At 39.0% G+C, this 144,179-nt stretch overlaps 36 non-coding genes across 36 annotated transcripts; all 36 read right to left on the minus strand.

Annotated features, from left to right (window-relative positions):
* Window positions 1-12,440: 12,440 nt before the first annotated feature.
* Window positions 12,441-12,522, minus strand: TRNAS-GCU (transfer RNA serine (anticodon GCU)). The gene has a single exon. It is a non-coding gene; the product is annotated as a tRNA-Ser (tRNA).
* A 941-nt stretch (window positions 12,523-13,463) lies between these two features.
* On the minus strand, window positions 13,464-13,545 carry TRNAS-ACU (transfer RNA serine (anticodon ACU)). The gene has a single exon. It is a non-coding gene; the product is annotated as a tRNA-Ser (tRNA).
* A 434-nt stretch (window positions 13,546-13,979) lies between these two features.
* On the minus strand, window positions 13,980-14,061 carry TRNAS-GCU (transfer RNA serine (anticodon GCU)). The gene has a single exon. It is a non-coding gene; the product is annotated as a tRNA-Ser (tRNA).
* A 3,098-nt stretch (window positions 14,062-17,159) lies between these two features.
* TRNAS-ACU (transfer RNA serine (anticodon ACU)) lies at window positions 17,160-17,241 on the minus strand. The gene has a single exon. It is a non-coding gene; the product is annotated as a tRNA-Ser (tRNA).
* Window positions 17,242-17,675: 434 nt separating this feature from the next.
* TRNAS-GCU (transfer RNA serine (anticodon GCU)) lies at window positions 17,676-17,757 on the minus strand. Its single transcript has one exon. It is a non-coding gene; the product is annotated as a tRNA-Ser (tRNA).
* A 949-nt stretch (window positions 17,758-18,706) lies between these two features.
* Window positions 18,707-18,788, minus strand: TRNAS-ACU (transfer RNA serine (anticodon ACU)). The gene has a single exon. It is a non-coding gene; the product is annotated as a tRNA-Ser (tRNA).
* Window positions 18,789-19,831: 1,043 nt separating this feature from the next.
* Window positions 19,832-19,913, minus strand: TRNAS-GCU (transfer RNA serine (anticodon GCU)). Its single transcript has one exon. It is a non-coding gene; the product is annotated as a tRNA-Ser (tRNA).
* A 939-nt stretch (window positions 19,914-20,852) lies between these two features.
* TRNAS-GCU (transfer RNA serine (anticodon GCU)) lies at window positions 20,853-20,934 on the minus strand. Its single transcript has one exon. It is a non-coding gene; the product is annotated as a tRNA-Ser (tRNA).
* A 433-nt stretch (window positions 20,935-21,367) lies between these two features.
* Window positions 21,368-21,449, minus strand: TRNAR-UCU (transfer RNA arginine (anticodon UCU)). The gene has a single exon. It is a non-coding gene; the product is annotated as a tRNA-Arg (tRNA).
* A 6,953-nt stretch (window positions 21,450-28,402) lies between these two features.
* TRNAS-GCU (transfer RNA serine (anticodon GCU)) lies at window positions 28,403-28,484 on the minus strand. Its single transcript has one exon. It is a non-coding gene; the product is annotated as a tRNA-Ser (tRNA).
* A 5,843-nt stretch (window positions 28,485-34,327) lies between these two features.
* Window positions 34,328-34,409, minus strand: TRNAS-GCU (transfer RNA serine (anticodon GCU)). Its single transcript has one exon. It is a non-coding gene; the product is annotated as a tRNA-Ser (tRNA).
* A 2,065-nt stretch (window positions 34,410-36,474) lies between these two features.
* On the minus strand, window positions 36,475-36,556 carry TRNAN-GUU (transfer RNA asparagine (anticodon GUU)). The gene has a single exon. It is a non-coding gene; the product is annotated as a tRNA-Asn (tRNA).
* A 1,044-nt stretch (window positions 36,557-37,600) lies between these two features.
* On the minus strand, window positions 37,601-37,682 carry TRNAS-GCU (transfer RNA serine (anticodon GCU)). Its single transcript has one exon. It is a non-coding gene; the product is annotated as a tRNA-Ser (tRNA).
* Window positions 37,683-39,234: 1,552 nt separating this feature from the next.
* TRNAS-GCU (transfer RNA serine (anticodon GCU)) lies at window positions 39,235-39,316 on the minus strand. Its single transcript has one exon. It is a non-coding gene; the product is annotated as a tRNA-Ser (tRNA).
* Window positions 39,317-40,257: 941 nt separating this feature from the next.
* On the minus strand, window positions 40,258-40,339 carry TRNAC-GCA (transfer RNA cysteine (anticodon GCA)). Its single transcript has one exon. It is a non-coding gene; the product is annotated as a tRNA-Cys (tRNA).
* Window positions 40,340-41,379: 1,040 nt separating this feature from the next.
* On the minus strand, window positions 41,380-41,461 carry TRNAS-GCU (transfer RNA serine (anticodon GCU)). Its single transcript has one exon. It is a non-coding gene; the product is annotated as a tRNA-Ser (tRNA).
* A 941-nt stretch (window positions 41,462-42,402) lies between these two features.
* TRNAS-ACU (transfer RNA serine (anticodon ACU)) lies at window positions 42,403-42,484 on the minus strand. The gene has a single exon. It is a non-coding gene; the product is annotated as a tRNA-Ser (tRNA).
* A 433-nt stretch (window positions 42,485-42,917) lies between these two features.
* On the minus strand, window positions 42,918-42,999 carry TRNAS-GCU (transfer RNA serine (anticodon GCU)). The gene has a single exon. It is a non-coding gene; the product is annotated as a tRNA-Ser (tRNA).
* Window positions 43,000-47,751: 4,752 nt separating this feature from the next.
* Window positions 47,752-47,833, minus strand: TRNAS-ACU (transfer RNA serine (anticodon ACU)). Its single transcript has one exon. It is a non-coding gene; the product is annotated as a tRNA-Ser (tRNA).
* Window positions 47,834-48,876: 1,043 nt separating this feature from the next.
* Window positions 48,877-48,958, minus strand: TRNAC-GCA (transfer RNA cysteine (anticodon GCA)). The gene has a single exon. It is a non-coding gene; the product is annotated as a tRNA-Cys (tRNA).
* A 2,063-nt stretch (window positions 48,959-51,021) lies between these two features.
* TRNAS-ACU (transfer RNA serine (anticodon ACU)) lies at window positions 51,022-51,103 on the minus strand. The gene has a single exon. It is a non-coding gene; the product is annotated as a tRNA-Ser (tRNA).
* A 939-nt stretch (window positions 51,104-52,042) lies between these two features.
* TRNAS-GCU (transfer RNA serine (anticodon GCU)) lies at window positions 52,043-52,124 on the minus strand. The gene has a single exon. It is a non-coding gene; the product is annotated as a tRNA-Ser (tRNA).
* Window positions 52,125-56,848: 4,724 nt separating this feature from the next.
* Window positions 56,849-56,930, minus strand: TRNAS-ACU (transfer RNA serine (anticodon ACU)). The gene has a single exon. It is a non-coding gene; the product is annotated as a tRNA-Ser (tRNA).
* Window positions 56,931-57,973: 1,043 nt separating this feature from the next.
* TRNAC-GCA (transfer RNA cysteine (anticodon GCA)) lies at window positions 57,974-58,055 on the minus strand. The gene has a single exon. It is a non-coding gene; the product is annotated as a tRNA-Cys (tRNA).
* A 1,043-nt stretch (window positions 58,056-59,098) lies between these two features.
* On the minus strand, window positions 59,099-59,180 carry TRNAS-GCU (transfer RNA serine (anticodon GCU)). Its single transcript has one exon. It is a non-coding gene; the product is annotated as a tRNA-Ser (tRNA).
* A 1,968-nt stretch (window positions 59,181-61,148) lies between these two features.
* TRNAS-ACU (transfer RNA serine (anticodon ACU)) lies at window positions 61,149-61,230 on the minus strand. The gene has a single exon. It is a non-coding gene; the product is annotated as a tRNA-Ser (tRNA).
* A 1,043-nt stretch (window positions 61,231-62,273) lies between these two features.
* On the minus strand, window positions 62,274-62,355 carry TRNAC-GCA (transfer RNA cysteine (anticodon GCA)). Its single transcript has one exon. It is a non-coding gene; the product is annotated as a tRNA-Cys (tRNA).
* Window positions 62,356-63,398: 1,043 nt separating this feature from the next.
* Window positions 63,399-63,480, minus strand: TRNAS-GCU (transfer RNA serine (anticodon GCU)). The gene has a single exon. It is a non-coding gene; the product is annotated as a tRNA-Ser (tRNA).
* Window positions 63,481-67,592: 4,112 nt separating this feature from the next.
* On the minus strand, window positions 67,593-67,674 carry TRNAS-ACU (transfer RNA serine (anticodon ACU)). The gene has a single exon. It is a non-coding gene; the product is annotated as a tRNA-Ser (tRNA).
* A 1,045-nt stretch (window positions 67,675-68,719) lies between these two features.
* TRNAS-GCU (transfer RNA serine (anticodon GCU)) lies at window positions 68,720-68,801 on the minus strand. The gene has a single exon. It is a non-coding gene; the product is annotated as a tRNA-Ser (tRNA).
* Window positions 68,802-70,247: 1,446 nt separating this feature from the next.
* On the minus strand, window positions 70,248-70,329 carry TRNAC-GCA (transfer RNA cysteine (anticodon GCA)). Its single transcript has one exon. It is a non-coding gene; the product is annotated as a tRNA-Cys (tRNA).
* A 1,043-nt stretch (window positions 70,330-71,372) lies between these two features.
* Window positions 71,373-71,454, minus strand: TRNAS-GCU (transfer RNA serine (anticodon GCU)). The gene has a single exon. It is a non-coding gene; the product is annotated as a tRNA-Ser (tRNA).
* A 1,446-nt stretch (window positions 71,455-72,900) lies between these two features.
* TRNAS-GCU (transfer RNA serine (anticodon GCU)) lies at window positions 72,901-72,982 on the minus strand. The gene has a single exon. It is a non-coding gene; the product is annotated as a tRNA-Ser (tRNA).
* A 5,629-nt stretch (window positions 72,983-78,611) lies between these two features.
* TRNAS-GCU (transfer RNA serine (anticodon GCU)) lies at window positions 78,612-78,693 on the minus strand. The gene has a single exon. It is a non-coding gene; the product is annotated as a tRNA-Ser (tRNA).
* A 13,077-nt stretch (window positions 78,694-91,770) lies between these two features.
* Window positions 91,771-91,852, minus strand: TRNAS-GCU (transfer RNA serine (anticodon GCU)). Its single transcript has one exon. It is a non-coding gene; the product is annotated as a tRNA-Ser (tRNA).
* A 2,580-nt stretch (window positions 91,853-94,432) lies between these two features.
* TRNAN-GUU (transfer RNA asparagine (anticodon GUU)) lies at window positions 94,433-94,514 on the minus strand. Its single transcript has one exon. It is a non-coding gene; the product is annotated as a tRNA-Asn (tRNA).
* Between the last annotated feature and the right edge of the window lie 49,665 nt (window positions 94,515-144,179).

Below are 144,179 nucleotides of genomic sequence, written 5' to 3' on the forward strand. Positions count from 1 at the left end.
AGCTTCACTTAGGAAGCATTTTTTGCAAAAATTCCATTTCCAAGCAAACAATTCCAAACCGACGAGGATGGTATTTGAACCCATGCATGCAGAGCACAATGGATTGTGCTCTGCATGCATGGGTTCAAATCCCATCCTCGTCGGTTTGGAATTGTTTGCTTGGAAATGGAATTTTAGCAAATAATGCTTCATAAGTGAAGTGAAGTGAAGTGAAGTCCATCGCCTTAACCACTCGGCCACCTCGTCTTTCAGGCACAAATAAAGAAGGGTTTTCTGAAACCTCTTGTCATACTTTAAATCAATTCTTTACACATTGTTGGTTGTGTTCTCAGCAATATCACAGGCTTGTTAGCAAGTCCACTTTCAAGTGAGCCTTTGCTTAAAGAACATTTATTTTACTTTAAACGTAACCTATATTTGTGAACTACTACACCATCATGTTGATCCATCACAAATGACAAAAAAATCATAACATACACATCTGGCTAATGACATGACTTTTACTATAACAGTAATGGTAGATTTTCACTAAAAGTGTGCTATGTATGTCTTTAATGAAAAGCATTGTTCATTGAAGTAGATTTCTTAATTGAACTAGTTTATTTTTGACAATGGATTGAGCTCTGCAAGCATGGGTTCAAATCCCATCCTCGTCGGTTTGGAATTGCTTGCTTGGATATGGAATTTTTGCAAATAATGCTTCATAAATGAAGTGAAGTGAAGTCCATCGCCTTAACCACTCGGCCACGTCATCTTTCTGGCACAAATAATGAAGGGTTTTCTGACACCACTTGTCATATTTTAAATCAATTCTTTATACATTGTTGGTTGTGTTCTCAGCAATATCACAGGCTTGTTAGCAAGTCCACTTTCAAGTGAGCCTTTGCTTAAAGAACATTTATTTTACTTTAAATGTAACCTATATTTGTAAACTACTTCACCATCATGTTGATCCATCACAAATGACAAAAAATCATAACATACACATCTTGCCAATGACATGACTTCTACTATAAGAGTAACGGTAGATTTTCACTAAATGTGTGCTATGTATGTCTTTAATGAAAAGCATTGTTCATTGAAGTAGATTTCTTAATTGAACTAGTTTATTTTTGACATTTGAGTGTCAGCTTCACTTATGAAGCATTATTTGCAAATATTCAATTTCCAAGCAAACAATTCCAAACCGATGAGGATGTGATTTGAACCCATGCGTGCAGAGCACAATGGAATGTGCTCTGCACGCATGGGTTCAAATCCCATCCTCGTTGGTTTGGAATTGTTTGCTTGGATATGGAATTTTTGCAAATAATGCTTCATAAGTGAAGTGAAGTGAAATCCATCGCCTTAACCACTCGGCCACCTCGTCTTTCTGGCACAAGTAGAGAAGGGTTTTCTGACACCACTTGTCATATTTTAAATCAATTCTTTATACATTGTTGGTTTTGTTCTCAGCAATATCACAGGCTTGTTAGCAAGTCCACATTCAAGTGAGCCTTTGCTTAAAGAACATTTATTTTACTTTAAACGTAACCTATATTTGTGAACTATTACACCATCATGTTGATCCATCACAAACGACAAAAAATCATAACATACACATCTGGCCAATGACATGACTTCTACTGTAACAGTAATGTTAGATTTTCACTAAATGTGTTCTATGTATGTCTTTAATGAAAAGTATTGTTCATTGAAGTAGATTTCTAAATTGAACTAGTTTATTTTTGACATTTGAGTGTCAGCTTCACTTATGAGGCATTATTTGCAAAAATTCCTTTTCCAAGCAAACAATTCCGCACCGACAATTGAACCCATTTGTGCAGAGCACAATGGATTAGCTGTCCATCGCCTTAACCACTTGGTCACCTCGTCTTTCTGGCACAAGTGAAGAAGGGTTTTCTGACACCACTTGTCATATTTTAAATCAATTCTTTATACATTGTTGGTTGTGTTCTCAGCAATATCACAGGCTTGTTAGCAAGTCTACTTTCAAGTGAGCCTTTGCTTAAAGAACATTTATTTTACTTTAAACGTAACCTATATTTGTGAGCTACTACATAATCATGTTGATCCATCACAAACGACAAATAATAATAACATACCAATCTGGCCAATGACATGACATCTGCTATAACAGTAATGATAGATTTTCACTAAATGTGTGCTATGTATGTCTTGAATGAAAAGTATTGTTCATTGAAGTATATTTCTTAATTGAACTAGTTTATTTTTGACATTTGAGTGTCAGCTTCACTTATGAAGCATTTTTTGCAAAAATTCCATTTCCAAGCAAACAATTCCAAACCGACGAGGATGGTATTTGAACCCATGCATGCAGAGCACAATGGATTGTGCTCTGCATGCATCAGTTCAAATCCCATCCTCGTCGGTTTGGAATTGTTTGCTTGGAAATGGAATTTTAGCAAATAATGCTTCATAAGTGAAGTGAAGTGAAGTCCATCGCCTTAACCACTCGGCCACCTCGTCTTTCTTGCACAAATAAAGAAGGGTTTTCTAACACCTCTTGTCATACTTTAAATCAATTCTTTACACATTGTTGGATGTGTTCTCAGCAATATCACAGGCTTGTTAGCAAGTCCACTTTCAAGTGAGCCTATGCTTAAAGAACATTTATTTTACTTTAAATGTAACCTAAATTTGTAAACTACTTCACCATCATGTTGATCCATCACAAATGACAAAAAATCATAACATACACATCTGGTCAATGACATGACTTCTACTATAAGAGTAATGGTAGATTTTCACGAAATGTGTGCTATGTATGTCTTTAATGAAAAGCATTGTTCATTGAAGTAGATTTCTTAATTGAACTAGTTTATTTTTGACATTTGAGTGTCAGCTTCACTTATGAAGGATTATTTGAAAAAATTGCATTTCCAAGCAAACAATTCCAAGCCGACGAGGATGGGATTTGAACCCATGCATGCAGAGCACAATCGATTGTGCTCTGCACGCATGGGTTCAAATCCCATCCTCGTCGGTTTGGAATTGTTTGCTTGGATATGGAATTTTTGCAAATAATGCTTCATAAGTGAAGAGAAGTGAAGTGAAATCCATCGCCTTAACCATTCGGACACCTCGTCTTTCTGGCACAAATAAAGAAGGGTTTTCTGACACCTCTTGTCATACTTTAAATCAATTCTTTACACATTGTTGGTTGTGTTCTCAGCAATATCACAGGCTTGTTAGCAAGTCCACTTTCAAGTGAGCCTTTGCTTAAAGAACATTTATTTTACTTTAAATGTAACCTATATTTGTGAACTACTACACCATCATGTTGATCCATCACAAATGACAAAAAAATCATAACATACACATCAGGCTAATGACATGACTTTTACTATAACAGTAATGGTAGATTTTCACTAAAAGTGTGCTATGTATGTCTTTAATGAAAAGCATTGTTCATTGAAGTAGATTTCTTAATTGAACTAGTTTATTTTTGACAATGGATTGAGCTCTGCAAGCATGGGTTCAAATCCCATCCTCGTCGGTTTGGAATTGCTTGCTTGGATATGGAATTTTTGCAAATAATGCTTCATAAATGAAGTGAAGTGAAGTCCATCGCCTTAACCACTCGGCCACGTCATTTTTCTGGCACAAATAATGAAGGGTTTTCTGACACCACTTGTCATATTTTAAATCAATTCTTTATACATTGTTGGTTGTGTTCTCAGCAATATCACAGGCTTGTTAGCAAGTCCACTTTCAAGTGAGCCTTTGCTTAAAGAACATTTATTTTACTTTAAACGTAATCTATATTTGTAAACTACTTCACCATCATGTTGATCCATCACAAATGACAAAAAATCATAACATACACACCAGGCCAATGACATGACTTCTACTATAAGAGTAATAGTAGATTTTCACTAAATGTGTGCTATGTATGTCTTGAATGAAAAGTATTGTTCATTGAAGTATATTTCTTAATTGAACTAGTTTATTTTTGACATTTGAGTGTCAGCTTCACTTAAGAAGTATTATTTGCAAAAATTCCATTTCCAAGCAAACAATTCCAAACCGATGAGGAAGGGATTTGAAACCATGCAAAGCACAATGGATTAGCAGTCCATCGCCTTAACCACTTGGTCACCTCGTCTTTCTGGCACAAGAGAAGAAGGGTTTTCTGACACCACTTGTCATATTTTAAATCAATTCTTTATACATTGTTGGTTGTGTTCTCAGCAATATCACAGGCTTGTTAGCAAGTCTACTTTCAAGTGAGCCTTTGCTTAAAGAACATTTATTTTACTTTAAATGTAACCTATATTTGTGAGCTACTACACCATCATGTTGATCCATCACAAACGACAAATAATAATAACATACCAATCTGGCCAATGACATGACATCTGCTATAACAGTAATGATAGATTTTCACTAAATGTGTGCTATGTATGTCTTGAATGAAAAGTATAGTTCATTGAAGTATATTTCTTATTTGAACTAGTTTATTTTTGACATTTGAGTGTCAGCTTCACTTAGGAAGCATTTTTTGCAAAAATTCCATTTCCAAGCAAACAATTCCAAACCGACGAGGATGGTATTTGAACCCATGCATGCAGAGCACAATGGATTGTGCTCTGCATGCATGGGTTCAAATCCCATCCTCGTCGGTTTGGAATTGTTTGCTTGGAAATGGAATTTTAGCAAATAATGCTTCATAAGTGAAGTGAAGTCCATTCCATCGCCTTAACCACTCGGCCACGTCATCTTTCTGGCACAAATAATGAAGGGTTTTCTGACACCACTTGTCATATTTTAAATCAATTCTTTATACATTGTTGGTTGTGTTCTCAGCAATATCACAGGCTTGTTAGCAAGTCCACTTTCAAGTGAGCCTTTGCTTAAAGAACATTTATTTTACTTTAAATGTAACCTATATTTGTAAACTACTTCACCATCATGTTGATCCATCACAAATGACAAAAAATCATAACATACACATCTTGCCAATGACATGACTTCTACTATAAGAGTAACGGTAGATTTTCACTAAATGTGTGCTATGTATGTCTTTAATGAAAAGCATTGTTCATTGAAGTAGATTTCTTAATTGAACTAGTTTATTTTTGACATTTGAGTGTCAGCTTCACTTATGAAGCATTATTTGCAAATATTCAATTTCCAAGCAAACAATTCCAAACCGATGAGGATGTGATTTGAACCCATGCGTGCAGAGCACAATGGAATGTGCTCTGCACGCATGGGTTCAAATCCCATCCTCGTTGGTTTGGAATTGTTTGCTTGGATATGGAATTTTTGCAAATAATGCTTCATAAGTGAAGTGAAGTGAAATCCATCGCCTTAACCACTCGGCCACCTCGTCTTTCTGGCACAAGTAGAGAAGGGTTTTCTGACACCACTTGTCATATTTTAAATCAATTCTTTATACATTGTTGGTTTTGTTCTCAGCAATATCACAGGCTTGTTAGCAAGTCCACATTCAAGTGAGCCTTTGCTTAAAGAACATTTATTTTACTTTAAACGTAACCTATATTTGTGAACTATTACACCATCATGTTGATCCATCACAAACGACAAAAAATCATAACATACACATCTGGCCAATGACATGACTTCTACTGTAACAGTAATGTTAGATTTTCACTAAATGTGTTCTATGTATGTCTTTAATGAAAAGTATTGTTCATTGAAGTAGATTTCTAAATTGAACTAGTTTATTTTTGACATTTGAGTGTCAGCTTCACTTATGAGGCATTATTTGCAAAAATTCCTTTTCCAAGCAAACAATTCCGCACCGACAATTGAACCCATTTGTGCAGAGCACAATGGATTAGCTGTCCATCGCCTTAACCACTCGGCCACCTCGTCTTTCTGGCACAAGTAGAGAAGGGTTTTCTGACACCACTTGTCAAATTTTAAATCAATTCTTTATACATTGTTGGTTGTGTTCTCAGCAATATCACAGGCTTGTTAGCAAGTCCACTTTCAAGTGAGCCTTTGCTTAAAGAACATTTATTTTTCTTTAAACGTAACCTATATTTGTGAACTACTACATCATCATGTTTAGCCATCACAAACGACAAAAAATCATAACATACACATCTGGCCAATGACATGACTTCTACTATAACAGTAATGTTAGATTTTCACTAAATGTGTTCTATGTATGTCTTTAATGAAAAGCATTGTTCATTGAAGTAGATTTCTCAATTGAACGAGTTTATTTTTGACATTTGAGTGTCAGCTTCACTTATGTAGCATTATTTGCAAAAATTCCATTTCCAAGCAAACAATTCCAAACCGACGAGGATGGGATTTGAAACCATGCAGAGCACAATGGATTAGCAGTCCATCGCCTTAACCACTTGGTCACCTCGTCTTTCTGGCACAAGTGAAGAAGGGTTTTCTGACACCACTTGTCATATTTTAAATCAATTCTTTATACATTGTTGGTTGTGTTCTCAGCAATATCACAGGCTTGTTAGCAAGTCTACTTTCAAGTGAGCCTTTGCTTAAAGAACATTTATTTTACTTTAAACGTAACCTATATTTGTGAGCTACTACATAATCATGTTGATCCATCACAAACGACAAATAATAATAACATACCAATCTGGCCAATGACATGACATCTGCTATAACAGTAATGATAGATTTTCCCTAAATGTGTGCTATGTATGTCTTGAATGAAAAGTATTGTTCATTGAAGTATATTTCTTAATTGAACTAGTTTATTTTTGACATTTGAGTGTCAGCTTCACTTATGAAGCATTTTTTGCAAAAATTCCATTTCCAAGCAAACAATTCCAAACCGACGAGGATGGTATTTTAACCCATGCATGCAGAGCACAATGGATTGTGCTCTGCATGCATCAGTTCAAATCCCATCCTCGTCGGTTTGGAATTGTTTGCTTGGAAATGGAATTTTAGCAAATAATGCTTCATAAGTGAAGTGAAGTGAAGTCCATCGCCTTAACCACTCGGCCACCTCGTCTTTCTTGCACAAATAAAGAAGGGTTTTCTAACACCTCTTGTCATACTTTAAATCAATTCTTTACACATTGTTGGATGTGTTCTCAGCAATATCACAGGCTTGTTAGCAAGTCCACTTTCAAGTGAGCCTATGATTAAAGAACATTTATTTTACTTTAAATGTAACCTAAATTTGTAAACTACTTCACCATCATGTTGATCCATCACAAATGACAAAAAATCATAACATACACATCTGGTCAATGACATGACTTCTACTATAAGAGTAATGGTAGATTTTCACGAAATGTGTGCTATGTATGTCTTTAATGAAAAGCATTGTTCATTGAAGTAGATTTCTTAATTGAACTAGTTTATTTTTGACATTTGAGTGTCAGCTTCACTTATGAAGGATTATTTGAAAAAATTGCATTTCCAAGCAAACAATTCCAAGCCGACGAGGATGGGATTTGAACCCATGCATGCAGAGCACAATCGATTGTGCTCTGCACGCATGGGTTCAAATCCCATCCTCGTCGGTTTGGAATTGTTTGCTTGGATATGGAATTTTTGCAAATAATGCTTCATAAGTGAAGAGAAGTGAAGTGAAATCCATTGCCTTAACCATTCGGACACCTCGTCTTTCTGGCACAAATATAGAAGGGTTTTCTGACACCTCTTGTCATACTTTAAATCAATTCTTTACACATTGTTGGTTGTGTTCTCAGCAATATCACAGGCTTGTTAGCAAGTCCACTTTCAAGTGAGCCTTTGCTTAAAGAACATTTATTTTACTTTAAATGTAACCTATATTTGTGAACTACTACACCATCATGTTGATCCATCACAAATGACAAAAAAATCATAACATACACATCTGGCTAATGACATGACTTTTACTATAACAGTAATGGTAGATTTTCACTAAAAGTGTGCTATGTATGTCTTTAATGAAAAGCATTGTTCATTGAAGTAGATTTCTTAATTGAACTAGTTTATTTTTGACAATGGATTGAGCTCTGCAAGCATGGGTTCAAATCCCATCCTCGTCGGTTTGGAATTGCTTGCTTGGATATGGAATTTTTGCAAATAATGCTTCATAAATGAAGTGAAGTGAAGTCCATCGCATTAACCACTTGGCCACATCATCTTTCTGGCACAAATAAAGAAGGGTTTTCTGACACCACTTGTCATATTTTAAATCAATTCTTTATACATTGTTGGTTGTGTTCTCAGCAATATCACAGGCTTGTTAGCAAGTCCAGTTTCAAGTGAGCCTTTGCTTAAAGAAAATTTATTTTACTTTAAATGTAACCTATATTTGTAAACTACTTCACCATCATGTTGATCCATCACAAATGAAAAAAAATCATAACATACACATCTGGCCAATGACATGACTTCTACTATAAGAGTAATGGTAGATTTTCACTAAATGTGTGCTATGTATGTCTTTAATGAAAAGCATTGTTCATTGAAGTAGATTTCTTAATTGAACTAGTTTATTTTTGACATTTGAGTGTCAGCTTCACTTATGAAGCATTATGTGCAAATATTCAATTTCCAAGCAAACAATTCCAAACCAACGAGGATGTGATTTCAACCCATGCGTGCAGAGCACAATGGATTGTGCTCTGCACGCATGGATTCAAATCCCATCCTCGTTGGATTGGAATTGTTTGCTTGGATATGGAATTTTTGCAAATAATGCTTCATAAGTGAAGTGAAGTGAAATCCATCGCCTTAACCACTCGGCCACCTCGTCTATCTGGCACAATCAAGGAAGGGTTTTCTGACACCACTTGTCATATTTTAAATCAATTCTTATTACATTGTTGGTTGTGTTCTCATCAATATCACAGGCTTGTTAGCAAGTCCATTTTCAAGTGAGCCTTTGCTTAAAGAACATTTATTTTACTTTAAATGTTTCCTATATTTGTGAACTACTACACCATCATGTTGATCCATCACAAATGACAAAAAATAATAACATACACATCTGGCCAATGACATGACTTCTACTATAACAGTAAGAGTAGATTTTCACTAAATGTGTGCTATGAATGTCTTTAATGAAAAGCTTTGTTCATTGAAGTAGATTTCTTAATTGAACTAGTTTATTTTTGACATTTGAGTCTCAGCTTCACTTATGAAGCATTATTTGCAAAAATTCAATTTCCAAGCAAACAATTCCAAGCCAACGAGAATGGGATTTGAACCCATGCGTGCAGAGCATAATACATTAGCAGTCCATCGCCTTAACCACTTGGCCACCTCGTCTTTTTGGCACAAGTAGAGAAGGGTTTTCTGACACCACTTGTCATATTTTAAATCAATTCTTTATACATTGTTGGTTCTGTTCTCAGCAATATCACAGGCTTGTTAGCAAGTCCACTTTCAAGTGAGCCTTTGCTTAAAGAACATTTATTTTACTTTAAACGTAACCTATATTTGTGAACTACTACACCATCATGTTGATCCATCACAAACGACAAAAAATCATAACATACACATCTGGCCAATGACATGACTTCTACTGTAACAGTAATGTTAGATTTTCACTAAATGTGTTCTATGTATGTCTTTAATGAAATTTTCATTGAAGTAGATTTCTTAATTGAACTAGTTTATTTTTGACATTTGAGTGTCAGCTTCACTTAAGAGGCATTATTTGCAAAAATTCCTTTTCCAAGCAAACAATTCCGCACCGACAATTGAACCCATTTGTGCAGAGCACAATGGATTAGCTGTCCATCGCCTTAACCACTCGGCAACCTCGTCTTTCTGGCACAAGTAGAGAAGGGTTTTCTGACACCACTTGTCATATTTTAAATCAATTCTTTATACATTGTTGGTTGTGTTCTCAGCAATATCACAGGCTTGTTAGCAAGTCCACTTTCAAGTGAGCCTTTGCTTAAAGAACATTTATTTTTCTTTAAACATAACCTATATTTGTGAACTACTACACCATCATGTTTAGCCATCACAAACGACAAAAAATCATAACATACACATCTGGCCAATGACATGACTTCTACTATAACAGTAATGTTAGATTTTCACTAAATGTGTTCTATGTATGTCTTTAATGAAAAGCATTGTTCATTGAAGTAGATTTCTCAATTGAACGAGTTTATTTTTGACATTTGAGTGTCAGCTTCACTTATGTAGCATTATTTGCAAAAATTCCATTTCCAAGCAAACAATTCTAAACCGACGAGGATGGGATTTGAAACCATCCAAAGCACAATGGATTAGCAGTCCATCGCCTTAACCACTTGGTCACTTCGTCTTTCTGGCACAAGTGAAGAATGGTTTTCTGACTACACTTGTCATATTTTAAATCAATTCTTTATACATTGTTGTTTGTGTTCTCAGCAATATCACAGGCTTGTTAGCAAGTCTACTTTCAAGTGAGCCTTTGCTTAAAGAACATTTATTTTACTTTAAACGTAACCTATATTTGTGAGCTACTACACCATCATGTTGATCCATCACAAACGACAAATAATAATAACATACCAATCTGGCCAATGACATGACATCTGCTATAACAGTAATGATAGATTTTCACTAAATGTGTGCTATGTATGTCTTGAATGAAAAGTATTGTTTATTGAAGTATATTTCTTATTTGAACTAGTTTATTTTTGACATTTGAGTGTCAGCTTCACTTATGAAGGATTATTTGAAAAAATTGCATTTCCAAGCAAACAATTCCAAACCGACGAGGATGGGATTTGAACCCATGCGTGCAGAGCACAATCGATTGTGCTCTGCATGCATGGGTTCAAATCCCATCCTCGTCGGTTTGGAATTGTTTGCTTGGATATGGAATTTTTGCAAATAATGCTTCATAAGTGAAGAGAAGTGAAGAGAAATCCATCGCCTTAACCATTCGGACACCTCGTCTTTCTGGCACAAATAAAGAAGGGTTTTCTGACACCACTTGTCTTGTTTTAAATCAATTCTTTATACATTGTTGGTTGTGTTCTCAGCCATATCACAGGCTTGTTAGCAAGTCTACTTTCAAGTGAGCCTTTGCTTAAAGAACATTTATTTTACTTTAAACGTAACCTATATTTGTGAGCTACTACACCATCATGTTGATCCATCACAAACGACAAATAATAATAACATACCAATCTGGCCAATGACATGTCGTCTACTATAACAGTAATGGTAGATTTTCACTAAATGTGTGCTATGTATGTCTTTAATGAAAAGTATTGTTCATTGAAGTAGATTTCTTAATTGAACTAGTTTATTTTTGACATTTGAGTGTCAGCTTCACTTATGTAGCATTATTTGCAAAAATTCCATTTCCAAGCAAACAATTCTAAACCGACGAGGATGGGATTTGAAACCATGCAAAGCACAATGGATTAGCAGTCCATCGCCTTAACCACTCGGCCACCTCGTCTTTCTGGCACAAATAAAGAAGGGTTTTCTAACACCTCTTGTCATACTTTAAATCAATTCTTTATACATTGTTGGTTGTGTTCTCATCAATATCACAGGCTTGTTAGCAAGTCCACTTTCAAGTGAGCCTTTGCTTAAAGAACATTTATTTTACTTTAAATGTTACCTATATTTGTGAACTACTACACCATCATGTTGATCCATCACAAATGACAAAAAATCATAACATACACATCTGGCCAATGACATGACTTCTACTATAACAGTACTAGTAGATTTTCACTAAATGTGTGCTTTGAATGTCTTTAACGAAAAGCATTGTTCATTGAAGTAGATTTCTTAATTGAACTAGTTTATTTTTCACATTTGAGTGTCAGCTTCACATATGAAGCATTATTTGCAAAAATTCCATTTCCAAGCAAACAATTCCAAACCGACGAGGATGGGATATGAACCCATGCGTGCAGAGCACAATGGATTGTGCTCAGCATGCATGGGTTCAAATCCCATCCTCGTCGGTTTGGAATTGTTTGCTTAAAAATGGAATTTTTGCAAATAATGCTTCATAAATGAAGTGAAGTGAAGTCCATCGCCTTAACCACTCGGCCACCTCATCTTTCTGGCACAAATAAAGAAGGGTTTTCTGACACCACTTGTCATATTTTAAATCAATTCTTTATACACTGTTGGTTGTGTTCTCAGCAATATCACAGGCTTGTTAGCAAGTCCACTTTCAAGTGAGCCTTTGCTTAAAGAACATTTATTTTACTTTAAACGTTACCTATATTTGTGAGCTACTACACCATCATGTTGATCCTTCACAAACGACAAATATTCATAACATACAAATCTGGCCAATGACATGACGTCTACTATAACAGTAATGGTAGATTTTCACTAAATGTGTGCTATGTATGTGTTTAATGAAAAGCATTGTTCATTGAAGTAGATTTCTTAATTGAACAAGTTTATTTTTGACATTTGAGTGTCAGCTTCACTTATGAAGCATTATTTGCAAAAATTTAATTTCCAAGCAAACATTTCCAAACCGACGAGGATGGGATTTGAACTCATGCGTGCAGAGCACAATGGATTAGCAGTCCATCACCTTAACCACTCGGCCACCTCGTCTTTTTTGCACAAATCAAGAAGGGTTTTCTGACACCTCTTGTCATACTTTAAATCAATTCTTTACACATTGTTGGTTGTGTTCTCAGCAATATCACAGGCTTGTTAGCAAGTCCACTTTCAAGTGAGCCTTTGCTTAAAGAACATTTATTTTGCTTTAAACGTAACCTATATTTGTGAACTACTACACCATCATGTTGATCCATCACAAATGACAAAAAAATCATAACATACACATCTGGCCAATGACATGACTTATACTATAACAGTAATGGTAGATTTTCACTAAAAGTGGGCTATGTATGTCTTTAATGAAAAGCATTGTTCATTGAAGTAGATTTCTTAATTGAACTAGTTTATTTTTGACAATGGATTGTGCTCTGCATGCATGGGTTCAAATCTCATCCTCATCGGTTTGGAATTGCTTGCTTGGATATGGAATTTTTGCAAATAATGCTTCATAAGTGAAGTGAATTGAAGTCCATCGCCTTAACCTCTCGGCCACCTCATCTTTCTGGCACAAATAAAGAAGGGTTTTCTGACACCATTTGTCATATTTTAAATCAATTCTTTATACATTGTTGGTTGTGTTCTCAGCAATATCACAGGCTTGTTAGCAAGTCCACTTTCAAGTGAGCCTTTGCTTAAAGAACATTTATTTTACTTTAAACGTAACCTATATTTGTGAACTACTACACCATCATGTTGATCCATCACAAACGACAAAAAATCATAACATACACATCTAGCCAATGTCATGACTTCTACTATAACAGTAATGGTAGATTTTCACTAAATGTGTTCTATGTATGTCTTTAATGAAAAGCATTGTTCATTGAAGTAGATTTTTTAATTGAATTAGTTTATTTTTGACATTTGAGTGTCAGCTTCACTTATGAAGCATTATTTGCAAAAATTCCATTTCCAAGCAAACAATTCCAAACCAACAAGGTTGGGATTTGAACCCATGCATGCAGAGCACAATGGATTAGTAGTCCATCGCCTTAACCACTCGGCCACCTCATCTTTCTGACACAAATAAAGAAGGGTTTTCTGACACCACTTGTCATATTTTAAATCAATTCTTTATACATTGTTGGTTGTGTTCTCATAAATATCACAGGCTTGTTAGCAAGTTCACTTTCAAGTGAGCCTTTGCTTAAAGAACATTTATTTTACTTTAAACGTAACCTATATTTGTGAACTACTACACCATCATGTTTGATCCATCACAAATGACAAAAAATCATAATATACACATCTGGCCAATGACATGACTTCTACTATAACAGTAATGGTAGATTTTCACTAAATGTGTGCTATGTATGTGTTTAATGAAAAGCATTGTTCATTGAAGTAGATTTCTTAATTGAACGAGTTTATTTTTGACATTTGAGTGTCAACTTCACTTATGTAGAATTATTTGCAAAAATTCCATTTTCAAGCAAACAATTCCAAACCGACGAGGATGGGATTTGAACCCATGCGTGCAGAGCACAATGGATTAGCAGTCCACCGCCTTATCCACTCGGCCACCTCGTCTTTCTGGCACAAGTAGAGAAGGGTTTTCTGACACCACTTGTCATATTTTAAATCAAATCTTTATACATTGTTGGTTGTGTTCTCAGCAATATCACTGGCTTGTTAGCAAGTCCACTTTCAAGTGAGCCTTTGCTTAAAGAACATTTATTTTACTTAAAATGTAACCTATATTTGTAAACTACTTCACCATCATGTTGATCCATCACAAATGATAAAAAATCAAAACATACACATCTGGCCAATGACATTACTTCTACTATAAGAGTAATGGTAGATTTTCACTAAATGTGTGCTATGTATGTCTTTAATGAAAAGCATTGTTCATTGAAGTAGATTTCTTAATTGAACTAGTTTATTTTTGACATTTGAGTGTCAGCTTCACTTATGAAGCATTATTTGCAAAAATTCCATTTCCAAGCAAACAAATCCAAACCGATGAAGATGGGATTTGAACACAAGTGTGCAAAGCACAATGGATTAACAGTCCATCGCCTTAACCACTCGGCCACCTCGTCTTTCTGGCACAAATAATGAAGGGTTTTCTGACACCACTTGTCATATTTTAAATCAATTATTTATACATTGTTGGTTCTGTTCTCAGCAATATCACAGGCTTGTTAGCAAGTCCACTTTCAAGTGAGCCTTTGCTTAAAGAACATTTATTTTACTTTAAACGTAACCTATATTTGTGAACTACTACACCATCATGTTTAGCCATCACAAACGACAAAAAATCATAACATACACATCTGGCCAATGACATGACTTCTACTATAACAGTAATGTTAGATTTTCACTAAATGTGTTCTATGTATGTCTTTAATGAAAAGCATTGTTCATTGAAGTAGATTTCTCAATTGAACGAGTTTATTTTTGACATTTGAGTGTCAGCTTCACTTATGTAGCATTATTTGCAAAAATTCCATTTCCAAGCAAACAATTCTAAACCGACGAGGATGGGATTTGAAACCATCCAAAGCACAATGGATTAGCAGTCCATCGCCTTAACCACTTGGTCACTTCGTCTTTCTGGCACAAGTGAAGAATGGTTTTCTGACTACACTTGTCATATTTTAAATCAATTCTTTATACATTGTTGTTTGTGTTCTCAGCAATATCACAGGCTTGTTAGCAAGTCTACTTTCAAGTGAGCCTTTGCTTAAAGAACATTTATTTTACTTTAAACGTAACCTATATTTGTGAGCTACTACACCATCATGTTGATCCATCACAAACGACAAATAATAATAACATACCAATCTGGCCAATGACATGACATCTGCTATAACAGTAATGATAGATTTTCACTAAATGTGTGCTATGTATGTCTTGAATGAAAAGTATTGTTTATTGAAGTATATTTCTTATTTGAACTAGTTTATTTTTGACATTTGAGTGTCAGCTTCACTTATGAAGGATTATTTGAAAAAATTGCATTTCCAAGCAAACAATTCCAAACCGACGAGGATGGGATTTGAACCCATGCGTGCAGAGCACAATCGATTGTGCTCTGCATGCATGGGTTCAAATCCCATCCTCGTCGGTTTGGAATTGTTTGCTTGGATATGGAATTTTTGCAAATAATGCTTCATAAGTGAAGAGAAGTGAAGAGAAATCCATCGCCTTAACCATTCGGACACCTCGTCTTTCTGGCACAAATAAAGAAGGGTTTTCTGACACCACTTGTCTTGTTTTAAATCAATTCTTTATACATTGTTGGTTGTGTTCTCAGCCATATCACAGGCTTGTTAGCAAGTCTACTTTCAAGTGAGCCTTTGCTTAAAGAACATTTATTTTACTTTAAACGTAACCTATATTTGTGAGCTACTACACCATCATGTTGATCCATCACAAACGACAAATAATAATAACATACCAATCTGGCCAATGACATGTCGTCTACTATAACAGTAATGGTAGATTTTCACTAAATGTGTGCTATGTATGTCTTTAATGAAAAGTATTGTTCATTGAAGTAGATTTCTTAATTGAACTAGTTTATTTTTGACATTTGAGTGTCAGCTTCACTTATGTAGCATTATTTGCAAAAATTCCATTTCCAAGCAAACAATTCTAAACCGACGAGGATGGGATTTGAAACCATGCAAAGCACAATGGATTAGCAGTCCATCGCCTTAACCACTCGGCCACCTCGTCTTTTTTGCACAAATCAAGAAGGGTTTTCTGACACCTCTTGTCATACTTTAAATCAATTCTTTACACATTGTTGGTTGTGTTCTCAGCAATATCACAGGCTTGTTAGCAAGTCCACTTTCAAGTGAGCCTTTGCTTAAAGAACATTTATTTTGCTTTAAACGTAACCTATATTTGTGAACTACTACACCATCATGTTGATCCATCACAAATGACAAAAAAATCATAACATACACATCTGGCCAATGACATGACTTATACTATAACAGTAATGGTAGATTTTCACTAAAAGTGGGCTATGTATGTCTTTAATGAAAAGCATTGTTCATTGAAGTAGATTTCTTAATTGAACTAGTTTATTTTTGACAATGGATTGTGCTCTGCATGCATGGGTTCAAATCTCATCCTCATCGGTTTGGAATTGCTTGCTTGGATATGGAATTTTTGCAAATAATGCTTCATAAGTGAAGTGAATTGAAGTCCATCGCCTTAACCTCTCGGCCACCTCATCTTTCTGGCACAAATAAAGAAGGGTTTTCTGACACCATTTGTCATATTTTAAATCAATTCTTTATACATTGTTGGTTGTGTTCTCAGCAATATCACAGGCTTGTTAGCAAGTCCACTTTCAAGTGAGCCTTTGCTTAAAGAACATTTATTTTACTTTAAACGTAACCTATATTTGTGAACTACTACACCATCATGTTGATCCATCACAAACGACAAAAAATCATAACATACACATCTAGCCAATGTCATGACTTCTACTATAACAGTAATGGTAGATTTTCACTAAATGTGTTCTATGTATGTCTTTAATGAAAAGCATTGTTCATTGAAGTAGATTTTTTAATTGAATTAGTTTATTTTTGACATTTGAGTGTCAGCTTCACTTATGAAGCATTATTTACAAAAATTCCATTTCCAAGCAAACAAATCCAAACCAACAAGGTTGGGATTTGAACCCATGCATGCAGAGCACAATGGATTAGTAGTCCATCGCCTTAACCACTCGGCCACCTCATCTTTCTGACACAAATAAAGAAGGGTTTTCTGACACCACTTGTCATATTTTAAATCAATTCTTTATACATTGTTGGTTGTGTTCTCATAAATATCACAGGCTTGTTAGCAAGTTCACTTTCAAGTGAGCCTTTGCTTAAAGAACATTTATTTTACTTTAAATGTAACCTATATTTGTGAACTACTACACCATCATGTTTGATCCATCACAAATGACAAAAAATCATAATATACACATCTGGCCAATGACATGACTTCTACTATAACAGTAATGGTAGATTTTCACTAAATGTGTGCTATGTATGTGTTTAATGAAAAGCATTGTTCATTGAAGTAGATTTCTTAATTGAACGAGTTTATTTTTGACATTTGAGTGTCAACTTCACTTATGTAGAATTATTTGCAAAAATTCCATTTTCAAGCAAACAATTCCAAACCAACGAGGATGGGATTTGAACCCATGCGTGCAGAGCACAATGGATTAGCAGTCCACCGCCTTATCCACTCGGCCACCTCGTCTTTCTGGCACAAGTAGAGAAGGGTTTTCTGACACCACTTGTCATATTTTAAATCAAATCTTTATACATTGTTGGTTGTGTTCTCAGCAATATCACTGGCTTGTTAGCAAGTCCACTTTCAAGTGAGCCTTTGCTTAAAGAACATTTATTTTACTTAAAATGTAACCTATATTTGTAAACTACTTCACCATCATGTTGATCCATCACAAATGATAAAAAATCAAAACATACACATCTGGCCAATGACATTACTTCTACTATAAGAGTAATGGTAGATTTTCACTAAATGTGTGCTATGTATGTCTTTAATGAAAAGCATTGTTCATTGAAGTAGATTTCTTAATTGAACTAGTTTATTTTTGACATTTGAGTGTCAGCTTCACTTATGAAGCATTATTTGCAAAAATTCCATTTCCAAGCAAACAAATCCAAACCGATGAAGATGGGATTTGAACACAAGTGTGCAAAGCACAATGGATTAACAGTCCATCGCCTTAACCACTCGGCCACCTCGTCTTTCTGGCACAAATAATGAAGGGTTTTCTGACACCACTTGTCATATTTTAAATCAATTATTTATACATTGTTGGTTCTGTTCTCAGCAATATCACAGGCTTGTTAGCAAGTCCACTTTCAAGTGAGCCTTTGCTTAAAGAACATTTATTTTACTTTAAACGTAACCTATATTTGTGAACTACTACACCATCATGTTGATCCATCACAAATGACAAAAAATCATAACATACACATCTGGCCAATGACATGACTTCTACTATAACAGTAATGTTAGATTTTCACTAAATGTGTTCTATGTATGTCTTTAATGAAAAGCATTGTTCATTGAAGTAGATTTCTTAATTGAACTAGTTTATTTTTGACATTTGAGTGTCAGCTTCACTTATGAAGCATTATTTGCAAAAGATAAATTTCCAAGCAATCAAATTCAAAGTCGACGAGGATGGGATTTGAACCCATGTGTGCAGAGCACAATGGATTAGTAGTCCATCGCCTTAACCACTTGGCCACCTCATCTTTCTGGCACAAGTAGAGAAGGGTTTTCTGACACCACTTGTCATATTTTAAATCAATTCTTTATACATTGTTGGTTGTGTTCTCAGCAATATCACAGGCATGTTAGCAAGTCCAGTTTCAAGTGAGCCTTTGCATAAAGAACATTTATATTACTTTAAACGTAACCTATATTTGTGAACTACTACACCATCATGTAGATCCATCACAAATGACAAAAAATCATAACATACACATCTGGCCAATGACATGACTTCTACTATAACAGTAATGTTAGATTTTCACTAAATGTGTTCTATGTATGTCTTTAATGAAAAGCATTGTTCATTGAAGTAGATTTCTTAATTGAACTAGTTTATTTTTAACATTTGAGTGTCAGCTTCACATATGAAGCATTATTTGCAAAAATTCCATTTCCAAGCAAACAATTCCAAACCAACGAGGATGGGATATGAACCCATGCGTGCAGAGCACAATGGATTGTGCTCAACATGCATGGGTTCAAATCCCATCCTCGTCGGTTTGGAATTGTTTGCTTAGAAATTGAATTTTTGCAAATAATTCTTCATAAGTGAAGTGAAGTCCATCGCCTTAACCACTCGGCCACCTCATCTTTCTGTCATAAATAAAGAAGGGTTTTCTGACACCACTTGTCATATTTTAAATTAAATCTTTATACATTGTTGGTTGTGTTCTCAGCAATATCACAGGCTTGTTAGCAAGTCCAGTTTCAAGTGAGCCTTTGCTTAAAGAACATTTATTTTACTTTAAATGTAGCCTATTTTTGTAAACTACTTCACCATCATGTTGATCCATCACAAATGACAAAAAATCATAACATACCAATATGGCCAATGACATGACGTCTACTATAACAGTAATGGTAGATTTTCACTAAATGTGTGCTATGTATGTCTTTAATGAAATGCATTGTTCATTGAAGAAGATTTCTTAATTGAATTAGTTTATTTTTGACATTTGAGTGTCAGCTTCACTTATGAAGCATTATTTGCAAAAATTTAATTTCCAAGCAAACAATTCCAAACCGACGAGGATGGGATTTGAACCCATGCGTGCAGAGCACAATAGATTAGCAGTCCATCACCTTAACCACTCGGCCACCTCGTCTTTTTTGCACAAATCTAGAAGGGTTTTCTGACACCTCTTGTCATACTTTAAATCAATTCTTTACACATTGTTGGTTGTGTTCTCAGCAATATCACAGGCTTGTTAGCAAGTCCACTTTCAAGTGAGCCTTTGCTTAAAGAACATTTATTTTGCTTTAAACGTAACCTATATTTGTGAACTACTACACCATCATGTTGATCCATCACAAATGACAAAAAAATCATAACATACACATCTGGCCAATGACATGACTTCTACTATAACAGTAATGGTAGATTTTCACTAAAAGTGGGCTATGTATGTCTTTAATGAAAAGCATTGTTCATTGAAGTAGATTTCTTAATTGAACTAGTTTATTTTTGACAATGGATTGTGCACTGCATGCATGGGTTCAAATCCCATCCTCATCGGTTTGGAATTGCTTGCTTGGATATGGAATTTTTGCAAATAATGCTTCATAAGTGAAGTGAATTGAAGTCCATCGCCTTAACTATTCGGCCACCTCATCTTTCTGGCACAAATAAAGAAGGGTTTTCTGACACCACTTGTCATATTTTAAATCAATTCTTTATACATTGTTGGTTGTGTTCTCTGCAATATCAAAGGCTTGTTAGCAAGTCCACTTTCAAGTGAGCCTTTGCTTAAAGAACATTTATTTTACTTTAAACGTAACCTATATTTGTGAACTACTACACTATCATGTTGATCCATCACAAATGACAAAAAATCATAACATACACATCTAGCCAATGACATGACTTCTACTATAACAGTAATGGTAGATTTTCACTAAATGTGTGCTATGTATGTCTTTAATGAAAAGCATTGTTCATTGAAGTAGATTTCTTAATGGAATTAGTTTATTTTTGACATTTCAGTGTCACTTCACTTATGAAGCATTATTTGTAAAATCCCATTTCCAAGCATACAATTCCAAACCGACAAGGATGGAAATTGAACCCATGCGTGCAGAGCACAATGGATTAGCAGTCCATCGCCTTAACCACTCGGCCACCTCGTCTTTCTAGCACAAATAAAGAACGGTTTTCTGACACCATTTGTCATATTTTAAATCAATTCTTTATACATTGTTGGTTGTGTTCTCAGCAATATCACAGGCTTGTTAGCAAGTCCACTTTCAAGTGAACCTTTGCTTAAAGAACATTTATTTTACTTTAAATGTAACCTATATTTGTGAACTACTACACCATCATGTAGATCCATCACAAATGACAAAAAATCATAACATACACATCTGGCCAATGACATGACTTCTACTATAACAGTAATGGTAGATTTTCACTAAATGTGTTCTATATATGTCTTTAATGAAAAGCATTGTTCATTGAAGTAGATTTCTTAATTGAATTAGTTTATTTTTGACATTTGAGTGTCAGCTTCACTTATGAAGCATTATTTGCAAAAATTCCATTTCTAAGCAAACAATTCCAAACCAACGAGGATGGGATTTGAACCCATGCACGCAGAGCACAATGGATTAGAAGTCCATCACCTTAACCACTCGGCCACCTCTTCTTTCTGACACAAATAAAATATGAGATATGGTAAGAACTTACCCTTGTTATCTCTATTTCTACGAAGTCCATAGGATTCCACAGGATACCTTGGGGTATAGGTGTGACGTCAGTCGCAGGGCACCAAAGAGTTAAGCTTTCAGCCTCCCAGGATGCACTAGGTCCCCCTCCTATACCCCGCCCCCGGGCCAAGGCACCTCAGTTAGTTACCAAGCCATAGGCCGGAGGAGGAGAAGGAAGAGAGAGAACAAAGATCTGGACACATACAAGAATCACATTCTCACCAGAGGGAGACGGAAAACCGGTGACCAGAGCAAAGCCCATCTGCAGCACAGGTGCGACAGGGCGGGAGTCCTGTGGAACCCTATGGACTTCATAGAAATAGAGATAACAAGGGTAAGTTCTTACCATATCTCATATTTTCTACTTCAGGGTCCATAGGGTATCCACAGGATACCTTGGGGATGTCCCAAAGCAGTATCCTTTAAGGGTGGGGACGCTCCTGTGCAGAAAGGAGAATCCGCTGCCCGAAGGAAGCATCCTGAGAGGCGAAGGTGTCAAACCTGTAATACCTCACGAAGGTATGGACAGAAGACCACGTAGCAGCCTTGCAGATCTGAACTGCCGAGGCACCACATCGAGCTGCCCACGAAGGACCCACAGACCTAGTGGAATGAGCCTTCAGAGATGGAGGGACCGGTAGGCCTTCATGAAGATAAGCTTCAGAAATAGCCATACGGATCCAGGCTGCCAAAGTTTGCTTTGAAGCAGGCCAACCCTTTTTACGGAAGCCATAGAGGACAAACAAAGCGTCCGACTTCCTAAACGAAGAAGTGTGGTCAACATAAGTCCTTAAGGCCCGCACAACATCCAAAGAGGCCTCACCCACGGAAAGACCCGGTGAGTTAAAGGCCGGAACAACTATTTCCTCGTTAACATGAAACTGGGAAACAACTTTGGGAAGAAACTCGGGCCGAGTGCGGAGCACTGCCCTGTTCCCATAAAAAACCAAGAAAGGGGGTCTACAAGAAAGAGCCCCTAACTCAGAAACACGTCTGGCCGAAGCAATGGCCAGAAGGAAAACAGTCTTAGCTGTTAGCCATTTAAGATCCACTGAGCCCAGTGGTTCAAACGGCAGTCCTTGGAGAGCCCTCAGGACCACAGCCAAATCCCAAGGTGCCACAGGTGGAACAAAGGGCGGCTGAATGCGGAGAACACCCTGCATAAAGGTGCGCACATCCGGGATTGTAGCAATCCTACGGTGAAACCAGACAGATAGGGCCGAAACCTGTACCTTCAAAGAAGCAAGGCGAAGCCCATGATCTAGTCCCGCTTGCAGGAAGGCGAGAATCCGAGACAGACGAAACTCCCGCGGTGCATAACCTCTCGGTCGACTCCACTGGAAGAACGTATGCCACACGCGATGGTTTATCCTCGCGGAAGACGGTTTCCGAGCTCGTAACATGGTACGCACCACAGAGCTGGAAAACCCCCGGGACCTCAGCATGGCCGTCTCAACAGCCACGCCGTCAAAGACAGCCGAGTCAGGTCCGGGTGAAGGCAAGGACCCTGAGACAGAAGGTCCGGTCGTAGCGGCAACCGCAGAGGACTGTCCACGGACAGACCCTGAAGGTCTGAGAACCAGTGCCGTCTGGGCCACGCGGGAGCTATCATCAGGAGCGTCCCTCCTTCCTGTTTGAATTTCCGGATTACCCGTGGAAGAAGGGAGACCGGAGGGAACAGGTATGCGAACCGGAACGTCCACCGGACGGACAGAGCATCCACCAGAGACGCCCCTTCGTCTCTTGTGCGAGACCCGTACACCGGCAACTTGTTGTTGTGCCGGGACGCCATGAGGTCGATTTCTGGAAGACCCCACCTGTCCACCAGTAGTTGAAAAACGTCCGGGTGCAGGGACCATTCCCTCGGATGAACGTCCTGGCGACTTAGAAAGTCCGCCTCCCAATTTAGCACTCCCGGGATGAAGACCGCTGATATGGCCGGAAGATTGCGCTCCGCCCAAACCAGGATCCGAGAGACCTCTACGAGAGCCACCCGACTGCGAGTTCCTCCTTGCCTGTTTATGTAGGCCACGGTGGTAGCGTTGTCCGACTGGACCTGCACCGGGCGACCCTGGAGAAACCGCTGTGCCTGCTGGAGAGCATTGAAGACCGCACGGAGTTCCAAGATATTTATTGGAAGCTCCGCTTCTGTCGGCGTCCACCTGCCCTGGAACAAGTGTGGACCTGAAACTGCTCCCCAGCCCCGAAGACTGGCGTCCGTTGTCAACAGGACCCAATTTGGAACCCAGAACGGACGTCCCTTGTTGAGGTGGGTCGTCTGTAACCACCACGCAAGGGACAGGCGAACCTCCTGGGTGAGCACAATCATCTGGGACTTCAGAGACTGAGTCAGCCCATTCCACTTGGACAGGATCAGGTGCTGCAGAGGTCTGGAGTGAAACTGGGCGTATTCCACCATGTCGAACACCGACACCATGGAGCCCAGTAACCTCATCGCCGAGTGTAAGGACACCCGGCGGCTGTGCAGGCAACTGCGCACCCTTGACTGTAAAGCAGAGATTTTGTCCTCCATCACGAAGATCCTTTGCTGTCCCGAGTCCAATAAGGCTCCAAGATGCAGAATCCTCCGAGACGGGATTAGAGTGGACTTCTGCCAGTTGATTAGCCAGCCGTGCCGTTGCAGCAGTGCAATGGTCAGGTCCAAGTGTCATAACAGGAGCTCTGGAGATCCTGCCACCAATAACAGGTCATCCAAATACGGCAACATGCGGACTCCCTGCAGCCGCAGAGAAGCCGCCATGACCGCCATCACCTTGGTGAAAACACGTGGTGCTGTTGCCAGGCCAAAAGGTAACGCCCGAAACTGGAAGTGGTCGCTGCGGATTGCAAACCTGAGGAACTGTTGATGGCGCAAAAGAATAGGGACATGCAGGTAAGCGTCCTGTATGTCCAATGACACCAAGTAGTCCCCAGGTTCCAGCGCCAGAATGATGGACCGTAGGGTCTCCATCCGAAACTTCGGGACCCGCAAAGACTTGTTGAGTGCTTTGAGGTTGAGAATCGGACGATATGACCCATTGGGTTTCTGTACCAAAAATAGATTTGAATAGAAACCCTGGCCCCTCTGGGAGAATGGAACAGCCACTATAACTCCAGCCTGGAGCATAGTGTGCAATACCTTCCGCAGCTCCGTAGCCTTGTTCCGGTCTGATGGGAGACCCGTGGTGAAGAAGCGAGCCGGGGGTCTGTGCCGGAAGGAGAGGGCGTATCCGTGGGAAACCACCTCCAGAACCCAAGTGTCTGTCGTAGTGGTCGACCAACACTGGGTGAACTGTAGCAGGCGGCCTCCCACCCTGGGATCCCCCAAAGGGAGGCCCGGACCGTCAGGCCGCAGGCTTGTCATCTGGCTTGGGGGCCGGACGTCTGGTACTCCATGCCTGCTTCCGGGGCTTGACCGATTTCTTAGGGCCAGCCTGTCGAGGAAACGACTGTGGTTTGGGCCTGCCCTGGGCCCTAGATGACCGAAAGGACGATTTTCCCGAACCAGAAGGAGCAGCGGCCGACGGGAGACAAGCAGATTTGGCTGCCGCCAGCGTGGCCACAATCTTATCCAGATCCGGACCGAAGAGAACTTCTCCAGTAAACGGCAACGCTTCCAGACCTTTCTTGGAATCTGCGTCCGCCTTCCAGGATCACAGCCACAAGGTGCGACGAGCAGCCACCGCTGCTGAAGAAATTCTAGACACCAGAGTACTAATGTCTAGAGCCGCCTCGTTGATGTAGGTGGCCGAATCACGGAGATTGCCAATCAACTCCGCCTGTTCGGCCGGACAGTCGGATTCAAAAGAAGCCTCTAATGAATCCGCCCAGCGCTCCATCGCTCTGGCAACCCAGCAAATGGCCATAGCCGGCCGTGCTGCCCCCCCTGCAAGGGAATAAGCGGACTTAAGGCAGATTTCTACCTTGCGGTCCGTAGCATCCTTAAGGGAGGACATGGATGGCATCGGCAATGTGGCACTACGGACAAGACGGGTCACGTGAGAATCCACCTGTGGAGGGGATTCCCACTTAGCAAAATAATTATCCGCGAACGGATAAGCCACCACCAGGCGTCTCTGCGGCTGGTATCTTTTGCCAGGTTGTTTCCACGCCTCCTCTAAATGGTCCACCAACTGACCCGAAAGAGGAAAGACTGTGGCATCGCCCTTCACATCTTTGAAAAAGGCATACTTAGATTTAGCCGCTGGGGGAACTTCGTCCTCAATCACCAAGGCTGTGTGGACCGCCCGAATAAGTCCAGGAATATATACTTTGGACTTAGCATCAGCGTCCTTAGTATGGAGAGGTTCCTGATCGTAAGGATCCAGAATCTCTCCATCATCAGACGTCCCTTCGTCATCCTCATAAGGAGCGGACAGAGACGCCACCGGCCTTTTATGAGGCCGCATCACAGACTCCCCTTGCAACACATCCGACAAGTGCTGTACAGAACTCGTCAGGGAGTTAACCCACGCTGGCTCCTGAGAACCCGGGAGCGGGGAAATAGGGAGACTGTGGGGTACCACCAATTGTCGTGGGAACCCCTGCATGGGTGACGACACCACAGACTGCTGGGACAAACCCATCGGAGTAAACGCGGGCTGCGGAGCTAACTGGCCCACTAAAGCTGTTAACGCCTGAGCGAAACAAGCCCAGGGCGGCTCCTGTACCGGTGCTGTAACCGTAATAGGCCGCGCCATGGACAAACACTGCCGGCAAAGGCCCTCCGCGCTACCCTCCCCCTCCGCTAACAGTACTTTGCACGTGGTACACTGTAGCCGGAGGGGAAAATCACTTTCAGACATGATGGCACCACGTATGTGACCTCTCTCACCAATTAAGTATTAAATAGGCGAGAGACCACCCTGCAGCACCGCACCGCAAGGGCTTTAGCAGAAGAACAGGGACAGTAATAAAGCTGACAGTTTAGAGAAGAAAAGTTACAGGCAGCGCTAGCACAGTCACATACAATGCAGAGAAATAACAATTCCTGCACTAACAGCGCTGATTACACAACTACACAGACACTGGGCCTGGTAGGACACAGCGCTGCATACAGACCTGAGCCACAGCGGAGGAGAGGTATGCGGGGGGACCCAGACCACGATGCTTCCGTCCAGCGCTTCCAGCAGCGTTCACCATGCGTTCTGGAGAAGATGGCCGCCGAGGAGCAGAGAGGAGGCTGGCCTGGGGGAGGAGCGCTGCCACAGGACCAGTCGGCAGCATGCAGAGAGGGCTGTGTGCAGCGGGGGAGGCGCCGGCTGTGAGACAGGGAAGACGCGCTCCCCTGGCATGCATTTAACCCCTGGGACGCTGCAGCGCTACCGCTCTGCTGCGGTCCGCTGTCCCAGGGGGTAGAGGAAGCGCAGGTTGGTCGCTTGGCTCCACGCTGCAGCCAGTCCCCAGGGAGCCCCCTGCCTGGGGACTTAGGACCATGTGATCAGCGGGGACCCACCGCGGGACCCCGCTGCTTACCTCTGTCCCCCTTGAATCCGGCCATGGTCCGGAGCATCTGGGGTCACCGCTAGCTGTGACCCCAGACGCCCACCAGCATCCACGGATCAGTACCGGCGTTCTGGTACCGGCGGGGTGTAGGGAAGACAGCATGGACGTCAGGACTGACAGTCCATGCTGTTCATCCAGATGTGCAGCCACAGCTGCATGAAGAAAAAGCTTCAGGGGCTCTTCTAGCCCCCACTCCAACAGGTGCACCCGACTCCGGTGCCTTGGCCCGGGGGCGGGGTATAGGAGGGGGACCTAGTGCATCCTGGGAGGCTGAAAGCTTAACTCTTTGGTGCCCTGCGACTGACGTCACACCTATACCCCAAGGTATCCTGTGGATACCCTATGGACCCTGAAGTAGAAAGAAGGGTTTTCTGACACCACTTGTCATATTTTAAATCAATTCTTTATACATTGTTGGTTGTGTTCCCATAAATATCACAGGCTTGTTAGCAAGTCCACTTTCAAGTGAGCCTTTGCTTAAAGAACATTTATTTTACTTTAAACGTAACCTTTATTTGTGAACTACTACACCATCATGTTGATCCATCACAAACGACAAAACATCATAACATTCACATCTGGCCAATAACATGACTTCTACTATAACAGTAATGGTAGATTTTTACTAAATGTGTGCTATGTATGACTTTAATGAAAAGCATTGTTCATTGAAGTAGATTTCTTAATTGAACTAGTTTATTTTTGACAGTTGAGTGTCAGCTTCACTTATGAAGCATTATTTGCAAAAATTCAATTTCCAAGCAAACAATTCCAAACCGACGACGATGGGATTTGAACCAATGCGTGCAGCGCACAATGCATTGTGCTCTGCATGCATGGGTTCAAATCCCATCCTCGTCGGATTGGAATTGCTTGCTTGGATATGGAATTTTTGCAAATAATGCTTCATAAGTGAAGTGAAGTCCATCGCCTTAACCACTCGGCCACGTCGTCTTTCTGGCACAAATAAAGAAGGGATTTCTGACACCACTTGTCATATTTTAAATCAATTCTTTATACATTGTTGGTTGTGTTCTCAGCAATATCACAGGCTTGTTAGCAAGTCCACTTTCAAGTGAGCCTTTGCTTAAAGAACAATTATTTTACTTTAAACGTAACCTATACTTGTGAGCTACTACACCATCATGTTGATCCATCACAAACGACAAATAATAATAACATACCAATATGGCCAATGACATGACGTCTACTATAACAGTAATGGTAGATTTTCACTAAATGTGTGCTATGTATGTCTTTAATGAAAAGCATTGTTCATTGAAGTAGATTTCTTAATTGAATTAGTTTATTTTTGACATTTGAGTGTCAGCTTCACTTATGAAGCATTATTTGCAAAAATGTAATTTCCAAGCAAACAATTTCAAACCGACGAGGATGGGATTTGAACCCATGAGTGCAGAGCACAATGGATTAGCAGTCCATCGCCTTAACCACTCGGCCACCTCATCTTTTTTGCACAAATCAAGAAGGGTTTTCTGACACCTCTTGTCATACTTTAAATCAATTCTTTACACATTGTTGGTTGTGTTCTCAGCAATATCACAGGCTTGTTAGCAAGTCCACTTTCAAGTGAGCCTTTGCTTAAAGAACATTTATTTCGCTTTAAACGTAACCTATATTTGTGAACTACTACACCATCATGTTGATCCATCACAAATGACAAAAAAATCATAACATACACATCTGGCCAATGACATGACTTCTATTATAACAGTAATGGTAGATTTTCACTAAAAGTGGGCTATGTATGTCTTTAATGAAAAGCATTGTTCATTGAAGTAGATTTCTTAATTGAACTAGTTTATTTTTGACAATGGATTGTGCTCTGCATGCATGGGTTCAAATCTCATCCTCATCGGTTTGGAATTGCTTGCTTGGATATGGAATTTTTGCAAATAATGCTTCATAAGTGAAGTGAATTGAAGTCCATCACCTTAACCACTCGCCCACCTCATCTTTCTTGCACAAATAAAGAAGGGTTTTCTGACACCACTTGTCATATTTTAAATCAATTATTTATACATTGTTGGTTGTGTCCTCAGCAATATCACTGGCTTGTTAGCAAGTCCACTTTCAAGTGAGCCTTTGCTTAAAGAACATTTATTTTACTTAAAATGTAACCTATATTTGTAAACTACTTCACCATCATGTTGATCCATCACAAATGATAAAAAATCATAACATACACATCTGGCCAATGACATTACTTCTACTATAAGAGTAATGGTAGATTTTCACTAAAAGTGGGCTATGTATGTCTTTAATGAAAAGCATTGTTTATTGAAGTAGATTTCTTAATTGAACTAGTTTATTTTTGACAATGGATTGTGCACTGCATGCATGGGTTCAAATCCCATCCTCATCGGTTTGGAATTGCTTGCTTGGATATGGAATTTTTGCAAATAATGCTTCATAAGTGAAGTGAATTGAAGTCCATCGCCTTAACCATTCGGCCACCTCATCTTTCTGGCACAAATAAAGAAGGGTTTTCTGACACCACTTGTCATATTTTAAATCAATTCTTTATACATTGTTGGTTGTGTTCTCTGCAATATCAAAGGCTTGTTAGCAAGTCCACTTTCAAGTGAGCCTTTGCTTAAAGAACATTTATTTTACTTTAAACGTAACCTTTATTTGTGAACTACTACACCATCATGTTGATCCATCACAAACGACAAAACATCATAACATGCACATCTGGCCAATGACATGACTTCTACTATAACAGTAATGGTAGATTTTTACTAAATGTGTGCTATATATGACTTTAAAGAAAAGCATTGTTCATTGAAGTAGATTTCTTAATTGAACTAGTTTATTTTTGACATTTGAGTGTCAGCTTCACTTATGAAGCATTATTTGCAAAAATTCCTTTTCCAAGCAAGCAATTCCAAACCGATGAAGATGGGATTCGAACCCAAGCGTGCAAAGCACAATGGATTAGCAGTCCATCGCCTTAACCACTCGGCCACCTCGTCTTTCTAGCACAAATAAAGAACGGTTTTCTGACACCATTTGTCATATTTTAAATCAATTCTTTATACATTGTTGGTTGTGTTCTCAGCAATATCACAGGCTTGTTAGCAAGTCCACTTTCAAGTGAACCTTTGCTTAAAGAACATTTATTTTACTTTAAACGTAACCTATATTTGTGAACTACTACACCATCATGTAGATCCATCACAAATGACAAAAAATCATAACATACACATCTGGCCAATGACATGACTTCTACTATAACAGTAATGTTAGATTTTCACTAAATGTGTTCTATGTATGTCTTTAATGAAAAGCATTGTTCATTGAAGTAGATTTCTTAATTGAACTAGTTTATTTTTGACATTTGAGTGTCAGCTTCACATATGAAGCATTATTTGAAAAAATTCCATGTCCAAGCAAACAATTCCAAACCAACGAGGATGGGATATGAACCCATGCGTGCAGAGCACAATGGATTGTGCTCAGCATGCATGGGTTCAAATCCCATCCTCGTCGGTTTGGAATTGTTTGCTTAGAAATGGAATTTTTGCAAATAATGCTTCATAAGTGAAGTGAAGTCCATCGCCTTAACCACTTGGCCACCTCATCTTTCTGGCACAAATAAAGAAGGGTTTTCTGACACCTCTTGTCATACTTTAAATCAATTCTTTACACATTGTTGGTTGTGTTCTCAGCAATATCACAGGCTTGTTAGCAAGTCCACTTTCAAGTGAGCCTTTGCTTAAAGAACATTTATTTCGCTTTAAACGTAACCTATATTTGTGAACTACTACACCATCATGTTGATCCATCACAAATGACAAAAAAATCATAACATACACATCTGGCCAATGACATGACTTCTACTATAACATTAATGGTAGATTTTCACTAAAAGTGGGCTATGTATGTCTTTAATGAAAAGCATTGTTCATTGAAGTAGATTTCTTAATTGAACTAGTTTATTTTTGACAATGGATTGTGCTCTGCATGCATGGGTTCAAATCTCATCCTCATCGGTTTGGAATTGCTTGCTTGGACATGGAATTTTTGCAAATAATGCTTCATAAGTGAAATGAATTGAAGTCCATCGCCTTAACCACTCGCCCACCTCATCTTTCTGGCACAAATAAAGAAGGGTTTTCTGACACCACTTGTCATATTTTAAATCAATTCTTTATACATTGTTGGTTGTGTTCTCAGCAATATCACAGGATTGTTAGCAAGTCCACTTTCAAGTGAGCCTTTGCTTAAAGAACATTTATTTTACTTAAAATGTAACCTATATTTGTAAACTACTTCACCATCATGTTGATCCATCACAAATGATAAAAAATCATAACATACACATCTGGCCAATGACATTACTTCTACTATAAGAGTAATGGTAGATTTTCACTAAATGTGTGCTATGTATGTCTTTAATGAAAAGCATTGTTCATTGAAGTAGATTTCTTAATTGAACTAGTTTATTTTTGACATTTGAGTGTCAGCTTCACTTATGAAGCATTATTTGCAAAAATTCCATTTCCAAGCAAACAAATCCAAACCGATGAAGATGGGATTTGAACACAAGTGTGCAAAGCACAATATGGATTTGCAGTCGATCGCCTTAACCACTCGGCCACCTCGTCTTTCTAGCACAAATAAAGAACGGTTTTCTGACACCATTTGTCATATTTTAAATCAATTCTTTATACATTGTTGGTTGTGTTCTCAGCAATATCACAGGCTTGTTAGCAAGTCCACTTTCAAGTGAACCTTTGCTTAAAGAACATTTATTTTACTTTAAACGTAACCTATATTTGTGAACTACTACACCATCATGTAGATCCATCACAAATGACAAAAAATCATAACATACACATCTGGCCAATGACATGACTTCTACTATAACAGTAATGTTAGATTTTCACTAAATGTGTTCTATGTATGTCTTTAATGAAAAGCATTGTTCATTGAAGTAGATTTCTTAATTGAACTAGTTTATTTTTGACATTTGAGTGTCAGCTTCACATATGAAGCATTATTTGAAAAAATTCCATGTCCAAGCAAACAATTCCAAACCAACGAGGATGGGATATGAACCCATGCGTGCAGAGCACAATGGATTGTGCTCAGCATGCATGGGTTCAAATCCCATCCTCGTCGGTTTGGAATTGTTTGCTTAGAAATTGAATTTTTGCAAATAATGCTTCATAAGTGAAGTGAAGTCCATCGCCTTAACCACTCGGCCACCTCATCTTTCTGGCACAAATAAAGAAGGGTTTTCTGACACCTCTTGTCATACTTTAAATCAATTCTTTACACATTGTTGGTTGTGTTCTCAGCAATATCACAGGCTTGTTAGCAAGTCCACTTTCAAGTGAGCCTTTGCTTAAAGAACATTTATTTCGCTTTAAACGTAACCTATATTTGTGAACTACTACACCATCATGTTGATCCATCACAAATGACAAAAAAATCATAACATACACATCTGGCCAATGACATGACTTCTACTATAACATTAATGGTAGATTTTCACTAAAAGTGGGCTATGTATGTCTTTAATGAAAAGCATTGTTCATTGAAGTAGATTTCTTAATTGAACTAGTTTATTTTTGACAATGGATTGTGCTCTGCATGCATGGGTTCAAATCTCATCCTCATCGGTTTGGAATTGCTTGCTTGGACATGGAATTTTTGCAAATAATGCTTCATAAGTGAAGTGAATTGAAGTCCATCGCCTTAACCACTCGCCCACCTCATCTTTCTGGCACAAATAAAGAAGGGTTTTCTGACACCACTTGTCATATTTTAAATCAATTCTTTATACATTGTTGGTTGTGTTCTCAGCAATATCACAGGATTGTTAGCAAGTCCACTTTCAAGTGAGCCTTTGCTTAAAGAACATTTATTTTACTTAAAATGTAACCTATATTTGTAAACTACTTCACCATCATGTTGATCCATCACAAATGATAAAAAATCATAACATACACATCTGGCCAATGACATTACTTCTACTATAAGAGTAATGGTAGATTTTCACTAAATGTGTGCTATGTATGTCTTTAATGAAAAGCATTGTTCATTGAAGTAGATTTCTTAATTGAACTAGTTTATTTTTGACATTTGAGTGTCAGCTTCACTTATGAAGCATTATTTGCAAAAATTCCATTTCCAAGCAAACAAATCCAAACCGATGAAGATGGGATTTGAACACAAGTGTGCAAAGCACAATATGGATTTGCAGTCGATCGCCTTAACCACTCGGCCACCTCGTCTTTCTAGCACAAATAAAGAACGGTTTTCTGACACCATTTGTCATATTTTAAATCAATTCTTTATACATTGTTGGTTGTGTTCTCAGCAATATCACAGGCTTGTTAGCAAGTCCACTTTCAAGTGAACCTTTGCTTAAAGAACATTTATTTTACTTTAAACGTAACCTATATTTGTGAACTACTACACCATCATGTAGATCCATCACAAATGACAAAAAATCATAACATACACATCTGGCCAATGACATGACTTCTACTATAACAGTAATGTTAGATTTTCACTAAATGTGTTCTATGTATGTCTTTAATGAAAAGCATTGTTCATTGAAGTAGATTTCTTAATTGAACTAGTTTATTTTTCACATTTGAGTGTCAGCTTCACATATGAAGCATTATTTGCAAAAATTCCATTTCCAAGCAAACAATTCCAAACCAACGAGTATGGGATATGAACCCATGCGTGCAGAGCACAATGGATTGTGCTCAGCATGCATGGGTTCAAATCCCATCCTCGTCGGTTTGGAATTGTTTGCTTAGAAATGGAATTTTTGCAAATAATACTTCATAAGTGAAGTGAAGTCCATCGCCTTAACCACTCGGCCACCTCATCTTTCTGGCACAAATAAAGAAGGGTTTTCTGACACCACTTGTCATATTTTAAATTAAATCTTTATACATTGTTGGTTGTGTTCTCAGCAATATCACAGGCTTGTTAGCAAGTCCAGTTTCAAGTGAGCCTTTGCTTAAAGAACATTTATTTTACTTTAAATGTAGCCTATTTTTGTAAACTACTTCACCATCATGTTAATCCGTCACAAATGACAAAAAATCATAACATACCAATATGGCCAATGACATGACGTCTACTATAACAGTAATGGTAGATTTTCACTAAATGTGTGCTATGTATGTCTTTAATGAAATGCATTGTTCATTGAAGAAGATTTCTTAATTGAATTAGTTTATTTTTGACATTTGAGTGTCAGCTTCACTTATGAAGCATTATTTGCAAAAATTTAATTTCCAAGCAAACAATTCCAAACCGACGAGGATGGGATTTGAACCCATGCGTGCAGAGCACAATAGATTAGCAGTCCATCACCTTAACCACTCGGCCACCTCGTCTTTTTTGCACAAATCTAGAAGGGTTTTTTGACACCTCTTGTCATACTTTAAATCAATTCTTTACACATTGTTGGTTGTGTTCTCAACAATATCACAGGCTTGTTAGCAAGTCCACTTTCAAGTGAGCCTTTGCTTAAAGAACATTTATTTTGCTTTAAACGTAACCTATATTTGTGAACTACTACACCATCATGTTGATATATCACAAATGACAAAAAAATCATAACATACACATCTGGCCAATGACATGACTTCTACTATAACAGTAATGGTAGATTTTCACTAAAAGTGGGCTATGTATGTCTTTAATGAAAAGCATTGTTCATTGAAGTAGATTTCTTAATTGAACTAGTTTATTTTTGACAATGGATTGTGCACTGCATGCATGGGTTCAAATCCCATCCTCATCGGTTTGGAATTGCTTGCTTGGATATGGAATTTTTGCAAATAATGCTTCATAAGTGAAGTGAATTGAAGTCCATCGCCTTAACCATTCGGCCATTTCATCTTTCTGGCACAAATAAAGAAGGGTTTTCTGACACCACTTGTCATATTTTAAATCAATTCTTTATACATTGTTGGTTGTGTTCTCTGCAATATCAAAGGCTTGTTAGCAAGTCCACTTTCAAGTGAGCCTTTGCTTAAAGAACATTTATTTTACTTTAAACGTAACCTATATTTGTGAACTACTACACTATCATGTTGATCCATCACAAACGACAAAAAATCATAACATACACATCTAGCCAATGACATGACTTCTACTATAACAGTAATGGTAGATTTTCACTAAATGTGTGCTATGTATGTCTTTAATGAAAAGCATTGTTCATTGAAGTAGATTTCTTAATTGAACTTGTTTATTTTTGACATTTGAGTGTCAGCTTCACTTATGAAGCATTATTTGCCAAAATTCCTTTTCCAAGCAAACAATTCCAAACCGATGAAGATGGGATTCGAACCCAAACGTGCAAAACACAATGGATTAGCAGTCCATCGCCTTAACCACTCGGCCACCTCGTCTTTCTAGCACAAATAAAGAACGGTTTTCTGACACCATTTGTCATATTTTAAATCAATTCTTTATACATTGTTGGTTGTGTTCTCAGCAATATCACAGGCTTGTTAGCAAGTCCACTTTCAAGTGAACCTTTGCTTAAAGAACATTTATTTTACTTTAAACGTAACCTATATTTGTGAACTACTACACCATCATGTAGATCCATCACAAATGACAAAAAATCATAACATACACATCTGGCCAATGACATGACTTCTACTATACAGTAATGTTAGATTTTCACTAAATGTGTTCTATGTATGTCTTTAATGAAAAGCATTGTTCATTGAAGTAGATTTCTTAATTGAACTAGTTTATTTTTCACATTTGAGTGTCAGCTTCACATATGAAGCATTATTTGAAAAAATTCCATTTCCAAGCAAACAATTCCAAACCGACGAGGATGGGATATGAACCCATGCGTGCAGAGCACAATGGATTGTGCTCAGCATGCATGGGTTCAAATACCATCCTCGTCGGTTTGGAATTGTTTGCTTAGAAATTGAATTTTTGCAAATAATGCTTCATAAGTGAAGTGAAGTCCATCGCCTTAACCACTCGGCCACCTCATCTTTCTGGCACAAATAATGAAGGGTTTTCTGACACCACTTGTCATATTTTAAATTAAATCTTTATACATTGTTGGTTGTGTTCTCAGCAATATCACAGGCTTGTTAGCAAGTCCAGTTTCAAGTGAGCCTTTGCTTAAAGAACATTTATTTTACTTTAAATGTAGCCTATATTTGAAAACTACTTCACCATCATGTTGATCCATCACAAATGACAAAAAATCATAACATACCAATATGGCCAATGACATGACGTCTACTATAACAGTAATGGTAGATTTTCACTAAATGTGTGCTATGTATGTCTTTAATGAAATGCATTGTTCATTGAAGAAGATTTCTTAATTGAATTAGTTTATTTTTGACATTTGAGTGTCAGCTTCACTTATGAAGCATTATTTGCAAAAATTTAATTTCCAAGCAAACAATTCCAAACCGACGAGGATGGGATTTGAACCCATGCGTGCAGAGCACAATAGATTAACAGTCCATCACCTTAACCACTCGGCCACCTCGTCTTTTTTGCACAAATCTAGAAGGGTTTTCTGACACCTCTTGTCATACTTTAAATCAATTCTTTACACATTGTTGGTTGTGTTCTCAGCAATATCACAGGCTTGTTAGCAAGTCCACTTTCAAGTGAACCTTTGCTTAAAGAACATTTATTTTACTTTAAACGTAACCTATATTTGTGAACTACTACACCATCATGTAGATCCATCACAAATGACAAAAAATCATAACATACACATCTGGCCAATGACATGACTTTTACTATAACAGTAATGTTAGATTTTCACTAAATGTGTTCTATGTATGTCTTTAATGAAAAGCATTGTTCATTGAAGTAGATTTCTTAATTGAACTATTTATTTTTCACATTTGAGAGTCAGCTTCACATATGAAGCATTATTTGAAAAAATTCCATTTCCAAGCAAACAATTCCAAACCAACGAGGATGGGATATGAACCCATGCGTGCAGAGCACAATGGATTGTGCTCAGCATGCATGGGTTCAAATCCCATCCTCGTCGGTTTGGAATTGTTTGCTTAGAAATGGAATTTTTGCAAATAATGCTTCATAAGTGAAGTGAAGTCCATCGCATTAACCACTCGGCCACCTCATCTTTCTGGCACAAATAATGAAGGGTTTTCTGACACCACTTGTCATATTTTAAATTAAATCTTTATACATTGTTGGTTGTGTTCTCAGCAATATCACAGGCTTGTTAGCAAGTCCAGTTTCAAGTGAGCCTTTGCTTAAAGAACATTTATTTTACTTTAAATGTAGCCTATATTTGAAAACTACATCACCATCATGTTGATCCATCACAAAAATGACAAAAAATCATAACATACCAATATGGCCAATGACATGACGTCTACTATAACAGTAATGGTAGATTTTCACTAAATGTGTGCTATGTATGTCTTTAATGAAATGCATTGTTCATTGAAGAAGATTTCTTAATTGAATTAGTTTATTTTTGACATTTGAGTGTCAGCTTCACTTATGAAGCATTATTTGCAAAAATTTAATTTCCAAGCAAACAATTCCAAACCGACGAGGATGGGATTTGAACCCATGCGTGCAGAGAACAATAGATTAGCAGTCCATCACCTTAACCACTCGGCCACCTCGTCTTTTTTGCACAAATCTAGAAGGGTTTTCTGACACCTCTTGTCATACTTTAAATCAATTCTTTACACATTGTTGGTTGTGTTCTCAGCAATATCACAGGATTGTTAGCAAGTCCACTTTCAAGTGAGCCTTTGCTTAAAGAACATTTATTTTGCTTTAAACGTAACCTATATTTGTGAACTACTACACCATCATGTTGATCCATCACAAATGACAAAAAAATCATAACATACACATCTGGCCAATGACATGACTTCTACTATAACAGTAATGGTAGATTTTCACTAAAAGTGGGCTATGTATGTCTTTAATGAAAAGCATTGTTCATTGAAGTAGATTTCTTAATTGAACTAGTTTATTTTTGACAATGGATTGTGCTCTGCATGCATGGGTTCAAATACCATCCTCATCGGTTTGGAATTGCTTGCTTGGATATGGAATTTTTGCAAATAATGCTTCATAAGTGAAGTGAATTGAAGTCCATCGCCTTAACCATTCGGCCACCTCATCTTTCTGGCACAAATAAAGAAGGGTTTTCTGACACCACTTGTCATATTTTAAATCAATTCTTTATACATTGTTGGTTGTGTTCTCTGCAATTTCAAAGGCTTGTTAGCAAGTCAACTTTCAAGTGAGCCTTTGCTTAAAGAACATTTATTTTACTTTAAACGTAACCTATATTTGTGAACTACTGCACCATCATGTTGATCCATCACAAACGACAAAACATCATAACATTCACATCTGGCCAATGACATGACTTCTACTATAACAGTAATGGTAGATTTTTACTAAATGTGTGCTATGTATGACTTTAATGAAAAGCATTGTTCACTGAAGTAGATTTCTTAATTGAACTAGTTTATTTTTGACATTTGAGTGTCAGCTTCACTTATGAAGCATTATTTGCAAAAATTCAAATTTCCAAGCAAACAATTCCAAACCGACGACGATGGGATTTGAACCAATGCGTGCAGCGCACAATGCATTGTGCTCTGCATGCATGGGTTCAAATCCCATCCTCGTCGGATTGGAATTGCTTGCTTGGATATGGAATTTTTGCAAATAATGCTTCATAAGTGAAGTGAAGTCCATCGCCTTAACCACTCGGCCACGTCCTCTTTCTGGCACAAATAAAGAAGGGATTTCTGACACCACTTGTCATATTTTAAATCAATTCTTTATACATTGTTGGTTGTGTTCTCAGCAATATCACAGGCTTGTTAGCAAGTCCACTTTCAAGTGAGCCTTTGCTTAAAGAACATTTATTTTACTTTAAACGTAACCTAGATTTGTGAGCTACTACACCATCATGTTGATCCATCACAAACGACAAATAATAATAACATACCAATATGGCCAATGACATGACGTCTACTATAACAGTAATGGTAGATTTTCACTAAATGTGTGCTATGTATGTCTTTAATGAAAAGCATTGTTCATTGAAGTAGATTTCTTAATTGAATTAGTTTATTTTTGACATTTGAGTGTCAGCTTCACTTATGAAGCATTATTTGCAAAAATTTAATTTCCAAGCAAACAATTCCAAACCGACGAGGATGGGATTTGAACCCATGCGTGCAGAGCACAATGGATTAGCAGTCCATCGCCTTAACCACTCGGCCACCTCATCTTTTTTGCACAAATCAAGAAGGGTTTTCTGACACCTCTTGTCATACTTTAAATCAATTCTTTACACATTGTTGGTTGTGTTCTCAGCAATATCACAGGCTTGTTAGCAAGTCCACTTTCAAGTGAGCCTTTGCTTAAAGAACATTTATTTTGCTTTAAACGTAACCTATATTTGTGAACTACTACACCATCATGTTGATCCATCACAAATGACAAAAAAATCATAACACACACATTTGGCCAATGACATGACTTCTACTATAACAGTAATGGTAGATTTTCACTAAAAGTGGGCTATGTATGTCTTTAATGAAAAGCATTGTTCATTGAAGTAGATTTCTTAATTGAACTAGTTTATTTTTGACAATGAATTGTGCACTGCATGCATGGGTTCAAATCCCATCCTCATCGGTTTGGAATTGCTTGCTTGGATATGGAATTGTTGCAAATAATGCTTCATAAGTGAAGTGAATTGAAGTCCATCGCCTTAACCATTCGGCCACCTCATCTTTCAGGCACAAATAAAGAAGGGTTTTCTGACACCACTTGTCATATTTTAAATCAATTCTTTATACATTGTTGGTTGTGTTCTCTGCAATATCAAAGGCTTGTTAGCAAGTCCACTTTCAAGTGAGCCTTTGCTTAAAGAACATTTATTTTACTTTAAACGTAACCTATATTTGTGAACTACTACACTATCATGTTGATCCATCACAAACGACAAATAATAATAACATACCAATATGGCCAATGACATGACTTCTACTATAACAGTAATGGTAGATTTTCACTAAATGTGTGCTATGTATGTCTTTAATGAAAAGCATTGTTCATTGAAGTAGATATCCTAATTGAACTAGTTTATTTTTGACATTTGAGTGTCAGCTTCACTTATGAAGCATTATTTGCAAAAATTCCATTTCCAAGCAAACAAATCCAAACCGATGAAGATGGGATTTGAACACAAGTGTGCAAAGCACAATGGATTTGCAGTCCATCGCCTTAACCACTCGGCCACCTCATCTTTCTAGCACAAATAAAGAACGGTTTTCTGACACCATTTGTCATATTTTAAATCAATTCTTTATACATTGTTGGTTGTGTTCTCAGCAATATCACAGGCTTGTTAGCAAGTCCACTTTCAAGTGAACCTTTGCTTAAAGAACATTTATTTTACTTTAAACGTAACCTATATTTGTGAACTACTACACCATCATGTAGATCCATCACAAATGACAAAAAATCATAACATACACATCTGGCCAATGACATGACTTCTACTATAACAGTAATGTTAGATTTTCACTAAATGTGTTCTATGTATGTCTTTAATGAAAAGCATTGTTCATTGAAGTAGATTTCTTAATTGAACTAGTTTATTTTTCACATTTGAGTGTCAGCTTCACATATGAAGCATTATTTGCAAAAATTCCATTTCCAAGCAAACAATTCCAAACCAACGAGGATGGGATATGAACCCATGCGTGCAGAGCACAATGGATTGTGCTCAGCATGCATGGGTTCAAATCACATCCTCGTCTGTTTGGAATTGTTTGCTTAGAAATGGAATTTTTGCAAATACTTCATAAGTGAAGTGAAGTCCATCGCCTTAACCACTCGGCCACCTCATCTTTCTGGCACAAATAAAGAAGGGTTTTCTGACACCACTTGTCATATTTTAAATTAAATCTTTATACATTGTTGGTTGTGTTCTCAGCAATATCACAGGCTTGTTAGCAAGTCCAGTTTCAAGTGAGCCTTTGCTTAAAGAACATTTATTTTACTTTAAATGTAGCCTATTTTTGTAAACTACTTCACCATCATGTTGATCCATCACAAATGACAAAAAATCATAACATACCAATATGGCCAATGACATGACGTCTACTATAACAGTAATGGTAGATTTTCACTAAATTTGTGCTATGTATGTCTTTAATGAAATGCATTGTTCATTGAAGAAGATTTCTTAATTGAATTAGTTTATTTTTGACATTTGAGTGTCAGCTTCACTTATGAAGCATTATTTGCAAAAATTTAATTTCCAAGCAAACAATTCCAAACCGACGAGGATGGGATTTGAACCCATGCGTGCAGAGCACAATAGATTAGCAGTCCATCACCTTAACCACTCGGCCACCTCGTCTTTTTTGCCCAAATCTAGAAGGGTTTTCTGACACCTCTTGTCATACTTTAAATCAATTCTTTACACATTGTTGGTTGTGTTCTCAGCAATATCACAGGCTTGTTAGCAAGTCCACTTTCAAGTGAGCCTTTGCTTAAAGAACATTTATTTTGCTTTAAACGTAACCTATATTTGTGAACTACTACACAATCATGTTGATCCATCACAAATGACAAAAAAATCATAACATACACATCTGGCCAATGACATGACTTCTACTATAACAGTAATGGTAGATTTTCACTAAAAGTGGGCTATGTATGTCTTTAATGAAGAGCATTGTTCATTGAAGTAGATTTCTTAATTGAACTAGTTTATTTTTGACAATGGATTGTGCACTGCATGCATGGGTTCAAATCCCATCCTCATCGGTTTGGGATTGCTTGCTTGGATATGGAATTTTTGCAAATAATGCTTCATAAGTGAAGTGAATTGAAGTCCATCGCCTTAACCATTCGGCCACCTCATCTTTCTGGCACAAATAAAGAAGGGTTTTCTGACACCACTTGTCATATTTTAAATCAATTCTTTATACATTGTTGGTTGTGTTCTCTGCAATATCAAAGGCTTGTTAGCAAGTCCACTTTCAAGTGAGCCTTTGCTTAAAGAACATTTATTTTACTTTAAACGTAACCTATATTTGTGAACTACTACACTATCATGTTGATCCATCACAAACGACAAAAAATCATAACATACACATCTAGCCAATGACATGACTTCTACTATAACAGTAATGGTAGATTTTCACTAAATGTGTGCTATGTATGTCTTTAATGAAAAGCATTGTTCATTGAAGTAGATTTCTTAATTGAACTAGTTTATTTTTGACATTTGAGTGTCAGCTTCACTTATGAAGCATTATTTGCAAAAATTCCTTTTCCAAGCAAACAATTCCAAACCGATGAAGATGGGATTTGAACCCAAGCGTGCAGAGCACAATGGATTAGTAGTCCATCGCCTTAACCACTCGGCCACCTCATCTTTCTGACACAAATAAAGAAGGGTTTTATGACACCACTTGTCATATTTTAAATCAATTCTTTATACATTGTTGGTTGTGTTCTCATAAATATCACAGGCTTGTTGGCAAGTCCACTTTCAAGTGAGCCTTTGCTTAAAGAACATTTATTTTACTTTAAACGTAACCTTTATTTGTGAACTACTACACCATCATGTTGATCCATCACAAACGACAAAACATCATAACATGCACATCTGGCCAATGACATGACTTCTACTATAACAGTAATGGTAGATTTTTACTAAATGTGTGCTATATATGACTTTAAAGAAAAGCATTGTTCATTGAAGTAGATTTCTTAATTGAACTAGTTTATTTTTGACATTTGAGTGTCAGCTTCACTTATGAAGCAATATTTGCAAAAATTCAATTTCCAAGCAAACAATTCCAAACCGACGAGGATGGGATTTGCACCCATGCGTGCAGAGCACAATGGATTAGCAGTCCATCGCCTTAACCACTCGGCCACCTCGTCTTTCTGGCACAAAAAAAGAAGGGTTTTCTGACACCACTTGTCATATTTTAAAGCAATTCTTTATACATTGTTGGTTGTGTTCTCATCAATATCACAGGCTTGTTAGCAAGTCCACTTTCAAGTGAGCCTTTGCTTAAAGAACATTTATTTTACTTTAAATGTTACCTATATTTGTGAACTACTACACCATCATGTTGATCCATCACAAATGACAAAAAATCATAACATACACATCTGGCCAATGACATGACTTCTACTATAACAGTAATAGTAGATTTTCACTAAATGTGTGCTATGAATGTCTTTAATGAAAAGCATTGTTCATTGAAGTAGATTTCTTAATTGAACTAGTTTATTTTTGACATTTGAGTCTCAGCTTCACATATGAAGCATTATTTGCAAAAATTCAATTTCCAAGCAAACAATTCCAAACCGACGAGGATGGGATTTGAACCCATGCGTGCAGCGCACAATGGATTGTGCTCTGCATGCATGGGTTCAAATCCCATCCTCGTGGGTATGGTATTGTTTGCTTAGAAATGGAATGTTTGCAAATAATGCTTCGTAAGAGAAGTGAAGTGAAGTCCATCGCCTTAACCACTCGGCCACCTCATCTTACTGGCACAAATAAAGAAGGGTTTTCTGACACCACTTGTCAAATTTTATATCAATTCTTTATACATTGTTGGTTGTGTTCTCAGCAATATCACAGGCTTGTTAGCAAGTCCATTTTCAAGTGGGCCTTTGCTTAAAGAACATTTATTTTACTTTAAATGTTACCTATATTTGTGAGCCACTACACCATCGTGTTGATCCTTCACAAACGACAAATAATCATAACATACAAATCTGGCCAATGGCATGACGTCTACTATAACAGTAATGGTAGATTTTCACTAAATGTGTGCTATGTATGTCTTTAGTGAAAGCATTGTTCATTGAAGTAGATTTCTTAATTGAACTAGTTTATTTTTGACATTTGAGTGTCAGCTTCACTTACGAAGCATTATTTGCAAAAATCCCATTTCCAAGCAAACAATTCCAAACCGACTAAGATGGGATTTGAACCATTGCGTGCAGAGCACAATGGATTAGCAGTCTATCGCCTTAACCACTTGGCCACCTTGTCTTTCTGGCACAAAAATAGAAGGGTTTTCTGACACCACTTGTCATATTTTAAATCAATTCTTTATACATTGTTGGTTGTGTTCTCACCAATATCACAGGCTTGTTAGCAGGTCCAATTTCAAGTGAGCCTTTGCTTAAAGAACATTTATTTTACTTTAAATGTTACCTATATTTGTGAACTACTACACCATCATGTTGATCCATCATAAATGACAATAATTCATAACATACACATCTAGCCAGTGACATGACTTCTACTATAACAGTAATTGTAGATTTTCACTAAATGTGTGCTTTGAATGTCTTTAATGAAAAGCATTGATCATTGAATTAGATTTCTTAATTGAACTAGTTTATTTTTGACATTTGAGTGTCAGCTTCACTTATGAAGCATTATTTGCAAAAATTCCATTTCCTTGCAAACAATTCCAAACCGATGAAGATGGGATTTGAACCCATGCGTGCAGAGTACAAAGGATTAGCAGTCCATAGCCTTAACCACTCAACCACCTCGTCTTTCTGGCACAAAAACAAAAGGGTTTTCTGACACCACATGTCATATTTTAAATCAATTATTTATACATTGATGGTTGTGTTCTCAGCAATATCACAGGCTTGTTAGCAAGTCCACTTTCAATTGAGCCTTTGCTTAAAGAACATTTATTTTACTTTAAACATAACCTATATTTGTGAACTACTACACCATCATGTTGATCCTTCACAACCGACAAAAAATCATAACATACACATCTAGCCAATGACATGACTTCTACTATAACAGTAATGGCAGATTTTCACTAAATGTGTGATATGTATGTCTTGAATGAAAAGTATTGTTCATTGAAGTAGATTTCTTAATTGAACTAGTTTATTTTTTACATTTGAGTGTCAGCTTCACTTATGAAGCAATATTTGCAAAAATTCAATTTCCAAGCAAACAATTCCAAACCGACGAGGACGGGATTTGCACCCATGCGTGCAGAGCACAATGGATTAGCAGTCCATCGCCTTAACCACTCGGCCACCTCGTCTTTCTGGCACAAAAAAAGAAGGGTTTTCTGACACCACTTGTCATATTTTAAAGCAATTCTTTATACATTGTTGGTTGTGTTCTCATCAATATCACAGGCTTGTTAGCAAGTCCACTTTCAAGTGAGCCTTTGCTTAAAGAACATTTATTTTACTTTAAATGTTACCTATATTTGTGAACTACTACACCATCATGTTGATCCATCACAAATGACAAAAAATCATAACATACACTTCTGGCCAATGACATGACTTCTACTATAACAGAAATAGTAGATTTTCACTAAATGCGTGCTATGAATGTCTTTAATGAAAAGAATTGTTCATTGAAGTAGATTTCTTAATTGAACTAGTTTATTTTTGACATTTGAGTCTCAGCTTCACATATGAAGCATTATTTGCAAAAATTCCATTTCCAAGCAAACAATTCCAAACCGACGAGGATGGGATTTGAACCCATGCGTGCAGCGCACAATGGATTGTGCTCTGCATGCATGGGTTCAAATCCCATCCTCGTCGGTATGGAATTGTTTGCTTAGAAATGGAATGTTTGCAAATAATGCTTCGTAAGAGAAGTGAAGTGAAGTCCATCGCCTTAACCACTCGGCCACCTCATCTTACTGGCACAAATAAAGAAGGGTTTTCTGACACCACTTGTCATATTTTAAATCAATTCTTTATACATTGTTGGTTGTGTTCTCAGCAATATCACAGGCTTGTTAGCAAGTCCATTTTCAAGTGGGCCTTTGCTTAAAGAACATTTATTTTACTTTAAATGTTACCTATAATTGTGAGCTACTACACCATCGTGTTGATCCTTCACAAACGACAAATAATCATAACATACAAATCTGGCCAATGGCATGACGTCTACTATAACAGTAATGGTAGATTTTCACTAAATGTGTGCTATGTATGTCTTTAGTGAAAAGCATTGTTCATTGAAGTAGATTTCTTAATTGAACTAGTTTATTTTTGACATTTGAGTGTCAGCTTCACTTATGAAGCATTATTTGCAAAAATCCCATTTCCAAGCAAACAATTCCAAACCGACTAAGATGGGATTTGAACCATTGCGTGCAGAGCACAATGGATTAGCAGTCTATCGCCTTAACCACTTGGCCACCTTGTCTTTCTGGCACAAAAATAGAAGGGTTTTCTGACACCACTTGTCATATTTTAAATCAATTCTTTATACATTGTTGGTTGTGTTCTCACCAATATCACAGGCTTGTTAGCAGGTCCAATTTCAAGTGAGCCTTTGCTTAAAGAACATTTATTTTACTTTAAATGTTACCTATATTTGTGAACTACTACACCATCATGTTGATCCATCATAAATGACAAAAAATCATAACATACACATCTAGCCAGTGACATGACTTCTACTATAACAGTAATTGTAGATTTTCACTAAATGTGTGCTTTGAATGTCTTTAATGAAAAGCATTGTTCATTGAAGTAGATTTCTTAATTGAACTAGTTTATTTTTGACATTTGAGTGTCAGCTTCACTTATGAAGCATTATTCGCAAAAATTCCATTTCCTTGCAAACAATTCCAAACCGATGAAGATGGGATTTGAACCCATGCGTGCAGAGTACAAAGGATTAGCAGTCCATAGCCTTAACCACTCAGCCACCTCGTCTTTCTGGCACAAAAACAGAAGGGTTTTCTGACACCACATGTCATATTTTAAATCAATTATTTATACATTGATGGTTGTGTTCTCAGCAATATCACAGGCTTGTTAGCAAGTCCACTTTCAAGTGAGCCTTTGCTTAAAGAACATTTATTTTACTTTAAACGTAACCTATATTTGTGAACTACTACACCATCATGTTGATCCATCACAAATGACAAAAAATCATAACATACACATCTGGCCAATGACATGACTTCTACTATAACAGTAATGGTAGATTTTCACTAAATGTGTGCTATGTATGTCTTTAGTGAAAAGCATTGTTCATTGAAGTAGATTTCTTAATTGAACTAGTTTATTTTTGACATTTGAGTGTCAGCTTCACTTATGAAGCATTATTTGCAAAAATTCCATTTCCTTGCAAACAATTCCAAACCAATGAAGATGGGATTTGAACCCATGCGTGCAGAGTACAAAGGATTAGCAGTCCATAGGCTTAACCACTCAACCACCTCGTCTTTCTGGCACAAAAACAGAAGGGTTTTCTGACACCACATGTCATATTTTAAATCAATTATTTATACATTGATGGTTGTGTTCTCAGCAATATCACAGGCTTGTTAGCAAGTCCACTTTCAAGTGAGCCTTTGCTTAAAGAACATTTATTTTACTTTAAACGTAACCTATATTTGTGAACTACTGCACTATCATGTTGATCCATCACAAACGACAAAAAATCATAACATACACATCTAGCCAATGACATGACTTCTACTATAACAGTAATGGTAGATTTTCACTAAATGTGTTCTATGTATGTCTTTAATGAAGAGCATTGTTCATTGAAGTAGATTTCTTAATTGAATTAGTTTATTTTTGACATTTGAGTGTCAGCTTCACTTATGAAGCATTTTTTGCAAAAATTCCATTTCCAAGCAAACAACTCCAAACCAACGAGGAAGGGATTTGAACCCATGCACGCAGAGCACAATGGATTAGTCATCCATCGCCTTAACCACTCGGCCACCTCATCTTTCTGACACAAATAAAGAAGGGTTTTCTGACACCACTTGTCATATTTTAAATCAATTCTTTATACATTGTTGGTTGTGTTCCCATAAATATCACAGGCTTGTTAGCAAGTCCACTTTCAAGTGAGCCTTTGCTTAAAGAACATTTATTTTACTTTAAACATAACCTTTATTTGTGAACTACTACACCATCATGTTGATCCATCACAAACGACAAAACATCATAACATTCACATCTGGCCAATGACATGACTTCTACTATAACAGTAATGGTAGATTTTTACTAAATGTGTGCTATGTATGACTTTAATGAAAAGCATTGTTCATTGAAGTAGATTTCTTAATTGAACTAGTTTATTTTTGACATTTGAGTGTCAGCTTCACTTATGAAGCATTATTTGCAAAAATTCAATTTCCAAGCAAACAATTCCAAACCGACGACGATGGGATTTGAACCAATGCGTGCAGCGCACAATGCATTGTGCTCTGCATGCATGGGTTCAAATCCCATCCTCGTCGGATTGGAATTGCTTGCTTGGATATGGAATTTTTGCAAATAATGCTTCATAAGTGAAGTGAAGTCCATCGCCTTAACCACTCGGCCACGTCGTCTTTCTGGCACAAATAAAGAAGGGATTTCTGACACCACTTGTCATATTTTAAATCAATTCTTTATACATTGTTGGTTGTGTTCTCAGCAATATCACATGCTTGTTAGCAAGTCCACTTTCAAGTGAGCCTTTGCTTAAAGAACATTTATTTTACTTTAAACGTAACCTATATTTGTGAGCTACTACACCATCATGTTGATCCATCACAAACGACAAATAATAATAACATACCAATATGGCCAATGACATGACTTCTACTATAACAGTAATGGTAGATTTTCAATAAATGTGTGCTATGTATGTCTTTAATGAAAAGCATTGTTCATTGAAGTAGATATCCTAATTGAACTAGTTTATTTTTGACATTTGAGTGTCAGCTTCACTTATGAAGCATTATTTGCAAAAATTCCATTTCCAAGCAAACAAATCCAAACCGATGAAGATGGGATTTGAACACAAGTGTGCAAAGCACAATGGATTTGCAGTCCATCGCCTTAACCACTCGGCCACCTCATCTTTCTAGCACAAATAAAGAACAGTTTTCTGACACCATTTGTCATATTTTAAATCAATTCTTTATACATTGTTGGTTGTGTTCTCAGCAATATCACAGGCTTTTTAGCAAGTCCACTTTCAAGTGAATCTTTGCTTAAAGAACATTTATTTTACTTTAAACGTAACCTATATTTGTGAACTACTACACCATCATGTAGATCCATCACAAATGACAAAAAATCATAACATACACATCTGGCCAATGACATGACTTCTACTATAACAGTAATAGTAGATTTTCACTAAATGTGTTCTATGTATGTCTTTAATGAAAAGCATTGTTCATTGAAGTAGATTTCTTAATTGAACTAGTTTATTTTTCACATTTGAGTGTCAGCTTCACATATGAAGCATTATTTGCAAAAATTCCATTTCCAAGCAAACAATTCCAAACCAACGAGGATGGGATATGAACCCATGCGTGCAGAGCACAATGGATTGTGCTCAGCATGCATGGGTTCAAATCACATCCTCGTCTGTTTGGAATTGTTTGCTTAGAAATGGAATTTTTGCAAATACTTCATAAGTGAAGTGAAGTGCATCGCCTTAACCACTCGGCCACCTCATCTTTCTGGCACAAATAAAGAAGGGTTTTCTGACACCACTTGTCATATTTTAAATTAAATCTTTATACATTGTTGGTTGTGTTCTCAGCAATATCACAGGCTTGTTAGCAAGTCCAGTTTCAAGTGAGCCTTTGCTTAAAGAACATTTATTTTACTTTAAATGTAGCCTATTTTTGTAAACTACTTCACCATCATGTTGATCCATCACAAATGACAAAAAATCATAACATACCAATATGGCCAATGACATGACGTCTACTATAACAGTAATGGTAGATTTTCACTAAATTTGTGCTATGTATGTCTTTAATGAAATGCATTGTTCATTGAAGAAGATTTCTTAATTGAATTAGTTTATTTTTGACATTTGAGTGTCAGCTTCACTTATGAAGCATTATTTGCAAAAATTTAATTTCCAAGCAAACAATTCCAAACCGACGAGGATGGGATTTGAACCCATGCGTGCAAAGCACAATAGATAAGCAGTCCATCACCTTAACCACTCGGCCACCTCGTCTTTTTTGCACAAATCTAGAAGGGTTTTCTGACACCTCTTGTCATACTTTAAATCAATTCTTTACACATTGTTGGTTGTGTTCTCAGCAATATCACAGGCTTGTTAGCAAGTCCACTTTCAAGTGAGCCTTTGCTTAAAGAACATTTATTTTGCTTTAAACGTAACCTATATTTGTGAACTACTACACCATCATGTTGATCCATCACAAATGACAAAAAAATCATAACATACACATCTGGCCAATGACATGACTTCTACTATAACAGTAATGGTAGATTTTCACTAAAAGTGGGCTATGTATGTCTTTAATGAAGAGCATTGTTCATTGAAGTAGATTTCTTAATTGAACTAGTTTATTTTTGACAATGGATTGTGCACTGCATGCATGGGTTCAAATCCCATCCTCATCGGTTTGGGATTGCTTGCTTGGATATGGAATTTTTGCAAATAATGCTTCATAAGTGAAGTGAATTGAAGTCCATCGCCTTAACCATTCGGCCACCTCATCTTTCTGGCACAAATAAAGAAGGGTTTTCTGACACCACTTGTCATATTTTAAATCAATTCTTTATACATTGTTGGTTGTGTTCTCTGCAATATCAAAGGCTTGTTAGCAAGTCCACTTTCAAGTGAGCCTTTGCTTAAAGAACATTTATTTTACTTTAAACGTAACCTATATTTGTGAACTACTACACTATCATGTTGATCCATCACAAACGACAAAAAATCATAACATACACATCTAGCCAATGACATGACTTCTACTATAACAGTAATGGTAGATTTTCACTAAATGTGTGCTATGTATGTCTTTAATGAAAAGCATTGTTCATTGAAGTAGATTTCTTAATTTAACTAGTTTATTTTTGACATTTGAGTGTCAGCTTCACTTATGAAGCATTATTTGCAAAAATTCCTTTTCCAAGCAAACAATTCCAAACCGATGAAGATGGGATTCGAACCCAAGCGTGCAGAGCACAATGGATTAGTAGTCCATCACCTTAACCACTCGGCCACCTCATCTTTCTGACACAAATCAAGAAGGGTTTTATGACACCACTTGTCATATTTTAAATCAATTCTTTATACATTGTTGGTTGTGTTCTCATAAATATCACAGGCTTGTTGGCAAGTCCACTTTCAAGTGAGCCTTTGCTTAAAGAACATTTATTTTAATTTAAACGTAACCTTTATTTGTGAACTACTACATCATCATGTTGATCCATCACAAATGACAAAACATCATAACATGCACATCTGGCCAATGACATGACTTCTACTATAACAGTAATGGTAGATTTTTACTAAATGTGTGCTATATATGACTTTAAAGAAAAGCATTGTTCATTGAAGTAGATTTCTTAATTGAACTAGTTTATTTTTGACATTTGAGTGTCAGCTTCACTTATGAAGCATTATTTGCAAAAATTCCATTTCCAAGCAAACGATTTCGAACCGACAATTGAACCCATGCGTGCAGAGCACAATGGATTAGCAGTCCATCGCCATAACCACTCGGCCACCACGTCTTTCTGGTGCAAATAATGAAGGGTTTTCTGACACCACTTGTCATATTTTAAATCAATTCTTTATACATTGTTGGTTGTGTTCTCAGCAATATCACAGGCTTGTTAGCAAGTCCACTTTCAATTGAGCCTTTGCTTAAAGAACATTTATTTTACTTTAAACGTAACCTATATTTGTGAACTACTACACCATCATGTTGATCCTTCACAAACGACAAAAAATCATAACATACACATCTAGCCAATGACATGACTTCTACTATAACAGTAATGGTAGATTTTCACTAAATGTGTGATATGTATGTCTTGAATGAAAAGTATTGTTCATTGAAGTAGATTTCTTAATTGAACTAGTTTATTTTTGACATTTGAGTGTCAGCTTCACTTATGAAGCAATATTTGCAAAAATTCAATTTCCAAGCAAACAATTCCAAACCGACGAGGATGGGATTTGCACCCATGCGTGCAGAGCACAATGGATTAGCAGTCCATCGCCTTAACCACTCGGCCACCTCGTCTTTCTGGCACAAAAAAAGAAGGGTTTTCTGACACCACTTGTCATATTTTAAAGCAATTCTTTATACATTGTTGGTTGTGTTCTCATCAATATCACAGGCTTGTTAGCAAGTCCACTTTCAAGTGAGCCTTTGCTTAAAGAACATTTATTTTACTTTAAATGTTACCTATATTTGTGAACTACTACACCATCATGTTGATCCATCACAAATGACAAAAAATCATAACATACACATCTGGCCAATGACATGACTTCTACTATAACAGTAATAGTAGATTTTCACTAAATGTGTGCTATGAATGTCTTTAATGAAAAGCATTGTTCATTGAAGTAGATTTCTTAATTGAACTAGTTTATTTTTGACATTTGAGTCTCAGCTTCCCATATGAAGCATTATTTGCAAAAATTCAATTTCCAAGCAAACAATTCCAAACCGACGAGGATGGAATTTGAACCCATGCGTGCAGCGCACAATGGATTGTGCTCTGCATGCATGGGTTCAAATCCCATCCTCGTGGGTATGGAATTGTTTGCTTAGAAATGGAATGTTTGCAAATAATGCTTCGTAAGAGAAGTGAAGTGAAGTCCATCGCCTTAACCACTCGGCCACCTCATCTTACTGGCACAAATAAAGAAGGGTTTTCTGACACCACTTGTCAAATTTTATATCAATTCTTTATACATTGTTGGTTGTGTTCTCAGCAATATCACAGGCTTGTTAGCAAGTCCATTTTCAAGTGGGCCTTTGCTTAAAGAACATTTATTTTACTTTAAATGTTACCTATATTTGTGAGCCACTACACCATCGTGTTGATCCTTCACAAACGACAAATAATCATAACATACAAATCTGGCCAATGGCATGACGTCTACTATAACAGTAATGGTAGATTTTCACTAAATGTGTGCTATGTATGTCTTTAGTGAAAGCATTTTCATTGAAGTAGATTTCTTAATTGAACTAGTTTATTTTTGACATTTGAGTGTCAGCTTCACTTATGAAGCATTATTTGCAAAAATCCCATTTCCAAGCAAACAATTCCAAACCGACTAAGATGGGATTTGAACCATTGCGTGCAGAGCACAATGGATTAGCAGTCTATCGCCTTAACCACTTGGCCACCTTGTCTTTCTGGCACAAAAATAGAAGGGTTTTCTGACACCACTTGTCATATTTTAAATCAATTCTTTATACATTGTTGGTTGTGTTCTCACCAATATCACAGGCTTGTTAGCAGGTCCAATTTCAAGTGAGCCTTTGCTTAAAGAACATTTATTTTACTTTAAATGTTACCTATATTTGTGAACTACTACACCATCATGTTGATCCATCATAAATGACAAAAATTCATAACATACACATCTAGCCAGTGACATGACTTCTACTATAACAGTAATTGTAGATTTTCACTAAATGTGTGCTTTGAATGTCTTTAATGAAAAGCATTGATCATTGAATTAGATTTCTTAATTGAACTAGTTTATTTTTGACATTTGAGTGTCAGCTTCACTTATGAAGCATTATTTGCAAAAATTCCATTTCCTTGCAAACAATTCCAAACCGATGAAGATGGGATTTGAACCCATGCGTGCAGAGTACAACGGATTAGCAGTCCATAGCCTTAACCACTCAACCACCTCGTCTTTCTGGCACAAAAACAGAAGGGTTTTCTGACACCACATGTCATATTTTAAATCAATTATTTATACATTGATGGTTGTGTTCTCAGCAATATCACAGGCTTGTTAGCAAGTCCACTTTCAAGTGAGCCTTTGCTTAAAGAACATTTATTTTACTTTAAACGTAACCTATATTTGTGAACTACTACACCATCATGTTGATCCATCACAAATGACAAAAAATCATAACATACACATCTGGCCAATGACATGACTTCTACTATAACAGTAATGGTAGATTTTCACTAAATGTGTGCTATGTATGTCTTTAGTGAAAAGCATTGTTCATTGAAGTAGATTTCTTAATTGAACTAGTTTATTTTTGACATTTGAGTGTCAGCTTCACTTATGAAGCATTATTTGCAAAAATTCCATTTCCAAGCAAACAATTCCAAACCGACAATTGAACCCATGCGTGCAGAGCACAATGGATTAGCAATCCATGGCCTTAACCACTCCGCCACCTCATCTTTCTGGCACAAATAAAGAAGGGTTTTCTGACACCACTTGTCATATTTTAAATCAATTCTTTATACATTGTTGGTTGTGTTCTCAGCAATATCACAGGCTTGTTAGCAAGTCCACTTTCAAGTGAGCCTTTGCTTAAAGAACATTTATTTTACTTTAAACGTAACCTATATTTGTGAACTACTACACCATCATGTTGATCCATCACCAACGACAAAAAATCATAACATACACATCTAGCCAATGACATGACTTCTACTATAACAGTAATGGCAGATTTTCACTAAATGTGTTCTATGTATGTCTTTAATGAAAAGCATTGTTCATTGAAGTAGATTTCTTAATTGAATTAGTTTATTTCTGACATTTGAGTGTCAGCTTCACTTATGAAGCATTATTTGCAAAAATTCCATGTCCAAGCAAACGATTCCGAACCGACAATTGAACCCATGCGTGCAGAGCACAATGGATTAGCAGTCCATTGCCTTAACCACTCAGCCACCACGTCTTTCTGGTTCAAATAATGAAGGGTTTACTGACACCACTTGTCATATTTTAAATCAATTCTTTATACATTGTTGGTTGTGTTCTCAGCAATATCACAGGCTTGTTAGCAAGTCCAGTTTCAATTGAGCCTTTGCTTAAAGAACATTTATTTTACTTTAAACATAACCTATATTTGTGAACTACTACACCATCATGTTGATCCTTCACAAACGACAAAAAATCATAACATACACATCTAGCCAATGACATGACTTCTACTATAACAGTAATGGTAGATTTTCACTAAATGTGTGATATGTATGTCTTGAATGAAAAGTATTGTTCATTGAAGTAGATTTCTTAATTGAACTAGTTTATTTTTGACATTTGAGTGTCAGCTTCACTTATGAAGCAATATTTGCAAAAATTCAATTTCCAAGCAAACAATTCCAAACCGACGAGGACGGCATTTGCTCCCATGCGTGCAGAGCACAATGGATTAGCAGTCTATCGCCTTAACCACTCGGCCACCTCGTCTTTCTGGCACAAAAAAAGAAGGGTTTTCTGACACCACTTGTCATATTTTAAAGCAATTCTTTATACATTGTTGGTTGTGTTCTCATCAATATCACAGGCTTGTTAGCAAGTCCACTTTCAAGTGAGCCTTTGCTTAAAGAACATTTATTTTACTTTAAATGTTACCTATATTTGTGAACTACTACACCATCATGTTGATCCATCACAAATGACAAAAAATCATAACATACACTTCTGGCCAATGACATGACTTCTACTATAACAGAAATAGTAGATTTTCACTAAATGCGTGCTATGAATGTCTTTAATGAAAAGAATTGTTCATTGAAGTAGATTTCTTAATTGAACTAGTTTATTTTTGACATTTGAGTCTCAGCTTCACATATGAAGCATTATTTGCAAAAATTCCATTTCCAAGCAAACAATTCCAAACCGACGAGGATGGGATTTGAACCCATGCGTGCAGCGCACAATGTATTGTGCTCTGCATGCATGGGTTCAAATCCCATCCTCGTCGGTATGGAATTGTTTGCTTAGAAATGGAATGTTTGCAAATAATGCTTCGTAAGAGAAGTGAAGTGAAGTCCATCGCCTTAACCACTCGGCCACCTCATCTTACTGGCACAAATAAAGAAGGGTTTTCTGACACCACTTGTCATATTTTAAATCAATTCTTTATACATTGTTGGTTGTGTTCTCAGCAATATCACAGGCTTGTTAGCAAGTCCATTTTCAAGTGGGCCTTTGCTTAAAGAACATTTATTTTACTTTAAATGTTACCTATATTTGTGAGCTACTACACCATCGTGTTGATCATTCACAAACGACAAATAATCATAACATACAAATCTGGCCAATGGCATGACGTCTACTATAACAGTAATGGTAGATTTTCACTAAATGTGTGCTATGTATGTCTTTAGTGAAAAGCATTGTTCATTGAAGTAGATTTCTTAATTGAACTAGTTTATTTTTGACAATTGAGTGTCAGCTTCACTTATGAAGCATTATTTGCAAAAATTCCATTTCCAAGCAAACAATTCCAAACCGACAATTGAACCCATGCGTGTAGAGCACAATGGATTAGCAATCCATAGCCTTAACCACTCCGCCACCTCGTCTTTCTGGCACAAATAAAGAAGGGTTTTCTGACTCCACTTGTCATATTTTTAATCAATTCTTTATACATTGTTGGTTGTGTTCTCAGCAATATCACAGGCTTGTTAGCAAGTCCACTTTCAAGTGAGCCTTTGCTTAAAGAACATTTATTTTACTTTAAACGTAACCTATATTTGTGAACTACTACACCATCATGTTGATCCATCACCAACGACAAAAAATCATAACATACACATCTAGCCAATGACATGACTTCTACTATAACAGTAATGGTAGATTTTCACTAAATGTGTTCTATGTATATCTTTAATGAAAAGCATTGTTCATTGAAGTAGATTTCTTAATTGAATTAGTTTATTTTTGACATTTGAGTGTCAGCTTCACTTATGAAGCATTATTTGCAAAAATTCCATTTCCAAGCAAACAATTCCAAACCAACGAGGAAGGGATTTGAACCCATGCACGCAGAGCACAATGGATTAGTAGTCTATCGCCTTAACCACTCGGCCACCTCATCTTTCTGACACAAATAAAGAAGGGTTTTCTGACACCACTTGTCATATTTTAAATCAATTCTTTATACATTGTTGGTTGTGTTCCCATAAATATCACAGGCTTGTTAGCAAGTCTACTTTCAAGTGAGCCTTTGCTTAAAGAACATTTATTTTACTTTAAACGTAACCTTTATTTGTGAACTACTACACCATCATGTTGATCCATCACAAACGACAAAACATCATAACATTCACATCTGGCCAATGACATGACTTCTACTATAACAGTAATGGTAGATTTTTACTAAATGTGTGCTATGTATGACTTTAATGAAAAGCATTGTTCATTGAAGTAGATTTCTTAATTGAACTAGTTTATTTTTGACATTTGAATGTCAGCTTCACTTATGAAGCATTATTTGCAAAAATTCAATTTCCAAGCAAACAATTCCAAACCGACGACGATGGGATTTGAACCAATGCGTGCAGCGCACAATGCATTGTGCTCTGCATGCATGGGTTCAAATCCCATCCTCGTCGGATTGGAATTGCTTGCTTGGATATGGAATTTTTGCAAATAATGCTTCATAAGTGAAGTGAAGTCCATCGCCTTAACCACTCGGCCACGTCGTCTTTCTGGCACAAATAAAGAAGGGATTTCTGACACCACTTGTCATATTTTAAATCAATTCTTTATACATTGTTGGTTGTGTTCTCAGCAATATCACATGCTTGTTAGCAAGTCCACTTTCAAGTGAGCCTTTGCTTAAAGAACATTTATTTTACTTTAAACGTAACCTATATTTGTGAGCTACTACACCATCATGTTGATCCATCACAAACGAAAAATAATAATAACATACCAATATGGCCAATGACATGACGTCTACTATAACAGTAATGGTAGATTGTCACTAAATGTGTGCTATGTATGTCTTTAATGAAAAGCATTGTTCATTGAAGTAGATATCCTAATTGAACTAGTTTATTTTTGACATTTGAGTGTCAGCTTCACTTATGAAGCATTATTTGCAAAAATTCCATTTCCAAGCAAACAAATCCAAACCGATGAAGATGGGATTTGAACACAAGTGTGCAAAGCACAATGGATTTGCAGTCCATCGCCTTAACCACTCGGCCACCTCATCTTTCTAGCACAAATAAAGAACGGTTTTCTGACACAATTTGTCATATTTTAAATCAATTCTTTATACATTGTTGGTTGTGTTCTCAGCAATATCACAGGCTTGTTAGCAAGTCCACTTTCAAGTGAACCTTTGCTTAAAGAACATTTATTTTACTTTAAACGTAACCTATATTTGTGAACTACTACACCATCATGTAGATCCATCACAAATGACAAAAAATCATAACATACACATCTGGCCAATGACATGACTTCTACTATAACAGTAATGTTAGATTTTCACTAAATGTGTTCTATGTATGTCTTTAATGAAAAGCATTGTTCATTGAAGTAGATTTCTTAATTGAACTAGTTTATTTTTCACATTTGAGTGTCAGCTTCACATATGAAGCATTATTTGCAAAAATTCCATTTCCAAGCAAACAATTCCAAACCAACGAGGATGGGATATGAATCCATGCGTGCAGAGCACAATGGATTGTGCTCAGCATGCATGGTTTCAAATCCCATCCTCGTCTGTTTGGAATTGTTTGCTTAGAAATGGAATTTTTGCAAATAATACTTCATAAGTGAAGTGAAGTCCATCTCCTTAACCACTCGGCCACCTCATCTTTCTGGCACAAATAAAGAAGGGTTTTCTGACACCACTTGTCATATTTTAAATTAAATCTTTATACATTGTTGGTTGTGTTCTCAGCAATATCACAGGCTTGTTAGCAAGTCCAGTTTCAAGTGAGCCTTTGCTTAAAGAACATTTATTTTACTTTAAATGTAGCCTATTTTTGTAAACTACTTCACCATCATGTTGATCCATCACAAATGACAAAAAATCATAACATACCAATATGGCCAATGACATGACGTCTACTATAACAGTAATGGTAGATTTTCACTAAATTTGTGCTATGTATGTCTTTAATGAAATGCATTGTTCATTGAAGTAGATTTCTTAATTGAATTAGTTTATTTTTGACATTTGAGTGTCAGCTTCACTTATGAAGCATTATTTGCAAAAATTTAATTTCCAAGCAAACAATTCCAAACCGACGAGGATGGGATTTGAACCCATGCGTGCAGAGCACAATAGATTAGCAGTCCATCACCTTAACCACTCGGCCACCTCGTCTTTTTGCACAAATCTAGAAGGGTTTTCTGACACCACTTGTCATATTTTAAATCAATTCTTTATACATTGTTGGTTGTGTTCTCAGCAATATCACAGGCTTGTTAGCAAGTCCATTTTCAAGTGGGCCTTTGCTTAAAGAACATTTATTTTACTTTAAATGTTACCTATATTTGTGAGCTACTACACCATCGTGTTGATCATTCACAAACGACAAATAATCATAACATACAAATCTGGCCAATGGCATGACGTCTACTATAACAGTAATGGTAGATTTTCACTAAATGTGTGCTATGTATGTCTTTAGTGAAAAGCATTGTTCATTGAAGTAGATTTCTTAATTGAACTAGTTTATTTTTGACATTTGAGTGTCAGCTTCACTTATGAAGCATTATTTGCAAAAATTCCATTTCCAAGCAAACAATTCCAAACCGACTAAGATGGGATTTGAACCATTGCCTGCAGAGCACAATGGATTAGCAGTCTATCGCCTTAACCACTTGGCCACCTTGTCTTTCTGGCACAAAAATAGAAGGGTTTTCTGACACCACTTGTCATATTTTAAATCAATTCTTTATACATTGTTGGTTGTGTTCTCACCAATATCACAGGCTTGTTAGCAGGTCCAATTTCAAGTGAGCCTTTGCTTAAAGAACATTTATTTTACTTTAAATGTTACCTATATTTGTGAACTACTACACCATCATGTTGATCCATCATAAATGACAAAAAATCATAACATACACATCTAGCCAGTGACATGACTTCTACTATAACAGTAATTGTAGATTTTCACTAAATGTGTGCTTTGAATGTCTTTAATGAAAAGCATTGTTCATTGAAGTAGATTTCTTAATTGAACTAGTTTATTTTTGACATTTGAGTGTCAGCTTCACTTATGAAGCATTATTCGCAAAAATTCCATTTCCTTGCAAACAATTCCAAACCGATGAAGATGGGATTTGAACCCATGCGTGCAAAGTACAAGGGATTAGCAGTCCATAGCCTTAACCACTCAGCCACCTCGTCTTTCTGGCACAAAAACAGAAGGGTTTTCTGACACCACATGTCATATTTTAAATCAATTATTTATACATTGATGGTTGTGTTCTCAGCAATATCACAGGCTTGTTAGCAAGTCCACTTTCAAGTGAGCCTTTGCTTAAAGAACATTTATTTTACTTTAAACGTAACCTATATTTGTGAACTACTACACCATCATGTTGATCCATCACAAATGACAAAAAATCATAACATACACATCTGGCCAATGACATGACTTCTACTATAACAGTAATGGTAGATTTTCACTAAATGTGTGCTATGTATGTCTTTAGTGAAAAGCATTGTTCATTGAAGTAGATTTCTTAATTGAACTAGTTTATTTTTGACATTTGAGTGTCAGCTTCACTTATGAAGCATTATTTGCAAAAATTCCATTTCCAAGCAAACAATTCCAAACCGACAATTGAACCCATGCGTGTAGAGCACAATGGATTAGCAATCCATGGCCTTAACCACTCCGCCACCTCGTCTTTCTGGCACAAATAAAGAAGGGTTTTCTGACTCCACTTGTCATATTTTAAATCAATTCTTTATACATTGTTGGTTGTGTTCTCAGCAATATCACAGGCTTGTTAGCAAGTCCACTTTCAAGTGAGCCTTTGCTTAAAGAACATTTATTTTACTTTAAACGTAACCTATATTTGTGAACTACTACACCATCATGTTGATCCATCACCAACGACAAAAAATCATAACATACACATCTAGCCAATGACATGACTTCTACTATAACAGTAATGGTAGATTTTCACTAAATGTGTTCTATGTATATCTTTAATGAAAAGCATTGTTCATTGAAGTAGATTTCTTAATTGAATTAGTTTATTTTTGACATTTGAGTGTCAGCTTCACTTATGAAGCATTATTTGCAAAAATTCCATTTCCAAGCAAACAATTCCAAACCGACGAGGAAGGGATTTGAACCCATGCACGCAGAGCACAATGGATTAGTAGTCCATCGCCTTAACCACTCGGCCACCTAATCTTTCTGACACAAATAAAGAAGGGTTTTCTGACACCACTTGTCATATTTTAAATCAATTCTTTATACATTGTTGGTTGTGTTCCCATAAATATCACAGGCTTGTTAGCAAGTCTACTTTCAAGTGAGCCTTTGCTTAAAGAACATTTATTTTACTTTAAACGTAACCTTTATTTGTGAACTACTACACCATCATGTTGATCCATCACAAACGACAAAACATCATAACATTCACATCTGGCCAATAACATGACTTCTACTATAACAGTAATGGTAGATTTTTACTAAATGTGTGCTATGTATGACTTTAATGAAAAGCATTGTTCATTGAAGTAGATTTCTTAATTGAACTAGTTTATTTTTGACATTTGAGTGTCAGCTTCACTTATGAAGCATTATTTGCAAAAATTCAATTTCCAAGCAAACAATTCCAAACCGACGACGATGGGATTTGAACCAATGCGTGCAGCGCACAATGCATTGTGCTCTGCATGCATGGGTTCAAATCCCATCCTCGTCGGATTGGAATTGCTTGCTTGGATATGGAATTTTTGCAAATAATGCTTCATAAGTGAAGTGAAGTCCATCGCCTTAACCACTCGGCCACGTCGTCTTTCTGGCACAAATAAAGAAGGGATTTCTGACACCACTTGTCATATTTTAAATCAATTCTTTATACATTGTTGGTTGTGTTCTCAGCAATATCACATGCTTGTTAGCAAGTCCACTTTCAAGTGAGCCTTTGCTTAAAGAACATTTATTTTACTTTAAACGTAACCTATATTTGTGAGCTACTACACCATCATGTTGATCCATCACAAACGACAAATAATAATAACATACCAATATGGCCAATGACATGACGTCTACTATAACAGTAATGGTAGATTTTCACTAAATGTGTGCTATGTATGTCTTTAATGAAAAGCATTGTTCATTGAAGTAGATATCCTAATTGAACTAGTTTATTTTTGACATTTGATAGTCAGCTTCACTTATGAAGCATTATTTGCAAAAATTCCATTTCCAAGCAAACAAATCCAAACCGATGAAGATGGGATTTGAACACAAGTGTGCAAAGCACAATGGATTTGCAGTCCATCGCCTTAACCACTCGGCCACCTCATCTTTCTAGCACAAATAAAGAACGGTTTTCTGACACAATTTGTCATATTTTAAATCAATTCTTTATACATTGTTGGTTGTGTTCTCAGCAATATCACAGGCTTGTTAGCAAGTCCACTTTCAAGTGAACCTTTGCTTAAAGAACATTTATTTTACTTTAAATGTAACCTATATTTGTGAACTACTACACCATCATGTAGATCCATCACAAATGACAAAAAATCATAACATACTCATCTGGCCAATGACATGACTTCTACTATAACAGTAATGTTAGATTTTCACTAAATGTGTTCTATGTATGTCTTTAATGAAAAGCATTGTTCATTGAAGTAGATTTCTTAATTGAACTAGTTTATTTTTCACATTTGAGTGTCAGCTTCACATATGAAGCATTATTTGCAAAAATTCCATTTCCAAGCAAACAATTCCAAACCAACGAGGATGGGATATGAATCCATGCGTGCAGAGCACAATGGATTGTGCTCAGCATGCATGGTTTCAAATCCCATCCTCGTCTGTTTGGAATTGTTTGCTTAGAAATGGAATTTTTGCAAATAATACTTCATAAGTGAAGTGAAGTCCATCTCCTTAACCACTCGGCCACCTCATCTTTCTGGCACAAATAAAGAAGGGTTTTCTGACACCACTTGTCATATTTTAAATTAAATCTTTATACATTGTTGGTTGTGTTCTCAGCAATATCACAGGCTTGTTAGCAAGTCCAGTTTCAAGTGAGCCTTTGCTTAAAGAACATTTATTTTACTTTAAATGTAGCCTATTTTTGTAAACTACTTCACCATCATGTTGATCCATCACAAATGACAAAAAATCATAACATACCAATATGGCCAATGACATGACGTCTACTATAACAGTAATGGTAGATTTTCACTAAATTTGTGCTATGTATGTCTTTAATGAAATGCATTGTTCATTGAAGTAGATTTCTTAATTGAATTAGTTTATTTTTGACATTTGAGTGTCAGCTTCACTTACGAAGCATTATTTGCAAAAATTTAATTTCCAAGCAAACAATTCCAAACCGACGAGGATGGGATTTGAACCCATGCGTGCAGAGCACAATAGATTAGCAGTCCATCACCTTAACCACTCGGCCACCTCGTCTTTTTGCACAAATCTAGAAGGTTTTTCTGACACCTCTTGTCATACTTTAAATCAATTCTTTACACATTGTTGGTTGTGTTCTCAGCAATATCACAGGCTTGTTAGCAAGTCCACTTTCAAGTGAGCCTTTGTTTAAAGAACATTTATTTTGCTTTAAACGTAACCTATATTTGTGAACTACTACACCATCATGTTGATCCATCACAAATGACAAAAAAATCATAACATACACATCTGGCCAATGACATGACTTCTACTATAACAGTAATGGTAGATTTTCACTAAAAGTTGGCTATGTATGTCTTTAATAAAAAGCATTGTTCATTGAAGTAGATTTCTTAATTGAACTAGTTTATTTTTGACAATGGATTGTGCACTGCATGCATGGGTTCAAATCCCATCCTCATCGGTTTGGAATTGCTTGCTTGGATATGGAATTTTTGCAAATAATGCTTCATAAGTGAAGTGAATTGAAGTCCATCGCCTTAACCATTCGGCCACCTCATCTTTCTGGCACAAATAAAGAAGGGTTTTCTGACACCACTTGTCATATTTTAAATCAATTCTTTATACATTGTTGGTTGTGTTCTCTGCAATATCAAAGGCTTGTTAGCAAGTCCACTTTCAAGTGAGCCTTTGCTTAAAGAACATTTATTTTACTTTAAACGTAACCTTTATTTGTGAACTACTACACCATCATGTTGATCCATCACCAACGACAAAAAATCATAACATACACATCTAGCCAATGACATGACTTCTACTATAACAGTAATGGCAGATTTTCACTAAATGTGTTCTATGTATGTCTTTAATGAAAAGCATTGTTCATTGAAGTAGATTTCTTAATTGAATTAGTTTATTTTTGACATTTGAGTGTCAGCTTCACTTATGAAGCATTATTTGCAAAAATTCCATGTCCAAGCAAACGATTCCGAACCGACAATTGAACCCATGCGTGCAGAGCACAATGGATTAGCAGTCCATTGCCTTAACCACTCGGCCACCACGTCTTTCTGGTGCAAATAATGAAGGGTTTACTGACACCACTTGTCATATTTTAAATCAATTCTTTATACATTGTTGGTTGTGTTCTCAGCAATATCACAGGCTTGTTAGCAAGTCCACTTTCAATTGAGCCTTTGCTTAAAGAACATTTATTTTACTTTAAACATAACCTATATTTGTGAACTACTACACCATCATGTTGATCCTTCACAAACGACAAAAAATCATAACATACACATCTAGCCAATGACATGACTTCTACTATAACAGTAATGGTAGATTTTCACTAAATGTGTGATATGTATGTCTTGAATGAAAAGTATTGTTCATTGAAGTAGATTTCTTAATTGAACTAGTTTATTTTTGACATTTGAGTGTCAGCTTCACTTATGAAGCAATATTTGCAAAAATTCAATTTCCAAGCAAACAATTCCAAACCGACGAGGACGGCATTTGCTCCCATGCGTGCAGAGCACAATGGATTAGCAGTCCATCGCCTTAACCACTCGGCCACCTTGTCTTTCTGGCACAAAAAAAGAAGGGTTTTCTGACACCACTTGTCATATTTTAAAGCAATTCTTTATACATTGTTGGTTGTGTTCTCATCAATATCACAGGCTTGTTAGCAAGTCCACTTTCAAGTGAGCCTTTGCTTAAAGAACATTTATTTTACTTTAAATGTTACCTATATTTGTGAACTACTACACCATCATGTTGATCCATCACAAATGACAAAAAATCATAACATACACTTCTGGCCAATGACATGACTTCTACTATAACAGAAATAGTAGATTTTCACTAAATGCGTGCTATGAATGTCTTTAATGAAAAGAATTGTTCATTGAAGTAGATTTCTTAATTGAACTAGTTTATTTTTGACATTTGAGTCTCAGCTTCACATATGAAGCATTATTTGCAAAAATTCCATTTCCAAGCAAACAATTCCAAACCGACGAGGATGGGATTTGAACCCATGCGTGCAGCGCACAATGGATTGTGCTCTGCATGCATGGGTTCAAATCCCATCCTCGTCGGTATGGAATTGTTTGCTTAGAAATGGAATGTTTGCAAATAATGCTTCGTAAGAGAAGTGAAGTGAAGTCCATCGCCTTAACCACTCGGCCACCTCATCTTACTGGCACAAATAAAGAAGGGTTTTCTGACACCACTTGTCATATTTTAAATCAATTCTTTATACATTGTTGGTTGTGTTCTCAGCAATATCACAGGCTTGTTAGCAAGTCCATTTTCAAGTGGGCCTTTGCTTAAAGAACATTTATTTTACTTTAAATGTTACCTATATTTGTGAGCTACTACACCATCGTGTTGATCATTCACAAACGACAAATAATCATAACATACAAATCTGGCCAATGGCATGACGTCTACTATAACAGTAATGGTAGATTTTCACTAAATGTGTGCTATGTATGTCTTTAGTGAAAAGCATTGTTCATTGAAGTAGATTTCTTAATTGAACTAGTTTATTTTTGACATTTGAGTGTCAGCTTCACTTATGAAGCATTATTTGCAAAAATCCCATTTCCAAGCAAACAATTCCAAACCGACTAAGATGGGATTTGAACCATTGCCTGCAGAGCACAATGGATTAGCAGTCTATCGCCTTAACCACTTGGCCACCTTGTCTTTCTGGCACAAAAATAGAAGGGTTTTCTGACACCACTTGTCATATTTTAAATCAATTCTTTATACATTGTTGGTTGTGTTCTCACCAATATCACAGGCTTGTTAGCAGGTCCAATTTCAAGTGAGCCTTTGCTTAAAGAACATTTATTTTACTTTAAATGTTACCTATATTTGTGAACTACTACACCATCATGTTGATCCATCATAAATGACAAAAAATCATAACATACACATCTAGCCAGTGACATGACTTCTACTATAACAGTAATTGTAGATTTTCACTAAATGTGTGCTTTGAATGTCTTTAATGAAAAGCATTGTTCATTGAAGTAGATTTCTTAATTGAACTAGTTTATTTTTGACATTTGAGTGTCAGCTTCACTTATGAAGCATTATTCGCAAAAATTCCATTTCCTTGCAAACAATTCCAAACCGATGAAGATGGGATTTGAACCCATGCGTGCAAAGTACAAGGGATTAGCAGTCCATAGCCTTAACCACTCAGCCACCTCGTCTTTCTGGCACAAAAACAGAAGGGTTTTCTGACACCACATGTCATATTTTAAATCAATTATTTATACATTGATGGTTGTGTTCTCAGCAATATCACAGGCTTGTTAGCAAGTCCACTTTCAAGTGAGCCTTTGCTTAAAGAACATTTATTTTACTTTAAACGTAACCTATATTTGTGAACTACTACACCATCATGTTGATCCATCACAAATGACAAAAAATCATAACATACACATCTGGCCAATGACATGACTTCTACTATAACAGTAATGGTAGATTTTCACTAAATGTGTGCTATGTATGTCTTTAGTGAAAAGCATTGTTCATTGAAGTAGATTTCTTAATTGAACTAGTTTATTTTTGACATTTGAGTGTCAGCTTCACTTATGAAGCATTATTTGCAAAAATTCCAGTTCCAAGCAAACAATTCCAAACCGACAATTGAACCCATGCGTGTAGAGCACAATGGATTAGCAATCCATGGCCTTAACCACTCCGCCACCTCGTCTTTCTGGCACAAATAAAGAAGGGTTTTCTGACTCCACTTGTCATATTTTAAATCAATTCTTTATACATTGTTGGTTGTGTTCTCAGCAATATCACAGGCTTGTTAGCAAGTCCACTTTCAAGTGAGCCTTTGCTTAAAGAACATTTATTTTACTTTAAACGTAACCTATATTTGTGAACTACTACACCATCATGTTGATCCATCACCAACGACAAAAAATCATAACATACACATCTAGCCAATGACATGACTTCTACTATAACAGTAATGGTAGATTTTCACTAAATGTGTTCTATGTATATCTTTAATGAAAAGCATTGTTCATTGAAGTAGATTTCTTAATTGAATTAGTTTATTTTTGACATTTGAGTGTCAGCTTCACTTATGAAGCATTATTTGCAAAAATTCCATTTCCAAGCAAACAATTCCAAACCGACGAGGAAGGGATTTGAACCCATGCACGCAGAGCACAATGGATTAGTAGTCCATCGCCTTAACCACTCGGCCACCTAATCTTTCTGACACAAATAAAGAAGGGTTTTCTGACACAATTTGTCATATTTTAAATCAATTCTTTATACATTGTTGGTTGTGTTCTCAGCAATATCACAGGCTTGTTAGCAAGTCCACTTTCAAGTGAACCTTTGCTTAAAGAACATTTATTTTACTTTAAACGTAACCTATATTTGTGAACTACTACACCATCATGTAGATCCATCACAAATGACAAAAAATCATAACATACACATCTGGCCAATGACATGACTTCTACTATAACAGTAATGTTAGATTTTCACTAAATGTGTTCTATGTATGTCTTTAATGAAAAGCATTGTTCATTGAAGTAGATTTCTTAATTGAACTAGTTTATTTTTCACATTTGAGTGTCAGCTTCACATATGAAGCATTATTTGCAAAAATTCCATTTCCAAGCAAACAATTCCAAACCAACGAGGATGGGATATGAATCCATGCGTGCAGAGCACAATGGATTGTGCTCAGCATGCATGGTTTCAAATCCCATCCTCGTCTGTTTGGAATTGTTTGCTTAGAAATGGAATTTTTGCAAATAATACTTCATAAGTGAAGTGAAGTCCATCTCCTTAACCACTCGGCCACCTCATCTTTCTGGCACAAATAAAGAAGGGTTTTCTGACACCACTTGTCATATTTTAAATTAAATCTTTATACATTGTTGGTTGTGTTCTCAGCAATATCACAGGCTTGTTAGCAAGTCCAGTTTCAAGTGAGCCTTTGCTTAAAGAACATTTATTTTACTTTAAATGTAGCCTATTTTTGTAAACTACTTCACCATCATGTTGATCCATCACAAATGACAAAAAATCATAACATACCAATATGGCCAATGACATGACGTCTACTATAACAGTAATGGTAGATTTTCACTAAATTTGTGCTATGTATGTCTTTAATGAAATGCATTGCATTCATTGAAGTAGATTTCTTAATTGAATTAGTTTATTTTTGACATTTGAGTGTCAGCTTCACTTACGAAGCATTATTTGCAAAAATTTAATTTCCAAGCAAACAATTCCAAACCGACGAGGATGGGATTTGAACCCATGCGTGCAGAGCACAATAGATTAGCAGTCCATCACCTTAACCACTCGGCCACCTCGTCTTTTTGCACAAATCTAGAAGGGTTTTCTGACACCTCTTGTCATACTTTAAATCAATTCTTTACACATTGTTGGTTGTGTTCTCAGCAATATCACAGGCTTGTTAGCAAGTCCACTTTCAAGTGAGCCTTTGTTTAAAGAACATTTATTTTGCTTTAAACGTAACCTATATTTGTGAACTACTACACCATCATGTTGATCCATCACAAATGACAAAAAAATCATAACATACACATCTGGCCAATGACATGACTTCTACTATAACAGTAATGGTAGATTTTCACTAAAAGTTGGCTATGTATGTCTTTAATAAAAAGCATTGTTCATTGAAGTAGATTTCTTAATTGAACTAGTTTATTTTTGACAATGGATTGTGCACTGCATGCATGGGTTCAAATCCCATCCTCATCGGTTTGGAATTGCTTGCTTGGATATGGAATTTTTGCAAATAATGCTTCATAAGTGAAGTGAATTGAAGTCCATCGCCTTAACCATTCGGCCACCTCATCTTTCTGGCACAAATAAAGAAGGGTTTTCTGACACCACTTGTCATATTTTAAATCAATTCTTTATACATTGTTGGTTGTGTTCTCTGCAATATCAAAGGCTTGTTAGCAAGTCCACTTTCAAGTGAGCCTTTGCTTAAAGAACATTTATTTTACTTTAAACGTAACCTTTATTTGTGAACTACTACACCATCATGTTGATCCATCACAAACGACAAAACATCATAACATGCACATCTGGCCAATGACATGACTTCTACTATAACAGTAATGGTAGATTTTTACTAAATGTGTGCTATATATGACTTTAAAGAAAAGCATTGTTCATTGAAGTAGATTTCTTAATTGAACTAGTTTATTTTTGACATTTGAGTGTCAGCTTCACTTATGAAGCATTATTTGCAAAAATTCCATTTCCAAGCAAACGATTCCAAACCGACAATTGAACCCATGCGTGCAGAGCACAATGGATTAGCAGTCCATCGCCATAACCACTCGGCCACGACGTCTTTCTGGTGCAAATAATGAAGGGTTTTCTGACACCACTTGTCATATTTTAAATCAATTCTTTATACATTGTTGGTTGTGTTCTCAGCAATATCACATGCTTGTTAGCAAGTCCACTTTCAAGTGAGCCTTTGCTTAAAGAACATTTATTTTACTTTAAACGTAACCTATATTTGTGAGCTACTACACCATCATGTTGATCCATCACAAACGACAAATAATAATAACATACCAATATGGCCAATGACATGACGTCTACTATAACAGTAATGGTAGATTTTCACTAAATGTGTGCTATGTATGTCTTTAATGAAAAGCATTGTTCATTGAAGTAGATATCCTAATTGAACTAGTTTATTTTTGACATTTGATAGTCAGCTTCACTTATGAAGCATTATTTGCAAAAATTCCATTTCCAAGCAAACAAATCCAAACCGATGAAGATGGGATTTGAACACAAGTGTGCAAAGCACAATGGATTTGCAGTCCATCGCCTTAACCACTCGGCCACCTCATCTTTCTAGCACAAATAAAGAACGGTTTTCTGACACAATTTGTCATATTTTAAATCAATTCTTTATACATTGTTGGTTGTGTTCTCAGCAATATCACAGGCTTGTTAGCAAGTCCACTTTCAAGTGAACCTTTGCTTAAAGAACATTTATTTTACTTTAAACGTAACCTATATTTGTGAACTACTACACCATCATGTAGATCCATCACAAATGACAAAAAATCATAACATACACATCTGGCCAATGACATGACTTCTACTATAACAGTAATGTTAGATTTTCACTAAATGTGTTCTATGTATGTCTTTAATGAAAAGCATTGTTCATTGAAGTAGATTTCTTAATTGAACTAGTTTATTTTTCACATTTGAGTGTCAGCTTCACATATGAAGCATTATTTGCAAAAATTCCATTTCCAAGCAAACAATTCCAAACCAACGAGGATGGGATATGAATCCATGCGTGCAGAGCACAATGGATTGTGCTCAGCATGCATGGTTTCAAATCCCATCCTCGTCTGTTTGGAATTGTTTGCTTAGAAATGGAATTTTTGCAAATAATACTTCATAAGTGAAGTGAAGTCCATCTCCTTAACCACTCGGCCACCTCATCTTTCTGGCACAAATAAAGAAGGGTTTTCTGACACCACTTGTCATATTTTAAATTAAATCTTTATACATTGTTGGTTGTGTTCTCAGCAATATCACAGGCTTGTTAGCAAGTCCAGTTTCAAGTGAGCCTTTGCTTAAAGAACATTTATTTTACTTTAAATGTAGCCTATTTTTGTAAACTACTTCACCATCATGTTGATCCATCACAAATGACAAAAAATCATAACATACCAATATGGCCAATGACATGACGTCTACTATAACAGTAATGGTAGATTTTCACTAAATTTGTGCTATGTATGTCTTTAATGAAATGCATTGTTCATTGAAGTAGATTTCTTAATTGAATTAGTTTATTTTTGACATTTGAGTGTCAGCTTCACTTACGAAGCATTATTTGCAAAAATTTAATTTCCAAGCAAACAATTCCAAACCGACGAGGATGGGATTTGAACCCATGCGTGCAGAGCACAATAGATTAGCAGTCCATCACCTTAACCACTCGGCCACCTCGTCTTTTTGCACAAATCTAGAAGGGTTTTCTGACACCTCTTGTCATACTTTAAATCAATTCTTTACACATTGTTGGTTGTGTTCTCAGCAATATCACAGGCTTGTTAGCAAGTCCACTTTCAAGTGAGCCTTTGTTTAAAGAACATTTATTTTGCTTTAAACGTAACCTATATTTGTGAACTACTACACCATCATGTTGATCCATCACAAATGACAAAAAAATCATAACATACACATCTGGCCAATGACATGACTTCTACTATAACAGTAATGGTAGATTTTCACAAAAAGTTGGCTATGTATGTCTTTAATAAAAAGCATTGTTCATTGAAGTAGATTTCTTAATTGAACTAGTTTATTTTTGACAATGGATTGTGCACTGCATGCATGGGTTCAAATCCCATCCTCATCGGTTTGGAATTGCTTGCTTGGATATGGAATTTTTGCAAATAATGCTTCATAAGTGAAGTGAATTGAAGTCCATCGCCTTAACCATTCGGCCACCTCATCTTTCTGGCACAAATAAAGAAGGGTTTTCTGACACCACTTGTCATATTTTAAATCAATTCTTTATACATTGTTGGTTGTGTTCTCTGCAATATCAAAGGCTTGTTAGCAAGTCCACTTTCAAGTGAGCCTTTGCTTAAAGAACATTTATTTTACTTTAAACGTAACCTTTATTTGTGAACTACTACACCATCATGTTGATCCATCACAAACGACAAAACATCATAACATGCACATCTGGCCAATGACATGACTTCTACTATAACAGTAATGGTAGATTTTTACTAAATGTGTGCTGTATATGACTTTAAAGAAAAGCATTGTTCATTGAAGTAGATTTCTTAATTGAACTAGTTTATGTTTGACATTTGAGTGTCAGCTTCACTTATGAAGCATTATTTGCAAAAATTCCATTTCCAAGCAAACGATTCCAAACCGACAATTGAACCCATGCGTGCAGAGCACAATGGATTAGCAGTCCATCGCCATAACCACTCGGCCACGACGTCTTTCTGGTGCAAATAATGAAGGGTTTTCTGACACCACTTGTCATATTTTAAATCAATTCTTTATACATTGTTGGTTGTGTTCTCAGCAATATCACAGGCTTGTTAGCAAGTCCACTTTCAATTGAGCCTTTGCTTAAAGAACATTTATTTTACTTTAAACGTAACCTATATTTGTGAACTACTACACCATCATGTTGATCCTTCACAAACGACAAAAAATCATAACATACACATCTAGCCAATGACATGACTTCTACTATAACAGTAATGGTAGATTTTCACTAAATGTGTGATATGTATGTCTTGAATGAAAAGTATTGTTCATTGAAGTAGATTTCTTAATTGAACTAGTTTATTTTTGACATTTGAGTGTCAGCTTCACTTATGAAGCAATATTTGCAAAAATTCAATTTCCAAGCAAACAATTCCAAACCGACGAGGATGGGATTTGCACCCATGCGTGCAGAGCACAATGGATTAGCAGTCCATCGCCTTAACCACTCGGCCACCTCGTCTTTCTGGCACAAAAAAAGAAGGGTTTTCTGACACCACTTGTCATATTTTAAAGCAATTCTTTATACATTGTTGGTTGTGTTCTCATCAATATCACAGGCTTGTTAGCAAGTCCACTTTCAAGTGAGCCTTTGCTTAAAGAACATTTATTTTACTTTAAATGTTACCTATATTTGTGAACTACTACACCATCATGTTGATCCATCACAAATGACAAAAAATCATAACATACACATCTGGCCAATGACATGACTTCTACTATAACAGTAATAGTAGATTTTCACTAAATGTGTGCTATGAATGTCTTTAATGAAAAGCATTGTTCATTGAAGTAGATTTCTTAATTGAACTAGTTTATTTTTGACATTTGAGTCTCAGCTTCACATATGAAGCATTATTTGCAAAAATTCCATTTCCAAGCAAACAATTCCAAACCGACGAGGATGGGATTTGAACCCATGCGTGCAGCGCACAATGGATTGTGCTCTGCATGCATGGGTTCAAATCCCATCCTCGTGGGTATGGAATTGTTTGCTTAGAAATGGAATGTTTGCAAATAATGCCTCGTAAGAGAAGTGAAGTGAAGTCCATCGCCTTAACCACTCGGCCACCTCATCTTACTGGCACAAATAAAGAAGGGTTTTCTGACACCACTTGTCAAATTTTATATCAATTCTTTATACATTGTTGGTTGTGTTCTCAGCAATATCACAGGCTTGTTAGCAAGTCCATTTTCAAGTGGGCCTTTGCTTAAAGAACATTTATTTTACTTTAAATGTTACCTATATTTGTGAACTACTACACCATCATGTTGATCCATCATAAAAGACAAAAAATCATAACATACACATCTAGCCAGTGACATGACTTCTACTATAACAGTAATTGTAGATTTTCACTAAATGTGTGCTTTGAATGTCTTTAATGAAAAGCATTGATCATTGAAGTAGATTTCTTAATTGAACTAGTTTATTTTTGACATTTGAGTGTCAGCTTCACTTATGAAGCATTATTTGCAAAAATTCCATTTCCTTTCAAACAATTCCAAACCGATGAAGAAGGGATTTGAACCCATGCGTGCAGAGTACAAAGGATTAGCAGTCCATAGCCTTAACCACTCAGCCACCTCGTCTTTCTGGCACAAAAACAGAAGGGTTTTCTGACACCACATGTCATATTTTAAATCAATTATTTATACATTGATGGTTGTGTTCTCAGCAATATCACAGGCTTGTTAGCAAGTCCACTTTCAAGTGAGCCTTTGCTTAAAGAACATTTATTTTACTTTAAACGTAACCTATATTTGTGAACTACTACACCATCATGTTGATCCATCACAAATGACAAAAAATCATAACATACACATCTGGCCAATGACATGACTTCTACTATAACAGTAATGGTAGATTTTCACTAAATGTGTGCTATGTATGTCTTTAGTGAAAAGCATTGTTCATTGAAGTAGATTTCTTAATTGAACTAGTTTATTTTTGACATTTGAGTGTCAGCTTCAATTATGAAGCATTATTTGCAAAAATTCCATTTCCAAGCAAACAATTCCAAACCGACAATTGAACCCATGCGTGCAGAGCACAATGGATTAGCAATCCATGGCCTTAACCACTCCGCCACCTCATCTTTCTGGCACAAATAAAGAAGGGTTTTCTGACACCACTTGTCATATTTTAAATCAATTCTTTATACATTGTTGGTTGTGTTCTCAGCAATATCACAGGATTGTTAGCAAGTCCACTTTCAAGTGAGCCTTTGCTTAAAGAACATTTATTTTACTTTAAACGTAACCTATATTTGTGAACTACTACACCATCATGTTGATCCATCACCAACGACAAAAAATCATAACATACACATCTAGCCAATGACATGACTTCTACTATAACAGTAATGGCAGATTTTCACTAAATGTGTTCTATGTATGTCTTTAATGAAAAGCATTGTTCATTGAAGTAGATTTCTTAATTGAATTAGTTTATTTTTGACATTTGAGTGTCAGCTTCACTTATGAAGCATTATTTGCAAAAATTCCATGTCCAAGCAAACGATTCCGAACCGACAATTGAACCCATGCGTGCAGAGCACAATGGATTAGCAGTCCATCGCCTTAACCACTCGGCCACCACGTCTTTCTGGTGCAAATAATGAAGGGTTTACTGACACCACTTGTCATATTTTAAATCAATTCTTTATACATTGTTGGTTGTGTTCCCAGCAATATCACAGGCTTGTTAGCAAGTCCACTTTCAATTGAGCCTTTGCTTAAAGAACATTTATTTTACTTTAAACATAACCTATATTTGTGAACTACTACACCATCATGTTGATCCTTCACAAACGACAAAAAATCATAACATACACATCTAGCCAATGACATGACTTCTACTATAACAGTAATGGTAGATTTTCACTAAATGTGTGATATGTATGTCTTGAATGAAAAGTATTGTTCATTGAAGTAGATTTCTTAATTGAACTAGTTTATTTTTGACATTTGAGTGTCAGCTTCACTTATGAAGCAATATTTGCAAAAATTCAATTTCCAAGCAAACAATTCCAAACCGACGAGGACGGGATTTGCACCCATGCGTGCAGAGCACAATGGATTAGCAGTCCATCGCCTTAACCACTCGGCCACCTCGTCTTTCTGGCACAAAAAAAGAAGGGTTTTCTGACACCACTTGTCATATTTTAAAGCAATTCTTTATACATTGTTGGTTGTGTTCTCATCAATATCACAGGCTTGTTAGCAAGTCCACTTTCAAGTGAGCCTTTGCTTAAAGAACATTTATTTTACTTTAAATGTTACCTATATTTTTGAACTACTACACCATCATGTTGATCCATCACAAATGACAAAAAATCATAACATACACTTCTGGCCAATGACATGACTTCTACTATAACAGTAATAGTAGATTTTCACTAAATGTGTGCTATGAATGTCTTTAGTGAAAAGCATTGTTCATTGAAGTAGATTTCTTAATTGAACTAGTTTATTTTTGACATTTGAGTGTCAGCTTCACTTATGAAGCATTATTTGCAAAAATTCCATTTCCAAGCAAACAATTCCAAACCGACAATTGAACCCATGCGTGTAGAGCACAATGGATTAGCAATCCATGGCCTTAACCACTCCGCCACCTCGTCTTTCTGGCACAAATAAAGAAGGGTTTTCTGACACCACTTGTCATATTTTAAATCAATTCTTTATACATTGTTGGTTGTGTTCTCAGCAATATCACAGGCTTGTTAGCAAGTCCACTTTCAAGTGAGCCTTTGCTTAAAGAACATTTATTTTACTTTAAACGTAACCTATATTTGTGAACTAGTACACCATCATGTTGATCCATCACCAACGACAAAAAATCATAACATACACATCTAGCCAATGACATGACTTCTACTATAACAGTAATGGCAGATTTTCACTAAATGTGTTCTATGTATGTCTTTAATGAAAATCATTGTTCATTGAAGTAGATTTCTTAATTGAATTAGTTTATTTTTGACATTTGAGTGTCAGCTTCACTTATGAAGCATTATTTGCAAAAACTCCATTTCCAAGCAAACGATTCCGAACCGACAATTGAACCCATGCGTGCAGAGCACAATGGATTAGCAGTCCATCGCCTTAACCACTCGGCCACCACGTCTTTCTGGTGCAAATAATGAAGGGTTTACTGACACCACTTGTCATATTTTAAATCAATTCTTTATACATTGTTGGTTGTGTTCTCAGCAATATCACAGGCTTGTTAGCAAGTCCACTTTCAATTGAGCCTTTGATTAAAGAACATTTATTTTACTTTAAACATAACCTATATTTGTGAACTACTACACCATCATGTTGATCCTTCAAAAACGACAAAAAATCATAACATACACATCTAGCCAATGACATGACTTCTACTATAACAGTAATGGTAGATTTTCACTAAATGTGTGATATGTATGTCTTGAATGAAAAGTATTGTTCATTGAAGTAGATTTCTTAATTGAACTAGTTTATTTTTGACATTTGAGTGTCAGCTTCACTTATGAAGCAATATTTGCAAAAATTCAATTTCCAAGCAAACAATTCCAAACCGACGAGGACGGGATTTGCACCCATGCGTGCAGAGCACAATGGATTAGCAGTCCATCACCTTAACCACTCGGCCACCTCGTCTTTCTGGCACAAAAAAAGAAGGGTTTTCTGACACCACTTGTCATATTTTAAAGCAATTCTTTATACATTGTTGGTTGTGTTCTCATCAATATCACAGGCTTGTTAGCAAGTCCACTTTCAAGTGAGCCTTTGCTTAAAGAACATTTATTTTACTTTAAATGTTACCTATATTTGTGAACTACTACACCATCATGTTGATCCATCACAAATGACAAAAAATCATAACATACACTTCTGGCCAATGACATGACTTCTACTATAACAGTAATAGTAGATTTTCACTAAATGTGTGCTATGAATGTCTTTAGTGAAAAGCATTGTTCATTGAAGTAGATTTCTTAATTGAACTAGTTTATTTTTGACATTTGAGTGTCAGCTTCACTTATGAAGCATTATTTGCAAAAATTCCATTTCCAAGCAAACAATTCCAAACCGACAATTGAACCCATGCGTGTAGAGCACAATGGATTAGCAATCCATGGCCTTAACCACTCCGCCACCTCGTCTTTCTGGCACAAATAAAGAAGAGTTTTCTGACACCACTTGTCATATTTTAAATCAATTCTTTATACATTGTTGGTTGTGTTCTCAGCAATATCACAGGCTTGTTAGCAAGTCCACTTTCAAGTGAGCCTTTGCTTAAAGAACATTTATTTTACTTTAAACGTAACCTATATTTGTGAACTACTACACCATCATGTTGATCCATCACCAACGACAAAAAATCATAACATACACATCTAGCCAATGACATGACTTCTACTATAACAGTAATGGCAGATTTTCACTAAATGTGTTCTATGTATGTCTTTAATGAAAAGCATTGTTCATTGAAGTAGATTTCTTAATTGAATTAGTTTATTTTTGACATTTGAGTGTCAGCTTCACTTATGAAGCATTATTTGCAAAAACTCCATTTCCAAGCAAACGATTCCGAACCGACAATTGAACCCATGCGTGCAGAGCACAATGGATTAGCAGTCCATCGCCTTAACCACTCAGCCACCACGTCTTTCTGGTGCAAATAATGAAGGGTTTACTGACACCACTTGTCATATTTTAAATCAATTCTTTATACATTGTTGGTTGTGTTCTCAGCAATATCACAGGCTTGTTAGCAAGTCCACTTTCAATTGAGCCTTTGCTTAAAGAACATTTATTTTACTTTAAACATAACCTATATTTGTGAACTACTACACCATCATGTTGATCCTTCACAAACGACAAAAAATCATAACATACACATCTAGCCAATGACATGACTTCTACTATAACAGTAATGGTAGATTTTCACTAAATGTGTGAAATGTATGTCTTGAATGAAAAGTATTGTTCATTGAAGTAGATTTCTTAATTGAACTAGTTTATTTTTGACATTTGAGTGTCAGCTTCACTTATGAAGCAATATTTGCAAAAATTCAATTTCCAAGCAAACAATTCCAAACCGACGAGGATGGGATTTGCACCCATGCGTGCAGAGCACAATGGATTAGCAGTCCATCGCCTTAACCACTCGGCCACCTCGTCTTTCTGGCACAAAAAAAGAAGGGTTTTCTGACACCACTTGTCATATTTTAAAGCAATTCTTTATACATTGTTGGTTGTGTTCTCATCAATATCACAGGCTTGTTAGCAAGTCCACTTTCAAGTGAGCCTTTGCTTAAAGAACATTTATTTTACTTTAAATGTTACCTATATTTGTGAACTACTACACCATCATGTTGATCCATCACAAATGACAAAAAATCATAACATACACATCTGGCCAATGACATGACTTCTACTATAACAGTAATAGTAGATTTTCACTAAATGTGTGCTATGAATGTCTTTAATGAAAAGCATTGTTCATTGAAGTAGATTTCTTAATTGAACTAGTTTATTTTTGACATTTGAGTCTCAGCTTCACATATGAAGCATTATTTGCAAAAATTCCATTTCCAAGCAAACAATTCCAAACTGATGAGGATGGGATTTGAACCCATGCGTGCAGCGCACAATGGATTGTGCTTTGCATGCATGGGTTCAAATCCCATCCTCGTCGGTATGGAATTGTTTGCTTAGAAATGGAATGTTTGCAAATAATGCTTCGTAAGAGAAGTGAAGTGAAGTCCATCGCCTTAACCACTCGGCCACCTCATCTTACTGGCACAAATAAAGAAGGGTTTTCTGACACCACTTGTCATATTTTAAATCAATTCTTTATACATAGTTGGTTGTGTTCTCAGCAATATCACAGGCTTGTTAGCAAGTCCATTTTCAAGTGGGCCTTTGCTTAAAGAACATTTATTTTACTTTAAATGTTACCTATATTTGTGAGCTACTACACCATCGTGTTGATCCTTCACAAACGACAAATAATCATAACATACAAATCTGGCTAATGGCATGACGTCTACTATAACAGTAATGGTAGATTTTCACTAAATGTGTTCTATGTATGTCTTTAATGAAAAGCATTGTTCATTGAAGTAGATTTCTTAATTGAATTAGTTTATTTTTGACATTTGAGTGTCAGCTTCACTTATGAAGCATTATTTGCAAAAATCCCATTTCCAAGCAAACAATTCCAAACCGACTAAGATGGGATTTGAACCATTGCGTGCAGAGCACAATGGATTAGCAGTCTATCGCCTTAACCACTTGGCCACCTTGTCTTTCTGGCACAAAAATAGAAGGGTTTTCTGACACCACTTGTCATATTTTAAATCAATTCTTTATACATTGTTGGTTGTGTTCTCACCAATATCACAGGCTTGTTAGCAGGTCCAATTTCAAGTGAGCCTTTGCTTAAAGAACATTTATTTTACTTTAAATGTTACCTATATTTGTGAACTACTACACCATCATGTTGATCCATCATAAATGACAAAAAATCATAACATACACATCTAGCCAGTGACATGACTTCTACTATAACAGTAATTGTAGATTTTCACTAAATGTGTGCTTTGAATGTCTTTAATGAAAAGCATTGTTCATTGAAGTAGATTTCTTAATTGAACTAGTTTATTTTTGACATTTGAGTGTCAGCTTCACTTATGAAGCATTATTTGCAAAAATTCCATTTCCTTGCAAACAATTCCAAACCGATGAAGATGGGATTTGAACCCATGCGTGCAGAGTACAAAGGATTAGCAGTCCATAGCCTTAACCACTCAGCCACCTCGTCTTTCTGGCACAAATAAAGAAGGGTTTTCTGACACCACATGTCATATTTTAAATCAATTATTTATACATTGATGGTTGTGTTCTCAGCAATATCACAGGCTTGTTAGCAAGTCCACTTTCAAGTGAGCCTTTGCTTAAAGAACATTTATTTTACTTTAAACGTTACCTATATTTGTGAACTACTACACCATCATGTTGATCCATCACAAATGACAAAAAATCATAACATACACATCTGGCCAATGACATGACTTCTACTATAACAGTAATGGTAGATTTTCACTAAATGTGTGCTATGTATGTCTTTAGTGAAAAGCATTGTTCATTGAAGTAGATTTCTTAATTGAACTAGTTTATTTTTGACATTTGAGTGTCAGCTTCACTTATGAAGCATTATTTGCAAAAATTCCATTTCCAAGCAAACAATTCCAAACCGACAATTGAACCCATGCGTGTAGAGCACAATGGATTAGCAATCCATGGCCTTAACCACTCCGCCACCTCGTCTTTCTGGCACAAATAAAGAAGGGTTTTCTGACACCACTTGTCATATTTTAAATCAATTCTTTATACATTGTTGGTTGTGTTCTCAGCAATATCACAGGCTTGATAAAAAAATATATATTCTGCACTATGGATGTTATTTTGAAAGCAGCTCCTAATAAAATAATTTCAATATATAACAAATAAAGAGCGCTTGTGAATAAACATGTATGAATGTAACGCAATACCTGTAAAAAAAAAAAAAAAAAAAAAAAAAAGGGATTAGTAAAAGATGTTTAAAACCCTTTTTTAATTTTAGGAAAGTCCATAATTGACATCAGGGTTCCGATAACATGCCTTGCAGTGCGGTGTGATACTGGAGTCAGACGTGAAAAACTAACTGTCTCTCCCTATATCTGCCTACCTTTAACGGCTTCCGCTCCGTCCGGCTGGTTCCCTGCACGGGGTGATCTTCTTCTTCGTCTGTGTAAACGGCCCGATGCTGCAAAGGTGCAGTGTGATGACGTCACTATGTCTCTGCTGTGTGTCAGATGTGCGCTAAAACCAACGCGTTTCAGGCTCCTGGCCCTTTTTCAAGGATAGCGTTCCATCCTGTGTGCTCCATTTTATTGAAAGATTTAATTGATTCAATTAAAAACCTAATTCTATAATTAGGTATAATTAGGTATAATTTCCTTTTAGAAATAAATAAAAATTAAGGTATTGCGTTTTTGTGTTTTTATTATGAGAATGGTATTATATTATAAAAAGTGATGTAAAAATTAGAGAAATTTAAGCAATGTATAGAATTAATTGATTAATAGGTATTTAAAGGAAAGCATTTATCTCTATATCCATATTTAAACCTGCAGGTTGCAAGGTTTGCATCCAGAAAATCCATTTTGTTTCCTTTTTTCTCAATTCTTTTGAAATGTCACCTCCTCTCCAGTTAGGGCAGATTTTCTGTATGCCCATAAATGACAAACCAGAGGGATTTCGGTTGTGATGGTCTAGAAAGTGTTTGGACACGCTATGTGTCTGTAAACCTTTCTTGATGTTGAAAATATGCTCAGCAATTCTTATTTTTAGTTTTCTTTTTGTCTGACCAATATATTGGAATCCACAGGGACATTCAAGTAAATAAATTACTGCTTCTGTATCACAAGTGATAGCATCCATAATTTTGTAACTCTTATTTGATACATTTGATTTGAATCCAGTTAATGGTTGTGTCGATTGTTTTCTTAAAGTTTTGCATGGTAAACAGTTCAAACAGAAAAAATGACCTTTCTTTTTGTTCCCAAAGTTGGCTCCATTATTTAAATGAGTATGACTTTTCACCAATTGATGCTTGAGGTTGCATGCTTTTTTGTAAATAATTTTTGGTTTTGTTGGAATGACTGATTTCAATTTATTGTCCAGAAGCAATATATGCCAATGCTTATTCAATATAGATTCAATTACATGATGTTGACTATTAAATTGTGTGACAAAGGCTATATTGAAATCCTCCTTTGTATTGCGTTCTTTATATAAAAGTGTATCCTTCCTCTCTTTAAGCGATATCTCTTCTAAGGCCTCTTGTAATTTCTGTTCATCATATCCTTTTTTCAAGAACTTGTTTTTCATTGTTTCACTTTGTTGTAAAAAGATGTCATGTTGTGAACAATTCCTTTTTAATCTACTAAATTGTCCTTTTGGGATATTCTGAATCCATTTCGTGTGATGATTACTGGTATATAACAAGGTATTGTTTCCACTGATGTCTTTCGTGTGGGTTCTTGTTTGTATGGTGTTATTGAAAATGAAGATTTCCAAATCCAAATAAACTATCATGTTCTTGCTAAAAGTTGAGATAAATTCAAGCCCAAAACTGTTATTATTAAGATACGAGAAGAAATCAGCTAAGAGATCATCAGGGCCATCCCAGATGAAAAATAAGTCATCTATATATCGTTTCCAAGATATGATGTTTTTCTGATAGGGGTTATTCTGCCAAATGTATTGCTCCTCCCATTTTGCCACAAAGAGGTTGGCGTAGCTGGGTGCGAAAGACGAACCCATCGCAGTTCCTTTTACTTGGTTGTAGTAATGACCTCCATTCCAGAAATAGGTTTGATGCAAAATGAATTGAATACAGTCCATGATGAAATTAATCTGTGCATTGTGTAAATTCGAACAGTTCGAAAGAAATAATCTCGTCGCATCACATCCCAGGTTGTGGTCTATACAGGTATACAGTGAGCGAACATCACTCGTGCACAGTATGAAATGACTTTGCCATTTAATGTTTTCCAGATGTTGTAGAATATTAAGTGTATCCTTCAAGTAACTTCTTTGTTGTTGTACTATGGTTTTGAGAAAAGAGTCTACATATTTGGAGACATTGGAGGATAAAGATCCTATTCCCGATACTATCGGGCGTCCGGGAGGGTTAACTGGATCCTTATGCAATTTGGGTAATTGATAAAAGGTTGGAACCATAGGGAATTCTATAAACAGAAATTCATACTCCTTTTTTGATAGAATACCTATTTGAAGACCCTCCTCTAAAAGTTCTTTCAATTCCTTCTGATACCTCTGTGTTGGGTCTCCTTGTAGTATTTCATATGTCTCCGTGTCCGATAAGAGGTTCAACACCTCTGCTTCATACTTTTCTTTGTCCATAATGACAAGTCCACCGCCCTTATCCGCTGGCTTCAGGACAATGGAGTCATCTTCTTTCAATTCTCTAAGTGCCTCCTTCTCCTCAATGGTTATGTTAAATTTCTTTTTTTCCTTACCCGTTAATTTTCTGATGTCATTCTCAACCAATTTTTGAAAGCTTTCAATATGAGGGCCTTTAACATGAGACGGAAAAAATTTTGACGGAGGTTTAAAATTGCTGTGAATATATTTTTGTTCCAATGTTGTATTTTCTTCATTTGGTGTCTTTTCAGCAAAAAACTTCTTGATACATAGTTTTCTTATAAACTTGTGTGTATCAATGTACACATTAAATTGATCTATGGTGGAGTGAGGGGCAAATTTTAATCCTTTATTTAATACAGAGATTTGATGTTTCGACAACTGTCTCTTACTAAGATTGTATATGTTATCATCTTCTGTTTCCGTAATGGCATTTACTGTAACGTTCTTCTTTCTTTTTCCACCCCGGACACCCCTTCTTTTGGAGAAAGTTCCGTTCGTTGTTTTTTTGCTATTGTGGGAGTCAATTCTGGTGGTTTCTTTGTTTCCCAGAGGAGATCTAAAAATCAGTGTAATCATCTTCCTCCTCCAGTGGTGTTGCTCTTTTGCCGTATCTTGGTGCTGTTGTTGTAATATCTCTGTTTTCTCTTGCTTCTATATTACTAATGAGGTTATGATATTTCAAGTTTTCTTCTGTTCTTGCTGACTCTTTTCCCTGATTAAATGATTGTTTGTTTGTCAAATATGTTGTAGTATTCCTATATTCAAAATTCCTTGGATTGTAAGGGTGATAAATTTTTCTTTGCAAAGGTGTTGGTGGCCGATTCTTTATTAGTGGTTCTTTATGAATATCCCTTCTGGGAAATGTCTTGTTTTGTTTCTTATTATAATAATTAGTTGAGCGGTGAGGTTTGAATGAAGTGTTTTGTGGCTGAAAACCTGCCAATGTTGTTTTTGGTTTAATCTGTGAGGATTTCCTAAAATTCCTTCTTTCATTATCAACAATATGTTGTTTCTCCATATGGTCTCTGTGGAATTTTTTCTGTTTTTGATTCACAATAGATTCTTCTAATTCTTCCATTTTAACATTAGTCATTTGCATTAAATCTATATATTCTTTCATGTTCACCAGTGGTTCAAATTTCTTTTCCACTTTCTTAATGTTTTCATTAATACATTCTAAGGATTGACTTCTATCTTGAATAATTAATGTAATCAGCTCTCTAGAGCAATTATCTAAAATGCTATTCCATTTCAGAAAAAAATCAGGAGTTGTGGGTTCAAAAGTAGGATTTTTTTGTATCCTTAAGCCCCTAGGGATTAAACCCAATTCTATATATTTTTTTAAAGTAGTCACTTCCCACCATTGTTTAATCTCGGAAGTGTAATTTTTCTCTAACAGTAGAAATTGATCATAAAAACGTTCACTATCAATTTTAGGTTCTGGTATTTGTTTATTTAAAGTGAAAACTTTGCCTAAATTATTCCGCCTTGTATGTGTAATATAACTATCCATTGTGGCAGCAGCAGAAACAATAAATAATAGGTATGATAAAAAAATATATATTCTGCGCTATGGATGTTATTTTGAAAGCAGCTCCTAATAAAATAATTTCAATATGTAACAAATAAAGAGCGCTTGTGAATAAACATGTATGAATGTAACGCAATACCTGTAAAAAAAAAAAAAAAAAAAAAAGGGATTAGTAAAAGATGTTTAAAACCCTTTTTTAATTTTAGGAAAGTCCATAATTGACATCAGGGTTCTGATAACATGCCTTGCAGTGCGGTGTGATACTGGAGTCAGACGTGAAAAACTAACTGTCTCTCCCTATATCTGCCTACCTTTAACGGCTTCCGCTCCGTCCGGCTGGTTTCCTGCACGGGGTGATCGTCTTCTTCGTCCGTGTAAACGGCCCGATGCTGCAAAGGTGCAGTGTGATGACGTCACTATGTCTCTGCTGTGTGTCAGATGTGCGCTAAAACCAACGCATTTCAGGCTCCTGGCCCTTTTTCAAGGATAGCGTTCCATCCTGTGTGCTCCATTTTATTGAAAGATTTAATTGATTCAATTAAAAACCTAATTCTATAATTAGGTATAATTTCCTTTTAGAAATAAATAAAAATTAAGGTATTGCGTTTTTGTGTTTTTATTATGAGAATGGTATTATATTATAAAAAGTGATGTAAAAAATAGAGAAATTTAAGCAATGTATAGAATTAATTGATTAATAGGTATTTAAAGGAAAGCATTTATCTCTATATCCATATTTAAACCTGCAGGTTGCAAGGTTTGCATCCAGAAAATCCATTTTGTTTCCTTTTTTCTCAATTCTTTTGAAATGTCACCTCCTCTCCAGTTAGGGCAGATTTTCTGTATGCCCATAAATGACAAACCAGAGGGATTTCGGTTGTGATGGTCTAGAAAGTGTTTGGACACGCTATGTGTCTGTAAACCTTTCTTGATGTTGAAAATATGCTCAGCAATTCTTATTTTTAGTTTTCTTTTTGTCTGACCAATATATTGGAATCCACAGGGACATTCAAGTAAATAAATTACTGCTTCTGTATCACAAGTGATAGTATCCATAATTTTGTAACTCTTATTTGATACATATCACAGGCTTGTTAGCAAGTCCACTTTCAAGTGAGCCTTTGCTTAAAGAACATTTATTTTACTTTAAACGTAACCTATATTTGTGAACTACTACACCATCATGTTGATCCATCACCAACGACAAAAAATCATAACATACACATCTAACCAATGACATGACTTCTACTATAACAGTAATGGCAGATTTTCACTAAATGTGTTCTATGTATGTCTTTAATGAAAAGCATTGTTCATTGAAGTAGATTTCTTAATTGAATTAGTTTATTTTTGACATTTGAGTGTCAGCTTCACTTATGAAGCATTATTTGCAAATACTCCATTTCCAAGCAAACGATTCCGAACCGACAATTGAACCCATGCGTGCAGAGCACAATGGATTAGCAGTCCATCGCCTTAACCACTCGGCCACCACGTCTTTCTGGTGCAAATAATGAAGGGTTTACTGACACCACTTGTCATATTTTAAATCAATTCTTTATACATTGTTGGTTGTGTTCTCAGCAATATCACAGGCTTGTTAGCAAGTCCACTTTCAATTGAGCCTTTGCTTAAAGAACATTTATTTTACTTTAAACATAACCTATATTTGTGAACTACTACACCATCATGTTGATCCTTCACAAACGACAAAAAATCATAACATACACATCTAGCCAATGACATGACTTCTACTATAACAGTAATGGTAGATTTTCACTAAATGTGTGATATGTATGTCTTGAATGAAAAGTATTGATCATTGAAGTAGATTTCTTAATTGAACTAGTTTATTTTTGACATTTGAGTGTCAGCTTCACTTATGAAGCAATATTTGCAAAAATTCAATTTCCAAGCAAACAATTCCAAACCGACGAGGATGGGATTTGCACCCATACGTGCAGAGCACAATGGATTAGCAGTCCATCGCCTTAACAACTCGGCCACCTCGTCTTTCTGGCACAAAAAAAGAAGGGTTTTCTGACACCACTTGTCATATTTTAAAGCAATTCTTTATACATTGTTGGTTGTGTTCTCATCAATATCACAGGCTTGTTAGCAAGTCCACTTTCAAGTGAGCCTTTGCTTAAAGAACATTTATTTTACTTTAAATGTTACCTATATTTGTGAACTACTACACCATCATGTTGATCCATCACAAATGACAAAAAATCATAACATACACATCTGGCCAATGACATGACTTCTACTATAACAGTAATAGTAGATTTTCACTAAATGTGTGCTATGAATGTCTTTAATGAAAAGCATTGTTCATTGAAGTAGATTTCTTAATTGAACTAGTTTATTTTTGACATTTGAGTCTCAGCTTCACATATGAAGCATTATTTGCAAAAATTCCATTTCCAAGCAAACAATTCCAAACCGACGAGGATGGGATTTGAACCCATGCATGCAGCGCACAATGGATTGTGCTTTGCATGCATGGGTTCAAATCCCATCCTCGTCGGTATGGAATTGTTTGCTTAGAAATGGAATGTTTGCAAATAATGCTTCGTAAGAGAAGTGAAGTGAAGTCCATCGCCTTAACCACTCGGCCACCTCATCTTACTGGCACAAATAAAGAAGGGTTTTCTGACACCACTTGTCATATTTTAAATCAATTCTTTATACATAGTTGGTTGTGTTCTCAGCAATATCACAGGCTTGTTAGCAAGTCCATTTTCAAGTGGGCCTTTGCTTAAAGAACATTTATTTTACTTTAAATGTTACCTATATTTGTGAGCTATTACACCATCGTGTTGATCCTTCACAAACGACAAATAATCATAACATACAAATCTGGCTAATGGCATGACGTCTACTATAACAGTAATGGTAGATTTTCACTAAATGTGTGCTATGTATGTCTTTAGTGAAAAGCATTGTTCATTGAAGTAGATTTCTTAATTGAACTAGTTTATTTTTGACATTTGAGTGTCAGCTTCACTTATGAAGCATTATTTGCAAAAATCCCATTTCCAAGCAAACAATTCCAAACCGACTAAGATGGGATTTGAACCACTGCGTGCAGAGCACAATGGATTAGCAGTCTATCGCCTTAACCACTTGGCCACCTTGTCTTTCTGGCACAAAAATAGAAGGGTTTTCTGACACCACTTGTCATATTTTAAATCAATTCTTTATACATTGTTGGTTGTGTTCTCACCAATATCACAGGCTTGTTAGCAGGTCCAATTTCAAGTGAGCCTTTGCTTAAAGAACATTTATTTTACTTTAAATGTTACCTATATTTGTGAACTACTACACCATCATGTTGATCCATCATAAATGACAAAAAATCATAACATACACATCTAGCCAGTGACATGACTTCTACTATAACAGTAATTGTAGATTTTCACTAAATGTGTGCTTTGAATGTCTTTAATGAAAAGCATTGTTCATTGAAGAAGATTTCTTAATTGAACTAGTTTATTTTTGACATTTGAGTGTCAGCTTCACTTATGAAGCATTATTTGCAAAAATTCCATTTCCAAGCAAACAATTCCAAACCGACAATTGAACCCATGCGTGTAGAGCACAATGGATTAGCAATCCATGGCCTTAACCACTCCGCCACCTCGTCTTTCTGGCACAAATAAAGAAGGGTTTTCTGACACCACTTGTCATATTTTAAATCAATTCTTTATACATTGTTGGTTGTGTTCTCAGCAATATCACAGGCTTGTTAGCAAGTCCACTTTCAAGTGAGCCTTTGCTTAAAGAACATTTATTTTACTTTAAACGTAACCTATATTTGTGAACTACTACACCATCATGTTGATCCATCACCAACGACAAAAAATCATAACATACACATCTAGCCAATGACATGACTTCTACTATAACAGTAATGGCAGATTTTCAATAAATGTGTTCTATGTATGTCTTTAATGAAAAGCATTGTTCATTGAAGTAGATTTCTTAATTGAATTAGTTTATTATTGACATTTCAGTGTCAGCTTCACTTATGAAGCATTATTTGCAAAAATTCCAATTCCAAGCAAACAATTCCGAACCGACAATTGAACACATGCGTGCAGAGCACAATGGATTAGCAGTCCATCGCCTTAACCACTCGGCCAACTCGTCTTTCTGGTGCAAAAACAGAAGGGTTTTCTGACACCACTTGTCATATTTTAAATCAATTCTTTATACATTGTTGGTTGTGTTCTCAGCAATATCACAAGCTTGTTAGCAAGTCCACTTTCAAGTGAGCCTTTGCTTAAAGAACATTTATTTTACTTTAAACGTAACCTATATTTGTGAACAACTACACCATCATGTTGATCCATCACAAATGACAAAAAATCATAACATACACTTCTGGCCAATGACATGACTTCTACTATAACAGTAATGGTAGATTTTCACTAAAAGTGTGCTATGTATGTCTTTAATGAAAAACATTGTTCATTGAAGTAGATTTCTTAATTGAATTAGTTTATTTATTGACAATGGATTGTGCTCTGCACGCATGGGTTCAAATCCCATCCTCGTCGGTTTGGAATTGCTTGCTTGGATATGGAATTTTTGCAAATAATGCTTCATAAGTGAAGTGAAGCCCATCGGCTTAACCACTCGGCCACCGCGTCTTTCTGGCACTAATAAAGAAGGGTTTTCTGAAACCACTTGTCATATTTTAAATCAATTCTTTATACATTGTTGGTTGTGTTCTCAGCAATATCACAGGCTTGTTAGCAAGTCCACTTTCAAGTGAACCTTTGCTTAAAGAACATTTATTTTACTTTAAACGTAACCTATATTTGTGAACTACTACACCATCATGTTGATCCATCACAAATGACAAAAAATCATAACATACACATCTGGCCAATGACATGACCTACTATAACAGTAATGGTAGATTTTCACTAAATGTGTGCTATGTATGTGTTTAATGTAAAGCATTGTTCATTGAAGTAGAATACTTAATTGAACTAGTTTATTTTTGACATTTGAGTGTCAGCTTCACTTATGAAGCATTATTTGCAAAAATTCCATTTCCTTGCAAACATTTCCAAACTGACTAAGATGGGATTTGAACCATTGCGTGGAGAGCACAATGGATTAGCAGTCCATCACCTTAACCTCTAAGCCACCTTGTCTTTCTGGCACAAAAATAGAAGGGTTTTCTGACACCACTTGTCATATTTTAAATCAATTCTTTATACATTGTTGGTTGTGTTCTCATCAATATCACAGGCTTGTTAGCAAGTCCAATTTCAAGTGAGCCTTTGCTTAAAGAACATATATTTTACTTTAAATGTTACCTATATTTGTGAACTACTACACCATCATGTTGATCCATCACAAATGACAAAAAATCATTACATACACATCTGGCCAATGACATGACTTCTACTATAACAGTAATAGTAGATTTTCACTAAATGTGTGCTATGAATGTCTTTAATGAAAATCATTGTTCATTGAAGTAGATATCTAAGTTGAATTAGTTTATTTTTCACATTTGAGTCTCAGCTTCACATTTGAAGCATTATTTGCAAAAATTCCATTTCCGAGCAAACAATTCCAAACCGACGAAGATGGGATTATAACCCATGTGGGCAGCGCACAATGGATTGTGCTCTGCATGCAAGGGTTCAAATCCCATCCTCGTCGGTTTGGAATTGTTTGCTTAGAAATGGAATGTTTGCAAATAATGCTTCGTAAGTGAAGTGAAGTGAAGTCCATCGCCTTAACTACTCGGCCACCTCATCTTTCTGGCACAAATAAAGAAGGGTGTTCTGACACCACTTGTCATATTTTAAATCAATTCTTTATACACTGTTGGTTGTGTTCTCAGCAATATCACAGGCTTGTTAGCAAGTCCACTTTCAAGTGAGCCTTTGCTTAAAGAACATTTATTTTACTTTAAACGTAACCTATATTTGTGAACTACTACACCATCATGTGGATCCATCACAAATGACAACAAAATCATGACATACACGTCTGGCCAATGACATGACTTCTACTTAAACAGTAATGGTAGATTTTCAATAAAAAGTGTGCTATGTATGTCTTTAATGAAAAGCATTGTTCATTGAAGTAGATTTCTTAATTGAACTCGTTTATTTTTGTCAATGGCTTGTGCTCTGCACGCATGGGTTCAAATCCCATCCTCGTCGGTTTGGAATTGCTTGCTTGGATATGGAATTTTAGCAAATAATGCTTCAAATGTGAAGTGAAGTGAAGTCCATTGCTTTAACCACGCGGCCACCTCATCTTTCTGGCACAAATAAAGAAGGTTTTTCTGACACCACTTGTCTTGTTTTAAAACAATTCTTTATACATTGTTGGTTGTGTTCTCATCAATATCACAGGCTTGTTAGCAAGTCGACTTTCAAGTGTGCCTTTGCTTAAAGAACATTTATTTTACTTTAAACGTAACCTATATTTGTGAGCTACTACACCATCATGTTGATCCATCACAAATGACAAATATTCATAAAATACCAATCTGGCCAATGACATGACGTCTACTATAACAGTAATGGTAGATTTTCACTAAATGTGTGCTATGTATGTCTTTAATGAAAAGCATTGTTCATTGAAGTAGATTTCTTAATTTAAATAGTTTATTTTTGACATTTGAGTGTCAGCTTCACTTATGAAGCATTATTTGCAAAAATCACATTTCCAAGCAAATAACTACAAACCGACAAGGATGGGATTTGAACCCATGTGTGCAGAGCACAATGGATTAGCAGTCCATCGCCTTAACCACTCAGCCACCTCGTCTTTCTGGCACAAATGAAGCAGGGTTTTCTGACACCACTTGTCATATTTTAAATCAATTCTTTATACATTGTTGGCTGTGTTCTCAGCAATATCACAGGCTTGTTAGCAAGTCCACTTTCAAGTAAACCTTTGCTTAAAGAACATTTATTTTACTTTAAACGTAACCTATATTTGTGATCTACTACACCATCATGTTGATCCATCACAAATGACTAAAAATCATAACATACACATCTGGCCAATGACATGACCTACTATAACAGTAATGGTAGATTTTCACTAAATATGTTCTATGTATGTCTTTAATGAAAAGCATTGATCATTGAAGTAGATTTCTTAATTGAACGAGTTTATTTTTAACATTTGAGTATCATCTTCACTTATAAAGCATTATTTGCAAAAATTCCATTTCCAAGCAAACAATTTCAAACCGACGAGGATGGGAGTTGAACCCATGCGTGCAGAGCACAATGGATTAGCAGTCCATCGCCTTAACCACTCGGCCACTTCGCCTTTCTGGCACAAATAATGAAGGGTTTTCAGACACCACTTGTCATATTTTAAATCAATTCTTTACACATTGGTGGTTGTGTTCTCAGCAATATCACAGGCTTGTTAGCAAGACCACTTTCAAGTGAGTCTTTGCTTAAAGAACATTTATTTTACTTTAAACATAACCTATATTTGTGAACTACTACACCATCATGTTGATCCATCACAAATGACAAAAAATCATAACATACACTTCTGGCCAATGACATGACTTCTACTATAACAGTAATGGTAGATTTTCACTAAAAGTCTGCTATGTATGTCTTTAATGAAAAACATTGTTCATTGAAGTAGATTTCTTAATTGAATTAGTTTATTTATTGACAATGGATTGTGCTCTGCACGCATGGGTTCAAATCCCATCCTCGTCGGTTTGGAACTGCTTGCTTGGATATGGAATTTTTGCAAATAATGCTTCATAAGTGAAGTGAAGCCCATCGCCTTAACCACTCGGGCACCGCATCTTACTGGCACTAATAAAGAAGGGTTTTCTGACACCACTTGTCATATTTTAAATCAATTCTTTATACATTGTTGGTTGTGTTCTCAGCAATATCACAGGCTTGTTAGCAAGTCAACTTTCAAGTGAACCTTTGCTTAAAGAACATTTATTTTACTTTAAACGTAACCTATATTTGTGAACTACTACACCATCATGTTGATCCATCACAAATGACAAAAAATCATAACATACACATCTGGCCAATGACATGACCTACTATAACAGTAATGGTAGATTTTCACTAAATGTGTGCTATGTATGTGTTTAATGAAAAGCATTGTTCATTGAAGTAGAATTCTTAATTGAACTAGTTTATTTTTGACATTTGAGTGTCAGCTTCACTTATGAAGCATTATTTGCAAAAATTCCATTTCCTTGCAAACTTTTCCAAACCGACTAAGATGGGATTTGAACCATTGCGTGCAGAGCACAATGGATTAGCAGTCCATCCTCTTAACCTCTCAGCGACCTTGTCTTTCTGGCACAAAAATAGAAGGGTTTTCTGACACCACTTGTCATATTTGAAATCAATTCTTTATACATTGTTGGTTGTGTTCTCATCAATATCACAGGCTTGTTAGCAAGTCCAATTTCAAGTGAGCCTTTGCTTAAAGAACATTTATTTTACTTTAAATGTTACCTATATTTGTGAACTACTACACCATCATGTTGATCCATCACAAATGACAAAAAATCATTACATACACATCTGGCCAATGACATGACTTCTACTCTAACAGTAATAGTAGATTTTCACTAAATGTGTGCTATGAATGTCTTTAATGAAAAGCATTGTTCATTGAAGTAGATTTCTTAATTGAACTAGTTTATTTTTGACATTTGAGTCTCAGCTTCACATATGAAGCATTATTTGCAAAAATTAAATTTCCGAGCAAACAATTCCAAACCGACGAGGATGGGATTTGAACCCATGCGTGCAGCGCACAATGGATTGTGCTCTGCATGCATGGGTTCAAATCCCATCCTCGTCGGTTTGGAATTGTTTGCTTGGATATGGAATTTTTGCAAATAATGCTTCATAAGTGAAGTGAAGTGAAGTGAAGTCCAACACCTTAACCATTCGGCCACCTCGTCTTTCTGGCACAAATAAAGAAGGGTTTTCTGACACCTCTTGTCTTGTTTTAAATCAATTCTTTATACATTGTTGGTTGTGTTCTCATCAATATCACAGGCTTGTTAGCAAGTCCACTTTCAAGTGAGCCTTTGCTTAAAGAACATTTATTTTACTTTAAACATAACATATATTTGTGAACTACTACACCATCATGTTGATCCATCGCAAATGACAAAAAATCATAACATACACATCTGGCCAATGACATGACCTACTATAACAGTAATGGAAGATTTTCACTAAATGTGTGCTGTGTATGTCTTTATTGAAAAGCATTGTTCATTGAAGTAGATTTCTTAATTGAACGAGTTTATTTTTAACATTTGAGTATCATCTTCACTTATGAAGCATTATTTGCAAAAATTCCATTTCCAAGCCTACAATTTCAAACCAACAAGGATGGGATTTGAACCCATGCGTGCAGAGCACAATGGATTAACAGTCCATCGCCTTAACCACTCGGCCACCTCGCCTTTCTTGCTCAAATAATAAAGGGTTTTCTGACACCACTTGTCATACTTTAAATCAATTCTTTACATATTGTTGGTTGTGTTCTCAGCAATATCACAGGCTTGTTAGCAAGTCCACTTTCAAGTGAGCCTTTGCTTAAAGAACTTTTATTTTACTTTAAACGTAACCTATATTTGTGAGCTACTACACCATCATGTTGATCCATCACAAACGACAAATAATCATAACATACAAATCTGGCCAATGACATGACGTCTACTACAACAGTAATGGTAGATTTTCACTAAATGTGTGCTATGTATGTCTTTAATGAAAAGCATTGTTCATTGAAGTAGATTTCTTAATTGAACTAGTTTATTTTTGCCATTTGAGTGTCAGCTTCACTTGTGAAGCATTATTTGCAAAAATTCCATTTCCAAGCAAACAATTCCAAACCGACGAGGATGGGATTTGAACCCATGCGTGCAGAGCACAATGGATTGTGCTCTACACGCATGGGTTCAAATCCCATCCTCGTCGGTTTGGAATTGTTTGCTTGGATATAGAATTTTTGCAAATAATGCTTCATAAGTGAAGTGAAGTAAAGTGAAGTCCATCGCCTTAACCATTCGGCCACCTCGTCTTTCTGGCACAAACAAAGCAGGGTTTTCTGACACCACTTGTCATATTTTAAATCAATTCTTTATACATTGTTGGTTGTGTTCTCAGCAATATCACAGGCTTGTTAGCAAGTCCACTTTCAAGTGAGCCTTTGCTTAAAGTACATTTATTTTACTTTAAATTTAACCTATATTTGTGAACTACTACACCAGCATGTTGATCCATCACAAATGACAAAAAATTATAACATACACATCTGGCCAATGACATGACTTCTACTATAACAGTAATGGTAGATTTTCACTAAATGTGTGCTATGTATGTCTTTAATGAAAAGCATTGTTCATTGAAGTAGATTTCTTAATTGAACTAGTTTATTTTTGACATTTGAGTGTCAGCTTCACTTATGAAGCATTATTTGCAAAAATTCCATTTCCAAGCAAACAATTCCAAACCGCCGAGGATGGGATTTGAACCCATGCGTGCAGAGCACAATGGATTGTGCTCTGCACGCATGGGTTCAAATCCCATCCTCATCGGTTTGGAATTGTTTGCTTGGATATGGAATTTTTGCAAATAATGCTTCATAAGTGAAGTGAAGTGAAGTCCATCATCTTAACCATTCGGCCACCTCGTCTTTCTGGCCCAAATTATTATTATTTATTATTATTATCCTTTATTTATACGGCGCCACAAGTGTTCCGCAGCGCCTTACATAGTACATAGAACTAATAGGTGAACAAGAAACAAGTAACTTACTGTACATTACAGTGCAGGACAAAGACACAACTTATATACATTGCTGAAATAGTGATTAAAGCTCTCACAATAAGCTGCCGGGAGTTGGCAGTCACGTGTTAGGTGCCCTATGGGGAGTAGAGAGTAGAAGAAAATGTAAAGAGAAGCACATGAGGGAAGAGGTCCCTGCTCATGAGAGCTTACATTCTAAGGGGAGGGGCAGACAGACAGGCGTGACACAGAAGGGGAAGATAGGAAGGAAAGAGCATGAGGTGGGTTAGGATGAGTGCTGGAAGGCCTTGATGAAGTAGTGGGTCTTGAGAGCCCGTTTGAAGATTTGTAGAGAGGTGGAGAGTCTGATGGGGAGAGGGAGAGCATTCCAAAGGTAGGGAGCAGCATGGGCAAAATCTCGGATGCGGGAGTTGGAGGAAGTAATCAGTTGGCAAGAGAGGTGGCATGCATTAGTTGAGCGAAGTGGGCGGGCGGGAGTGTGAAGGGAGAGAAGGTCAGAAATGTATGCAGGAGAGGATTTGGTGAGGGCTTTGTAGGCGAATGTAAGAACCTTAAATTGGCATCTGAAAGGGAAGGGGAGCCAGTGTAGGGCTTGAAGGAGAGGGGAAGCAGATGTAGAACATCTGGAGAGGAAGATGAGCCGAGCAGCAGCATTGAGAACAGATTGTAGTGGAGAGAGGTGAGAGACTGGGAGGCCAGCTAGGAGAAGGTTACAGTAGTCCAATCTGGATATGACCAGTGAGTGGATGAGGGTTTTAGTGGCATCCTGGGTGAGGAAGGGTCTAATCCTGGAGATATTTTTTAGGTGAAAACGGCAGGACTGCAAGAGGTGCTGAATGTGCAGTTTAAAGGAGAGGGAGGAGTCTAGGATAACTCCAAGACAGCGCACTTTGGGGCTAGAGGAAATAGTTGTGCCATCAATAGATAATGAAATTGTGGAAAGTGATGTAGTGGAAGAGGGTGGGAAAATGATCAGCTCAGTCTTAGACATGTTAAGTTTAAGAAAGCGCTGGGACATCCATGAAGAGACAGCAGAGAGACAGTTGGAGATACGGGTAAGGAGCTCAGGGGTGAGCTCAGGGGTGGAAAGGTAAATTTGAGTATCATCTGCATACAGATGATATTGGAGGTCAAAGGAGTTAATGAGTTCACCTAAAGAGGATGTATATAGGGAGAAAAGGAGAGGTCCAAGAACAGAACCTTGGGGAACTCCTACTGTTAGTAGAAGTGGAGGGGAAGAGGAGTCATGAGAGGACACAGCGAAGGAACGATCAGAGAGGTAGGAGGAGAGCCAGGAGAGGGCAGTATCACGTAGACCAAGAGAGTAAAGGATTTGCAGGAGGACAGGGTGGTCGACAGTGTCAAATGCAGCAGAGAGGTCAAGGAGAATGAGCAGAGAGTAGTGGCCCTTGGATTTGGCAGCAAGGAGGTCATTGCTGACTTTCGTGAGGGCAGTTTCAGTAGAGTGGAGAGATCAGAAGCCAGATTGAAATGAGTCAAGGAGGGAGTGGGAGGAAAGAAAGGTGGTAAGGCGGTTGTAGACAATACGCTCAAGGAGTTTGGAAGCAAAAGGGAGAAGAGAGATGGGTCGATAGTTGGAAAGTATGTTAGGATCAAGGGTAGGTTTTTTAAGAATGGGGGAGACAAGAGCATGTTTGAATGCAGAAGGGACAGTGCCAGATGATAGGGAAAGATTAAGGAGGTGAGCCAGATGGAAACAGCCAGAAGGAGACAGGTGGGAGAGGAGACGGGAAGGGATAGGGTCAAGAGGGGAGGTGGAAGGAGGGGAGGACCGGATGAGGGCCATGACTTCCTCTCCAGAAGCAGGGGAGAAGGATGTCAGAGTTGGTGAGACAGAAGGGGAGGGGTAGTAAGGGCAAGGAGGGGGAGGAGTGCTGAGGGTCTGATGGGATATGATGTCCTCACGTATGGAGTCAATTTTAACTGTAAAATAGGTGGCAAAGTCGAGGGCAGAGAGCGAGGAGGGAAGGCAAGGAGGGGAAGGGCAGAGTAGGGAGTTGAAAGTGGCAAAGAGACGCCGGGGGTTTGAGGACTGGGAGGAGATGAGGTTCTTGAAATATGTTAGTTTGGAGAGAGACAGTGCAGCACTGTAGGAAGAGAGAATAAATTTGAAATGGAGGAAGTCAGCCTTAGAGCGTGACTTTCTCCACTGACGCTCTGCAATTCTTGAACACAAAGAAATAAAGAAGGGTTTTCTGACACCACTTGTCTTGATTTAAATCAAGTCTTTATACATTGTTGGTTGTGTTCTCATCAATATCACAGGCTTGTTAGCAAGTCCACTTTCAAGTGAGCCTTTGCTTAAAGAACATTTATTTTACTTTAAACGTAACCTATATTTTTGAGCTACTACACCATCATGTTGATCCTTCACAAACGACAAATGATCATAACATACAAATCTGGCCAATGACATGACGTCTACTATAACAGTAATGGTAGATTTTCACTAAATGTCTGCTATGTATGTCTTTAATGAAAAGCATTGTTCATTGAAGTAGATTTCTTCATTGAACTAGTTTATTTTTGACATTTGAGTGTCAGCTTCACTTATGAAGCATTATTTGCAAAAACACCTTTTCAAAGCATTCATTTCTTAACTGACGAAGACGGGATTTGAACCCATGCGTGCAGAGAACAATGGATCACCTTAACCACTTGACCACCTCGTCTTTCTGGCACAAACAAAGAAGATTTTTCTTACACCACTTGTCTTATTTTAAATCAAAACTTTATACATTGTTGGTTGTGTTCTCATCAATATCACAGGCTTGTTAGCAAGTCCACTTTCAAGTGAGCCTTGGCTTAAAGATGAGAACAAACAGAAATAGGAAAAACTCTGTTTTGTGAGCACTCTTGGGTATTATACAAAGATTAATACATAACTTTTATTAAATAACAAAGAAATAAAATAATTGCCCTACATAAACTCTTATGGAAAGTAATATAGATGAATACAATATAGTGAAATATATGTCTTATACCATTTACATTTGTATACATAAACATATATATGTGACCAGTATATACATATACTAATGAGGAGAGACAACTCCTTACAAATACAAAGACAGACAAAAAATTGAGAACATGAAGCTGCGTAAGCAGAACGGTATGTTCTGATATTCTAATAGTTCAAAATTACTATAAAATATGGACTTGTTAAGTCAATGCCTGGCGAAATATTTGCTGTAAAAATATTCATACCATCACCAAACCATTCATAGTATCATAATGGTGTGTACAGTCAGTATTCAGCAGAAGGAATGGAAAAATCACATGGTATTCCTAGATACCCTCAAAAGGAAATGACAGAATAGTTAGGAGACAAGAAATGTTCTGCCGGTAACTCAAAAAGCCACCACTTTACCCAAGGTCATCTGTGAGGACGTTAAAGAGCCAATAGCAGACATTGTCCCCTAGAATATAAAGAGTGAATGATACAAATCTCAGAGTAGATCTCAAATTTCTGGACGTCTTACTTAAGCATAGAACGTGCAGTAAAAGGACCATATGTCCGAGCCAGTAATCAAGCATTCAGAATGATACAATAGTGAAAAGTTGTTTTTATACACCCATGAACTGCAGTGTATTACATATCGTACAAAACTGCAATAACTGTAGCAGAGTGATGTCAGAAGACAAGGAGAAGAAATATCAGAACAGTGAGGGAACAGGACCGATATTCCCAGTTCTACCACAACTCATTTAGTCCAAAGGCCATTGATGAGAGGTGTGACATGGGAAGACAGTTATACCCTCTGAACGTCAAGAGTGAGTGATACGTTACTCAGATGTTCCTTTCTGCTTTCTGATGTCATACTCTGGGCATAGAACAACCGATGAGAGAAGTACTGATCTGAGATTGTACCTAATCAGTCAGAGTGATACACAGTAATAGACTAAGTCATTTGTAACTATTTAGAATCAATTAGAGGTTTAAGTAGGATATATACACAAGTGAAATTGTTATGAAAATCAGTGAATCAAACTGTGCCCATACATGATAAGCAGTGAATCCGAAGTATGTACACTGCAAATACCGATAGTATTGATATAGTCCTAATATATTTTTAGGACACCTTTATATAATCCAGTTACAATTTATGCCACCTCAAGGTCTAAATACAAATCAATCTTATGCTTTTACATATAAGCACCATATCAGACAGACCTTAAATGTCCGCTTGGTGATTATAATAATGAGACAAAATTCACAATCTTCAGTGTATGAACTATATCTCATATTCTCATGGGGAAATAAATGTCCCAATATCAATTCTCTGATATTATCTCTTGTGGATTCGTACATAGAAAAAGATGCTCAAACAAACAACCAATAGTGCCGATTTGAAAAGTTCAAAATCGCCACGGGCACTTTCCGTGAACAAGCCATTGGCGAAACGCTCGTCGGCAAACAACAAGGGTGCCCGTGGCTGTGCAGCACGGGACTCTGCATCTGTCAGTCGGTATTCAGTAAGGTGTTCCCTTTTTTTTCATGTTTCATCACATGTCCTATGTCCGGTAATCATTTGTTATTTCAGTTGTGTGCACCTGCATAGTCCTAACCTAGTTAGGGTACGTTTTTCAATGTCACTTTAAGGTATAATTTCTTCATTATTTGCTTTAGACTACTATATTTTGAGTGTACACCTCACCAAATCCAATATTTTGGTTTCTTTAGGGAAACCATATCGGTATTCAGTAAGGTCTCTTGTTTTCATGTTTTATCACATGTCCGATGTCCGGTAAACGTTTGTTACTTATGTTGTGTGCACTTGCATAGTCCTAACTATAGTCAGGGTACGTCTTTCAATGTCACCTTAGGTATAATTTCTTTATAATTTGCTCTATATTACTGTATATTGAGTGTACAACTCACCAAATTCATTATTTTCCTTAGGGAAACTATATCGGTTATCTGATATTTTGGGTACACCATTACACATAATCCCCACAGAGGATCACGATTTTGAACTTTTCAAATCGGCACTATTGGTTGTTTGTTTGAGCATCTTTTTCTATGTACGAATCCACAAGAGATAATATCAGAGAATTGATATTGGGACATTTATTTCCCCATGAGAATATGAGATATAGTTCATACACTGAAGATTGTGAATTTTGTCTCATTATTATAATTACATCACCAAGCGGACATTTAAGGTCTGTCTGATATGGTTTTTATATGTAAAAGCATAAGATTGATTTGTATTTAGACCTTGAGGTGGCATAAATTGTAACTGGATTATATAAAGGTGTCCTAAAAATATATTAGGACTATATCAATACTATCGGTATTTGCAGTGTACATACTTCAGATTCACTGCTTATCATGTATGGGCACAGTTTGATTCACTGATTTTCATAACAATTTCACTTGTGTATATATCCTACTTAAACCTCTAATTGATTCTAAATAGTTACAAATGACTTAGTCTATTACTGTGTATCACTCTGACTGATTAGGTACAATCTCAGATCAGTACTTCTCTCATCGGTTGTTCTATGCCCAGAGTATGACATCAGAAAGCAGAAAGGAACATCTGAGTAACGTATCACTCACTCTTGACGTTCAGAGGGTATAACTGTCTTCCCATGTCACACCTCTCATCAATGGCCTTTGGACTAAATGAGTTGTGGTAGAACTGGGAATATCGGTCCTGTTCCCTCACTGTTCTGATATTTCTTCTCCTTGTCTTCTGACATCACTCTGCTACAGTTATTGCAGTTTTGCACGATATGTAATACACTGCAGTTCATGGGTGTATAAAAACAACTTTTCACTATTGTATCTTTCTGAATGCTTGATTACTGGCTCGGACATATGGTCCTTTTACTGCACGTTCTATGCTTAAGTAAGACGTCCAGAAATTTGAGATCTACTCTGAGATTTGTATCATTCACTCTTTATATTCTAGTGGACAATGTCTGCTATTGGCTCTTTAACGTCCTCACAGATGACCTTGGGTAAAGTGGGGGCTTTTTGAGTTACCGGCAGAACATTTCTTGTCTCCTAACTATTCTGTCATTTCCTTTTGAGGGTATCTAGGAATACCATGTGATTTTTCCATTCCTTCTGCTGAATACTGACTGTACACACCATTATGATACTATGAATGGTTTGGTGATGGTATGAATATTTTTACAGCAAATATTTAGCCAGGCATTGACTTAACAAGTCCATATTTTATAGTAATTTTGAACTATTAGAATATCAGAACATACCGTTCTGCTTACGCAGCTTCATGTTCTCAATTTTTTGTCTGTCTTTGTATTTGTAAGGAGTTGTCTCTCCTCATTAGTATATGTATATACTGGTCACATATATATGTTTATGTATACTAATGTAAATGGTATAAGACATATATTTCACTATATTGTATTCATCTATATTACTTTCCATAAGAGTTTATGTAGGGCAATTATTTTATTTCTTTGTTATTATTTGCAAAAATGCCTTTTCAAAGCATTAATTTCCTAATTGATGAGGTATAGCATTCAAGGATCCTTCTGAGGAATCTAAGATAGGGGAGGACTGAATTAGCCTTATCAAATTGGATGCAGGACTAGTTCTGATCATGATTGAGGATACTGTTGATGATGGTGTTTTTTATGAAGATGCCAAGTGCCTGGATCTAGCAGAGAGAAGGGAGCTAGCTGATGCTGGACTGCTTGTTGTTACTTTTTTAGCCAAAGTTTCTGAATTTTGCAAACACTTTTGATGGGTGCACTGTAGATGATATAACAGGGAGGAGGTTCCTAGAATGTTAAGGTCCCTACCTCTACTTACTTTGGCATGATAATGGGTACATATGGCTTGAAAATTGTTGTCCAGATGTGAGTAAAAATGATTGAATACATCAGAAGGAGAGAATTTTTTAGTTTTATGCCCAGGCATGACAATGGGCTTTTCCTTGTCATGGACAACAACTGTTTCCACTGGGGCCTGATTTATACAAACAACATCCTCATCAACAACATCCTCATCATCAGCATCCTTATTAGCATCAGCTACACAAATATCCTCATCCTGGTGCACTTCCACAGAAGCATCCTTAATTTCTATGTCAGCATGTTGACTTGTGCTGCTCATCCCAACATTTGCAGAGGACCCACAAGGGTTATAAGGAGGCTCCTCTTTGAGTACAGTTTTGGAAAGGTCAGGCTCACACATGCTTACACACTTAGACTCTCCTCAGGGATTTGTGACATTTCTGAGATAACAGGTGGTTCCTGTGCTTTAATTATTTTTTTTTTTAATGTCTACAGGAAAAAGGGCTAATATCATCAAAAGATGCCACAGTCATAAATCAAGGCCAAGGCCTTAGCCTTTCCTTGCCACTTTGTGTGGTGAAAGGCATATTGCCAATTTTATGCCTTTCTGCAGCTAACTTTCCCTTTGATGTTTTTTTCTTTACTAATGTAAAAGATTGTGTCTTTGATTTTAGATGCCCTGACTTAAGCCCTGTATTCCCTTGGGGATCGGCTTTAGTAGATGACTTAGACGGACAAGTATCATCATGAATGGTGGCACTGGCTGCAGCTCAAGCACTAGTATGTGGTTCCATCTCTCCTCTCAACTGATCATTCTGTATATCAGCAAACACGAATAAAGTGGGATACAGCACACACGTCAATTTGTACCAATTTTAAATATTACAGTGCGGTATCAATGACCTACAGTGTCACAATATGTGTTGAATATTACACTCCGTTTCCACTTTCAGTATCACAATCTTTTTTATGAATAAAATACTGTGCTACCACTTACAGTGTCACAATATTTTTTATGAATAAAACACTGCACTACCACTTACTGTCACAATATTTTTTATGAATAAAACACTGCACTACCACATACAGTGTCACAATACATGTTGAATATTACACTGCATTTCCACTTACAGAGTCACACTTTTTTATGAATAAAGCACTGTGCTACCACTTACAGTGTCACAATATTTTTTATAAATAAAACACTGTGGTACCACTTAGTGTCTCAATATATTTTATGAATACACTGTGCTACCACATACAGTGTCACAATATGTGTTGAATATTACACTGCTTTTCCACTTACAGTGTCACAATATTGTTTATGAATAAAACACTGTGCTACCGCTTACAGTGTCACAATATTTTTTATGAACACATTGTGCTACCACTTACAGTGCCTCAGTACGTGTTGAATATTACACTGCGTTTCCACTTACAGTGTCACAATATTTTTTAGGAATAAAACACTGCACTACCACTTAGTGTCACAATATTTTTTATGAATACACTGCGCTACCACTTATAGTGTTTCAGTATGTGTTGAATATTAGACTGCGTTTCCACTTACAGTGTCACAATATTTTTTAGGAATAAAACACTGCACTACCACTTACAGTGTCACAATATTTTTAATGCATTCACTGTGCTATCACTTACAGTGTCACAATATTTTTTATGAATATATTAAACTGCTGTATTACTGACCTACAGTGTCACAATATTTATATGAATAATATTATACTGCGGTATTACTGACCGACAGCGTCACTCATAATACTTTATGAATTATACACTGCAGTATGATGAACCTACAGCATCACTTACAATATGGCCAGCAGGGTCATAGTGTTTTGGATAGACTGGGAGGGGACAACACAAAAAATATTTTTAACTTTTTTTAGCTTATTATTTTTTATTTGTTTTAAACTTTTAACCTTTTTTTTTACAGCCTGTGGATGGACAGCACACTGGATGGGCAGCACACTAGAAAGACAGCACAACCCTGGACAGCACACTCCTTGATGGACAGCACAGCACACTCCTGGATTAGCAAAGCAATGATAAATAACACAGCCCCTGGATAGATCACAGCACACCCTGCCTGGATTGGACAACACAGCCCAGTACAGCAAACCCCTTGATGGGCAACACAACCCGCTGGACATAGCACAACACAGCATACCCTGCCTGAATTGGACAATACAGCTCAGCACAGCACACCCTTGTATTGGACAACACAGCCAAACACACCCCTGTATTGGACACAACACAGGCTCCCTTGGATGAAGCAGAGCCTGACAGCCCAAGACTTAGCAAGCAAATGGTGCAAATCATCGTGGGGAGGGACTTATATACAATCCAAAACCCAAGAGAATCAGACAGCAGAATGATGATGTTTGCCCCATTTTGGGATCAGAGTCAGGCGGGAAAACCCGACCCAGACTCGGAATCCGGCTCGGATCGTGAAGTTCGGGTGGGTCCGGTTCTCTGAGAACCAGACCCATTCATCTCTAGTATTAATTTTGTATCCACCACCACCAGAGATAAGGGGAATAGCTATCATGAATAGGCTCTATTGCATCATGTGCTTTTCCTTCCCTCACATATACCATCATCTCTTACCCAATGCTGACAATGGCACCTAGCCCTTGGGTTCTGCCACCCTGAGCTTTATTTGAGTATTGTGACTTCTAATGCAGCAATGTTTATAAACCATCTCCATGTCCTGCATTGTACTGTACTGTAAAAAACGTTTTCCTTGTTTTGTTCAAACTGTTTCTACATATGTACTTTGTAAGGTGCTGAGAACCACTTGCAGCATTATATAAATAAAGGATGATAATAATAAACCTGGGCTTTCAGTCCAGGGCTGGCAGTTCCTCAGGAAGGGGACCCCATTTTATTTATGGGGTCCCCGCTTTCTGAGAAATTCCTGCTCTTGGCTGACCAGTTTGGGGCTAATTAATGTAATTGCAGGTGGACCCTACGCTGTGTGTTCCTTTGGTATGACCAGTGCTGTACCTTGGTAATTGGGGGCATGGCCTAATGTAAAAAATACAGAAAATGGTATTTGCTGCACTGCACAGCAGTGCGAAGCAATCCACATGTGGTGGTGTGTGCCCCTCGGCCAGGGGCAAATCCAGGGGGGGCATGATCAGTGCAAAAACTCTTCCCCTGCACAGCCAGGGGAGACTCCCTTGTCCCACTGCAGCCTAGCACACAGAAGCTGGGCTGTGGAGACACAGGCTGTTGCCACTGACAAGTAAGGGAAGGCAGACAGTGAACCTGGGCCCAGACTGGGCCCCTTGATGAAGCCCAGGCCTGGGTAATTAGTATCAGCTCCACCCCCACTCTTGGCACCCCTGACTACGGCACTATCCTCCTGGCTGGTTCAGCCAGGTGCTGATTATGAGATAATAGAGGGAACCCCACTCTGTATTTTCCCCCTATTTTCCAATACCAGCCAAGGCTGAGAGGGCTAGGGCTGGTTATTGATTAGAGGACGCAGCACATTTTTTTTTTTAATTTTAACACTTTGTTAACTTTTTAAACTAATGAAGCCTACACAGATCATAGTGATTTTTGCATTGAGTTTCCCAAACTCAACTGCCTCAAGTAAATATATTGTTTGGTCGGGTTTCCTGACATTTTGCGGTTGGTCTTTGGTCGGTTGTAAAATCTGCTATTCATAAACCTGCAGATCCTATTCTTCTCTATGTGGAAAAATCAATTGTTGGTCTAAAGTCAAGTTTTTGGCCATTTTGCCATCAGTTTCTGACTTTAAATGGTTGGTTTGCAAAACCAACACAACCAAAGACCCAAAACCAACCTTTCATAAATACACTTCCAAGTCTGTATTTGTATTGCATGAATGCCAAATAAAAACTACATTAAAGCATTAATGTGTTAATTTTTAATGTGTTCATCTCTTTAGCATAGTGCCTCTATCAGTATAGGTGTGCTTGTGTGCATAACATACAGGGATTATATAATTAATTGTACATATTTATTCCTGCTGCAATATGAAGTTCTCTATTTCCAGCATTATACTAAAGAAATATGATAGTGTTTGAAGAACTTGTTCTCTTAGATGGCAAAATCACAGTACATGTCACAGGAAAAGCCTAAAGTTAGTAACAGGCAAACATTTTAATGGACATCTCATTCCAAAATGAGGTCCACTCTTAAAACAACCTCTTGCATAATTATTATTGGGCCCCTGCCATGCACCTGGTATTTAAAAGACATTTCTTACTTCCACTCTGGCTTAGTGGCTGGTAGAATCATATCTCAGTTGTAAATAATCTATCAGATGAAATGAAGTGTGTTTATATTTGGCTCAGAGAATTTATATCCATATGATTCACTATATTACGTGGAGAATATTTAAAATCCATATGAAAACCCTCAACAACTAAATGTTGACTTCAGGATTTCAGGCCAAAGTAACTTGGAGATGTGTATTACTTACAGTTCAACACCTTATCATGTTCCCATACCGCAGAGAAGCTGGGTTTATTTATAGACAGTAAAACAAGAAACTATTTTGTTTCCTGCTACATTAAATGACATCTCTTAGCAGGGTTTCCCAGACATATGTCTTTATTAATACACTTCTTGGTCATGTAACACGTAATGTAACTAACAAGTAAGAAGTAAAATGTTTTCTTTTTCTCCCAGTTGACCTGCTGGAAATTTGTTTTTCATAATTTATGAGCAATTTACAAAATTCTACAACATTTTCTTTTGAATTTTATTGCATCTTAGAGACATTTAAATTCATTTTTACAGTATGAATTATAAATATTATTATTAACAAGCATCTATATAGGCATGATATACCGTATTTAGCTTGGTACAAGTCTCCCTCTATATAACACCTCATTTTAAAGTACCTCATTCACTATTAAATATATATCATTAAATCTTACCCTTTTTTATAATGCCAGGTTTGGCCTGTAGACTGACACTAAAGAAGGGTACTGTGTATAATATTGAAACCAAAAATATAGGGCCTGATTCAGAGCTGGACGTAATGGCAAATATGGACGCAGATCGAGCGATTGTTTGCCATCATGCATGCATAAGGGCACACTGTGTTCGCAGCAATCGAATTGCGACTACGGAATCCATTGCAAAGTGAGTGACAGGCTGTCAGCGTTTAGGGGTGGTGACGGGGTGGTCAGAAAAACGCAGGAGTGTCTGTCCGTTTGAACGTCATTTCATGGGAGTGCATAAATTAGCCCTTGCAATCTTCTATGCAGCTCTGAGTGTCAGGAGAGCTCCAAAGGCTGTGGCATGCCAGACCTGCCACAAGGGCAAGATAGTTGGTTGATATGCATCGATGTTACTGATATTTACGCATGTAATCAGCGTCGTATGCATATGAGAAGGCAGCAGTGGGTGACCTTATGCTCGGGTGGGCTTTGCAACCATTAGCATATTGTCGCAGCTGCAATGCGTACGAAATCGCAGCTATGATCACATTAGTGTCTGTTTCTGAATCAGGTTTATTATTAGGTAACTTTTGGAGGCGGTGATTCTTACACTGGTTACATAACCTATCATGACTTCCCTGCTCATCCATAAAAAAACATTCTCCTAATGAAGCCTTAAATATTTTACTCTATTCTATGAAGGATTGTATGACATGCAGGGCTACAGTCAAAGCATAAAATTATTTATTTCACATAAAAAGCACTATGAGGAAATGAGATCCCAATGAAATAATTTCTATATGCAGTGCTCAAATTGTACAGTCGATTAAAAAATTAATTTTAAAAAGTGAAGATAAAAAAAACAAAATTCTGACATGCTGGAAGGCATTTAAAAGATTTCTTATTGTGGTAAAAACTATGAGACCAAAAAAAAAAAAGTGCAAAACTTCGTTCTTGTGCATTCCAGCACTAATTAAGGCCTGACCATAAGGAAATAAAATAATAACAATATTTCTATTTTATAGACTAAACATGTGTATAGTGTTTAGGAACTTACATAACTGCAATTTTTATTTTAACTAATGGTGCATACACACGGTCAGATTTTTCCTTCAGATCTGAACGATAACGATTTAAAAATCGTTCAGTCGTTCATATCTGAAGGAAAATCTGATATATCTGACATGCCTGAACGATGCGCGTTCCCGTTTGTCAGATAACGATATCTGACATCTGATGTGTTTGCAGTCAGACTTGGACGATTCCATTCATTTTAATGCAGTCAAAAATCGTTCAAATCGTTCAATCGTTCATGTGACAAATCTGACAAATCTGACCGTGTGTATGCTCCAATAAAATCCTTCCACCTCTATTAACAGGGAAATGGACCAGTTACCAGTTAACACAGTAGTGTAGTATTCTAAGTTGTGGCAGATTTTACATAGGGGCTGCAGAGTTGCAGCCCTTCAGTAAAAATCCACTCCCACCAGTGAGCCCCCAGTGATTGCCGTGGCTTCCATTGGAAGCAATACCTGCTATTCACATGCTGGACAGGCAGTCTGGTAGGTAGTGCTTCCAATGCAGCTGAATGCAGTCCCTAAAAGCTGTGAAGAAGAAGAAGGGGGAAGCCCACACTCTGTACCCCTTGACTTTTGGTTGATCCCCTCTTTTTCCCCACAGGAGGCTTTATTGTGTTTATACCCTGCAAAGATTCTGCTGACTTGACTTGCTCATGGTATATATAATAAAGGATGTGTTATTGTACACACAAATTAAGTCCCCCGCTGTTATTATGGTAATTTAGGACTGGCTGAATTATGAAATTATGAAACCATTTAAAAAAAACTTTGGTTTCCCCTGGTGTAACATGCTCTTTTATTATACAGCAGAAATAATGAATCATTATGTTAATGAAGGTAATACTTTGTGCTTAATGTCATTTTGGCACATGGGATAGCTAATAAACTTTATACAACTATACATTTACAATGCACTGAATCATATCACTGACACTTGACTTGCTGTTTTTAGAAGCACATGGAAGCATTCACTGTGGAATGTTTCAAACTATTATCTACACTTCACACGATTCCTGTATAATGTGTTCATATTTGCTTTGCCAGTCTGACAAAGGTCACACACAAGTTGATAACTTATCAGCTTTTAGTGTTAGTCAGATCGATCTCTCTGTGGTTTATAATGTTTTATGCAATCATGTTATTTTAATTATCCACATTTTTAAAGGAAAATAAATTGCCCTGGTAATGTTCCTGTATATCGCTGCACCCACTGAAGTTACTTATTAAAGGAAGCCATTTTGTAAGATGGACCATACATTTTGAGAATACAGCCTATTGATTCATTAGGAACCAGTGGATGTTGTCTCAGTCATTCCCATTGCCAGGCACATTTGTACACTGGTATATGCGCTGGTACATTTGTACAGTGGTACCAGCACAAGAGCTTGTAATAAGAGTTCTTATCAGGGAAAGTACTGTGTGAGGGAAATTTATTGTGCTAATAAAATGGTTTCTGATTGGTTGCCTTTCTGAAACTATACAGAATAGTAATTTTGAATTTATCTGATTGATGAGAGTTGACAAACGTGCAGATTCCATTTTAACCTCCTGTCTTAAGTTAACTATTTCTGACTACAGGTTGAGTCTCCCATATCCAAAATGTTTGGGACCAGGGGTAATTTGGATAACAGAATATTCTGTATTTTGGAATATTTGCATATCATAATGAAATATCTTGGGAATGGGACCCAAATATACACACAGAATGCATGTATTTGGTATATACACCTTATACACACAGCCTGCAGGTAATTTTATACAATATTTTCAATAACTTTGTTGCTCAGGCAAAGTTTGTGTCCAGAAAGGAAATGCATTTATGTTTCATATACACCTTATACACACAGCCTAAAGGTAATTTTATACAATATTTTTAATAATTTGTGCTTTAGACAAAGTTTGTGTACATTGAACCATCAAAAATCAATGGTTTCATTATCTCAGTCATGGCAAAATTATTCCGTATTTCGTAATATTCCGTATTGCAGAATATTTGGATATGGGAGACTCAACCTGTACCAGGGTATGGGGAGAGCCAGTAACAAAAAATATACCCAGCGCTCATTAAGAAGGATGATTATGTATTGATGCAGCAGTATAAAAAAGAGGTGATTGTCAACCTCACTAGAAAAACCAAAAACAAGAATAAACTGTGCTCCAATACTAAAGTTGGGACTTTACTATAGCACAAAATCAGGTGTTAACCATAAGTAATTTTTTAATCAAATAAATAAAAAACAATATATAAAAAAACAATGAAAATAAATAAATTCCCGATGTACCGATGGTTGTATATACTTCCTGGAGTTTACGTACGCTAGTGGGCGGCTAAAAACAGGCTGGTGCCGTCTATCAACACAAAGTAATCACTCGCCTTGCCGTGTGATCGCCTGCCTTGACGTCACTTAGCCGAATTTGCATACGCTGGGAACGAGCGGCCGCATCTAGCGAACAGGTCAGAATCAGACCCTATGTGATTCTAGTTCCAAGTCTGGTTGCAAGACTCCATTCCATCTGCGCTCCAGTCTGTGTTATCCACTGAGACTTGTTTCCAACTACAACCATTGGTCCCAACTGATATCTCCAACCATTGGTCCCAGATGATATCTCCAACCATTGGTCCCAGCTGATATCTCCAACCATTGGTCCCAGACGATATCTCCAACCATCGGTCCCAGACGATATCTCCAACCATCAGTCCCAGCTGATATCTCCAACCATCGGTCCCAGCTGATATTTCCAACCATCGGTCCCATCCGATACTTCCATCATCAGATCCAAACCGACCCAGTACTGGAATTCATCATCATCGGTCCCAAACTGACCCAGTATTGCAATTCATCAACATTGTTCCCAACCGATCAAGTTAATCAATTCATCAACATGGGACTCATATCAATTTAGTTCTTCTATTCATTAACATCAGTTCCAATTCAATTGTCTCCAAACATTAATTTCAACCTGACTGTCTCCAAACATCAGTTCCAATCCGATTGTCTCCAAACATCGGTTCCAATCTGATCCTGTTTCAATTCCACATCATCGATTCTATTCCATCGATTCTACTGCATCGTTCCAATCTGACCTTGCTTCACCAATTCCATATCATTGATTCTACTACGTTGGTTTCTATCCGATTCTGTCACTACAGTTCCAATTCAGTTTCCAATCTAATAAAGTTGTTCCACTGTTGTTGCCTTTGGGCTCATCACCTCCAGCAGTTCCACTGCCTCCTATCTTCCCTCATTGCATGAGGAAGTCCTGGTGCAAGTCACCCAAAATCAATCAAGCCTTCCTAGGCTCCACTTTAGTCTCCCACACCTGTTCCAACCAACTCCAACCCTCAGGCATGACAATTTTCACTTAAGAAACATATATATGTATATATTAACCCTGATCATAACCCTTAAGGGAAGTGGCTTCACCCTGAGGAAAACGGTCACGTTGAAATGCATTGGGACACGGATTGCTTACGTGAAACACGAAATCTGGACTGTTAGGATTTAGGAGTCTGTTTTGGAGGTTTCCATGACCCAGATTCTGACCATTATTTCAAACTAGCTTGAATACCTGGTGTTGCCCAGGTTGAAAACTGGACCCTGAAGTACACCTGCAGCCTTAATTTTTTTTACAGTGTCCTCGCCTATAACCTGGATAACTATGCAAGTTAGGAGTACATTACAGTGCAGACAGGCATATTCTTTTACCCAAAACAATATACAGCCAGTGTGAGTGCTTAGATTAGATTTAAGAAAATATTTTACTTCACATAAGATAATTTACAATAAAAAACAGACATAAAATCAATATTCACAAAAATTCACATGAAACCAGCTGAACAAAATGGGCACGCAGGTAAACGCTAGATTAGCAGCAAATTTAAATAAGGCAGTCGATTAGTTGTCAAATTAGTGGCCAGACACATTTAAAAGTTCCATGCAGTTGGTTAGTAGGTCTTGATATGTCACTAGCACACACACAGAATTGATTTAGTAAGTCATTTGTTGGTATTAGTAATCTGTTACTGTTGCTCAGTATACTCCTACTCCTTTTGGCAAAGGGAGGAATCCAACATCAATAACGGACTTTTATATATACACAATCTTGTGCATTAGTACCAGTAGCGCATATAGCGCTGCTCACCCGATAACCGGCGGACCGAGTTCTGGCGCGGAGGGACCTCTCCTCCCAGTCTGCGGCTTCTCCAATGTCCCGGGCAATAGGCATATGTAGCATCCACTACTTTGCAGGTGTGTGCTGCTTCCGGGAAAAGACTTCCAGTAAAGTGACCTGCATGTCACATGTGTTCCAAAGTTGATCTCTAACATGTTTCTCCGCCCACTTGAATGGCGGTTTCTTCAGAGGAATATTCTTATATCGTTTGAAATGGGGTATATCAGAAGCAGACTGACTTACAGATCAGAAATCAGTATAGTTTCCAAAATCACTTGAGTTTCAGAAATCACTGCAAAACAATGGGAGTGCTTCAGCTGCGGACAGATATGCTATCGCAGCTGCTAACTTGTTAGCTGTAATATGGTAATGCAGCAGGAGGCATTATGCCTTCTGCATGCATTACTGATCCGAGCTGCGTCTAAGGACTGACACAATTGGCACAGGAATTCTGACATACTTGCGATCTTTTGCAAAGTCGCAGCAGCCGTAATATGCAAATGCTAGTTTCAGCCTTCCCCTTGTGTACTAACGTGCACCAGATAGTGCAAGCCTTGAGGCGCCCACTTTCAAAGCCCGTGGATGGTGCAACTCCACTGGTGGTTCTAAACACTCCACCATCGTGCACCATTACATTCACCATTGACCTATTACTGGCGTAGGGTCTCCTTCTGAAATCCTGCTACACATTGCCTCTATGGCTTTGGTTCTGCATTTCAGAATGCAGCCACATTGACTGAAACGCCTGAGACACTCCCATAACACACCCATGAGATGGCCTTTTTTTGCGTTCATACCATGATTTTGCCTTGCTGGTACTAATGCCACCATTAGTGGCAGAGATAAGACAGGAATTTATAAAAAACAAAACAGCTACTGACCAACCCTTCAGTTTCCCACAGATAATGTGCCCATTGCAAGGTGTTATCTACCATTAGTGACATGTCTGATGTTGGTAAGCACTGGTAACTATCAGGCAGTGGCAAAATTTGCATTAAATAATCAACATTGTAACACTAGCCTGTGGCAAATGTAGGATTTCTTGAGAGGGGGTTCCAAATGCTTGATTTTAGAGTGAGTGTGGCCAGTCCATGAAGAGGGCATAGGCCCTCATTCAGAGCCGGACGCTCTGAGCAGAGCGCTGGCTCTGAATGAGGGCCGTCCTCCATAAAAATGGAGCGTCCTCCTGGACGCTCGTATAGCTGTGGGTCACCACCCACAGCCTATACGAGCGTGCAGGTTGATGGTCGCGATGGTCTTGACCATCGCGACCATCGCCACTGCGAGCCGGAGCCTGCGGTTGAGTTTCTCAACCGCAAGGCCCGGAGTGATTTTGGCTCTATCAGAGCCAAAATCACTCCCACTGACATCACTAGTGATGTCAGTGGGCCGGCTTCTGACGGTAGTCGTTCCCTTGGGAACGCCCCTGTCTGGGAGGCACGCCCCCTGGCACGCCCACCAAAGGGGGCGTGCTGTCAATCAATATCGACAGCACGCCCCCTTTGATCAGACACAACAAGCGAAGGAAAGTCCTTCGCTCATCGCGTCTGGCGCATGCGCACGACGGAGCTCCCTCCATCGTGCGCATGCTCAGTGCACACCATCGACCCACTTGCGAGCGGACAGCCGCTCGCGAGTGGGTCTGAATCAGGCCCATAATTAGCACTTATCCAACTTTGCATCATACAAAGTGTATAGTGCAGTGGTTCCCAAACTGTGCGCCGTGGCACCCTGGGGTGCCTTGGGACACTTGCAGGGGTGCCTCAGGTTGGTGGTCCAGCACCAAATCAAATTATTTATGGTCAATGTAATGTAATATGTGGACAAACCGAAGCGCAAATCTGTCCACCGCCACATAACTGAACCTAAGGATGACGGGTCAGTGCAATCTACCTTCACTTTACTTAATTTTTTTCAGAATTTCTCAATAACAAACTTTTGGCTTAGGGGTTCCGTGAAAACATTGCTGATACTCTAGGGCACCGTGATTCCAAAAAGTTTGGGAACCACTGGTATAGTGTGTCATAAATCCAGCATATACAGGACCAGTGATCACAGTGAGCCAGTAAATGCATCAGTAGGTCCACCCTGCCTGAGCTGAATGTTTTTTTCAGATGTGGGCACCATTCCAGAGTATTGGAGCAAGTCCAGGAGTCTGGGGGAGCAGCAGAAGAATCTAGCACTGCCCTGGACATATATGTACAGGTTGGTCTCATATGTACTGGATAGTGTAATATTATGCAGTATTAATAATTAAGCCTATAGATGGTCTATAGCAGTGCACCCCTAACAGTGCATGTTTTCCATATCTCCTTGTTGGTGTATAGGTGTATTTATTACTGGCTGACACATGTTAAAAGATCCACAGGTGGTGCTAATTATTTTATTTGTGATACTGAGAAGAACATGCAGCACTAGTAACATTATATTATATTACTCTTTCTATTGTGGTCATGGTGTGGGTTGGGGGGTTCCCCCCCTGGGTTTGCCTATGCTAGCCATGCAGGGGCTGCTAACCACTACAACATTATTTTTTATTAGAGAACCAAAGAGCGGTATAGCTGCACTGTTTTGCTGCCCCCCTGATTTAAATGTAAAAAGTAGAAAAAAGTAATAATGGTGCTGAATGGAGTGTATACTTATATGTAGATGTAGAACTCTGTACATATACACACAACCTGTTACCAATGCCTACTAAAATTTTCCCTATTCTGTCCACTTCACTTGGCTTCCTGCGACTTCTGGGAGTATGCTCTTACCCCTTCCACACTCAGCTGCTGAATTGCTGGTGTTTCTGTGGCACTTGTGCAATTAATTTCTCCTCTCTCCGGTGCAATATTACCCAGTTGATTCGCTGGTCCGGTGTGTTTGAGGGTAGGTCCTGATTGTCAGCTTGAGTCTGCACGGTGGGTTCACACAGGCATAAAGTGATGTCGGCTGCGGCTCCTGTCTTCTAACATGTTTGAACCATTTCTGGACTTCATCAGAGAATTTAACTACTCAAATAATTAAACCAATATAAAATCAATCAAAGCCATAAGAATTCTGAGTTTCAACCACAGCTGTGGGAGACGTGTTTATATCTATGGATTGTCTCAAGCTATCTGATTAGATAACTATTATACACAGCCACACCACACTGGACATGTCCAAACTCATCTGATCTTGGAAGTTATGCATTTTTGGGCTTGGTTAGTATTTGGATGGGAAACCACCTGGGAATATCAGGTGCTGTAACAATATTTTTTATTTTTGTGACAACATTTTTGCCTACATGTTTTATTTTTCTACTCCCTTTTTTTATTCTTTTATATTAAAAATTAATCCTATTTGATATATCTATGTGGGGTATTGATAGTCTATATATCCTACTGGTCATGGGTTATGGGTATGTTTTAAGTATATGTGCAGAGTTCTACATCTACATATAAGTATTTACTCCATTCAATGCCATTACTACTTTTTTCTGCTTTTTAAATATTTTTTTTTATTAATAAATCTGGACTTCTGATTTACCTAGGTCTGTGCAGCCAGAGCCTATTAGGGTCAGTTTAATGTGGGCCATTACTGTGATTATTTTGGTATGGCTACCCCTCCTCCCAGGAGTTTGTGGGTGACTTCTTATGATATGCAACAGCTCTTTATTAATTTTTCCCTCTATTAATGTTATGTGGACTATAATCTTATGTGGTTGCTCCTTATTGAGGGGCCCATTTATCAACGAGTTTTAAAACTTATTGCATATGATAAATGGTGCTCAAGTTAATCTGTTCCCAAATGTCAAACAGATGACAGTTGGGAGCTGATTGGTTGGAGCACCATTATCATATGCAATGAGTTTTAAAACTTGTTGCATATGATAAAACTCGTTGATAAATGGCCCCCTAAATGTGGGGATGATTCATGTAATGCATGGTTGGTGAGTTGTTGCTGTTAAGCTATTTGTGGTCTCTATGGGCTTAACATTAGTTTTACTAAAATAAAGTGAAAAAGTGCATTTTCATACCCTTTTCACATTATTTTAATATCACCCTTAGTTACTAAAGGGCAATTGGAGTAGGATATACAAAATTCTACTCCAAGCCCTAATTATCACTTATTTTTAGTAATCAGATCGCATTTCCCATAATTGTAATGGGAAATGCGATCTGTGTGCAAGTTACGAAAAATAAATTGTGAAAAAATACCGGGGAAAGCCCTGTGATAATAACGCCACCTGGAGGTGGCATTATCCAGGGTCTGCCCTAGTTACAGGACTCCTGTTCTGCTCTAACAGGCAGAGCAGAGCCAGGATCTGCCCCAGTGATCAGCTAAACAGATCACACGCAGATCGCTGCTTAAAAAAAAGAACAAAAATTGTACAAAAAAACTTGCCAGAGTCCAGGGACCGAAGATCGGGGCTCCGGTGTCCGGTGATGTCCTCCCTCCGGTACGCTGGTCTCCCATCCTGCACTGGGATCCGGTCAGCTGACCAGGTCCCAGTGCAGGATGGGAGATCAGCTGACTAGAGTTACGGAGGACATCACCGGAGTCCCGATCACCGGAGATAAGTGTAATTAACAGAGGGGGTGGTTGCAATCATGGGGGCGGGGCTTAATGGTGGGGGTGGGGCTTAGTAGCATCCGGCGCATGCGCTTATCACGCCATTTTTTGCAAAAATACCATGACAAGTGTGCGGAGGGGATTCGCAGGGACTGAGCTTTATCGGAAGCTCTGTCCCTGGAAGGGATTTTTATTAAATCCCTGTGATATTGGCTGAATTTGCAATGCGAATTCAGGCCCTGAGTCAGAGCCAGACGCTCTGCCAGAGCGCTCGCTCTGAATCAGGGCCGGGCAATTTTCTTTTTCAGAATGGCCTCCTGGCTGCTCGCATAGCTGTGGGTGACCACCCACAGCTATAGCGAGTGGCCAGGAAGATGGTCGCGATGGTCAAGACCATCGCGACCATCGGGCTTGCGACGAGACCCTTGTGGTAGGGTCTCGTTGCCACAAGCCCCAGAGAGATTTCGGCCCTAACAGTGCTGAAATCTCTCCACTGACATCACTCGTGATGTCAGTGGGACCACCCCCAAACGGAGGCGTTCACATGGGAACGCCTCCATTTGGGCAGCCACCCCCACAGCCCGCCCACCAAAGGGGGCGTGCTGTCATTCAACATTGACAGCACGCCCCCTTTGGTACGAGACCCAGAGCGACGGATTGCCCGTCGCTATCTGTGTCTCGCGTATGCGCACCATCGACCCGGTTGCGCCCTCTAATTGAATTTATCCCCAAGGTCAAAATATTTTTCAATAAATCAATGTCCATATTTCTAAACAAATTAATGCTATCAGTAGAACTCTAGAAACACTTGCGCAAATCAAAGTGCGCAACATGCAGTGTGTTTCTTAAGGTGGCCACACACATGGCGATCTGCACACGATCAGCCGATGTGTACGATTTGTGTACGATTTCCCTGGAAACTCTCCCCGGCAGCTCTGCACACAATCTCCACACGATCTGCACACAATTTGGTGTCCAATCTTCAAACGATCTCTCCTGCATCCAGACTTTCACAGTGCATCGTGTCCTAGATTGTCAGATCTGCCCTACACAGCGGCGGATTGGGCCGCCGGGACGCCGGGCTAGTTCCCGCTGGGCTGATCCCCTTGGTGGCCGGCGGCCGCCCTGCCCACCCGGCCCGCACCCTTCAATTACCCAGCTGCACCTCTCCCCATCGCGCTGCCGCTGCGCGATCAGTTCCGATCGGGCAGCAGCAGCTGAACTTTAACACGGCAGCTGCCCGGCCCTTCCACATTCTCACGCTGGCTGGCCCCACATCTCGCGTGGACTCCTCTTCCCCGGCGCGGCCGTCTCGCTGCCGCGATTGGAACTTAGTTCCGATCGAGCAGCTAAACAGCACAGCGGCCGCCCGGCCTGGCTGGTCCCCACCTCCTGCGCTTTGCTTCTCCCCATCTGTCCCTCTGCCGCGATCGGACCTAGGCTCCGATCTGGCAGCAGCAGCATGGAGTGACTGGCTGTTTAAATAAGAATAAAAAAAAAAAAAAGGCCGATGGGGGAGCTGCTGCGCATGCCCAGCAGCAGCTCCTCCCATAAGCCTTTGCGGAGCTCGGGGACGTCAGTCAATTCTGACGGCCCCGCCTCTAGCCCCTCCGCGGCCCGCCTCCAGCCACAGAGAGTCAGGGACACAGGCAGCAGACGCCGCGCTGCCAAAGAAAAGCAGGCGAGGAAGTGGCAACTGGGCCTGGCTGGAAAAGTTTGCTGCGTCACCAGTAGAAAAATAAAAAATGAAGTAAGTTTAAGATATTATTCTAGAATCATGATATACTGTATAAATATATATATATACATATATAGTATATATATATAACTGTATATGATATTGATATATATATAGATATCATATCTAGTAATATATATCTATACAGTCAGAGATATACATATATAAGTAGTTTTTTATATATATATATATATATATATATATTTGAAAAGTAAAATATAATCTATCATATATCATGTGTGCTATTCCTATGTATACATGTATATAAATATGTATATTGAATTATATATATTTACTTTAAATATATATATATATATATATATATATATATATAGTCTTACAATGTGTAGTGGCACTCCTGGTACAAACAGCGGCTAATGCACAGCGTTAATGGTTAACGTTTCAAAGCCTTTTAATAGTGCTTTTTCATCAGGAGTCAGGACTGTCCTGATGAAAAAGCACTATTAAAAGGCTTTGAAACATTGACCATTAACGCTGTGCATTAGCCGCTGTTTGTACCAGGAGTGCCGCTACACATTGTAAGACTGTGTCCTATGCTCTTTGCGGACACCCGGTCGAGTAATGGTGTATAGGGAGTGTCGGACCTGCCTGTATGTATATATATATATATATATACAGGGGCGGATTGGGCCGCCGGGATACCGGGCCGGTTCCCGCTGGGCCGGTCCCCGCAGTGGCCAGCGGCCGCCCAGTACTTACCCATGCCTGCTGCCGCTCTGCAGCTTCTGGTCTACTGCTGCGGTACTGCTGGAAAAAAAAAAAGGCTGACGGGAGAGCCGCTGGGAAAGCACAGTCGCAGCAGCTACTCCCACAAGCCTTTGCGGAGCCTGTCAGTCACTACTGACGGCTCCGCCTCCTGCCCCTCTGTGGCTCGGCCAGACTTCCCATCTACAGTATCAGCATCCTGCTGCACGATGACGCCGAGACGAGCAAGAAGCGGCTGGGCAGCCAAACGGAGCTCCAAGTAAGTGGCGGCGGCATATGGGGGGGGCAAGGCTGAGACACACACTACCACTGGGGCTGTGGGGGTAAGAGGCAGACACGCTGTGGCTGCGACACATGCTGGGGCTTGGGGGGGGGGGAAGAGGCTCACACACTGTGTTGGGACATATGTTGGGGCTTGGGGGGGAGAATGAGGATGACGCATGCTGGGGCTGGGACACACGCTGGCCTGGGGGGGTAGAGAGGCTGACACACTGGGCCTGGGGGGGGGGAGAATGAGGATGACACACGCTGGGGCTGGGGGGGGGAGAATGAGGATGACACACGCTGGGGCTGGGGGGGGAAGAGACTGACACACTGGGGGGAAAATGAGGCTGACACAGGCTGGGGCTGGGGGGGGAATGAGGCTGACACGCCTGGGCTGGAAGGATGAGGCTGAGACACACTGGGGCTGGGACACACACTGGGGTTGGGGAGGAATGAGGCTGAGACACACTGGGGCTGGGGAATACGGTTGAGACATGCACTGGGGCTGGGGGAATGAGGCTACACGCATTGGGGCTGAGAAACACACTGTGGCTGGGGGGGAATGAGGCTGACACACTGGGGCTGGGGGATATAAGGCTGACACACACTGGGCTGGGGAATGGGGTTGAGACACACTGGGGCTGGTGAATGGGGTTAAGACACACACTGGCTGGGGGATATGAGGCTGACACACACTGGGGCTGGAGGGAATGGGGCTGAGATACACTGGAGCTGGGGGAATGAGGCTGAGAGCTATAGGTGGGCCTGGGGATAGAGAGACAGACTGAGGCCTGGAGAGACATATGGGGTCCTGCAGACAGACAAGGGGTCCTGGAGATGGAGAGACATGGAGCCGTGGAGATGAAGAGACACAGGGAGCATGGATAATCACAGGGGGGCATAAGGATGGAGAGATGTAAGAGGGTCTGGAGTAACACGGGGGCCTGGAAAGACACAGAAATTGTTTGATCAGGGAAATTCACATTTTGTCCTGCACAAAAACTTCTGTTACTATACATTATCTGGTTATGGTGAAGACATTGGTTATATTTCTACGTAAACAGGCATCTTCCTGACAGTGTGATCTACATGAATAGTGAATACCAGGTGAAGATGCTGCTCAGTGAGGCTCAAATACTTCAGAGGTTCCCCATGGCAGATAAACCACCATATAGGTAAGAAAAGATTTCCAAACTGACTGGCCTGTACCTAGTGCAGAGGGATGGATGGTGTATCATTCACCAAGAATTCTGTTGTCGACCCTGCTCCTCTCAACAGCTTGCAAAAGCACCTCCAGGCCCTAAAAGGAGGGAGTATACCAGTGATCGCACTTAGCAAAAAAAATTGTGGGTCCATGGGACCCCTCACTTTAAGAAATTGGGGTTCTACTCCACTGATTCTTGGACCCTTCACATATTATGGGGAGTGAGAGAAGGCAGCAGTTGGGACAGTGCTGGGGACAGGTTGCAGATGGGGAAGAGGGGGATAAGGGCAAGCAGCAGTTGGGGTAGAGCTGTGGGTAAGGCAGGGAGATGTTGGGGTAGATCTAGAGGGAAGTAAGGGCAGGCAGTGCTGAGGGTAGGGAGGGGGCAAGAGCAGAGAGTAGTTACAACAGTGCTGGGGGTCAAAGATGGGGTTATGGGCTTTCACTGGCATTGCACCAAAAGGGTCCTACCAGCACCCTGGGGCAATTAAGACAGGGTGACCAGTATGGCCCCCACACATTATCCGTCCCACCCAAGATACTGGGCCGGCGGCTGCTGTGTGTTATAAATATATATATATTTATAACCAGACATATTATATATATATATACACACACACGCACACACACACGTACCGGTTTGGATGACCAAATTGGTCTCAAAATAATCAACAATCCTGAACAACATCTCCATCAGGGCTGTCTATAAATCCAATCTGCCGATGCGCGTACTACAGTTACACCACTGATTCCGCCTTGTTTGTTAATCTGTGTTTGTGGCCAAATGCGGCACAGAACCGGCTGCTCAATTCCTTTGCAAAACAACCAGTTCTGCCAATGTATGGACAACATAATCCCTATAGATTGTAATCTCATATGAGTAGAGTCCTCTACCCTTTCTCTTCTGTACATAATTATGCTAACTGCACACTTGTATTGTGTATGTGTGAATCTATTTTCTGTCTGTATCTTATCCCCCTGTACAGCCTTACAGGACCCTTGTAGCATCTCAGAAATAAAATATAATAAGAATAATGTAAGAGGGGGATCAGATAAGGTCATACATGCCTTTCGTTTTCCCCTGAATTACCACACAAATGGCCTAACTCACGCACCTTCCTGAACCTCACATCCTCCATGTCCCCAGGGAGAGAGTAATAAGCCTGGAGGTGTGCTGCACCCTGCCCACACTACTTTAAGCCAGTTTTCACCCAAACAGCAAAGGGCACTCTGCCACCTGGGTCCTGGGCAGAGTGCCCCAGTGCAGAGCCCTTGGTCTGCGGCCGCCGAGAGAGTGCAGATGATGGTGCCTGAAGAAAGGCTCCATCTGTCACTTTACACCCCCCCAGCCCCAGCCTCCCTGCCACCTCTCACCTGAGTCCTGGACACAGTGCCCTCGGTCTGCGGCGGCCAGGAGAGTGCAGACGCCGGTGACTGGAGAAGGGCTCCTCAACACATGGCTTCCCTGACACCTGCTCCTGCTGCTTGGAGGCGAGGTGCAGGAGCCACATTGACGGGGTGGGGGGTTCAGAGGTACCGCTTGCACTTCTTGTCCAGGGTGCAGGTGCTGCCAGTGCCAATACTGGGGGAGGATTGGAGGTTCCGCTTGTACTGGGATCGGTTGTGCAGTGCCGGGGAGCACATGCTCCAGCTTCCGCCTCTCTGTGTCGGGTCCTCATGCACAGTCCTCCCCTTCTGTGGTGGCGGCTGCTGTGTGCTGTATAATCCAGGCCCCTCGTGTCTTCCGATAGCTAGTGGGGGCTGGGGACAGGGCGGGCGTCTTCCTCATTGGATGAAGAGGTGCTGCCGCCCGAAGCTGATTGGTTTGGGAAGATGCTGGGCCGGCTGCTGTAGCGCGTCCTGCAGGACCCACTGACTTTTAAAAAGTGAGTCTCTCAATGCCAGTAGCGAGTAAATACGCGCTATAGCGCGTATTTTGCGAACCCTGGTGTACTGCCCTCCTCAACAGACCCAGCTCCTCAACAGACCCACCCCCATAAGGGCTGCTTCCAGAATTTTCCCGGGCTGGTTTTCCATCCCAATCCGCCCCTGGCCCTACAGCACGGTAGATCTGAAGATGCGATGTGTGACCAGCGGGGACACGAATCGCATCATGATCGTGAGTGGGGACTCATGATTTACTCAGGATTTGGCCATATTTTACACGATCTGTCATTACAATGTGTCGGAATCGGCCAGATCGGGTAAAATATCGCTATGTGTGTGGCCAGCTTTAGTTTGAGCAGTCAATTTTAGGCAAAAGTCTTGTTTCAAGTATCAGTTATTCCTATGATGTGTCATTCCAAAGACGATTTTAATTAGGCAATGTTTTGTTTGTAGTGTTAACCCTTTAATTTATCTGTAGGTGCTCTATCTCCATTCATGCTCAATGGCAAATAATTACAAGGCTAGAGAGCCACAGATGGCATACTTCTGGTCTTAATATTCGTTTTAAAGTCTGCACTTTGTAAATATGGAAAATATTTACCCTGATGACCCAAATATCTCATATTCTGCAACAGAGTCTAATGCTCAGTGTGTCACGTTCAGTTCTGCCAAAGCATGCTGACAACAGATGTGAAACAGCTAACAAATGTCTGCAGCAGAAATATTGAATACCCAAGATGTTATAAAGCAAATAGTACACTTGAGGTTAATGGCCTGGATTTATCAAGGGACATTTAGGGTAAAGACTACTGTAAATTTCTGCATGAAATTGTATAAACTTGTGGCATGGAGATCCATTATCAAACTTTTTTTTTATCAACAATCACCAGTTGTCTTTCATACATCAAAATTCCAGATGAGTGTTTCAAAGGCAATTGCTTGGCTGACACAGATAAGCTCTGGTGTGAACAACAACAAAAATAGTACAAAAAATATTTAGGACAAGCGCCATTTTTTTCACCACAATCCCTGTGAGGATACCGGGGGATCCCGGGGTTCAGGGACCACACAGTGGAGCAGGTTAAAATGACGGTAAGATGAACTTTATTCATGGAGACACAGAAATCCAGCAAACAGTAAGCAGGGTTATATCAATACAGTCCACTCAGAGTTCAGCAAAGTCTTTTCCACCTGCTCTATATCTCCTCCCTACCTGACCAGCAATGGCAGCTGTAGCATGGCACACAGAGCTGCTATATATATCCTCCCTACCTGGTCAGCAATGGCAGCTGTAGCAGGGCACACAGAGCTGCTGTATATCTCCTCCCTACCTGGCCAGCAATGACAGCTGTAGCAGGGGCACACAGAGCTGCTCTATATCTAAAGACACTGAGAGGGAACAACACCCCAACCTCCAGAGTCACACTGTACTCACACACTATCCCACAATTCTCCTTGCTGAACCAACCTACTTCCCTCTCTCTCTCTCATTGGTGGGCCCTGGTGTCAGTCTTTCCAGAGAGGAAGGAGGAGGGCTTTGTAATAGAAACACTCCCTTGCTGTCTGCTGCTGGCAAACTTCCTGTATGAGACTTATGCAGACTGAGGGCTTCAATTTAAGAACACAAAACTGGGTCATGGGGATAACTCTTTTCAACATGCAGGCAAGTCCTAGAAGTCCTTTCCCTTGCCTCCTCACAATCCCCCATAACACAAAATGACTGTACTACCCATTTGATCAGCACGCACCCTGAATATGGGCAGTCATTATAACCCATTTAATGAGCAGCATCCTTTCACTGACAGAGCTCATTGGCCAACAGTTCCTGTTGACAGCAGTATCTATTGATCAAAACCATACATTGGCCAGCAGTGTTTCCCACTTTCACCATCAGGAAGGATACAGAACACTCTACCACGGGTCCTGGCAGGATGTTTGCAAATACGAGGGGAAAGATTAGGGCTGCCTTCTCCAACTAGACTCCGTAAGGGGAATCCAGCTCTGGGGATTTGCTCAACCCCTTTGCTGGGGTGAGTGTTAGGTTATCATTGGAGGAAGCACCTCAGACCCCTTTTTATAACCTACAGAGCACTTGCACACTAAGGTGCAAATTATCTGTAGCACCCACCAGATATTCCTCACTTGGTCTATAAGGGACACACACAAGGTATCACTCACAGGGGAAATACTTACTGGAGAAACCACTTGTCCTTTTGATTTTAGCTTCACTATTCTTGTACCCTTTAATGAAACAGAGTTGTGGCCCTCCCGCACAGCTGCTCAGTTCTAGCAATCCTCTAGTGTACAACACCCTTAGTCTAACTAACATAGTACACAGGCCCTAAACTCACAACTAGCTTAGTGTATGAACAATAACTGTCAGAGTAGTGTAATGTATTAACCTTACTACCTTTAAACAGGAAACAGAATAGCTATGCAACAAAATACAAGTACAAGATTACAGTAAATGAAATACAATGCATTATACAAATGCACAAGTGTATTCCCAGGTTTATTTTCTAATGGGCTGTTCTTGTTTTACAATGAAAAGCTATTTCCATGATATGGCGGCGGAAACAGGATTTTTAGCAGGAAACAACCTTTTTGGCAGGAAAGAGGCATGGGCCCTCATTCAGAGCTGCTCGCTAGCGGCCGTACGCTCGTTCCGAGCGATGTTCGCACATCTGCGCATGCGTACGGTTTTTAGTACGCATGCGCGAACCAGTCAGTGCGGCCGAAAAGCGTTTGTACGCTATATAGCGAGTGCCTGCTATTTTGAGTGACAGAATGAGGCGTATGTGGGTGGTAACAGGGGAAGGTGTTTGAAAACGGGGGAGTGGAATTCGAATGCAGGCGTGCTTAAAGGTCAAAACGGGCGTTTTAAGGGAGTGCATAATTAATACAGCAGCGTCATTGACCACGTCACTTGTTTTTTTTTAACTCAGAACTGCTCGCAAAATAGCGGTTGAAAACACCAACCACAAGAATAGCGAGCAGTTCATACGCTGTACGATGTACTCGATTAATCTAATAAATAGCGGACATGACGTATGGTGCGTGCGGCCAGGGGCCGTTTTTATCAAATAAACGAGCGTATGTTTTGCTCGCTCGTTCAGACTTAGAGGTGTGAACAGACTGCAATTTGCGAACGGATCATTTGAATAGCCACCCCTTGTTTTTGAACGAACGACCGCAAATAGCGAACGGCTCTGAATCAGGCCCATGGTCCGTTTGTTAAGGTCTTTAAGGGGCTAAATACCCTTTTTTTTGGAGGGTGTTAGGGTGCCTAATGCCCTTATCAGAATTAATTGGGACCCACCTCATAACTTGGGCCAGGCCTAAATGCCTATTACATGCAGTAGGCCTAAAACCTACTGTACTATATGGCATACTTGCCTACCCTCCTGATTTGGTCGGGAGCCTCCCGAAAATAGGGTGCCGCTCCCGACCTCCCAGGAATGCAGGCAATCCTCCCGGCTGCTGCCCACCCCTCTTATCCCCCCGCACTTACCTTAGAAACCCCCACAGGGGGGTGGCAGTGACGAGATTCACGCCGAATCGCGTCATTTCGGCTCCGCCCCCTGCTTCACAAATGCCTGTAATATCGGCATTGTGCAGCGGGGGCTGGGCCAAAATGATGTAATTGTGTAGCCCCGCCCCCCTCTCCACCCACAGACACATAACATCTGGCCGGCCCTGCCTCCTCATGATGGCCACGCCCCCTGTAATGGTAATGCCGATCTGGCTGTTCCCTCCCGGAAGGGGCAGCCAGAAAGTCGGCAAGCCTGCTATACGGTGACAAATTACCGAGAGCAGTGTCTGTCTGCTGTGTGCTTGTCAATGTGACCCAAGACAGATCTAGGGTAGGCCCGACTGTGATACAGGAAAGGACTATGAGTAGCGGTGGCCAGGGGGAGAGTTTAGGGTTAGTACCAGTGGAGGCTCCAGAAGTGGGGATGCAGCGCAGTTTAAAAGTCAAATAGAGGAGCCACATCAACTGCCATTTCAAATGCTGCTAAACATCGCTGGCTGGGACTCACTGACAGTTGGTGTGACTCCCCTATTTGAATTTTGGACTGTGCTGCAGCCCCACCTCTGGAGCCTCCACTGGTTAGTACCATACTGTGTGACAGGTACTTTGGGTGCCTTAGGGCCTAGTGCCCTGCACTAGTAATAAAGAAATGTAGTAAGGGCACAAGGGCTCCTAGCATTCTGGGGATACAGGTGGGCAGTTTCAGGGAAACTTTCTTGATGTTTTCTTTTGCTGGGAATAATGACGTGACTCGTTCCCTTTAATAAAGGACTTTAATATTCTGTGTCTGTATCCTGTCTTTAATATTTGGTAACATTAATTTTACACGTGGAATACTGTACATGTGCTAGTGGGTCATTGATGCCCAGGGCCTGATGGCACTCTTCAAGTGCCATCAGGCCCTGGCAGCCTTGCTGGGACCAGTAGTACACCTGGACAATATCATTATTCATATTAATTATTCATTACCCAATGCACCAGGTATATAGAGAAGAGCCCTTCAGGAGGAATCCCTAGAGATTCCAGATGTTTTGCTGACTGGTCTAGGGATGTTTGACATTGTAGCAGGCATATCACACACGGCGCGACTCCCTGCTATACTGTCACCAGCTCTGGCTGATGCATCCTAGTGCTGGCTAGTGAAGAATAAGGGGGACCCCACACCATTTTCCTCCTTATATTTTACTACCAGCCCATAGGCTTAGAGGCCTAGAGCTAGTTATTAATTTGCTAGGGATTCAAATGCTATATATATATATCTTATATATATAAAATTAATTGGTCTGTTTATTTATTTGTTTGTTGTCTGTTCGATTATGCATTCGGACACCCCTGCACTGATTGGGATGAAACCAATGTGAGGTGGTCCAGTTGTAACATGGCCAGGTTTTAGGGGGTTAGATTGATTGGACCTCCTGTTGTAGAAATTTGGCCCAGGGAGCCTGTTCTGGGCTTTCCACTGGATGGATTTGGATGAAAACTTCGCAGAGAGGTGGCAATTGGTCTAGGATGCCTAATGGAGTGGTTGTGGTACCTGTTGGACCTCACGGCAGAGTGTGCCAGGCAGAACTTTGACCCAGGGGGCCTGTTCGGACCTGGGGAGCCTGTTCTATGCCTTCCACTGGATGGATTTGGATAAAAGCTTCACAGAGTGATAAAATTGGATCAAAGATGACATACTAGGGGGTTGAGGTCCTGGTTGGACCTCCAGTTGGTGTACTCTGGTCAGAACTTTGACCTGGGGATGCTGGGTGGAACTTTGACCAGGGGAACCTGTTCTGGGCCTTCCACTAGATGGATTTGGATGAAAATTTCACAGAGGGGGGGCAAGTGGTCTGGGATGCCTAATGGAGTGGTTTGGGTACTGGTCAGACCTCACGGCGTAGTGCGCCAGACAGAACTTTGACTCACGGAGCCTGTTCGGGGCCTTCCACCAGATGGATTTGGACAACATCACATAACAAAACATAATAACTTACAGAAAACACCCCTGCATCAATTAGGATGAAACCAACGCGATGTGGTCCAGTTGGATCCTGTCCAGGTTTTAGGGGGGTTTAGGGTCCTGGTTAGACCTCCTCTTGGTGTACGCTGGGCAGAGCTTTGACCCCTGGAACCCGTTCTGAGACTTCCGCTGGATGGATTTGGACGACATCACATAATAAAACTTAATAACTTGAAAGATTTAAACTCGGGGCTTACAAACTAACCGTGGGTTCTGTTTAGAAGGTGAAACCGAACTTTAGAAAATGCTGTTTTTCCTGCTTAGAACACGCCATCAATACACAATGGATCCCGTCAGTTTATAAATGCCTGCAGAACTGATGCTTAGTTAATTTAATTGAAGTGTGATCTTGATCTGGGAAATGGTTAATTTGCTTCCAAGCTGGCCTGTGAAGTGGGTTTGAATACCCATTTCACTCGGATCCAGTACCGCTGCAGTGTTTAGGGGGAGAAATCAGGCTTCTTCTTCAATGGAGTATTCCACAAATGGCAGAGTACTTCCCTGGTATAATTTAGGTAAGTTGCTTGTGAACAGTATGAAGCTAAGGGGCTTATTTATCAATCTGTTGGCCCCGATCGGTCCTTTAACTAGCAGAGGACACTGTAGCGGTTGTGCTGTGTCAAGCTCCAAAAACAATTGGTTTTCAGTTTGACATTGGTGTCCAGAGCACAAAAAGGCATCCATTTAGACCCCACAGGCCCTGATTCAAAGTTATATGCTATGCCGATGTTTTTATAATAGGAGCAATTTTTTTTGCCACTGCACATGTGTCAAAGTACATTACCATATTCACACTCTGCAAGTCTTTATTCACAGTGTGATTGACAGTCAGGCTGCATTTGGGGGAGGCAACAGGGAGTGTCATCTAAAAAAAGTAGGGGTGTATCGACCATTTTGGGGGTGTCATCAGGCCCGGCGACAGGGGGGGCCCAGGGGCACAACTGTACCAGGCCCCAAGGTCCTAAGGGGCCCTAGAGTGTACAGATGCCTGCGCTGCTGCTGCAGTGATCAGCAGGGTGCAGGCATGTACGGGGCGCCTGCTGATCACTGCAACAGGAAGTCCAGTGGTGGGGGAGCAGGGTGCATCTGCCACCCAGCCAGCAGACATGAACTGCAGCCGTATGCTGCATATATATTATATTACTTATACTAGCAGGGCACTTACTACTGGCTGCTGCTGGGTCTTGGAGAAGCTCAGCACTGTGGTGGGGGCGGAGCGGTTGCCTGATGACTCCTCAATCTCTCAGGCAGTAATCTGAGGAGTCTGATGTAAGTGGAACTGTCTCCTCAGATCACTGTCTGAGAGATAGAAGCAGTCATTAGGAAGCCCCACCCCCACCACAGTGCTCTGCCTCTCTCCAGTCCTGCCCAGCAGCAGCCAGACTCAGGACTGAGAAGAAGGACTCATCAGAAGCTGCACAGGAAGCTCAAGCAGGTAAATGCAGCCTGGGAGGAGGTGGGGGGATACAAAATGTGGGAGATGATTGGGAAGCACAGTGGGGGATGGGAGAGCACAGTGTGAGAGGGGGGATGGGAGGACACAGTTTGAGGGGATGGGAAAGCAGTGTGAGAGGGGGGATGGGATCGCATAATGTGAGAAGGGGGATGTTAGAGCACAGTGTGGGATGGGGGATGGGAGAGCACAGTGTGAGAGGGGGATGGGAAAGCACAGTGTGTGATGGAGGATGAGATAGCACAGTGGGGAATAGGGGAGAGTACACAGTGTGGGATGGGGGCTGGGAGGGCACAGTGTGGGATGGGGAATGGGAGAGCACAGTATGAGAGGAGAGATGGGATAGCACACAGTGTGGGATGGGGGATGGGATAGCACAGTGGGGGATGGGGGATGGGAGAGCACACAGTGTGGGATGGGGGATGGGAGAGCACACAGTGTGGGATGGGGGATGGGAGAGCACACAGTGAGGGATGGGGATGGGAGAGTACAGTATGAGAGGGGAGATGGGAGAGCACGCAGTGTGGGATGGGGGATGGGATAGCACACAGTGAGGGATGGGGATGGGAGAGTACAGTATGAGAGGGGAGATGGGAGAGCACACAGTGTGGGATGGGGGATGGGAGAGCACACAGTGTGGGATGGGGATGAGATAGCACAGTATGAGAGGGGAGATGGGAGAGCACACAGTGTGGGATAGAGGATGGGAAGGCACAGTGGGGGATGGGGGATGGGATAGCACACAGTGTGGGATGGGGGATGGGATAGCACAGTGTGGGATGGGGATGGGGAATAGCACAGTGGGGGATGGGAGAGCACACAGTGTGGGGTGGGGGATGGGAGAGCACACAGTGGGGGATGGGATAGCACAGTATGAGAGGGGGGATGGAAGAGCACACAGTGTGGGATGGGGGGATGGTAGAGCACACAGTGTGGGATGGGGGATGGGAGAGCACACAGTGTGGGATGGGGATGGGAGAGCACATAACGTGGGATGGGGGATGGGAGGGTACAGTGTGGGAAAGGGGGTGGGATAGCACAGTATGAGAGGGGAGATGGGAGAGCACACAGTGTGGGATGGGGGATGGGATAGCACAGTGGGGGATAGGGGAGAGCACACAGTGTGGGATGGGGGATGGGAGAGCACACAGTGTGGGATGGGGAATGGGAGAGCACACAGTGTGGGATGGGGATGAGATAGCACAGTATGAGAGGGGAGATGGGAGAGCACACAGTGTGGGATAGGGGATGGGAGGGCACAGTGTGGGATGGGGGATGGGATAGCACACAGTGTGGGATGGGGGATGGGATAGCACAGTGTGGGATGGGGATGGGGAATAGCACAGTGGGGGATGGGAGAGCACACAGTGTGGGGTGGGGGATGGGTGAGCACACAGTGTGGGATGGGGGATGGGATAGCACACAGTGGGTGATGGGGATGGGATAGCACAGTGTGGGATGGGGATGGGGAGTAGCACAGAGGGGGATGGGAGAGCACACAGTGTGGGGTGGGGGATGGCAGAGCACACAGTGTGGGAAGGGGATGGGAGAGCACACAGTGTGGGATGGGGATGGGAGAGCACACAATGTGGGATGGGGGATGGGATAGCACAGTATGAGAGGGGGGATGGGAGAGCACACAGTGTGTGATGGGGGGATGGGAGAGCACACAGTGTGGGATGGGGGATGGGAGAGCACACAGTGGGGGATGGGAGGGTACACAGTGTGGGATGGGGGATGGGAGGGTACACAGTGTGGGATGGGGATGGGGAATAGCACAGTGGGGGATGGGAGAGCACACAGTGTGGGGTGGGGGATGGGAGAGTACACAGTGGGGGATGGGAGAGCACACAGTGTGGGATGGGGATGAGATAGCACAGAATGAGAGGGGAGATGGGAGAGCACACAGTGTGGGATGGGGGATGGGATAGCACACAGTGTGGTATGGGGGATGGGATAGCACAGTGTGGGATGGGGATGGGGAATAGCACAGTGTGGGATGGGAGAGCACACAGTGTGGGGTGGGGGATGGGAGAGCACACAGTGTGGGATGGGGGATGGGAGAGCACACAGTGTGGGATGGGGGATGGGATAGTACAGTATGAGAGGGGGATGGGAGAGCACACAGTGTGGGATGGGGGGATGGGAGAGCACACAGTGTGGGATGGGGGGATGGGAGAGCACACAGTGTGGGATGGGGGATGGGAGAGCACACAGTGTGGGATGGGGGATGGGAGAGCACACAGGACCTCATTCAGAGGCGGTCGGAGGATGCAAGCAGTCGCTCAGAAACTGGGCGGCCACTTGCATCCTGACCGCCCGCCTCTGTTGCAGTCGTTAGGCTGTGGGTTTACACCCACAGCTCTAACGACCGCTCGGGTGATGGTTGCGATGGTCAGAAATCAGCATAGCAGAGCAGCGGGTGAATAGATGACATGTGCATGCGCACTCCATATAGTCACTGTGCAGGGGGGGCAATGGAGAGCTCCTAAAAGAATGGGTGTACAGGGCCCCATAATTTCTGTTGCCAGCCCTGGGTGTCACATCCTGTGTGTGATCCCATAAATAGGACACATGGCTCCGGCGTCTAAGTTATCGGAGCTATTCTGAGTGACCATAGACCCACTCAAGGAGTCGATGTTTGCCTGATCTGCGTGCGGTGCTGTGTATGTGTACGCAGATGCTCCGGTGTGAGTCTCAGTACAACATACATGCCTACCCTCCCGGTTTTCGCGGGAGGCTCACGATTTTTCGGGTAACCCCCCCGCACCCCCGGAAGGGTAGGCATTTCTCCCGCATTCTGCTCACTTCTTAGTGAAGTGGGCAGAATGAGGAGAATACCCGCGGTGATCGCGGGTCTCCGTGTAGGGGGCGGGGCTTAAAATGTGATTCTACATGAATCACGTCATTTGGCCTCGCCCCCTATGCAAATTCTAGCCAATCGCGACAATTTTACCGCTAGGGGGCGGGGCTTAATTATGCAAATCGTCAGGCCCCGCCCCCCATTGCCGCCCTCCTGCTTCTCTTACCCGGGCTTCTCCCGGGAACAGATCTTTAAAGGTAGGCAACTCTGCAGTACAAGTGCCGGCCACTATTCGCACATCCACATCCAGGGAGCATTACCTGTCAACTCTGAATCGGGCCCCCAGTGCGTGTCATGATGGTGCAAATGTGCAGTAAAACTGCCAGGCCGGTACCCAGCAGTGTAAACTTTTGCTGCTGTTATTTGTGGCTAAAGTACAGTATTTAGACTTCTGCAGCTCTCCTAGCTTGGAGGCAATGATAAATAGCCTCCAAATTTGTTACAGGAAATTAGGAACATTAGGTTTTTGTAGCACAATATTTATAAAACGCTAAGAGATGTATTATTGTTGCTCACTTAAATTGGGTTTCATGCTCTTTACATACAATTTGAAATATATTTTGAATAATTTTTAAAAGAGAATTCCACCCAACATATACAATTTTGTTGTGACTGGGGTTCGCCAAGTTAATGGTAATAAATTGCAAAGCTCTACTTAGTTGGTTGTGGCATTTCTCTAATATAAGGTCTGTCCCACAAAGGTACCAATTGTAATAGATAGGATTAGAGATAAAGGGCTAAAATCACAAGAAATGGTGGGTCTGCCATAATTTTCAAACTGATGGGCATTGCTGGCAATTTGGGGGGTCAAAATTCAGTATTTAATAACCATTGGCTTTGACTGTTTTTTATATTTTGACATAATGTGTTAGTATTTGGGATGTCAGGGACCCATCTGATGGGGTCACCTAGACGCGGTGGATGGGCAAACGTGTACTAATAACCTCACTTATACTCCATGTCAATTGTAGAGTTTATCAGGATTATTTTGACTATCATTGTTCTTATTAATTAGTGTGCATCTGCATTCTTTGTTCCCTGCATTCCCTGCACTTAGAGGTAAATTTACTAAGAATCGAGTCTGATCGAGTTTGTTTTTCTTTAATTCGATTTGTATCGCCGAAAATTGTGATTGTATGGTTCTAAAACTCTCAAATTTACTAAGAAGTGAGTTTAGCTGAGATCGAGTTGGCCGATGGTGAGGCAGATCGAGATTTCTCACCCGAGTTTGCAGTGATTATGGGGGTCACCTTGACATGGTGGATGGGCAAAAATATCTGGCCAAACATGCATTAATAACCTAATCAGGACTATTTTGGCTATCATTGTTCTTATTACTTAAGCTGCATACACACACAACGATTTTGTTACCAACGATTTTATGAACGATTATCTGTCAGATTTTTTAAAGTGTAATGAACGATTTTTTGAACTACAAACAATGGGCCTGATTCAGAGCCGGTCGCTATTTGCGGTCATTCATTTAAAAAAAAGGGGTGGCTATTCAAATGAACCGTTCGCTCTTTGCGGTCTGTTCACGCCTGTAGGTCTGAACGAGCGAACAAAACTTGCGGTAGTTTTTTGTAAAACTACGCCCCCTGGCCGCTCGCATCCTACGTCATGTCCGCTATTTATTAGATTAATCGAGTACATCGACCAGGGTATGAGCTGCTCGCTATTCTTGTGGTTGGTTTTTGCTACAACAATTTTGCGAGCAGTTCTGGCTATAAAATAACCCAGTGACGTGCTCAATGACGCTGCTGTTTTAATTATGCACACCCATAAAACACCCGTTTTGACCTTTAAGCACGCCTGCGATCGGATCTCCACTCCCCGTTTTTAAGCACCTTCCCCTGTTACCACCCACATACGCCTTTCTGTCACTCAAATTGTCAAGCATTCGCTATTTTGCGAGCACATGAATTTCGGCCGCACTGACTGGTTCGCGCATGCGTATAACGATCCGTACGCATGCGCAGTTGGGCAAACATCGCTCGGAGCGAACGAGCGGTCGCTTACGAGCGGCTCTGAATCAGGCCCAATTTTTGTAACTTCCCTTAATGAAAATCGCTCTGTTGGTCAGTCAGAATGAACTACAAATTACAAACGGGAACGTGCATGAACGATAATCGTTCATCGTTATAACTCAGAAACTGAACGATGTTTTCAACGATTGAACGATAACGACGTCATTATAGTTAAATCGTTCAAAAAATAGTTACGTGTGTAAGCACCTTTAGTGTGCACCTGCCTTCTTTGTTCCCTGCATTGTACTACAAGTCTCAGCATGGTAGCACCTCTTATGTTTAAAATTAGGGTGTGCAGTCCAAACCCCCTACCCCTTCCCAGTTATTTGAAAAGGGTAAAGTTGCATTTTCAATGGAAACACAAATTTAAAGTTTCACTTTATGTAAATTAGAAAGTCAATTTAAATACAAACATCTGTTATTTTAAATGTGAATCTTCTTTTCTGCAGAAGTACAAATGGAAAAGTGAATTAAATAATGCAAGTAGACGACCACAACTTCATACACTGTAGCTGCTATGGTAATGTTTTAGCTATCAGCTAGAGAGGACAATATGTAATCAACCAGTCAGAAGAGCTTAGCGACTGTAGTTATTCTGACGGTCATCATCCTCATTGTGTATCATTGCATCAGATCTCCAACACTTGGGAGAGCTGAGCTATGCCTCCTGCACCCAGGTCTACTTCAGCAACAATACTATTACCTCACTGTTCTCTGCTTATGTTGGCCAGCCCCTTCCCTCCCCTCTTCTGTCTCTCTAAGTTAATGAGCTGTAAGTGTAGCAAGAACTAAAATCTGGATTTGGACCTATGAATGTGTTTTATTATGGTATTATTAATACGCAGTACGGAAATGTGTACATTAGAGTATATTAAGTCGACATTCAGAATGTTGATTTGGGCAGAATGTAAACTTTCACAATGCGGAAATTCAGGATGACATTCCCTGAGTTGGGAAAATCGACAGTCGGCATCTCGACAATGCAATTGTGATGTAGTTTAGATATAACTATAACTGCAGCATAACTCTAACATTAACCCTAACTCTAATATTGGCTGTCAACATTCTAGCTGTCAAAATTCAGTGACAAAATTCTGACAATGGTCCTGATTCCTTATGGATCGCAACTGCGATCACGCACGCAATCGGATGTTTGTTTCGTTCTGCGCATGCATCGCAGTGCGCATGTGCAAAGACTTCACTGTGATCGGAAGTGACCATTTGGGGGTGGAGACGGAGAGTTGGGTATGAAATGTCAGGATGCCACTGGTCAGAATACCGACAGCGGCATCCCAACAGCCAGAATCCCGACACTCATAGAAAACACAGGTAAGTGTTTTTCTAACCCCTACCCTAACTCCTACCCTAACTCACCCTCCCCGGTGCCTAACCTTAACCTCCCCCCTAGTTCCTAGACCTAACCTCCCCCTTCCCCGCCCCCTAAACCTAACATGCCTTCCCCGGTGTCTAAACCTAACCTTCCCCCCTAGTGCCTAACCCTAACCCTCCCTCCCCGGTGCCTAACCCTAACCCTCTACCTAGTGCCTAAACCTAACCTCCCCCTAACACCCCAATACTTACCTTCGGAATGCCGGCGGTTGGGATACTGGTGCCAGGATCCCAACCAGTCAGACCATCGGTATCCCGCACGCCAAGATGCCGACTACATTCCGGGATGGTAGGTGGTCGTCAAAACGCAGGCGTGCCATTGCAATGCCTTACGCATCTTGGACTTTCACTGCGTGCGATGAGGTTAGCAATTCTTGAGTAAGGCCAGACCTTGTGCAAGTGTGCGTAAGGCTCAGATTGTACTCCATGTTACCGATAGTTTTCTAGACTTGCAAAGTATTACGGATGTGTGTAAGGTAAAGTGGGCGTCCTTATGTTGTGCTGCGATGGCACTGCGATTGCAATCATTAGCATATTTTCGCAGTGAGACTGCTTGCGTAATCGCAATAGCGTTCTGTGCTGAATCAGGCCCAGTGTCGGCATTACATCAGTGCCAACATGGCTGATGTCGACTTGTTGAATGTCGACTGTATGACAGCATACCATACAGTAGGTTACACAAATAAACAGTATGTTACGCAAATAAACTTTGCATATGTGCAAAAAGACAAACCAGAAAGAGAACCAAAGTAGGTAAAATATTGAACTTTAATACTGGTACAACCAAGCCTTATACAAGGCATACATTTTGTTAATAAAGAGAGGTAGATATACTGTAGTGGCTTACTCACTAAGGGGTCTATTTACTAAGCAGTGTTAGGAGACAGAGTGAAAAGTGATAAGGTGCCAGCCAATCAGCTCCCAACTGCCATCTCACAGGCTGTGTTTGAAAAATGACAGTTGGGAGCTGATTGGCTGGCACCTTATCACTTTCTTATCACTTTTCACTCTGTCTCCTGACACTGCTTAGTAAATAGACCCCTAAGAATCTTTTTTTGTGCTATATTGAAGTATACAATCTGCTTTGCTCAGCTTCACTACACACTAGGATTGTAGATCATATCGTGAGCGAGTGCGACACCTTCCGGAAATCACATTATATAGAGTACAGTGACAAAACACAATACAGTAACAAAGGGCAACAAGTACTGTATCTGATCCTTGGAGTGCTTGGAAAAGTGCAGTCATCTCAAAATAAGAGACACTTCTACATTAATTGTCTTCTTAGAAGTGATACACGTTTGCGTTTTAATAGTTTTGCATCTATGAAGTTTTCTTTATAAAAACTGGAATTTCCTGCAGGCTGCAGTTATAGTTTTGTATCACGGTGCCGCCATCAAACACCTGTAAAGTATTTGTGTCCATCCACTGACTATCCCTTCCAGGAAGGAATATATCTCGTTGAGTGTGACCTTTTTCAGTGATGGGTGCAATCAGCATCTGAGGAGGGCAGAAATCTCATTAGGTATTTGGTACATGGATAGCTGACACTGCATAACTTGACACCAACATAAACTATTCATATCATGACAATTGTCATATGCAAAATTCAATGAGGTCTATTAATTTAAGTCTCTAACGTAATAAAAAATGTCCATTTCCACAAGATTATGTCACTTTTTGTAATTTGTCAGTGTTTAAACCATTAAGTCCTGAGATACTGCAAATATCTGCAGCGTTTTCGAAACTTCCATTAACTACCACTGTCCACAAAGTTCTCTATGGGGATGGCTATATGGGGCTATTTAGCAAGCTTTGAAGAGATTAGATTTTTGCAGCTTTTCTTCATTAGTTAACACCACGATTAGCCTTCTTTCCCTTCTAAGGGAAGGTCCTCTCTATCTTCTTTGCATATATTTCACTATGCCTCTGCCATACTTGCCTACTCTCCCAGGATGGCTGGGAGACTCATGAAAATCCCGGAGATGGCCACTAAACACCCGCACTCCCTGCAGCTGCCCACTTATTGAGCACAAGTGGGCGGTCTGGGGGAAGGGAGGGCGATGATTCAATCTGCGCTGAACTGGATCATCGTCACCCCGCCTCCCGCTATACAAAGAAGTTAATATTGTCATTCTATAGCCACGCCCACTCACTCCCCCTCACTGTGCTGTCCTGGCTGCACCCTCAGAGGGGGCAGCCAGAATGTCGGCAAGAATGGCCTGAGGCGTGCAAGGGCATTTGCTCGGCCAGGTTCTAACAAAAGCTATTACTATTCTGTATTCTGCTCGCTGGGACAGCATCTCATCAGCATGGCCGCAGAAAGCCACCATGGGCCCGGGTGAAGGGGGCGTGTCCTATTTGTAGCCATGCCCCCTTAGAAAAAAACCTTTTTGATGTGCAGCGAAGTGCCGCTGCTCGCTGGGGAGGGGGCGCTGTGAGCCCCCCTGCCCGTTGCAAATCCAGGTGATTGCTCCCCCCCACAGACAGAGGAGACTGCTGCTCAGCAGCAGTGAGCAGTCTCCCAGTGCAGCCCAGCACACAGCAGCATGTGCTGGGATACTGACAGGTATGAGGGAGGGAGAGGAGCGGCGTCAGACCCGTGCCCCTCAAGCAAGCCCAGCTAATTAGTGCTCGCTCCCCCCCTTCTCTGCACCCCTGCTCATCATTAGCGCTGTCCCAGCTGAACATCTTTGATAATTAGGACTGAAGTTTTATTTCTTATGGTCACAATTTTCTGCTATAAGAAATGGCAATTAATGGAGATCTTTTGATAAATTTGATAAACAGGCCCATATTAGACCCTGAAGACTAAGATCATGGATGATCCTTTACCAGTAATCAATTTTCAAGTTGACCAGCTGGAGAGGGGAGGAATATATCTGCAACACACGACCACTTTAGACTAACATCACCACCGACACGTGTCATACAGATGAATTTCTCTGCCCCAAGATGTTGCCGACCTGTGACCCACCACTAGATGATTGACTTCTCCCATTGAATGTTGTTATTAAAACATTAATAATACCCCATAGTATATATTGGGTACATAACTTCGAGACTACTTTATAAAACCCACCCAAAGAAATAGCAACCAGCATCAATAAGTATATTCTCGGATGGTTGCTAAGAATTGACAGGTAGCCCTCTGAGCGCTGACACTTTACTATATCCCTGCTATTACGATAGGAGGTTGGGATACCCTCCGTGTGCCCAGCAGCTAGAGGCTATTTTTGTGCAACACAACCTTGACCGCAAACCTCCTTTAAACTTTTGAGAATTTTCAAGTTAAAACTATACAGATTTCTTTTTGTCTAGTGCCATTTACAATCTAATTCTGGAGCCAAGAAAGAATATTCTCATCTGAAATTGTTATTCCAGTAACTATTTCACCTTTATCTGGATCCACAAAATAATGAACTCAACTTTTTTTTATAGCCTATTGAAAGCATAACTACGAAGCCATCAACCAATCCTCTCCCACTTACATCTCTGACCTCATCTCCCGCTCAACAAATGCAGGCCACCTCTCTTGCCAACTAATTACATCCTCCCACTCATGCCTCCACGATTTCGCCCGTGCTGCTCCCTACCTTTGAAACACTCTCCCTCTCCGACTCTCCACCTCTCTACATATCTTCAAACAGGCTCTCAAGACCCAGTACTTCATCAATGACTTCCAGCTCTCATCCTAGCCCACTTCATGCTTTTTCCTCCCTATCTACCCCTTCTGTGTCACGCCTGTCTGTCCGCCCCTTCCCTTTAGAATGTAAGCTCTCATGAGCAGGGACCTCTTCCCTCACGTGGTTCTCCTTACACTTTCTTCTACTTCTTACTCCCCATTAGGGCACCTAACACTTGACTGCTAACTCCCTGCTGCTTATTGTGATCTTTTTAAACGCTATTGCAGCAATGTATATAAACCATGTCCTGCACTGTAATGTACTGTAAATTACTCATTACTTGTTCACTTATTAGTTTATGTACTCTGTAAGGTGCTGCGGAACACTTGTGGTTCCATATAAATAAAGGATAATAATAATAATAATAACTGATGTGTCACATCCTGTGAGAATTACACATGCTGAGAAATGGATAGAGATGGACGCTAAAAGGTAGGATAAGATTATAATGCAAAAAAATATATATATATAAAAAAAATAACAACCTAATTAGAAATGTGCGATAACCCCCGTGTTTTGGTTTTGGTTTTTAATCTGGATTCATCCTTGTGTTTTGGCTTTGAAAAACCACCCTCAAGTGTTTCGGTTTTGGATCTGGGTTTATTTTTTTTTAAAAATGGATAAAAAGTTTTTAAAAAACAGCTAAAATCATGTAGTTTTTGTAATCCAAAACCTGAAATTCGGATTTAAAATCCGAAATGTAAACCGTGGGAAGATCAGACCCGCGACTCGGATCTGTCCGGATCTCGAAGGGACCAGAAAGTGACTCGAATCTGTGCAGATTCACAAAATTCAGGTAAATTAGGATTTCTGGAGAAACGAACCGCACATCTCTAATCCTAATAAAATATAAATCCACAATTGCTTCTATACGCATCACCGTCTCTCTTTGGAAGTTTCATGTTTGCAACATGAAATACAAATCATTTCAGGCAAGTGCAGATGCCTTAGAGGTTTCTTTTTTTGTAATGGAAAGGATGACTAATTGGCTTCAACTTCAAAATACATCCTTTCAGGCCATCCTTTTTACACAAGATATTCGGGCCCTGTGGTCTGTTATTATGTGAATGTGAGGAGTAGTCTGGACTTCCAATGAAATGAACATCAAAGAGGCAGATACTAATATGATCCATAAAGCTGTTTGAGTAGGATCATTCCCTAACATGAATGATTTCAACCAATAAACTTTGGAATGTTTACAACCAGAGAAAAATGGTTCATATTTCAAACACTGCCCAGAGTCAGCATTCTCCAACCACAATTTATGGAAGAAAAAAATAAAACAGTCATAAGGGAAAATACACCCAAAGTGGTAGGTTACATTTAGTTTTATTTTTTTAAATAGTATCTTATTTTCTTTCTTTTAATAGCCTATTTGTCAATCTTTTTTTTTTTTACTAAAATAATGCGAAAATGGGTGTATTTACACCCTTTTCACATTATTTTAGTAACACTTAAATGTATTAGAGATGTGCGCCGACTCCCATGTTTTGGCTTTGGTTTTGGATCCAGATTCGTCTTCTTGTTTTGATTTTGGAAAAACACCCTCACGTGTTTTGGCTTTGGATCAGTATTTTTTTAGCAAAATAAATTAAAAAAAAGCTAAATTACATAATTTTGTCCTGTTAGCATGCAATCTAAAACCCAAGTTCATTTTTTAAATCTGAGTTCCAAACCGCAGGAAGATCCGATCCAGGACTTGGTTCTACTCAGTACCCCCAAGTGATACTGAACTCAGACTCTGGGCCTTATTCAGACCCACTTCCAAACGCTATGCACTCGCAAGCAGGTAGATGGCCAGGCAGTGCGCATGCGCCGTGTGTGCAAGCCCCGGATCGAGAGAGAAATTTTCTCGCTCCAGGGCTCGCTACAAACGGGGCGGCTGTCAATGTTGAAAGGCGGGGAGGGGGGGTGGCTTGCCAAACGGAGGCGTTCCAGAAAGAACGCCTGCCGTTTGGGGGCGGCCCTACTGACATCACGAGTGATGTCAGTAGTGTGCTTCCGGCTCTATTAGAGCCGGAAGCTCACTGGGGCTTGCGGCAGACGAGACCCTACCACAAGGGTCTCGTCGCAAGCCCGATGGTCGCGACCATTGCGACCATCACCTGGCCACTCACAAAAGCTGGGGGTGGTCACCCACAGCTTAGCAAGCGGCCAGGAGGCTGGCCTCAAAAAAAAAAAAAAGCCCTTCAGACCTGTGAGCTGCCGGGTCTGAATCAGGGCCTCAGTTCGACTCAGATAAATTCGGTTGTTGGCGTTTCTCTAAGAACCGGACCTGCACACCTGTATCAAAATGTATCAAAGGCCTTTCGGAGCAGTTTTTGTAAAAAATAAATACTCCAAGCCCTTAAATTTGCATTCTTTTAGTAAGCAGATCGCAACTCCGATACTTGGGAAATGCGATCTGTTTCTGATTTACTAAAAGCACCCCTCCCTTATTGGTTTAAAGCATGGAGTCTGGTATTGTGAATGCACACTAGTAATAGGTACAATTTTAGGTTAGTCCTACAAATTTTATACTGTAGTGCAACTTAAGTTGATTTTTGGAGCGTGGGTCCCCTGGATTGCTTTGGTTGGTCTGCTTCAGTATAATCAGTAATCAGTAATATATATAATCAGTAATTTGGAGTTGTGCACCTGTGATTGTCTGTTTCTGTGCTTACTAAAAGAAATTGTAAAAAATACCAGGGGGGAGACCATTATAACACTTTTGCGTTTTTTGCACATTTTAACACTTTTACTGTTTGTTTTTATTATATTTGTATTTTCACTTCTCCATCCTATATATGCAGCGGCAGCTGCTCTTACCTTTCTTACTTCACACTTCACTTTTCTCATTAGAGCGATGCCCTTGGGTGGCTCGGCTGAGCTGGGTTGGGGGTGTCCTGCGCTCTGGATTTGAACCCTAGTATGTTAGGGACCTACCCTACTGAGGTTACCTGGATATGGTGGGTAGGCCCATAACCTTGGCCACGATTATGCTTAAAACCTCTATTTATTGCATAATGTATTTATATATAATCAGTAATTTGGAGTTGTGCACCTGTGATTTGTCTGTATCTGTGCCTGCAATAATAGTCTCAACAGGTAGCACCTCCCATTATATATATTCAGGGTGTGCAGTCCAGGACCCTTTCCTATACACTTCATTTAAAGTGTGCTTCTTTGCACACCTGAAGGCTGAGACACCTTCTACCTGGACTAACACTTTTCCTTTTTTGCACATTTTAACACTTTTACTGTTTGTTTTTATTATATTTGTATTTTCACTTTTCTATCCTATATATGCAGCTGCAGCTGCTCTTACCTTTCTTACTTTACACTTCACCTTTCTCATTAGAGCGATGCCCTGGAGTGGCTCGGGGCTGAGCTGGTTTGGGGTGTCCTGCGCTCTGGATTTGAACCCTAGTATGTTACAGACCTACCCTACAGAGGTTACCTGGATATGGTGGGTAGGCCCATAACCTTGGCCATGATTATGCTAAAAACCTATTTATTGCAAAATGTAATTGCATAATGTATATATATATATATATATATATATATATATATATATATAAAATCAGTAATCAGTAATATATATAATCAGTAATTTGGAGTTGTGCACCTGTGATTGTCTGTTTCTGTGCTTACTAAAAGAAATTGTAAAAAATACCAGGGGGGAGACCAGCGAAGGAGATGGCATTATGCAGGGTTCCCCCCTGTTTCACCTGCGCTAACTCACCTTCCCTGGCTGCTGACAGGGAAAGCAGAGCCCAGAGCTGGCAGCACATGCGCATGCCCAGTGTCAGGGTATTTTTTGTGAAAAATACCCTGAGAAATGCGGGGAAAGGACTCGCATGGACAGGGCAGTCTCGCAAGCTCTGTCCATGCACAATATGCCATAAAAATAGCAATGTTTATTCTATACTGTGCACAATCTTAAACATTAAACACTTTTAAACTATTTAACTATCCCTAGTCGGCCGACCCATATTGATATACACAATGGATTGTGCTCTGCACGCATGG

This window comes from Taudactylus pleione, unplaced genomic scaffold (assembly GCF_031769625.1).
Source record: "Taudactylus pleione unplaced genomic scaffold, aTauple2 ptg000994l, whole genome shotgun sequence".
NCBI classification, from domain to species: Eukaryota; Metazoa; Chordata; class Amphibia; order Anura; family Myobatrachidae; genus Taudactylus; species Taudactylus pleione.